The sequence below is a fragment of the Cnephaeus nilssonii genome (genome assembly GCF_951640355.1).
Source record: "Cnephaeus nilssonii genome assembly, chromosome: 3".
Lineage (NCBI taxonomy): Eukaryota > Metazoa > Chordata > Mammalia > Chiroptera > Vespertilionidae > Cnephaeus > Cnephaeus nilssonii.
The window spans coordinates 35513644-35657822 of NC_137074.1; positions in this window are offsets into that span (position 1 = coordinate 35513644).

The window sequence follows — 144179 nt, forward strand, 5'->3', positions numbered from 1 at the left end:
TTTTATAGGAGGGTTTACCTTTTCTTAACCAGACACAGAAGGAAATTACTGATGCCATTACCTTTATACTTCTGTGGGAACAGATATTTAGATAATGCCCATAGTATAACTCAGACCCGAAGACACATAGCATGTTAATTTAATCCCCAACTGAGCCAAGGCTCAGGAAAACAGTATTACTTGACTGTGGGCTTCGTAGGTTTGTGCTAACTCACCCTTTTCTCAGACCCAGTTTTAGGGGGAATGGTTGCTCCACTGGCTCTCTTTCCTGAACAGACCTGACTTGGTCATCATTCTTCTGCCCTCTGTTAGCTACTTGCACGCTTCTGGAGTGTGCATAGCCTCCAATGTGGTCCCACATTCATTGTATAATATTTCATGTATGCTCCCTGGGATTTTGTACTTTTGTGACCAGAGGATTTGACACACTTTAATCTGCACCTTGCAAAATCTGTGAAATATTTAATTGCTTATCCCCTGTCCGGGCTTCACTGAATTTCTTCAGTTGTTTCACAAAGCTCTTCCCTAATCCCAAGGGGCTCTGTTCTCAAAGGGACTTTGCCGCAAGAGAATTAACACATAATTTATCTGCTTCCAAGTTAAACTGATAATAAAAGAGGGCAGAAAGATTATTTACTGAGTTAGTTCTTCCTCTTCCCTTATGATTAAAGATTTTCCACTGGGGAAATAAAGTGGAAGAAAAATGATTATATGTTGGTTGGATATAGCATAAGAGTTATATCCAGCCTTCCCTATTAACTTCCAGAGGGAGGGAATGATGATAGAATCCCCTAAAACATGTTCAGATACAAGAGTAGAGGAGACACTGCCTTTTTCCCACTGGGAATTCTGAGAAAAAACTTGAAGGAATTCTTTTCATTTCACAGTAGAGGAACACAAAGCAAAGATGGATGCTAGGTGCCAAGGGCCTGAACTCGCCCTGGAAGATAGCCCTGAATCTCAGCCTAACGTTTTCTGTGCCCGAGAAGATTATAAGATAGAACTGAGTCAGAAAGAGGCTCCGAGAAAATTCCGTGTCTTTGACAAGATGACATCAACAGAAGGCACTTGGACCATATGGTCAGAGACCAGAAAGGTAGACAGAACAAAGAAGGCCATTGTGGAGGGATGACCATGTAATGGCCCACACAGAGGTATACATGTTAGTGGATGTCAATGGGAAACAAATGTGGAACATACACTTTTGTTTAACACACTTGGAACTGTAATGCTATAATAACCTCTCACCCACCCCCACTGTCACCACCGGGGCTTAGATAAAGCCTGTGGACAAGGGAAGAATGTAAGAGCAATTACAATACTAACTTGACTTATTTTTAATTAGAAATCAGTTATCCTAGGATTTATTAAGTTGTTTTCTGCCATCATTTCAAATGTCAGCTCAAAATAGAGCTGATGTTGAATTAGAGAAACCCAATTAGTTGTTTGTGGTTGGAAAATGTACCTTTATTATATGGCTTTGATAATATAGACCCATGTTTGCATCTCAAATCCACTAATTATTGGATGACCTTAGGAATCCTGTGTCTCTCAATGCTCTGTTCAAATGTCACCTTTCAAAGACTTCCCCCTTTATCTCTGCATAAAGATAGTTCCCTGTCACTATTCATCACTTCTCTTTGTTTACTTTTTTCTTCATAGCACTTATTACTCCCTGATGCTGTAGACTTACTTCTTTGTGTATTGTTGGTCTCCCCAGGAGGACCTGGACCTTGTATTATTCACTGTGTTGTTCCTCAAGCAAATCCTGGTACAGAAAAGGCTTTCAAAATATAGAAAAGAAATGAATTTATTTGTATCCCAAATGCATAATGAATAGTATGCATTAGGTATTAAATAAAAGTAACTATTCTCTTCTCTTGTTTCCCTTATTTCTCTGTCCCAATTATTCCTGAGAAGTAGTTTCTTTATAAATACGTCATTTTTAGAGGGTAAAAGAAAGAAAACTTCAAATATTTGTCAGAGTCAATCTACTGGAATTATTTTTGCCTGACACGAAGAAATATATATTGTTATGGCACATAACCATCTCTGGTCCACACAGTTCCTTCTCTTGTTTGCCTGTCTATTCTCTCTCTCTCTCTCTCTCTCTCTCTCTCTCTCTCTCTCTCTCTCTCTCTCCCGCTTTTCATTTGCATTCTGCACTCCCATACCACATTCTCAACCTAGGCAACGATGCTAAAACATTTAATTATATTGTTTTGATCTATATCTTCCTAAAACTTGTATATTGTTATCTTTAATGGATGCTTTATAATTAACTCACAAGTTGTTTTGCTATACATGTAAATCTCTCTTCCCCTTTTCTTCAGCTGTATATTAACATTCGGGCATGCTGCTACATGCACATCATTGCCACTTCCAAATACTGCCTTGTCTCCATTTATTTGTTTTTCAACTACCACATCTTACTTATCTACTTTCTGTAAATCATCATTTACATTATTAGAGCAAGTGGCAAAGCAGAAATGGTTCTACTTAAGGGCCTAGTTATAGTCATAAAATAAAATGTATCCCTTAAGGAAGTCTCAAACAATTGCGTTTATTATAAGTTTTTTCTTTGGCTGAGTTTGCCTTGAGATACTTTTTAACCGTCTCAAACATCTGGTCTTCCATCTTAAATAAAAAGGGGAGTAATTTGTTTCTCCTATTGACAAGGAAAAATCTTATAGTCAGGTGTCTATGTGTACTAGCACTCAAATCACTTTTCAAAAGGACAACTGGGTCTGGAGAAGCTTTCTCTTGCTGTGAAGGACAAAAACTCAAGATAGTGTACTCGGACAAAAGTGCATTGCTTTGTCAGTCTCCAAAATGTCACTTCATGGGTGGCCTGCTGGGCTCTGCTCAGAGCCACGGTGGCAAGACTGCTAATAAAAAATAATAAAGGTTAATGAAGGCATTGGGATATTTACTATCTTGAATAAAATAGTCTAGGTTTTGTCTGAGTGGTTTGTTCAAGGCATAAGGCCTTGCCTTTGATTTTTAACATTGTATTATTCCATTCTGCAGGCTATGAATTTTAATGCTTTTGCTAAGATACAGTCTTATCATCTTTATTAGATATGCAATTACATTATAAAAATGAATAAAGATATTATAGATGTTGAAATATGATGGCTGACACACATGAAAAATAAAATAATAAATCCTTCAGAGAACTCACTTTGCAATTCAGGAAATGAGAATCTTGAACATTAAACACATCTTTTGTTGCCCAGGGACAATTTACTTAAAGAAAATAAATCTAAAGGTTTGACTGTGGCATTATGACATAGGAAAATGACCTTTTATAAGGAATATATCATGCTTTAGTTTCACACTTCAGATTTAGGTTTAGGTACTGCAGTTTTATTTTTTAAAAAAAATTCTGCCAAACAACCAGTCTCCAGTCCAATGGCTGAATGTAAAATACCAGATGTATGTCAAGCTCCCTAGCCAGTACCCCATCTTAAAGATTTCGGGTTATCTAAGAGTGAGTGCCTGTGCCACTCAGCCCTCAATTGGGATTCCAGAAATATTGAATGTGTGAGGTATACTCCATGGTTTAGTCCTGTGCTCAATTCCAGACTAGGACTTTTCCAAGTTGAAAAATACACATTTTCAAACATTATCTTTGCTGTGACAAAGCCTAGAGCTGTCAATAATGAGCTCCAACACCTTAGATTTGTTCTCAAGTTAGCACTAAACATGAGGCCTCCGTTAATACAAATGCTAGCCATTCCTGCATTCCCTATTCCATCCTGCCAGAGTAAAATCTAAACCAATTCTTATGAAAAAATTAACCTCTTATCCATTTTTATTACTGAGTAAGCTATAGCTAATATATAGTAAATCCACTCTCAGTCTCCTAATCCTAATGTGGATGATGTACTGAAGACATAATTCCAACGTGTCCACCTCTAGTTTTGTGCCCTTGATCAAGCTAATAACGTCTCTAACTTTCCGCAGTGTCACTTTTAAAATGTTATTTAAATATTACTGACAGAAGTAATTGTACTACTATTAGTAGTAGTAATGAAGGGAATATCTATCTGACAGAGTTAAATAAAATAAAATAGCATTGTTTCTTGCATTGTATATGCTCAATAAAAGTTCATTATTTTTCTGGCTCTGCCGGTGTGGCTCAGTGGTTGAGCATCAACCCATACACCAAGAGGTCCCAGGTTCAATTCCCAGTCAGGGCATATGCACAAGTTGTGGGCTCAGTCTCCATTAGGGGGAATGCAGGAGGCAGCCGATAGATGTTTCTCTCTCATCAATGTTATATCACTATCTAAAAATCAATAATATATCTATATCTATATATTTATATATCTACATCTATCTATATCATCTATATTTATCTATCTTAGTTACTTTTCTGGAAAAAAAATAATTTTTCACACATTGCATTTTTGGGTTGACAATTTTGATTGACTGACAATCTCCCAAGAGAAGAGTATATTTATTTCACAAAGAAAACGTGTGTTAGATGACCTAATGATGCAATGTGTGCTGTTTCAGCATTGAGTTATAAGAAACAGTTGGGCAGAGAAAAGGGAAGAGCTGTTTGTAAGATTAGGTATTTACCATCTTCCCATACAAATAATATCAACCTAGATAGCAAGCTTTTAACTTAATTTGCAATCCAACTTTACTTTTTTCCCTATATTTTATTTTGCCCTGTGTTTTATGTAAACATTTTTCCACTTATATTGAAAGGTGATGTTCCCACATTTAGTTTTCTGTCTCTAAAAACAACAATCAAAGTGATAACTGAAATGCTGCTGCTGTTAAAATATGCAATGTGATACAGAATTCAGTACCAAATTTCATCTACAAGTGCCTGAAAATCAGCATTTCACGCCCATCACAGTGTTAGATTGGTTTCATTACTTCTAGCTAGGAGAGCAATTATTTGCCTATTTTAATGATAATGTATATGCTGCATTACATCCTTTGTTAATGTGAGAAAGTACAATCCATAGTGTGTACATTCTTGAATTTAAAAAAAAAATGAATAAAATACTCTCATTTTTCATACAACACTTAGAAATGAAAGCCAAAAAGAGAAACCACCTAAGAATTCTATGAAGACTGATAAGTCATCATAAAAACCCTATGATAAAACATGTTCTAATCAGGGCAGTGGTGTCTGATTCACACATTCATTCATCAAATATTCATTAATCACCTACACGCCATATTTTATAGGTTCCAGAAATACTATATAGAATTTTGTAGATTGTTTCTGTTCTCATGAAGTTTAAACAGTCTTTCAGGGATGGGAGTGTTAGCAAGAGACTTTTCTGATAAGAAAATAAGCAAATAAAATTTCAAATATTGTGAGTACTCTAAGGACAGTTAAAGAAAATTAAAATTGTATGCATTTCTGCCTGCCATGTGAGAAGTACTATGTTTCACGCCACCTTTTCAAGGGTATTTGTATAGAAAACAACATTAGAAGACAGCGATTGTATATCTCTATAAGTATTAATAATATCAATCTGATCGTCTTGAAAATGGGATTGTGAGATAGGAGGTCATAAAAGTATAAATTAATATAAAGATTATGTTCCATAATTTTATAGATTTGTGAAAACTCATCAAAATGTATAACAAATATTCTCACAAATGTGAAGCAACCAGCTCTCTTCTACATTATCACTGGGAATCTAAAATGATACACTGATGTGGCAAAAGTTTATAGTTTATATTTGTTGTTGTTGTTAATCCTCACACAAGAATATTTTTTCCATTGACTTTTTTGAGAGAGTGGAAGGGAGGGAAAGGTGGGGGGAGAGAAAGAGAGAAACATGGATGTGAGGGAGACATGTTGATTGGTTGCCTCCTGCACAAGCCCCTGACTGGGGTGGGGATTGAGACAGCAACCCAGGTGCATGCCCTTGACTGGCAATCAAACCCAAAACCCTTTTGTGTTTGGGGCCAAATGTCCTAACAACTGAACCACACTGGCCAGGGCTATAGTTTCTTATAAGACTGAACATAATCTTACCTTATGATCCATCAATTCTACTCCTAGATATTTCCCCAAATAAATTAAATCATTTGAAAACAAAATGCATGTTTTGTTATAAATGTCCATAGTAGATTTATTCATAATAGTAAAAATACAGCCCTGGCTGGTTTGGTTCAGTGGATAGAGTGTAGGCCTGTGGACTGAAGGGTCCCAGGTTTGATTCTGGTCAAGGGCACATGCCCAGGTTTCGGGCTTGATCCCCAGTAGGGGGCGTGCAGGAGGCAGCCAATCTTTGATTCTCTCTCATCATTGATGTTTCTCTCTCCCTCTCCCATCCTCTCTGAAATCAATAAAGATATATTAAAAAATTAATCAAAATACAGAAAATATCTAATTGTTCTAGGTGCCTATCAATAGAGAAATAGGTTAAAAAACAAAACAAAATGCTGATATATTTATACGCAACAATAAAAGGGAACAAATTTCATGCAATAACATGCATGCATCTCAGGAACATTATGCTAAGCAAAAGAAACCAAATACAAAGTAGGGATATTATATATAGTTCTAGAATAGGCAAAACTAATTCAGACTGTAAAAAAAATCAGAACATTGTTTCTGCCACTCAAGAGCTCATCATCAAGTTTTCTATTTAGGTGTAAAAGAGGCAAAAAGAGAAGCTGGATGCTTTGTCTCGATTTCTGAAAAAACAAAACAATCAACAACAAAAACCCAACCACAACAAAATATTAGGTAGTTGAAAAAGCCACACTATTTCCTAGTATCAATGTCTTAGGAGATAGAGTCTTTGAATGAGAGGTAATGAACACTAAAATTGATATTTTCTATAATGTATACTTAAAGTACAAAGTTGAAATCTATGTGGCCATTTTATCTTTAAAAAATGTCAAGTATATAATTATAAATTGCAATTAACATGTGAAGACCTTCACATTACCATTTCTCCTTTTCTAGAAGAATCTCCTTTCATAAAAGCACTAAATGACCCTGCAAACTGAATTTTCTAAACCTAGCAGGCTTATTTAGATGTGTTGAAATCTTCACTTCTTACACCGTTACTGTCTTCCATCCACAATATCTGTTTTTCCTATCCCCCCTAATTAATTACTTCTCCTCTATCTTCTCTAACTCACATAGGTGGTTAGTAATTATAACCACTGTAGTTCTAAATTATATTGTTAATATCTTTGTTGGAGTCATATAAGCATATAAATATATAAAATTTCTATGTACTACATTCTTTGAAAAATGGCACTACATTCTCTTCTCTTTTCCATCCCCAGTGCCCAGCAGAGAGCCAACAGATATTTGTTAAAATGAATGATTCTATGAATACATTTTTGAAGGTCTGTTGGAGATCTTTTGACATAGATATTTTTATATTAATGGCAAAATCAAAATTGAATTTTTAGGCCTTGGCAGGGTAGCTCAGTTTGTTAGAGTGTCTTCCCCACATGCCAAGATTCTGCATTCAATCCCCAGTCAGGGCACATACAAGAATCAACCAATGATTGCATAAATAAGTGGAACAATGAATCACTGTTTCTCTCTCTTCCTCTCTTCCTCCCTTTCTTTCTTCCTTCCTTCCTTCCTTCCTTCCTTTCTTTCTTTCTTTCTTTCTTTCTTTCTTTCTTTCTTTCTTTCCTCTCTCTCGCAATAAAAAAAATTAAATTTTTAAATTTTTATACACCATACCTCATTACACATTATAGACTCCCCTTAATATCATCTAGTGCCTCCTTTAGTGGCTAAACTAATGACATGATCCTGTAGCTATGGGAATCTAGTCTCCTGGTCCTTCTCAGGTTAGGACTACTGGCACTTGCCCATTTACCATTCAAATTGAGCAAGGGAGTCCCAAAAGGAATCTAAGTGGATTACTCTAATAACAAACATATTTTTCTCACCCCAATTATGTGGTCACAGCCATGGACCTCATTTTATTTCCACTAGTTGGTTCAATATGAATGCACTCATTAATATTAAAAATAAAACCAATTTTTCTAAGTACATGCATTTGAATTAGACTATGTTAAGTATGAATTCTGTTCTCATTATTTGCTAACTTTGGGAAAGTTACTTAACTCTCATGCCTTAGTATCATCTCTGTAAAGAACAAATAATACCTACACTGCAGTTCTGTGGAAGGATTAGAGGTAATATAAAATGACTTGCAAAATACCTTGGCACATAGCAATGCACAAAAATAATAACTGTTCTCACAAAAGCTAATTTTTCTATATGTCTTTTGCTTACATATCTGGTGGATAAGAAAGATGGGAAAGGAGAGAGTTAGAAAGTTAAAAACTGCAATCACATTAGCAATTTATACAAGAAACACTTTAGCTATGTAACAAGGTCATTTGACCAGTTCAGACAGATCCCTTTGATTATTGCTCTTTACCTATTTGTTCTGCTTGCCAATCCCTGCTTACCTATAGGATAGTTCTCTAAAGACTTGCATTTGGTTATATTGCAAACAGATTGGTATGTAAAAATATTTAGTGAGTAGTTTGGAAGATGGATGGGTTTCCCCTTTAGATTCACCCTAATTACTAGTAAGTGAAATTAAGTTCTATGATTACTCACTAATTTCACTTTTATAAAAGACAAAAGAGTTTCCCTGTTTATTAAATATTGTATTTAAGCAGATAAATTATATTGTATAATATTATATTAAAAGATATATCAATGCCTTGTATTTACTATAAACAGCTAATAGATAATACATAAGTAAGTAGATATATCTATAGATCTATAGAAAGCTCTATGTATACAATGGTGAAAATTATCAATAGTATGATAGATTGCAGTAATGGATGCAATTTTTCATGTCTGCCCATATTGACTCCATTTGTATAGTAACTTTCACTGTAAATGGGATTTCCTTTCCACCCCTAAACTCTTCACTTGGCCATGTACCTTACTTTGTCAATGGAATTTCAACTGACATGATGCAAGAAGAAGCTTATAAAATGCCTCCCTTTCTTATACATCTGTTGTCACCATGAGAAGAACATGCCCCAGCTATTGCCTGGCCCCAGGAGAAGGATGAGAGACAGGTGGAACTAATCAAAACTCAGCCATGCCAGTCTAGATCGGTTACCCTTTAGTTAGCCTAGTATGTGTGAGTGAACTAAGCTGAAACTAGAAAACCACCAAATAGAACCCAGCCTAGATCAGCCAATCCTCAGCTGACCTGAATGCTTGTGAAAAATGTGTGGTTCTGTTTTTAGCCACTGAATTTGGATGGTTTGTTACATAGCAAACTTCCTTGAAATTTGTTGATTTTCCAGAAGAGGAAAATCCCTTTCTGTTTCCCTCAGATGTATCATCCATCCATAGAATATTGATTTAAACCCTGACATTAGAAGTTCTTAGGGTGATACAAATCTATGCAACCATAAAAATAACTCATTTTAATCAGGGAAAAAATTGTTAAACTTAGAATGGTATAAATCAACTTACACAGTAGATACAAATGTATGTGATTAGAATTCAAAATTATATCAGATAAAAGAGTGTACATTGCAGCTGTAAGTACCGAAGATACCAGGTGGTTTTGGAGTCTACTTCAACCATTTCTGCCTTACTAGGGATGTAGAAACAGAAAATTTTCCTTCTCTTTATGTTCCACACTCTTAATTTCATAAACGTATGATTCCCAGAATATAGGCTCTTGCATCATTTCACAATGTTACATAAATATTATTTTTGTTAAGGAGTAAAAGAGGAAAACAAATCTCAAAAAACTTGAAGCATTTGTGATCTCATAAGTTTTGATCAGGAAACTTGGGCAATCAATTGATGAAAATATGAAACAACAATACACACGCGAACTTGTTTGGAGGTTCTAGCAGGGGAGTGAAGCTAATTCTATACCCTTCACCGAAGACGGTCCTCTCCTCTGGGGGAAGGTCATCCTCTTCCACCAAGCTCACACCTAGGGAGGGATGCACATGGATTGGTGAGGGAGGAGGGAGACACTCACCTAACCAGATCAGCCAAATCAACCCTGGCGATCAGTGGGGTGACAGATGTTTCAGCCAGATCACCCTCACATCCTGCAATACACATGAAAGGGGGAATTTCACTTCCATTCTTCCAGTGGGTCAATAACATTAGGGTTTGCTCTGCAGGAAGGAACGGAAATATTGTACATATTCCTTAGGGAGGACAAACAGGACAATCATTTGGGGTTAATGCGAGGGGCGTCACCTCAAGTAAGCAAGATAGAAAATTGAGTTCAATGAAAAAGCTTCAGTCCATTACCAAAGAGACAATGACATTGGGAAGACACATTTAACCTAGGAGTTAAGCAGGAGAGGTGCAAGTAGCTACCACTTAGAGTCAAAATTTGAAAAATAGGAGAAGCATCCAAGCAAAACGAGCAAAAAATGCTGAGGTCCCTGTCCATGGCCATCTGGTATTGCCCTGCGGCATCTAAGTGGAAAAAGAGCACCTGACTCTTGGCATCTTATACAGAGAAGACACTCAGCAAGTATTACAGATGATGTGCACTGACAAACAGCACTGGGGAAAGGAGGGCATGGGTCAAAATATTATGAATTATTAAATAATTCATAAGACAAATCTCTAAGAAAAAAAGAAAAAAGCAGCCAAATTTGTGACATCATAAAGGTTATGTATTTATTGTAAGATAGAGATTTGAAGACAGTGGTAGTGAGATAAATGTTTAGGAAAGAAAAACCTTAGTATTCTCTTCCTTATACATTGCTCCAGCCTGCAAGGTTTGGTTATTAATACAGCATACATATGTGGAGTTGAAGAGATTTATACACACCCCAGAGGAATTGTATAAGTTGTTCTCTGTCCTTCCAATACAGTTGCAAAACCCGAAGCAGCTCAGTGCACTGCATGTTAATGGCTTTCGGATATTCTTCAGGAAGTCATCAGAAAAGGGTTGGCAATGAGTTCTGATTACTGTAATCTGAGAATCTCCAGTGGAAAGCACAACAATATAGAATTCAGGAAGCTAACGAATCTCTCCAGACCAAGAGAAACTTGATAGTCTAACACAAGGAAAATAATAACAATATGTTTTGTGATTTAGTTTCTTAGTGTTATGCTTTAGGGGGTTAGATATTTCAGAGGGGACTTTTTAAAGATGAAAATTGAAAATCAGGCAGCCTTTTTTTTTTAATAGAAAAGCTTTTACAATGTTTTGTGAAAATATAAATAGTCTTAAATAGGTACATAAATTTTGCTAAAATATATCACAATTTCACTATTATTGAGTATCAAAATTAAATGAGTCAAAACACTGCAAATATTTCAATACATTTTAAAACCTGATTTTGTACTATAATTCACATATGTCAGATTTTAACTCAATTTCACTCTGATTATGCCTTTTTACCCTTCCTGCTATATTTAAAGAGTTGAAAAACTATAACAGTAAAGGGTTTCAGCTGATAGCTGTCATTTTAGCTGCAATCCAAAGTCTGAAGCTCATTCCTTTTAGGGAAATGTTCTGTAGACTCAGTAGAAAGCAAGCTCCTGATTCCATCATTAAAGCCAAAGAATTGTTGTTTGTCTTGCCCTGTCTGAGATAGGAAAAAGCCCTGAGACCTACTCTAAGGGAAAACTGTGCTCCTCCCTGGGATTTCAGATCTAGTAAGAGTGATGGGAAAACACAGGAGGCGTTGAACAAGCATTCACAGAAAAGTTATCAAGAATCTAGCTATAGGGTCAGTGGCAAAAATTCAGCAAAGGTGCCATGCTGTTAGTTGGCTTCCCACTCATACTGTTCTCATGCAAGACTCTGTTCCTCTTGTCTGATATTCCTCAATTTCCACCTCTGCTCTAAGCTGGGCTCTTTTCCCAAATTTTCCCATAGATTCTATGAGATACTCAATATCCTTATCATTTGTAAGTTTTTGCTCAAAACATTTTATCAATAAGGTCTATCTTCAGTCCTACCTGGCTGTTCCCACACACCCTTTTAGTGTTAGATGGAGTGGATTGAGTGAGGATGAGAATAGAAGTAGATGAGGCACCCTTTACACATTACTCTCCTCTGGTTCCATTTAATTGGCCCAGAGGCGGACACCTAACCCAGAAGGAAGAATCTTCCTGAGATTTCTCAAACAGGATGTTGGTAGGAAATGTAGTCCTTCTTTAACAGTGGTGCCATGAGATTGAAAGATCTAAGAGTTGCAGGCAGCCATCTCTACCCCATGCAAACTATCTTGAGAAACATAAAGCAATCACATATCACAAGCAGTCCCATGAAGCTGGAGTTAGGTATGTTCTAGAAATACCCTAACCCTTGGTTTAATTCCCTAAATCCCAGTTAAAAGCCTACAATTCCTGTAGTTTCTTAATTGACAGACTATCCTTTTTTTCTGTTCAATTGAAGTAGAATTTCTATCACTTTAAACCAGAGCTCCCCCTCATACATCCTCTAAATAAATAAATAAATAAATAAATAATAAATAAATAAATAAAATGCCTTTCTTTGGTTAAAACCTAGATTTTGGTTCAGGGAGTTCTATTTGGCCATACCTGTCCATGCTCAGGTTTCTGAGGTACTTTAAAAAATGAAACTCCTTAGACCTCCACTAAATATAATATTAAAACACTGCCCCAAAAAGTGTGTTACAAGCATCTAAAGGTCTTATTAGCAATTCTTTATCACCACCCCCTATACTCAATTTATTATTCCATTTTTATTTCCTTCCTTGACCTCATCTTCCTTTGATTTCTTTTTTCTTTCTTTCAACAGTAAACTCTCCTCTCTTTCTATGGATCACCCTCCACATGTTAAAATCCTCCCAGTGAAGGCCACTCAGTTTTTATTTCATCATTTTTCCATTAATCTCTGACCCCATCACCAGGAAGAAGTCTCTCTCTCCTTTGAACTCTTCTAGCACTTATCCACTGCTCTTTCTTTGCACTTATCAATTCCCGCCAGTTCTATTTTTATTTAAATACTGCCTAGATTAATCCATGAATATTTTAAGTAAAGCAATGCAAAAATAAATTGAACCTACTGACCACAGTACACATTCCTCCTAATATGTATTCTATTAACATTTGACTGATTGGTGAAATATTTATAGAAGATTGTAGAAAGAATATGAAATTGTTATTTTAGCCATAGTTTAACACTTTATCTTTGTGTTAAAGTAAACTGCATCAGAGAGCTGTGTGCTTAGATGGGACTCACAGATTTTTTTTAATTTTAATTTTTTACTGTAAAGCTTGGAAACCTATCATGTTGTTCAAATAATACAAAGACACAGCCAGGACACTCCCAAGTAAGCAGTGGGGAGAAAGTGATCACCTCTAAAGGGTGAAAATGGTGTGAGGAGAGGAAAGGAAGAAAAGGGAAAATGCCCATTTTCTATATATTTCTGTTTATTTTATTCTTATTTAAAAAAAAAAAAAAAGATTTCCAAAACTAAGAAACAGCTCTGGGAAACTGATTTCATTTAATGCAAGGGTATTAGTATATGCTGTCCTTTTTATAATGACCTATATGTGAAATTTCTCTCTGCTCTAAGTTCCCACAAGATAAACATCAGTTTTCCTTATCCTAAGAAATAGATGTTTTAGGTGGTTTTTAAATTTTTTTTTTGGGGGGGGGGGGCAGGGATTGTCAATTACATAGTGGCAACTACATATTAGTGACTTTGATTTTTTTTTACACAGTCTATCAACTACTTTAAAAGATAATCTTCAAGTTCCTTGGATTCTACAGCAGGGGTATTAACTCCATATTTGGGTGAGGGAAAGATTAAATAAAATTATGTAAATAATGCCAATATATATCTTTCACAGTTAATAGCTCACAGTAAGGCTTAAAAATTAGAAAACTGTCATTTTCTGTTTTATTGTAATATTAATGATTATGATGATGACTTTACACATTAAAATATTTGGCAAAATTGTGTTATGTTGTGTTTGTTCTTTTTTTTTTTTTTCAGTCCTTACCTGAGAATATGTTTCTATTGCTTTTCTAGAGAGAGAAGAAGGGAGAGAGAGAAACATTGATGTGAGAGAGAAACATTGATGGGTTCCCTCCTGTTAAATGCCTCTGTAGGGGAGATCAAAGGCAACGTAAGTAGACCTCTGACCTAGAACAGAACCCACAACCTTTTGGTGTGTAGGATGCTCCAACCAACTGAGCTACCTAGCCAGAACCTCAGTAAGTTTTCTTATTGCTTAAGATCTATAACTTCAAAACCTATTTCAGTTATTTTTTAATATTATAGAAATTTTGCATAGATTTACTTTTCAAATGGTGCAGAAGGTCAAAAAGTTATAACAGTCTCTCAAATAAATCTTATTTTCAGTCAATCATTGTTAATAAATTTTGGTTTCATTTGTTTTGATGATTACCATTAGAACAACATTTAACTTATTTATATACCTATTTTTTAATTATAAAATTTAGTCTTTTTCTTGTTCTCTTTTGACTTTTAACTGAAAAGATGCATGTAATGTTTTATTGAAATATATCTTGGGGAGAGATCAACCAAAGGACTTGTATGCATGCATATAAGCCTAACCAATGGACACAGACAACAGCGGGGTGAGGGCATGAGGGGGCGGGGATAGGGGAGGTAATGGGGGAATAAGAACACATATGTAACACCGTAATCAATAAAGAAATTAAAATAAATAAATAAATAAATAAATAAAGTTCATATGAGATCACTAAAAAAGAAAAAAGAAATATATCTTGTACTGGTTGAATATATGTGAGAAGAAAATGTGGTATATTGTATGAAGACATGAAGGCAATTGGGTGGGAAAGAGAAATATGGGGAATGAGGACAGAAGCAGCATTATGTTAATCTTATATAGATTCTGATTGTCAAAATATTATTTTGAGACCTACTCATTGACTTCACTTTGTCCATGACTATCTTTGGGTGGGTCAGAATAAAGTTATATTTAAAGAAGGTGCAGCCCTGACAAACTTACTCTGAATTTTTACAGTTCATGGAGATTGTGATAGTTGAAGCCATTCTGAAGTAGATTTTCTTTTTGAGTATTTACAAATAGACTCTAGTCTCTCCTCATATGTAAGCTCTGTGTGGGCATTGCCTTGTTCACTGTAATGTCCCCAGTGCCTAGAACAATGTCCCAATGAACATCTATAAAATCAATGTTTCTTTTTTAGTGACTGACAGTTCCTGCCAGATTGTGATAAGCATTCAGTATCTCATGACTTTCATTTGCTATATCACCCGATTCTTGGCTTTCTCCACCTGTTTCCCATCATTGAGAGTTCTTCACATCTATCATTTTGAACACATTTTCTTACTGTTCTTATATATTTAAATAAATAAGCAAATAATAAATAAATACATATTTGTGTGCATATATATTAATCTTAGATAATTTTAGGTTGAATATTAGATATAATTAAGTCAATCAGATTTATGCATCCATGCAATTAATAAAGAGAATACTGTACTTATAAATTTTATTAAATACTAGAGGCCTGATGCATGAAATTCATGCAAGAGTAGGCCTTTGCAGCCACAGCAGCTGCCTTGATCCCTCCCTCGCAGCCACAGCAATTGCCTCGATCCCGTGGCTGCAGCCCCAGCTTTATCCGGAAGTTCGTCCAGAAGGAAGTCCATTCAGTCAATTTGCATATTATGCTTTAATTATTATAGATGCTGGCTTCAATTTCCAGGGCAAAAATGATTTGACAAATTTTAAAGCATACAAAGGACCCCAAAAGAGCTGATTTTCCAAAATAGAATAGCATTATTTGACAGAGTAATGCAGTAAATACAGTTGTGTGATATATTTAGAAAACAGTTGCAATAATTTAATATTCCCATTAGTCAATCTCCATCTAAAGTGACTGAGGGAATTAACTATATACAGAGTTTGGAGATGACTACTGGCTGTTATTTAAGTAATAATTGTCTAACATGCCATGCATATTACCATTCAACATATGTACACACACATGCATATGCATGTATATATGTATATTCTAAATATTAAGCATATGTGTATAGAATTGGCATAAAAATAGCAGAAATTTCTTGAGAAAGAATGAATGATAATTGCAGCATAGCAAAATTGCCACAGTGGTTTTACAAACTTGTCACTGATTGATTGTTAGATTAATTACATTTGAATGACTCAGTGTAATTTTATTGGTAAGAGATTCTTAGATTTTACTGACAAATATTCTGATTTGGTAGATCCGGGGTGAGATACATTAACATATTTTTCTTAAATTATTTTCTTGAGGTTCCCTAGGTGATTATGGTTAGCATTCTAATTCATGAAGCATAGAGAAGCATTATTAGAGCTGAGCAAAACCAGGCTGAACCTGAATGGTTTTTCACATTTCAGATCTATTCTCCACCTTGAAGGTTGAGGAAGAAATTTTGTTAGGTGCAAAGTGGCCAGGACCTAAAAAAAATAAAAATGGCTCTTGCAATAAAAAACATCAGAATGTCAATATACTAATTGTCAGTAAAAAGTATAAATATCATTGGTATGATAATACTTATCATAACAAGATATATGGGAAACCAATAAACATCTGAAAGTTTGGGGTACTATGAAATCAGGACAAACATGAGATCATTTGAATTTTAGTGTTATAACTGGCAAATGCAGGTATCTCACATTTAGGATAATTTTGCTAATGGGACTGGAAATATTCAAAATTTATTTACTAATGCCTCCCGCTCTCCAGGCAGGGTTTATCTGGTCATTGGCAACATCTGCTTTATAATTTTCTCTTCATTCTTTGCATCCTTAAATTATGATCCAATCTTTAAGTTGACACATACTTTCTTCAGATTTTCTAAAGCATTCACTTAGGACACATTCAAGCCAAAAGGCATGGGAGTTAGAGTGTTTCTTTCAAGTGAATTCAATTATCTAAGCTCTAGTCCATTATGTCTTGAGTTTATAATTTAATTTTAGGAGGAAATCTGATTTTTCTAAGTCTTTTATACAAACTTCAAAATAGCACTCAAGTCATGACATACAGGCCTGTGGAAACATAGGTAGTTTCTATATTCTGTGAAATGTGTGTGTGTGTGTGTGTGTGTGTGTGTGTGTGTGTGTGTGTGTGTGTGTATCCATCTTTATCTTTTATATGGACAAGGATTCCGAGCATTGTAAGGCAGATACATTTAGGGAAAGAAGGATCTGCACCAAGAATCAGAGGAACTAATTTATCCCTGTAGTTAGACATAAATATATGGACATTGTAGGATGATAAATGAGACCAAGTTTCAAGAGATGAATTAGTTTCAAAACAATTTACCGCCATCACTGGGAGATAAACACTAATTAAAATGAGATGACAATGAGGATATGTGGACAGAAAGGGAAGTGCTAGTGACAGATGCAGAGATCGAAAGGGGTGAAAAGGAGGAAATTGTACTGTGTAGAAAGCCCATATTTCCCAGTGGTTATTAAGTGTCAGAGGGATTGCCACTGAATATAGGTTCCCTTCAGATGCAAAGGCACTAAGATAGAAATAGAGTGAAAGCAATTCTGGCTAAGTTGTTTCTCACTTGCTATAAGAGACCAAATGCAAAATGACTGAGAAAGTATCGTTCTTATGATCTGGGGCTTTGTGGTAGCAAAAATTTTAGATCAAAGTCAAAGTGCATGCTCCAATTTAGAAATTCAACAAAATATGTATTTCACGCATAAGATTTTTACAATGTAAAGTTTGCCAAACATACCTCTTGGTCTTTTATCTCCAGTAATCCTAAATCACTGTATTTACTATCAGAGGGTGAAGTAAGTCTAGTTCATTGAGTGTGGATTACCAGAAGATGGATTTTCTGTCAATGAATACAATTGTTTTGGCAGTGCACTTCCTCTTCCTCCTTATCCGGTGACAGAGACTATGGACTATCCCCTATTCTGTTTCTCCTTCTCCCTTTTGAAAATAGAATACCCTAAGTGTTAGATGAGAACGTACTCTCAGATATACTTTCCAGCCTACCTAGTGGGCAGATATGGCCACAAGACCCTAAGAGAAATATCTGTCACTTCCAGGTCATCTACTTAAAGATGCTTGCTCTGGATTTTCTCTGCTTCTCTTCCTGTTGGCTGAGAAATCGTGACAACAGAAACAAACTTGAGAGCCTGTGATAACTATGACAGAGCTGCTGCATTATCCCTGGTTCACCAGTCCCTCCCTGACTATTACATGAGGTAAAACAAAATTTTAAAAAAATGTCTTATTTATGACACCATGTTATGACTATAACATAAACTCTCCAAATAACTCATTTGCTCTCATATTCTTGTTACTTAGCTACAAATAAAATAATATAATTGTTTAATTTAATATGTTTATTTCAATTACCTCCAAGACTCAGTGTCCCAAAGTAGCAGCAATCCAGAAACTCTGCAGAATCTGCCAAACTCCTTGAAATACATCAGACTTTGTGGGAACTTAGCCCAAATGGGACATTTTACTTTCAAGTACCAAATCAAAATAATTGGTATGAGACATATCAGGATGATCACTTAGTAAGTTATATGTATAATCACTGGGTGTACACCTAAAATTAATGTAATACTGTATTCAACTTTAATTTAAAAAATAAAAAAGAATAAAAATAAAAAATAAAAAACCTTTACTAAAATAATATATCAGGTTTTATGTTGACCCTCATTTTTATATCTAAATTTATAGGTCACTAGAGTTAATATATTTGAGAAAAAAAAGAGTAACTTTCACCTTCTTGGTAAGAGTATAAATTGTGATACCTCACATCTATAAAAGTTAAAAATATATGAACATTTTGTCCCAGAAATTCTGATCCTAGAATTTAATATACAAATATATGCTCATTAATACACACACACACACACACACACACACACACACACACACACATTGGTATATATATATATGTCTTTACAAAATTTGAAATATACATATATACATTTATGTATATTTCTTTCTGTGTTGCTCAGAATAGAAAATTAACTAAAACCAATATCAAACTGGGAACACCCATTTTTGCCCTTGATAAAATAGTTGCTTAAATTACAGTACATTGAGACAATATTTAAGGCCATTATTTAAAAAGTAAAATAGGAGAACCAAGATGGTGGTGTAGGCAAATGCCTGTACTCACTGCCTCACACAACCACATCAAAATTACAACTAAAATACAGAACTGCTGGAATCTGGCTGAATGGAAGTCCTATAAGTAGAGAAGTAAAGAAGAAAGCACACTGAGACTGGTAGGTGGTGCAGAGGAGCGGAATGGGCTGATCTGGCACCCACATGTGCTGCTTTTTTAAATTGAGAGGGAGAGCATGTCTGCGGAAGCCACCTGAAGGAGCAAGGGGTCCCAGCTCCACACCAGACTCCCAGCCCAGGGTCCCAGAGCTAGGAAAAGAAGTCCCTAGGGACTGTAAGAATTACGGTCTGTAAAAACCAGTGCAGATTGGGGCTCAGTGACACAGAGGCTGCTGGATACCCAGCTGCTCCTCTTAAAAGGCCGGCACCACAAACTGAACTTAAAAGCTCCTGCTTCCTCTGAGCTCTAGTACTGGGCGAGGCTCTGGGGCCCCAGACACATACGAGGAGAAACTGGACCATCTGGCATCAGGGCAGGAACTTGGGGGACAGCTATCTTCCAGACGGAGGTGCCCACAGTGGTCATTGTTCCTGTGCTGGGACCTCACTGGTTTTAGGACTGACTGGCAGCCATTCCTGTTTGCTCCACCCTGGTGATTCCCTGAGACCCCGCCCCATCCAATTTACAGCCCCACCCAAGCTGTGTGCAGCAGCTTTTGCATATGAATGGCCTGTCCTTGCTCAGGCTAAAATCTCTCAAACAAGTTGCAACTGGGTCAGGGAGCCCCAAACCTATCAATAAAAGGCCCAAGACCCTGCACCAGCACCAGTCTGCCTTGCTTCACAGTTGGGCCTCCTCTGGGTACCTGCATACTGGATACAAAGAGAAGGAATCTGCAGATCTCTCTGTAGCCCCTGCTGGGTAGTCCCAGGCAGTGGCTGACTTTTCACCTCCCTGGAGACCCAAGAGCAAGTGTACCCAGTGGTCAGTGTCATATCACATACCAGATTACCAGATTACAACTGTACACATCCATAAGCAACACACTCAAGGGACAGACTCAGTGAACACCAAAGCCCCACTGAAGCAAGTTCTGCTCCATAAGGGTGTCTCCTGCACAGCAGCTCTCCCACTGTAGTCTCAGATGGTCCCCACAGCCAATTGGCCTGGAGGTCAATTCCTCCCTGTGACACCAACAGCAATCACGGCTCAATTACAACAAGACTGTGCACACAGCCCACCAAAGGGGTGCACCTAGAGTGTCCACCTCAGGTGATTGGGGAGGCTGAGCCACTGGGCCCTGTAGGACATCTACTACACAAGGCCACTCTATCAACACAAGGAGACTTAGCAGCTACCTAATACATAGAAACAAACACAGGGAAGCAGCCAAAATGCAGAGACAAAGAAACGTGTCACAAATGAAAGAAATGGAAGAAAGCAAACTACTGGATATAGAGTTCAAAACTACAGTTATAAGATTACTCAAAAATCTTTTAGAAATCTTCAAGGGACTTAGTGAGACTTTCAAGGATCTTAGTGAGAATGTTTAAAAAAAAAAATGGAAAAGTACCAGTCAGAAATTAAGCATACACTGACTAAAATAAAGAATAATACACAGGGATTCAACAGTAGACTAGAGGATCCCAAGAATCAAATCAATTATCTTTGACACATTTTTATAGCTATTATGAATGATAAACAATGTTTTAGATTAAGATCACAATTAAAATATAAATCTTAACACACATATGTCATAGAAAAGTATGAGTAATATTAAAATTTCCTAGGTAGTTCTACTCTGTATATCGAATTTGTTGTGTTTTATATGAACAATGAAATATACTAAAATTGATAGCACAATCCTTTTGTTAGGACAGTTATGAGATGAAAAGACAAAATCTACAAGTAAAAGTTATTTAAAAAGCAATATATCTCTAACAATAAAAAGATGAAGTTTATCTCTCTAATTACATATGTCTCTAGTGTTGTAAGTATTAAATCATATTTTAAACACACTTGTAGTTTTTTTTGATGGCCTATATTTCATGAGTTCTAGAAATGCTACTATAAATTCAAAAATATTTATGCATTAATTTTCATATTTAAATTACAAAGTCTTTTGGTGCAACTGAAGTTTCAGCTTCACAGTTAAACTGAATGATTCTTTAGCATTTGAGATACAATGTGAACATAGATTGATGTGAGATGGCTTCATCGCTGGGAAAGTTCAATAAAACTATCATAGAAATTGGCCTTCTAGAAATATTATAAAAGAATAAAATAGTCTCTCTTTTTAGCCATTAAGAAGTGCTAAAATTAAGCTTCTTTCTGATTTTACCATTCATATAATATAGGTTTTTTTCATAGAGAAGTATAATTTAATAAATTGAAAATATTATATATAGTATTATTAAATTATTAAATTCTATTTAAGTTTTATATATTTGCAAAAGAATATTAACCAATTTGCATAAGTCTCAAGTGGTATGGTAATGATTAGAAACTTATACAAAGATCAAAAACAAATAATTTGATAATTTAGTAGCAAATCACTATTTTGCCATGATTCTTTCAAAAACATTAGGAATACATTGTCATATTTCATCTTCAATAGAACTTAGTTTTTAAAAATAAACATATTTTTATGGTGTCCTATGATTACAAAAAAAGCTCATTATAGACAAAGTAGAATAAATCAGAAAATGAAAATCTTTTGTGGTCCTAATCTCTAGGGGGGGGAAAACTTATTTTAACGTTTGGAATATGTACTTCTAAAACTTGTGAGGCCAAAATGGGGTATTCAGGTCCTAGTTCTTTGTCTCCCAAAACCGAAAAATGAGTTTGCGGACAAAAACAGTTGGCAGAAGCAATGTTTACTGAGAGAAGCCAGTCCTGGAAAGGTGCAGCTCGAGTTCCACAAGCAGGCCAGGGTCCATTATATTTAAAGTCCATTAGTCCATGCATGGAGGCCCACATGGCCATAATCCACGTGGGCACAGGGGAGTGCATCCTTCTCTCTTCCTTCCCACCCCCCCCCACCCCCCAACCCTACAGGAGCCAGGAACCCAGTAGGCCAGAGAGAGGAAGAAAGAGAGCATGTGTTTCTTTGTCCAGGGATAGATACATGCCTTGCTAGCTCCTGATTGGTCCTTTCAAAGAATTCTGTCTTACTAACATCCTTGGGGTTGGTTATACTAGTACACCTCACTGCCTTGTGATTAGTTATCTGCAAGCTGCCTGTCTTAGCAACATCCATACATTTTAATATATTTACATTGATTTCAGAGAGGAAGGGAGAGTTAGAAACATCAATGATGAGAGAGAGAATCATTGATCGGCTGTCTCCTGCACGCCCCCTACTGGGGATGGAGCCCAACCCCAACCAAAGCATGTGCCCTTGACAGGAATAGAAAACCTGGGACCCTTCAGTCCATAGGCTGATGCTATATCCACTGAACCAAACCAGCTAGGACCAGTTATACATTTTAAAGCTCAGTTTCCTGCAAGTGCACCCTTCTTTCCCTGCCCAGCTGGGTTGCCTCAGAAATTCCACCTAGCTGGATCTAGTCTTCCCTGCCCAGCTGGGTCTAGTTCTAGGTCACTTGGTGTCTGTGATTTTTCTCAGAACAGTGTGAGATCAGCAAGCCCCTGTGGTCCCATCCCTCTCTACCTGGCCCTCTTCTATCTCCACACTTGTTTTTACAGATTGCAGACATAAAATTCCTCAGCAGAGATGGGGTGATCATCAGTCATTACTATTTAAAAATAAAATCACAGGCTGTAAAAGATCAGTTTACTGAAGCATCTAAGGTTGCTTTAAACTGTAGTGGAACAGGAAGTGTCCAGACCAATGCTCATTAGTTAGTAAGATATGGTGTTATTGTGGCGCCAAAGAAAAATTTCATGTTGTAAAAGAGAAGCAAGGTATGATATGAGCCAATAAGTCACAATTTTTATACAGGCAATTATAGGTTTTATACTTCATTATTGAAATCTTATTGTCTAGACAAATAATTACATATATATAGATAGATGTTTTCTTTTTCTTCTGGCCAAAATAAAGCAATAACTTTTCTGAATGGCTATAGTTTGTTTGGAGGTGAACTTGCACTAATAGCATGTTTGCAAGTAAGGAGCTCACTGGGCTTTTAGGTAAATCTCTAAAATCAAAATGAAGAAAATTGAGCCCACATTCCACTTCAGAAAATAATCTGATAATCTGCAATCACTCATATCTTTTGGGATGTTGGGCTTGTAAGAGGTATGACACACATAAATTCAAATCTCCTCTGACACACACATAGTGTATGAATCAAAATGCATTTTACAACTGATGGGTTTTATGCTAAAGAATGGAAATGGAGAATTAGTTTATGGACAAAGGATTATTTTAATAGTCTGACCATCCATGCTATATAGTTATTATATGCCATATTTTATTGTTTATTTTCACTTAATTTTCTTTACAAAAATGTTCTTCCATATCTCATTTTATTATACTATCACTTTTTGAATAATATTTTTACCCTTGAGTTTCAATCTTTTTAATGGAGAAAAAGTATATATACATGAGAACACATTCAAATAATTAACAATGCATGTCATGCTATTATAAATAATGCAACAATGTTCTTATATTTTGAGAGACATACACTGTTATCATTGCTTAATTTGATTAGCAAAGTATAGTTGCCTTATATGATCCTGATTAGATAATATTGCCTAAAATTCTAAATACGTGGCATTAGTAAAGTAACTAATACACAGTATAAGTAAATGATTATATAAATATGCATAAATCTTAGAAACAATAAATGTAAATATATGTGAAAATCTTTTATTCTCTGAAATTAATTCTCCTACCAAATGCATCATTCCAAGATCCAGAGCTCTGAATGTTCATAAGTTTTCAATGACAAAATAATGCCTAAGACCACAAAAGTCGTTTTTTTAGAGGGTGGAGTTTGGGATGGTTTTCAAAGTGCTATTTTTTCCTTTAAGCTACTAAGGGCAGAAATATTTCCACTAATTATTGGGTCATAAAAACATGACTCATAGTATGTTATCATGAAAAAAATACTAGAGTAGGAATTGCTTATAGAACCAGAATAAATTCACTGAAATAAACTATGTTCTCTTCAGTTCTGTTTTATGCTCTATTAGCAATATCACATTATCTGCTGGATCAATAAATAAGTGCTGAGTCAATTCTATTTTGTTTTTTGTGTTTTATTTTATGATAGATTTGGGTCAATGCTGAAGACATTGTCTCATTCTATCTAGCTCCATTCAAGAGTAGAAAATATCATTTGAACAAAAAATTCCCTAACGATTTTCCTTGGTAGTATATGATTGAGAATTAAACATGGAGGAGTGAGGGTCAGAATGAACTAGGACCAGAAAACTAGTTGGTAGCTAAATTCATAATACAAGTAACAATATATGTTGCTTTCATGTAAAAGTGCATTCAGGAATAAAATATTGGGGAATTATTTCTACACCTAGTATAAATCAATCAATATTACAAAGTATCCTATATAATAAAAGTGTAGTATGTAAATTGTCCCTTTGACTGGGAGGTCATCTGGGAGTTCGACCAGGGGGCGGGGCTGGCCAGGGGAAGGGAGGGAGGCCCCAGCCGCTAGGGACCCTATCAGTGTATGAATTTTGTGCACTGAGCCTCTTGTACATTAATAATCAGTATTATAATCTGGGGAAAGAAGAGTTATGGATCATAAAAAAAAAAAACATGCACATCTAGGGCCTTCTACTATAAATATATCACCTCTGTTTTGAATATTTTCCAAACCTGCATTTCAGTTATCAGCTTGAAGTTATGTGGATTTATTTTCCTTTTAAAGGGTAAAATTGTTTCTATAGGTTGTGTTAACTGTTGTTAATTTTAAGAATAAAAGTTATAATACATTTGTTTATGAAACATAATTGAACTATGAATTATATAATCAATACTTTTTCACAACCTAGTAGTTGAATTGTAACACTAGTCATTGTGATTAGAATTAGCAAAGAATAGTTTTATACCAGTATCTATATGACAAGATAAAATTGTTTTTGTCTAATAAATAAACTTACTGTTACTAACTGCTTTGAGAAGCTTAATCTAAAATTTTATTTCATGAGCACTGGTTCTTGGGTTGTAAATTATACTTAATAACCAGTAATTTATCACATTTTTAAATGTTATGACTTTCTATTTTATACACTCTTCAAATATATCCTAATTTTTACCAAAGTATTATTACGTCAGTAACAATTATTTAGAACACCAGATTTCAGAATATCAATATTAAGCTTGTTTCCTGCATTTCTGAAGAATAGAGATTAATACAGAGTTATGCATAAGTACCCAAGATATTTGATATTTTTAACTCTTAATAAGAATTTATAGAAATTTAGATCTGGAAAAAATTTAGAGATTCATTAATTCGAATATTCCATTTGTAAAAAGAGGAAAATAATTGTCCAAGAAATTAATTGCTTGCCCAAGGATAGAAAGCACAGGGGCAGAGCTTAAATTAAACTAGGGGTGTTTTGATGGCTGACTCATATATCTTTCTACCTAACTGCTTAGTTTCTCCAATTTAAAATGCAAATAATATAGTTAAAAGATAGTTAACAACAACATCTATAAACCATTTTTAAGGAAATTAAGAATGTTTATTCAATTCTGGATAAGAAAATTTGTCCAAAGAAGAAGGAGTAGTCAAATGTTTCAGCTCTATCTTACTATTAATATCTCTTTATCAGTAGGAAAATAACTGGAAAATTCAAATTGCAATATCTAATATCTTACCTAATAATAGACAAACATGTAAATTGACCGTACTTTCGCTACTCCCATAGCCAATCAGAGTGACTATGCAAATTAACCCAAAAAAAAGATGGCAGTTAATTTGCATACATAGGCGCTCAGTGGAACATCCTGGCACACAGGTCACTGTGAGGTAAGGCCTGGTGCAGGAGCGGACCCCCAGCGATCGATCGCAGGGAGCTGGGTCTCCGTTCCTGCACAAGGCTGAAAGCGGACCCCCTGCAATCCATCGGCCTGGTGCAGGAGCAGACCACCTGAGATCGATCGCAGGGAGCTGGGGGTCTGCTCCTGCTCCAGGCGAAATCTGGAGGCTTTCGGCCTGGGGCAAGAGAAGACCCCCTGCGATCGATTGCCTGGGCATGAGCGGACCCTTGTGATGAATGGCAGGGAGCTGGGGCTCCGCTCCTGCCCTAGAGGCTTTTGGCCTGGGCAGGCCTGGGCAGGGGCAGAGCCCATGATCAGAGGGAGCTGGAGGGCCCCTGCCCAGGCCTAAAGCTTCGGCCAGAGGCTTTAGGCCTGGGCAGGGCCCAGCCCGCGATTGGTGTGAACTATAGAGGAAACACCTTTTCTGACTGCACATTGGCTAAACTTCCTGTATGCCACTGGTAATATTCTTAGTAACTTGGGTAATAAGAATCCAAAAAGGTGATCTAGGGTTTTTCCACCACACTTCTGGAGAAAAAAACGAAGGTCCGCTGCTGGAGGGCTAAGAAATGTCATATCCTGCCCTAGCCAGTTTGACTCAGTGGATAATGCCTCAGCCTGCCGACAGCAGGGTCTGGGTTTGATTCTGATCAAGGGCATGTACCTAGGTTACAGGCTCCTCCTTGGCCGGGTCCCAGATCAGGGCTCATGCAGGAGGCAACCAAAGTGTTCCTCTCACTTTGATGTTGCTCTCTGTCTTTCCCTTTCTCTTCTACATTCTCTAAAAGTCAATGGAAACAGAGGATAAAAAAAAAAAAAAAAAGAAAGAAAGAAATGCATATCCTATGAAAGACATATCTTAAAAATGCCTAAAGAAAGTTGTCATTTTTTCTTGGTGAAGGGACTGGAGTCCGTGTTGATGAAAACACCTCTGTGGCTGTGGTGACTGGCAGTGGCTGCAGCAGTGGGGTGATGGGGCTGGTGCCTTCCCCTGATCAGCCCGGTTGCCTCCCACAAAGGGAGGCCAGACTGCGGTCATAAGCCGTCTGTATGACATCCCCTGAGGGCTCCCAGTATGTGAGAGGGGGCAGGATGGGCTGAAGACCCCCCACCCCCAGTGCACGAATTTCGTGCACTGGACCCCTAGTAAAGAATATATAAAAGGAAAAGAGATGGATGGGTATGAGGGAGACACTATTGGTTATCATTATCAGGTCTTCTTTTCCTTCATATTAGATTAGCCAATGGCAGCAGCTGGCTGCTGCTTAGAGACGCTTTGCTTGCAGGAAAAGATCTCACATGGAGAAAAACTGTCCTTATTTCTCTCTAAATAGATTGGCATGTCTTGGTAACATGAATGATAAGAATTCTTTTGACAAGGTCTCAGTATTGTTGTAGAGGTGATTTTGTCCAATACATTGACCTTATTCAGAATTTCACCCGGCTCTTGTAAATGTAGCACAGTGAAAACTGGAAAGAGATACTGTGTATTAAAAAATATTTCTAATTAAAAGTCATAGAGAAGTAATTTTCCTAAAGTACTTTTCCCTAGTATCTGTTGTTGAATATCAGGAAACATTATTTTTATGTTGTAAATAGTACAATATGAAAATAAATGTCAATAATGTAATTGTCTGGTAAAACTCTATACTACCTGAAGAATTGAAATTAATTTATAATACATGATCACCTTTTCATGGCAGGCAGATGTTGGGGTTATGATATTAGTAAACTTTGGACTATTTTCATTCACAGATCAGGATCTGCTTTTCAATAAATTGAGAAGCTAAGGTCTAACCCTTCCTGCAACAGATTGGCTTTCTAATTACCTTAGTAATAGCTCTAAACTATCATTCAGTGTAGGTCTGTGTCTTATTGTTAATGGGTCAAGATATCCCTGGGGATTTATACGTTTTCCTTCTTTTAGTAAATGACCTGCCATCTGCAAACAATTCAAGTTCATTGTCTAACTTTTAAAAATAATATTGATATGGTCAGGAAGAAATTGAAGCATTTGAAAGGGTCTGCAAGTGACTTGTGAGGCAAAGTAGCTGATTCTTTTCTAAGATTAATCTCCCTACTCTCTGAAAAAATAACATCAGTAATTTCATATCACAACACATTATGTTGTTTTTTAAAGTGTTTCATTCACTCTGAAATATATAATATTTTTACTGGACGACTTTTTATTTCTTATAGTAATAAAATAACATAAACTTTTCTCACTAACAAGGGACCAAATTATAGAGGGTGACTCAGTGAAATATGTTTTTATGTCAACTCTGAGAGAGACTAGATTTGATTTTCAGCATTACCTACCCTCCTCAGTTTATTCATTTTTTAATGGAAGTAAAAATATTTTATCTTCTTTAGACATCAAGAGCCTTTAAGAGGTTATCCTTTTGGGCCTGGTAATTCCAATTTTCGGAGACTACTTTAAGGAAACAATGAGTGAGTTTTAAAATGATATATAAATATGCATATTAGAGAAAAATTAAACTAAAATAAAAAATATCTATTTTTTATGACTATAACAACTGTTATATAAATGATGCCACTGCATAATGGAATACTTTGAAACCATAAAAATAATATTTTAAAGTGCTTAATAAGATGGGAAATACCTTAATATGATGAATAATATGTTAAGACATATTAAAGAATCTACAACTATTACAATAGTATATTTTTGTAGTATTATAGAAGATTCAATTATTTTAAAAATTTATTACATAAATACACATATGCATGTATTGGTAACTGTATATTAAAAAAACTTTAAGATTGAGATGAAATGCCTTTTCTAAAAACAAAAACAAAAAACATAATTGTGTGCTAATAACAGATTCTTACTTACAAATGTTTTGTCTGGCCCTAGCTGGTTTGGCTCAGTGGATAGAGCATTGGCCTGCAGACTGAAGGGTCCCAGGTTCAATTCTGGTCAAGGGCACATGCCAGGGTTTCTGGCTTGATTCCCAGTAGGGTGCATGCAGGAAGCAGCCAATCAAAGATTCTCTCTCATCATTGATGTTTGTATCTTCCTCTTCTTCTCCCTTCCTCTCTGAAATTAATAAAAATATGTTTTAAAAATATTTTGTCTGATGGCTCCTTCTTAGCAATGGCTACTTGGTCTGCAATAGAGCCTCTCCTACATGCCTACAACTGCTCATATCTTCTCCATCTAATACCCAGTCTCCATGAAAGTCCAGTTCCTGGCAGGGGAACTGAAGTCCCACCGTTGGCGTAGTGGAGCAGAATCAAAGAGGAACTTACTCCAACACCAATACATATTCAATCAGGAATAAAAAGTAACTTCACCAATTTAATAAGTCAATTGAGAAGAAATGCATAGTGAACATCATACTTAGAGGTCAAATACTGAGAACATTACCACTAAGATTAGTGATGAGATAAAAATGATCACTATCACTACTTCCTTTCAACATGGGTGGTAAATGCACCATGCAGATGATGTTATAGAGTTGTACACTTGAAACCTGTACGGTTGTATTAACCAATGTCTCCCAAAAAATTCAACTTAAAACAATAGTAGTAATGAAAACAACATACTGAAAAAAAATAGTACTAATGAAAACCTTTTTCATAGTATCTACTAAGTCTAATATGCATTTGCTAGGCTGGGCAAGTACATTTATAGATAAAAACTTATCAGAAATGTATACAAATGTTCACCAAAACACATGCAGAAATAGTTCCCAAAAGCTCAATTCATAATGGACAAAACTGGAAACAATCAAATGTCCAAGAAAAAAGGATTAATATGTATGTCATGGAGTACTCTCTAATAAGAAAAAGGAAACTATATTGCTGAATGCAAGAAAATAAATGAATGTGAAGGGGAAAATTAAGTCACAAAAGAGTATAAACATTATGTCTTCACCTATATAAAATGTGAAACCAGACAGAACTAACCTGTGGTGTCAAAAGTTAGAGAGTATAGTATGGGAATGAAAGTGACTAAAGAAAGGCATGATAACTTCTATAGGTTTGTCAATGTTACTTCTGTTCTTCTGCGTGATGATTATATTTTTTATGAAAATCCATTGAGCTCTACACTTTCAATATGTACATTTTATGATTTATATCAATAAAATGTTTATCTTTAAAATTATAAGGAAATATGCCTATTTTATAGTTTTATTTGATGGGCTAAATATGCCCTGTATGAGAAAGCATTTTGTAAAACTCTGGCAACATTATTATTGTTGCACAGAAAATACGATTGCCCAGCTATGAGAGTGTGGGGTCATAATATGAATTCTGACCCAATAAAATTTCACCTTGGACACCCCTGACCCCTTTACAATATTCCTTTCTTGGCTGTATTTAGAGAACAGCTTGGTTTCCACTGAAATTCTATTCCCAGCTTTGTAAATGAAAGGAAAGACATTTTAATATGTTGTCCCCAGATTCACTTTCAGAGAAAAGTAACTCTGCTTCCCCAACATAAATTTTCAGGAGGAAAAATGGGTTAAGTATTGAATTAATCTTTAGGATCACTACAGATGTCCAGTTCCTCCACTCTCTCAGGACAAATAAAATTCTGAAACAAATAATAGCAGAGAAATTGGCTACAAATATTGAGGAGTTTACAATCAACAAAAATACCCAAAGATCTGCACTTAAACTCTTAAAAAATAATAATAGCTTCAAATAACTAAAAATAAATTTTGGGATTTGAATGGATAGAATAAAATTCTAGTTTCAACAGTTACCAGATATATACAAATAAACTAATTTTGCTTTTTAACTTTCTAAGACTCTTCTTCAATAAGATGAAGAGAATAATCTAATTAATAAATATTTTAGAGGATTAAGTAGATTTATACATGTAGAATACATAGAAAAATGTTTGGAATATAGCAAGTGTTCAAGATTGTTACCTAACAAATTTGTAATGGACAAAACCTAAATTTTAGTCTATGGACTTGAAATTGGTGCTTCTGATTGACATTCAATACTCCTCCTCAGACATAATCTTTTTCTTCTTGAGATTTAGCCACCATCAACTGGTTGTTTATGAGATTTCTATGCTTGTATGTCTTAAGCTTGTATAAAGGAAAAGAGTCTGAAGAATTTCTGGGACATGATTTATATGACTTTAATCACATCCCTTTCTCTTGAACCTAAGCATGTCAACTCAGCCAAATGAAAGAGAAGCTGGGAACTATAGTCTAGCCAGGGGTCCAGGAAAAGATAAATAGAATTGAAAAACACCTAGCTACTTTCTGCCTAGTCGCTCATTTGTTCCACTCATCCTCCCTTGCAGATAATTATAGTTCTTTAGTAGCTCAGCTGTGAAAAGTTTATGTAGTCAAAGGTAAGCACTATATATTTAATTAAGCAAAATTATGTTCCAATTACATTAGATTACATTAGAGGTTACAATTACATTGAGAGTAAAATGGCAGAAGGAAATGTGTGCATTGAAGTGTTCAGGAGTTAGGGCAATCAAGAGAGCTAATTTTTCATATTTTAAAAACACTTGAGAGTCAATAACAAATATCTAAAACCAAAAAATTCAAGAAATATTTGTAAAAATATGTGACTGAATAAAAGTAAAAACCAGGAGGAATAGCTAGAAGAAGTTGAAAGCAATGGCTTTGGTGTAGTAAAAATCCAGAGTGGAGAAGTAACAGTCTTTTACATTACAAAACTATTAATCTAACTTGATTTTTTATCCTTTTTTACCATGTTCATGTGCTATTTTGATTAAAATAAAAATAGAATGCATATAACCAATGAAATTGAGATCATGAGAGGTCATCAGCTCTGGCTGGTATGGCTCAGTTGGTTGAGCACTGTCCCATGCACTGAAAGGTCACTGGTTCAGTTTGATTCCTGGTCCAGGCACATGCCCAGGTTGAAGGATCCATCACTTGTAACAGCATGTCTGGGAGGGGACTGATCCCTGTTTCTCTCTAACATACATGTTTCTCTCTCTTCCACTCTCCCTTCCTCTCTCTCAAATCAATAAAAACATATTTTTAAAAAAGAGGTCATCAGATTAACATATGTCAACCAGCATGAGAGTTAGAGATCCATAGTGATAAAGGTCTAAATTCTTGTGGCTATAACAGAGAGGAAAAAAAAGAAAGAAGAATGTGAGTGGTGTTCAGATGGAAAACAATGACTGAGATTATATAGAGAAGTTTTTGGTTTTTTTAGGGATGACCTGATCATGTAAGATTGAGAACTTTTGGGGAATGGTTATGCCTGTTATTTCTTCCAGTGATACAGTTACACAGAGTATATCTTACCTAATAATAGAGAAACATGTAAATTGACCGCACCTTCGCTATGCCCACAGCCAATCAGAGTGTGTATGCAAATTAAACTGAAAACATGGCGGCAGCCCCACCCCCCAGCCTCTCCTGGCCTGTGGGAGTCAGAGAAGTCAGGCGTCAGCGCCTGAGGCTGGCTGCAGCCACAGAGACCAAGAAGCCGCCTGCCCCATGATCCCAGGCTGCAGCCAGCCTCAGAAGCCTCACGTCCGCCTGCCCCTCGTCCTGGGGAGACAAGGAAACTGGGCCCCAGCGCCTGAGGCTGGCTGCAGCCACAGAGACCAAGAAGCCACCTGCCCCTGATCCCAGGCCGCAGCCAGCCGGAGAGGCCACTCATCCCACATCCTGGAGAAACCGGCCCCAGCGCCTGAAGCTGGCTGCAGCCCGGAAGATGAAGAAGTCGCCTGCCCTATGATCCCAGGCCACAGCCAGCTGGAGAAGCCACCCTCCCTATGTCCATCTGCCCCACTTCCTGGGGGAGATTGAGAAACCGGGCCCAGTGCCTGAGGGTGGACATGACCTGGGAGACAAAGAAGCCTCCTGCCCCATGATCCCAGGCCGCAGCCAGCTGGAGAAGCCACTCACCCCACATCCTGGGGGAGACAAGAAACCAGGTGCCAGCACTTGAGGGTGGATGCGACCTGGGAGACGAAGAAGCTGCCTGCCCCATGATCCCAGGCTACAGCCCGCTGGAGAAGCCACCCACCCCATGTCCACCCGCCCCACGAGCTGGGGGAGATGGAGAAACCGGGCCCCAGTGCCTGAGGCTGGCTGCAGCCCGGGAGATGAAGAAGCCACCTGCCCTATGATCTCAGGTCGCAGCCAGCCAGAGAAGTTGCCCCCACTGCATCCGAGGAAGATGGAGAAGCTGCCCGCCTGCAATCCAGGCACCAGCACCTGCAGCTGGCTACAGCCTGGTAGACGGAGAAGCCGCCCACCCCGCAGTCCCGGGCACCAGCACCTGCGGCTGGCTGTGGCCTGGGAGACAGAGAAGCCGCCCACCCTGTGGTCCTGGGCACCAGCACTTGCAGCTGCAGCACAGGCAAAGCCACCTGCCCTCCATCCCCTTAGGATGCAGCCAGCCTGGGTGCCTATGGCTGACCAGAGGGAGGGAAGCCCAGATCCCGGGTGCCTGTGGTCAGCTGGAGGAGGGAATCCTGGGTCCCGGGTGCGGGCCGAGGCAGAGGTGGTTAGGGGCAATCAAGCCAGCAGGAGAGCAGTTAGGGACAATCAGGCTGGCAGGCAGAAGCAGTTAGGGGCAATAGGCAGGCAGGCGAGCTATTAGGAGCCAGCAGTTCTGAATTGTGAGAGGGATATCCAACTGCCGGTTATCCCACGAGGGGTCCCGTATTGGAGACAGTTCAGGCCAGGCTGAGGGACACCCTCCCCGCTGCCCCCCCATGCACGAATTTCGTGCACTGGGCCTCTAGTATATATATAAAAGCCAAGCGACCTGAACGATGGAACTACTGGAACGACCCAAATGACTGGTCGCTACGATGCGCACTCCAGCAGCCAACCGACCTGAACAGGGCCCCGATTGGCCCCTCCAACCACCCGTGGCCCCTCCCCCAGCCGGCCCTGCCCCCAATCGGCCTCCCAACCCCTATCAAGGGCAAGGCCAGCTGGCCAACTGCCCACAGCCCCTCCCCCACCCCAGTCAGCCCTATCCCCAATCAGTCCCCACCTCAATTGGGATTGGGGCCAGCAGGCCAACTACCTGCAGAGCCTCCCTCCTCAGCTGGCCCCACCCCCAATAGCCCCATCAATCAGGGGTAGGGCCAGCTGGCCAACTGCCTGTGGCCTCTCCCCCCCGCAGGCCCCTCCCCCGTCCGCCCCTCCCCAAGATCGGGGCCAGGGCCAGCTGGCAAACTGCCTACAGCTCCTCCCCCTGGCCAGCCCCACCCCCAATCAAACCCCCCCACCCTTATCAGGGGCAGGGCTGGCCAACCAACCTCCTGTGGCCCCACACTGGCCAGCCCTGACCCCGATCACCTCCCCCATTGGGGCAGGCCAGCCGGACCCCACCTGTGCACAAACTCATGCACCAGGCCTCTAGTAAATTTAAGTTTCAGAATCCAAGTTGTCTTAATTGTTTGACATTAAAATTCTATACTGTAATATTATGGTTCTTACTCTTATGTTGACTTTGGTGAATTGGTTTAGGTTGTGGCATTTGTAGCTGCCTTTACTGTGTTTCTTAACTTGATTGCTTTTAGAATATTAAATCCACCAAATGGGAAAATAGATAATTTACTACTTTTATAATTGGGGGAAAAGATACATTACTTGAACACTTACTTGGAATAATTTCAAGTGTTTTTAATATAGACATCAAGAGTAATAGGATAATATTTGAAATGATTTATGAAAAGCAAAATTGGTATTAGAGAAACTGAACAATTTTGCCAAGATCATAGTTCTCCAAATTTTAATGAAGTAAAACATTGAAGCAACTACAGAGGGTCACACAATTAAGACTGGTGAAATGCCACAGAGCATACAAACATAGGCCTTTAATAAAGACAAGGGATTCAATACAGCAAGAGAAAAAAAAAAGTATCAGGCAGATCTGAGGCATCCAAGCATTCCTTTCAGAGTCCTCTCAGTTACATAGGATAAAGTTTATCTCCAAATCACAAATCACCAAGATAAGTGCAAAAGGTCTCAGTCTCAGTATTTTTTTTATTGTTGTTCTTTTGTTTTGTTTTTAGACTTTCTCCATGAATTTAGAACATTGCAATACTAAATTAAGGGAGGGAGAAATGTTGCAAAAGGAGTCATAGATGGACATTAAGAGAGAAAAGAAGTCATATAAATATAAAAAGTTTTCTTTTATCTTAAAGAGTACAATAGTCTATATCAGTTTTTAAAACATATTCTCACATTCTGCATATGTAAAAATATGACACAAAGAAGTAGCCATGAAATAGTTGCTGAGAGCAAAAGCTATAGTCATTATATCTAGAAAAATATAGCAGCAACTCTAAGATACCCACATGGAAAAGGAAGTTGACCAAATAATTTTCAGATCTTGTTATCTCTACCTGAAGAAAAAAAGCAATCTTAGGAATTTGGAGAACAGAATAATTGTTATAATTTTAAGAAATAGAGTTTCAGGCAAGGAATATTCAAGAAGGTTCTTCTTTTCTTATTTTGTAGTGAATAATTGTTTTATAATTGGAAAGATTAAATATTGAATAATACTAACAAAAGCTTTCAACTAGTTTGAAAACTTAAATGAATAGAGTAGCATGAGACATTAGCTGGAATTTGCCAGCTTTACTATATTAACATTGAGAAAAAATACTTAGGATAATAAATATTAAATGTTTATTGAGTTTTGTTTCAGAATTTGTTTTAATTATGTAATATTTTTCTGTTACAGATAAATTTTAATTGTTTGCTGTTTTAAATGACAAGATTTTATAGCTCCTAAAGATGTTAGTTTATTTGAATATTTATTCAAGGTAAATAAGTCATCTTGAATTCTTTGTCTATAACCCAATGACCCAGAGGAATACTCCAATCCCTTGAAAAGTAAAGCATTTGCAACTATTTCTTTTTAATTAAAAATACATAAATATGTCTTTTATCTGTTCTGTAGAGAGTCAACAATTAAAATGTTTAAAGTAAACTATTAGCTTTCCATTACTGCTGTAAGAAACTACTACAAACTTGGCTTAAAGCAACACAAATGTATTAAGTTATAATTCTGTACATCAGAAGTCTGACATGAGTCTCACTGGACTATAATTGCGGTGTCAGCAGGGATGCATTCCTTTCTGGAGTCTCAGGAGAGACTCTGTTTCCTTGCTTCTTAGTGACTGCCTGTCTTGGCTCATGGCTTCTTTCTTCATCTTTTTTTAAATATGTTTTTTATTGATTTTGGATAGAAGGAGGGAAGAAATAGAGAAACATAGATCAGCTGCCTATTGAGGATTGGACCAACAATCTGGGCAGGTGCCCTGAAAAGGAATTGAACTGTTGACCTTTTGATCATGGGATGACATTCAACCATCTGAGCCAGTCTGGCTGGGCTTCTTCCTTCATCTTCAAAGGCAGCAACTGTTCTTATACTCCATCACTTTGACCTCCTTTTCTGCCTCCCTGTTCCACTTTTAATGATTTTTTGTGATTACAGTGGAACCACCAAAAAATCCTGAATAACCTCCCTTTGTTAAGGTCAGCTGATTAGCAACCTTAACCACATCTTCAACCTTAAATTCCCCTCTCCCTGTACAGTAACGTATTCCTAAATTCCAGGGATTTGGATGTATATATCTTCGTGGGGCCATTATTCTGCTTTCTACAGTAACTAATATCATATCTCTGCTATGCTTTTAGTGTAAAAAGCAACAGGCATTTAAAATATTTTTCTTTTTTTCTTATTATTACCTTGTATTAATTTATACTCATTCTACTGCAACACAATGCTACTTAAAGTTATATTTGCTAGTAAAGGATTACATTTAATGATTCATCAAATACTTATTAGATTTTTGCTATTAAGCAGACTCTGTTCTGGGTGCTGAGGATATAGCAATAAAATATACGTATATATACTATGGAGCTTACCTTATAATGAGAAAAGGTAACGTAACAACATGAATATGTAAAATATATAATATTTTAAATAAATTAAGAAAGATGTATAGGAAGTATTTCATGTGAATATGAATAATAGGAGTGAGATATAAGAAGGAAGTTTCCATGGGTTTTTAGACTGAAGGGCGAGGGAATATTGATAGGGCTACCTAGACTGGTATAGATCACATGGGTTAAAATGACAACAACATAAATAACCCTGAACTGGGCACTTCATTACTACAGGAAAATCAGGTAAAAAATTATAATTTAAAGAAAGGAGATTTGTGATGTAGCAGAAACTATTGTCAGCCAACCAGCTTTTACATAGTACTTAGCTAATAAGCCCTGAGAGCACTAGCAATCAGTGGAACTCAAAGACCTGGCTCTTTGAAAATGGGACAGAGACTTTGGTGGCTCTAAAAGGTCTATCAGCATGTCATTATCCTAAATAATAAAAGCCTAATATGCAAATCAACCGAACTGCAGAAGGACCAGCAGAACGACTGGTCGCTATGACACACACTGACCACCAAGGGGCAGACGCTTAACACAGGAGCTGTCCCCTGGTGGTCAGTGCGTTCCCACAGGGGGAACGCTGCTCAGCCAGGAGCTGGACACACAGATGGCTAGCGGAGCGATGGTGGCAGGAGCCTCTCCCACCTCTGTGGCAGCGCTAAGGAGCAGTGAGCCAAGAGGTAAGGAGCTGCGAGCAGGCGGGTGGTAAGGAGCGAAGGGTCCTGGACTGCAAGAGGGATCCCAGATTGCAAGAGGGCACAGGCCAGGCTGAGGGATCCTCCCCCAACCCCCACCCCCCGACCTCCCAGTGCACGAATTTTGTGCACGGGGCCTCTAGTTGAAAAATAAAAATAAATGAATGAATGAATGAATGCCTATCACATTTCTACTCCCTAGATTTAATCCACCATACTAGATTGCTTTTCTTTTTTCTTTTCTTTTTTTAAAATATATCTTTATTGTTGAAAGTATTACAGATTTCCCCTTTGTTTTGTTTTGTTTTCCTAATTGACCCCCTCCAACCTTCACCAGCCCCTCCCAGGCCTTCACCACTCTCTTTCCTGTGCCCAAGGGCTATGCATATCTACACTAATAAAAGGAACATGCAAATTGACCATCACTCCGCTACATCCACCAGCCAATCAGAGTGAGTATGCAAATTAACCCAACTAAGATGGCAGCGGCCAAGGAGCTGGAGCCAGCTGGAGGCTTGGGTTGCCTCCGGTGATGGAGGAAACCAAGCTTCCTGCCCGGCCAGGCCTGCCCTGGGCTCTGCTCAAGGCTACAAAGTTTCAATTATAGAAGATAAATAAATCCCAGATACCTGCTTCCAGCCGGCCCTGGCTTATGCTTGGGTCGCTGGGGGGTGGAACCAGCCTGCAAACCACCACAGGCCCTTTGCCCAGGCTGCCCAATGCCCAAAGGGAACACCCACCCTGATCCGGGACACCCTTCAGGGCAAACCAGCCAGCCCCCACCCATGCAGCAGGCCTCTATCCTATCTAATAAAAGAGTAATATGCAAATTGACTGTCACTCTAACACACAAGATGGCTGCACCTATGTGGTCAAAGATGGCTGCTCCCATGTGGACACAAGATGGCTGCCACAAGATGGCCATCAGAGGAGGGCAGTAGGGAGGGACTAGGCCTGCAAGGGAGGGCAGTTGGGGGTGATCAAGCCTGCAGGGGAGGGCAGTTAGGGGTGACCAGGCTGGCAGAGGAGGGAAGTTGGGGGCAACCGGGCCTGCAGGGAAGGGCAGTTGGGAGGAACCCAGTCCTGCAGGGGAGAGCAGTTGGGGGGGACCAGGCCTACAGGGGAGGGCAGTTAGGGGTGACCAGGCCTGCAGGAGAGGGCAGTTGGGGGGTACCAGGCCTGCAGGGGAGGGCAGTTGTGGGGGACCATATCAGCAGGGGAGAGCAGTTTGGGGAGATGAGGCTGGCAGGGGAGGGCAGTTAGGGGTGATTGGGTTGGCAGGGCAGGGCAGTTGGGGGGGACCAGGCCTGCAGGGGAGGGCAGTTGGAGGGAACCAGGCCAGCAGGGGAGGGCAGTTAGGGGCAATTGGGCTAGCAGGGGAGCAGTTAAGCATCAATCAGGCTGGCAGGCAGAAGCAGTTAGGAGTAATCAGGAAGGCAGGCAGGTGAGCAGTTGGGAGCCAGCAGTCCTGGATTGTGAGAGTGATGTCCGACTGCCAATTTAGGCCCAATCCTAAACGGGCAGTCAGACATCCCTTGAGGGGTCCCAGATTGGAGAGGGTGCAGGCTGGGCTGAGGGACACACACCCCCGTGCACGAATTTCGTGCACCAGGCCTCTAGTCTATATATAAAAGCCTAAGTGACCAAATGACTGAATGACCGAATGACTGCTCAACCGGTTGCTATTATGTGCTCTGACCACCAGGGAACAGATGCTCAATGCACAGGATCAGGCTCCCTCCTGTCTGGATTGAGCCTGTGGGGATTGGACCGAAACCAGCTATCTGACATCCCCTGAATGGGTCCCGGATTGTGAGAGGGCGCAGGCCAGGCCAAGGGACCCCACTGGTGAATGAATCTGTGCACCGGGCCTCTAGTATGCATATAAGTTTCCAGGTTAATCACTCCCCACCCACCCAAAACCCCCTCCTTCCCTCTGAAATTGGTCAATTTGTTCCATGCTTCTATGTCTCTGGATCTATTTTGTTCCTTATTTTATTTTGTTCATTAGATTCCACATATGAATATGAGATCATGTGATACTTATCTTTCTCTGACTGGCTTATTTTGCTTGGCATAATAGTCTCCAGGTCCATCCAGGCTGTTGCAAATAGTAAGAGTTCTCTCTTTTATATAATCACATAGTATTTCATTGTATAAATGTTCCACAGCTCTTTTATTCACTCATCTGCTGATGGGTACTTAATTGTTTCCAAATCTTAGCTATTTTAAATTGCTCTGCTATGAACATAGGGGTACATAGATTCTTTATTATTGGTATTTCAGGTTTCTTAGGATATATTCCTAGGAGTAGGATCACTGGGTCAAATGGGAGTTCCATTTTTAATTTTTTGAGGAAACTCCATACTGTTTTCCACAGTGGATGCACCAGTCTGTATTTCCACCAGCAGTGTAGTAGGGCTCCCTTTTCTCCACATCCTAGCCAACACTTGTCATTTGTTGATTTGTTGATGATAGCCATTCTGACAGATATGAAATGATACCTCATTATCATTTTAATTTGCCTCTCTCAGATGATTAGTGACTTTGAGCACTTTTTCATATGTCTCTTGTCCATCTGCATGTTCTCTTTGAGAATTGTCTACTTAGGCCCTTTGCCCATTTTTTAATTGGATTGTTTGTCTTCCTTTTGTTAAGCTGTATGAATTTCTTATATATTTTGGAAATTAACAAGTGGAAGAATATTCCATGTTCATGAATTGGTAGAATCAACATCATTAAAATGTTCATACTATTGAAAGCAATCTATAGATTGAATGCAATCCCTATTAAAATATCAATGGCATTTACCATTTCAGAGGGAAGGTTGGAGAAGGTGAGTGGGAAATAATCAACCAAAGAACTTATATGCATATATGCATAACCCTTGAACACAGATAATAGGTGGTGAAGGCAGGGGGGTGCAAGTGGGCTAGAAGAGGTCAATGGGGGGGGGGGGGGAATGGGGACATATGTAATACTTTCTGAACACTAACTTACACCATACACAAGAATAAACTCAAAACGGATAAAAGACCTAAATGTAAGTTGTGAAGCCATAAAAATCTTAGAAGAAACCATAGGCTGCACAATCTCAGATATCTTTCGTAGCAATATGTTTACTGATACATCTCCTAGGGCAAAGGAAACTAAGGAGAAAATAGACAAATGGGTTACATCAAAATTAAAAGCAGAGCAAAAGCAACCATCAACAAAATGAAAAGACAGCCCAATGCATGGAGAAATTATTTGTCAATGATATGCCCGAACTGCTTTTCTTATGAAAAAGTAGAAAACTTTCATTCAGTTTTCATGTTTTAACAATAAAGAGGTCAATGAGGTAACATGTCAGATTAACACTTAATCCTGACAGAAAAAGAGGATTCCAAATGACCTGAGGTTGTTGCTTTAGACAACCTAGAAGAGCCCTGGTCCATTTTCTCAGAGGTTAGAATGTTGGCCAATGGACCAAAGGTTTGCAGGTTCAATTCATGGTCAAGGACTTATACCTAGGTTGCAGGTTCAATACTCAGCCCAGTCGGGGCATTTGCTGGAGGCAACCAGTTGATGTGTCTCTCTCACATCGATGTTTCTCTTTCTCTCTCTCTCTCTCCTCCCCCTCCTTTAACTCTCTCTAAAAATCAATTGGAAAAATATCCTCAAGTGAGATTTAACCAAAAATAATATTTTAAATAAATATACAACCTAGAAGAAAAGAGATTCCATTTAGTGGTTTAGAAAGATTTTGAGAAGAGCATAATTGAGGAGAATTTCAGGCTTAGCATTTAGTAGCTGCCAGAAAAAAATGAGACATGATAAAATATATGACTAAAGCATCCAAATAAAATTTATTCAGAGAAGTGAAATCTTTTTGCTAGAATCCATGGTCATTTCCATGAGGAAGTATTTTTCTTAAGCAGACACATGGTCTCTCTACAAAACTTTTCTGACTCTTTCCTTGAGCAAGTAGAATGACTTGTTTCATTATTTTGGAGAAAAAATAATAATTAGGAATGTTAGACTCCATTCTGTTTTCTTGGCTAAGTGGGGGATTGTCCCATTCTTTAATCAGAATAGCTAATTTAAAAATATATATATTATTTAGGCTTAAAATATAATGACTGCATTCTAAGTCCATTTACTGTCCACTGTTTGTGATTTTTATCTTACACCTAAACTTAGACATCGCATTATAAATTGCTTACACAGCAGATGGTCTTCCAAGCCAAATGAATTTAGCTACCCATATGTAAGCAGTATTTTTTGGCTTTTACTCATTAGGTGAAAAAAAATACTTGTAGGATCTTATAAAATATATTACTTATTTTGGTTCAATAATAGGCCAATTTAATCTCTTCAGTTGGTATTTCTGTTAATTAAAATAAATTGTAGGAAAACTATATTGAATCTCTAGAGACAGGAAATAGTGTAACTGTTTATATATCATATTCAAGTAATCCATTCAAATTAAATATAATATCTACAGGTAGATATTTATTTCCTGTGAAATTTGTCTTTCATATTTACATTCATGCTGTTTCATTATATCAAAATAATGTAAAAATAGCAGTGACAGTGTGTTTTGTAAAAATGCTTGCTTTATTCACTTTTAAATTATTTCTTTTCAGTATATTAATAAAATGGAATTAATAAAAAAGAACCATAACTATAATCTCTGCATTCTAACAACTATTTGTCAACTTTTGTTTCTAATATAAAATTAGCATGTAAATTATACCATATAAACTTGAAGAAAGAGTAAGTGGCAAATAATTTTTAATTGTTGATATGCTAATAAGCATCCCATTATTACCCATTTTGAAATGTTACATATTAAGATGTAAATTTCTTCTTTTTAATTAAACTATAAAAGCATTGCAGTGTCCTGTGTCTGGAAATGTGCTGATAATGATGTATACATATAGTAGCCAAACCTAAGCTTAATTTGCTGGACCCACTTATATCATGGTGTATATACAAAAACAAATCTCAAGGCATTTTTTTATTCTACCCTTTCACTGATATGTTATATAATAGACTGGCCTCTTCAAGTGGATAGCAAATCTTCAAAAGTAATTATTGAATCCAAATTTAAACAGTATTCTCATAAGTTATTTTACCTGAAAATTCTTATCTTTAAAAAATAAATATCAGTGCCTTTTCAGTTTTAAATATATTCAAAAGATAAACACAACCACCTACTTTATTCCCCAAGGTGTATTCAATCATCTCTTTTTTAATCACTTCAACTTAAAAGAGCATCACCTTTTGTGCAATTCCAGGATTGATTTTTTCCAACCCAAATAGCCTTTGACTTATTGCTATTTTGCCCTACTCTAACAATTAATTATAAGTTACTATGAGAAACATGTAACGAGGTGCAAGGTAATGCCTTGTCACTGTAGAAGTACAGTAGTCAATCTAACAAACTTTATTATGTTCAGCATGCTGGAAAATATTTTTTTGGCAGAATTTTTTTTCAGGTAGAACAAGACAGAACACCATTCAAGAAACTTCTTTCCTAAATTATGCAGGCCAAACATATTTTGCAGCTTATGGTTTAATTAAAACTAGTTACTGATATAACCTTAAATTTACCCAATGTATTGTTAGAACAAAAATAAATACATATTTATAAACATAGATAATAAAAAGAATTATATCTCCTGGTTTAATAAAAATGAATTGTATTTTTATGCTTTTTAAAATTAGGAAATAACTTTCACCCATATTTTCTTGTAAGATATTAGGTTACATTTTTTAAATATGTTTTTGTTGATTTCAAAGAGGAAAGGAGATGGAGAGAGATAGAAACATCGATGATGAGAGAGAACCATTGATCGGCTGCCTCCTGCATGCCCCCTACTGTGGATCAAGCCCACAAGCTGGGCTTGTGCCTTAACCAGAATCTAAGCATGATCACCTGGTTCAGAGGTCAATGCTCAACAACTGAGCTATGCCAGCTGGGCCACACATCAAGATTTAACACTGTCCTGACTTCTAAAAGCTTAGATTTGTTTTTTTGTTTTTATTCTGATTAAATGGAATTGTAGTCTATACTGTTTATATCTGGCATCGTTTACTTACCATTATGTTTGTGAGATTTATGTATATTGTGTGTAGTCATAAATTGTTAATTTCTATTACTGTGTGAGTGCAGTACATTTTTTTCATATTGGAAAATAGATGGAAATCCAAGTAGTTTTTAGTTGGACTATTTTTAGTAATATTGCTATGATCATTCTACTCCACATTTTTGGGTGAACATATGTATACATTTCTTTGGGGTATGTACATGAGAAAAAAAAGTTGATGATTCAGCTTTAGTATGTGCTGGGAAAAGGTTTTCTAAAGGCATCTTACCATCAGCAGTGTATAATTGTTCTAATTGGTCTACATCCTTGCTAACACTAGGTATTTTTCTGATGTTTTATTTTGTTTGCCATTCAGCCATTTTGGCATAGTGTCCAGAATATCTACACTAATAAAAGAGGAAGATGCAAATTGACCATACATTTGTGACACCCACCAGCCAATCAGGAGTGAGTATGCAAATTAACCCAACAAAGGTGGTGGGTTTATTTGCATACACAGGTGCCAAACAGCAGGGGGTGGGACGGGACACTTGCGTCATAGCCATGGAGACAACACAGGCGTTCTGCACCGCCCCAGCCACTCCGTGCCTCTGGGCAGCGTGGGAAGGTGGAAAGGCATTTCCGGGCTGGAGTAAAGGTGGAAAGGTGGCTCTGGCTGGAGCGAAGGTGGTGCCAGTAGCCAGGGGAAGGAAGGCCCATTCTTGCACGAATCTTCTTGCATCGGGCCTCTCGTATAATTTATAAATTCCTAAAACTCAGCAATAAGAAAACAAATGATTTAACAAAATACAGTGGCAGTTGAAACCAGTTTGGCTCAGTGGATAGAGCGTCAGTCTGCGAACTGAAGGGTCCCAGGTTCAATTCCGGTCAAGGGCATGTACATTGGTTGCGGGCACATCCCCGGTGGGGGGTGTGCAGGAGGCAGCTGGTCGATGTTTCTCTCTCATCGATGTTTCTAGCTCTCTATCCCTTCTCCCTTCCTCTCTGTTAAAAAAAAAAAAAAATACAGTGGCAACAGTGAAGAGTCTTTATAAAAACATTTCATCAAATACATCCTACATTGGCATATAACAGCATAACAACATGCTCAATGTAATTAGTTATCAGAGAAATGCAAAGTAAAATCACAAGGAGATACCAATGTACTCCCATGAGAATGGCTAACATTACAAGGACTAGTAACACTAAGTTGTGGCAAGCATGCAGAACACCTAGAGATTTTATATCTTACTAATACAAATGCAAAGTGACATAGGAAAACAGTTCAAAATTTCTTACGAAGTTTCTTCATGGCCCACCAATCTTACTCCTAGATGTTTCTCCAAAGAAAATGAAAAATCATGTTCACACAAAAATACACCTAAAAATATTCATAGCAATTTTATTCATAATTGCCACAAACAGGAAACAAGCTGCGACTTCTGTTTTTCTTTTTTAGGCAGATTGGATAATCCTCTGGGAGTAAGAATGCAGTGGGCTTCTGATTCTTCCTTGAATCTCAGGTATTTCCTTCTGATGCATTTGTTAAGAGTCTAGCTATCTCCAACTCCTTGGACAGAGTGTTTATGAGAGATTTCATTTTCCCTTTAGAGACTTTGAGTTTAGCTCTTTGTTTTATATACTGTTTAAAAGTTTGGCAAATATTTTAAAGAGGTGACTAGCCATGTGTTTGAGGCAAGCACCTTCCTGAAGTGGAACGTCATTTCCTACATGATGGGAAATTTCAAGTCCCACTTCTAGAAACCCGCACATCCTGCATTATCCAGAATTCAGAAAATGTACAGCAGGGAAAATTTGGCCTTAGGGATTCTTTAGAAATTCAAAATATTTCAAACTATACTCAGCAAACAGAATCATGTTAGTTTCTTTTCTACTTGTAATATCCTTCTGCAGCGAAAAGCTCAATTAAAATCTAGAAATGATCTAGACAAAGAAATGACTGGAATTTTCCTTCTTTTACTAGGTGTACTGGTCAATAATGCGAATTTTGTAATCAAAGAAACACAATAATTTCAAGAGAAACATCAAAAGTGCTTTATTCAAAGTAATGTCCATCCCTAGCCACACATTTCCCCCATTTGTCAGGTAATTTGTGGATACAGTCCCAATAGAACTTTTCTTGTTTTGAGGCAAACCATTCAGAGACCCAATTTTCCACTTCTTCATACGTTTTGAAGTGCTTCTCAGAAAGTGCATGTGCCATTGATTGGAACAAGTGGTAATCCAAAGGAGCAATATCTGGTGAATATGGCCGGTGGGTTAATACTTCCCAGGCAAGATCTTGTAACGTGTCTTTAACTGGTTTTGAAATGTGTGATGGTGCGTTATCATGAAGCAAAATTACTTTGCCATGTCTTCTGGCACATTCTGGTCATTTCACGATCAAAGCGTGGTTCAAATTGATTATTTGTTGTTGGTAGTGATCAGTATTAATGGTTTCACCTGGTTTTAGAAGTTCCTAATACACCACACCTTCCTGATTCCACCAAACGCAGAGCATTGTCTTCTTTCTGAAGTGATTTGGCCTTGCAGTCCATGTTGATTGACCTGGATCAACCCATGATTTTGTGCATTTGGGATTCTCAAAATAAATCCACTTTTCATCTCCAGTCACAATTCGATGCAAAAAAGACTTTCTTTCATGCTGTTGAAGCAACATTTTACTGAAGACTTTTCGGTTTTCCATTTGTCTTTCGTTCAGTTGATGTGGCACCCATTTTCCTTCCTTTAAAATCTTTCCCATTGCTTGTAAAGGATCGGAAATTGTTTGCTGAGCAATGTTTAATCTTTCTGCAAGTTGTTTTAGAGTTTGACATGCATCTTCATCCAATAATGCTTGTAATTGTTGGTCTTCAAACTGCTTTGGTTGACCTGGACGTTCTTTGTATTTTACATCGAAATATCACTTTTAAAGCTTTTAAACCAGCGTTCACAAGTATCTTGAGATGGAGCATGTTCACCATAAGCTTCCCGAAGTATATGATAACTTTTTCTTCAAAATAAAGTAATGAATTAAAACTTCCCACGAATGCTCTTTTTTTAGCATGAAATTCGACATTTTAAGCATAAAAATATCTATGATGTTAACACCTTCAGCAAATTTGACATATGAGGTTTTGAAGCTTGTTGTCAATACAACAAAATAGCATACATATCAAATAGCATATATATCAACATATGTGTAACTCCATTTATTGAAAAAAATCCACATTAACTGGTATATCTGGTAATCCACATGGCATCCCAAAGTCTCCAATGTTTTTAAAACCATAATTTTGCAATTAACCTGACTTTTATGTTGTTTTAACTGTAACATGTTCTGCAGCAACTTCTATTTCTTTCTTAGCTCTGGAAGTTTCTTCTATAAAATTTTATGTCACTGTTCAGTTTTCCAAGAAATACTTTAATCTATTCTTCTAAAGTAAAGTTTCATTAAGCTATTAAATTTAAAATCTCAGAAACATTCTGAAATTTATACATCTGTGAAATATTTAATATAAAAATTAATCTGATGTAAATGTTTATTCACCTTTTTGGAAATATGTCATTAGATTTATTGTCTTAAACACTTATACAAGCTGCCACTATATTAATTTTCTAAAATACAGATTGATTCACAACACTCCTCTTCCTAAAGCCTTTAATTGTCTCTTTGTTTTAAAGAATAAGATTTCTGTTCCTTTGATGGTGTTCAATATTTTATATAATTTTATGTTAATTACTTTTCTAGTGGCTATCTTCCTCTGCATGCAAGAATCACTGACCATTCACATGTAACTTTTTTCCTAGATAAATCATATACCCACATAGTTCTGAACTCTATTGTTTCTAAGCAGAACACAGCGTTTGATCTCTCTGCCTATCAAAAATCCTTCTTTTCTTTCATATCTTAACTTCCACTGAGGCTTCCCCTTATGAAATTATACTCAACTTCCCATAAGCATTGCTAGCATCTCTTCTTAGCACTTAGTTTTTCCTACCTTTTAAAAATAATATGCAGTGGTTTTTATATCTTTCCCAGCCTATATAATAAAAGGCTAATATGCAAATTGAGCAAACAGCAGAAAAACCGGTCACTATGATGCACACTGACCACCAGGGGGAAGATGCTCAACACAGGAGCTTCCCCCTGGTGGTCAGTGTGCTCCCACAGGGGGAGCGCCGCTCAGCCAGAAGCTGGGCTCACAGCTGGCGAGCACAGTGGCAGTGGCGGGAGCCTCTCCTGCTTCCGTAGCAGCACTAAGGATGTCCGACTGACGGCTTAGGCCCACTCCCCGCATCAGTCAGACATCCCCCAAGGGTTCCCGTACTGCAAGAGAGTGCAGGCCAGGCTGAGGGACCCCCCCCCCAAGTGCACGAATTTCATGAACTGGGCCTCTAGTGTTAGTATTAAATTCTCAGTAGGGAGCCATACCAAAGTCATGTGTAGGTCTCACATACCATTCATGAAGTTCACACTAAAATATTTTTGAGTGAATATGCCCTTGATTATTTTATTACATGAATATGATTCGTTGATAAAAAAAGAGCTCAAATATTTCAGAGTTTGGATCAATTACCTTAAAAGAAACATTTTATCTAGTCAATTATCCTCGTCAATTATTCACTATTTAAATATCTGAATATATATATAATTTTAATTATTGCAAACTACTTATTTTATTTTTAAAAGAAACAATTTCATCGTCATTAAAAATTCTTCCTACTGAATCTTTTGAAAAGTAACTTTTTGCACAAAGCCCAGGTCAACCCAGGGATAATTTGAATGATTTCTACATTTCAATATACTGAGATATGAGTTTCAGATGAAAATTCATTAAGTATACATAAGCATTCCACAAATTGCAATATATTTTTATGTATGCCTTAATTTTATAAGTGCTATTTTGCACACTTTATTCAGACTACTTAGATATTGAACAAGCATTGTTCAATATTGTTCTCTAAGGGGAAAAATAGCAGCGGTTCTTGATTGCAAGAAAATTACAGTCTTTCCAATATTGTAAATATCAAAGACATTATAATGCAGGGAGAGAGCTGTAAAATGTCTATCTTTCAGAATCTGGACAATAAATAGAAGAATGAATGTCATCATGGGTGTTAATATGCACAGAGAGCAATATGTTCAATAAAAATTATTAATTATATCCAGTTTCTCATTTCTCTTATTTATGCAGGTAATATATTTCAACTGACTTGTTTGTACCTTTAGAGATGAAGATATAAAGAAAGATCCACATAATGAATCAAGATGTTTTACCCTAGTTGTTCACACCAGGAAAATTAAAGTAATCTCAACATATCTTTTTTTATTTCTTAAGGTTTAAAATTTGTATGCCATAAGCATCTATAGATGCAAGCAGTGAACCTGTTTTAATTAAATTCAAACTATCGTGGCATTTAACTGGTTAAGAAGGCATGTTCTCAGCTAATAAGTATTACTGGGAATCAGTGATCCCAACTGACTGAGGGATTTGAAGAAAATTATCAACTTCTAATTAAGACATAAAATTGAGGATGTGAGTAGAAATAAATCTCTACATATTTTTTAAAAGGTAGTTTTTTATCTTAATATATAAAGAGGTAATAGGCAAATTAGGCTGGGACACCATAATGGGACGACCGGACAGGAGGAGTTTGTGCGTGCAGGTGAGGCCTGGAGCTAAGATGGAGACAAAGACAGGGGAACCTGCCCGAGCCAGAGCGGCAGCTCAGGTGGCCCAGAGCGGACACAGGCAGGGGGCAGGGGGGTCCTGGGGTGGAAGTCAGGTACAGATCCCGGCTGCCCACAGCGGTGGTCCTGCCTGACTCCCGTGGCAGCCCGCGGGGTGCTTCCTCACACGGCGGGAGGCGGGGCGCCTCCTCACGTAATTTCAATCATTCGGGGACTCTAGTATAATAGAATTATGAACTCATGCTCCTAGACGAGCGCTTAGGGGCTGATTAATACTAACTTGCATTTGAAAAATGAGAAAGCTGAGATCCAGAAAGTGAAGTGGCTTGTTCACAGTCATAAGACCTACTGTATCAGGGTAAGGATTAGAAATTGTTTCTAGAAAGAATTAGGTTCTGAATCATATGTCAATGTTTCTACATATTCTACATAGCAATTTGTTTTCCTTTATTTTCATCTGATTAGATCAATTGGAAAGTACTGTATTTTCCGGCGTATAAGACGACTGGGCGTATAAGATTTTCCTGGGTTAAAAAGTCATCTTATATGCCGAAAAATACGGTAGTCCAATATATCTAATCCATTATATCTAATCCCATCAATATAGTCCAATATACCGTATTTTCCAGCATATAAAACGACTTTTTAACCCAGGAAAATCTTATACGCCCAGTCGTCTTATACGCCGGAAAGTACAGTATTTATCTGTAAACATTTTCAAAAGTAACAATAATCAAAAGGAGACAATTTAGTTTAAAATTTCCAAAGAGTTTCATTTACTCTTTCTCATACTCAAAGTTCACATAGATTGTGAAGTTGAATATATATAATATATATATATATATGTATATATATATATATATATATACACGCATATATATATATATATACACTAATAAAAGAGAAACATGCAAATTAACCATCACTCCGCTACACCCACCAGCCAATCAGAGAGAGTATGCAAATTAACCCAACAAAGATAGTGGTTAATTTGCATATGTAGTCACGGAGCAAAGACTGAAGACAGTGTACAAGGAAGAGGGAGGGAAAGCAGAAAGTGGGGCGAGGGCGGCGGCGGCAGTTGGAGGGAAAGTGCAGGGGGGGCGGCGGCAGCAGCAGGAAGGAAGCCCGCCTCAGCGGGTTTCGCTCCCTTCTCTGCTTCGCTCAGGCCACAGGAAGCCCTATTCTTGCAGGAAACTTCCTGCAACGGGCCTCTAGTATATATATAAATTTTTAATTAAAAATTATTTTTAATATTTGCTTTATGGAGAACTAACTTTACTTTGAAAGTTTATTTGTTTACAAGTAGAATAAGGCAGACCTTGCCTGCTTTCATTTGTAGTTATTTCTGGTCTGAATGGCTACACTCCATAAATGATTTCTGGAATTTGGCTTAGATGCTTAGTACAGCTTGTTTTAGTAGCTACATATTTTTCTCTCTACTTGCCTGCTGGCCAAAACTCTCTCTGGTCCCCTAACCGCCACTGAGTCTTCCCACTTCAGGCATGTTCCAGGACAAGCCTCATTCTTATTTCATTTCAGCTCTCCTGTTTTCCAGCCTCTGTGCCCAACCAGCTGATGGAGATAAGCTGCCTCATTGCTGTGTTCAAGGGAGAAAAATAAGTCCAGTCTAAACCACTCTTATCATTTCTCTCTAAGAACAACAGCCATTGGCAACATTTAGGGTTGCCATCAATAATAAGCATGTCATTCCACTCACAGGGAAGGACTGGTTTACATAAGATTTCCTGCTGCTGCTGTCACTAGCTGAGATTCTTAATATAAAAAATATTACACATCCTGGCTTCACAGCAAGCTTGGCAATGATATTCTTGGTAAAAATGCACGAAGGCAACAGAATGACTATGGCAGCCATTCTCCACTCCCTAAGCCATACTCCTTTGTGTGGACCCAGAAATGTCCACTTACTGTGGGATTTTATGATAGTTTTCTGTCACTTGTTTCTTGGCCTCTGAGAATTTGCAATGGGAATTGATGTTAGATTTTTTTTTTCTTGGGGAATAAGGTTTGGGAAATATATTAGAAGTAAAACAGGGAAGAAGTAATTCAGGTTGGGCATATTTAACCACTCATAATAAATGTAGTCAATATTAATAGAGGTATAATTGCCAGATCAATTCAAATAATTATCTCTCTTTAATCTACACCAGAAAGTCTCCATTTGTAGACAGACTAGCAAAAGTACTGGATTTGGAATGAGATCAAATTTATCACATTTCCACTCCCAGGTCTATGGTCTCTATTTAACTCCCAAAGATAATAGCTATCTTCATAATGACACATGGTTTATAACCGTTACCATAGGATTATTATTGATAGTTGAATTACTATCTATATATCATATACTATAAGCTACATATACAGAAATCTCTTATTATAATGTTAAATTACTATACATCACATATATGAGAGAGAGAGAAAAATAGTGAAAAGTTTGGAGCATCCATTTATTCTTCTGGATATTCTAAACTTTACCATTGATCTAAAAAAACGCCCACAAAATGTTTGTTCCCCCTAAAATTGACTTACTGCTTAAAGCTTTGGTGTCAGAATATTGACTATGTCAAGAGACACCTATAAAATGTATCATATCTTTTATGAAAATGTTCATTTTCACATATTCTCTGAGTCCTTCTTCTAAGGACACAACAGAAATTCTTTATTCTTAGTGACAACTCCAGCAGCATTAAAAAATAATTTTAATCTTATTGGCTTTATGAATTTAATAACTGGTCTAATAACTAGTCTCATTAATTATTAAGAATATCTGCACCATATATGTGGCTACCTATAACAAGTACATAATTTATTTATTTATTTACCTCATTCTTGACATAATTTCGTATTCTCAATTTTGATTATTTATTTATTTATTTATTTATTTATTTATTTATTTATTTATGTTAATCCTCACCCAAGGATATTTTTCCTTTGAATTTTAGAGAAAGTGGAAGGGAGGGGTAGACACACAGAGAGAAACATCAATGTGAGAGAGACGCATCGATTGGTTGCCTCCTGCATGTACCCCAACTAGGGCCAAGGATCGAGCCCGCAACAAAGGAACATGCCATTGATCAGAACTGAACCTGGGATGCTTCAGTCCATAGGCCAATGCTCTATCCACTGAGTCAAATCAGTTAATCCTTGTTATTTGTTTTTTTATTTTTACAAGAAGTTATATGGTTGATTTGTGAACCCAGACAATATTCTGAAATATTTTCTGAATCAAGTTTGGAAATAAGCAAATACATACACAGCTTTGCAATTGACTACTCATGAGTCATCTTGAGCAATTTAACCCCTTTAAACATATTTCTTTACATATAAAATTGAAATACTAGCTACTTCATATATTGTTTTGAAAATGAAAATGGTATAACATTTTAAATACCAAGTGTATTGTCTGGTATCTATTAAATGCTTAATAAAATTAATTATATCCAAATTTATATTTAGTTTTGAGTGCAACATTTCAAGAGATTTTACTGACAAATTAAATTAGAGTGTAACCTAAAATGACCCATGACTTAGGATGTTTGCATGGGGAAAAAGTGACATAGCAATATTATAACAAGTTTGTTTTTTTCTTTGAGATAAAAGAAAACTCCAGAGGTATTCTGTGTGTGTGTGTTTGAGAAGACATTATGGAAAAATCCAACTCAATTGCCAACCATAGTTACCTCTGAGAAGTGAGATGAGAAAGCAGAAAACATCAGCCCTAGCCGGTTTGGCTCAGTGGATAGAGCATGAGCCTGCAGACTGAAGGGTCCTGGGTTTGATTCTGGTCAAGGGTACATGCCCTGGTTGTGGATTTGATCCCCAGTAGGGGGCATGCAGGAGGCAGCCGATCAATGATTATCTCTCATCATTGATGTTTCTATCTCTCCCTCTCTGAAATCAATTTTATATATATATATATATATATATATATATATATATATATATATATATATATATATTATACATATATATGTATAATATATATATATATATATATATATATATATATATATATATACTGAGTGGCCAGATTATTATTATCTCTGAACGCATAATAATCTGGCCACTCAGTATATTTGTATCTCAAATGGGTACCAAAAGTATTCTAGACTTTTGCTGGAGATCAACCACCTATTTGCCCCGAGCTTTCTATCAGCCAGTGCAAAGGGGAAAACTGATCAGGTGCACAATTTATAGTATCTTTGATATCAGATAAATGAGGTACTCAAGAGAAGTACACTGAGTGGCCAGATTATTATGCATTCAGAGATCATAATAATCTGGCCACTCAGTGTGTGTGTGTATATATACTAATGGATATATATAAATTTTTAAAAGCCCTAGCCAGTTTGGCTCAGTGAATAGATCGTCTGCCTGTGGACCTAAGGCTCCTGGGTTTGATTCTGGTCAAGGGCATGTACCTCGGTTGCAAACTCCTCCTCAGCTTGAGCCCTGAGGGCTCCTACAGGAGGCAACCAATCCATGTGTTTCTCTCACATCGATTTCTCTCTGTCTTTCCCTATCTCTTCTACTCTCTCTAAAAATCAATGGAAAAGGTATCCTTGGGTGTGGATAGAGGAAGAAGAAGAAAGGAGAAGAAGAAGAAGAAGAAGAAGAAGAAGAAGAAGAAGAAGAAGAAGAAGAAGAAGAAGAAGAAGAAGAAGAAGAAGAAAAGAAAGAAAAATAAAACATCATATTTCCATTAGTACATATTTTTAAATAGAAAAAATGAAGAAATAGTATAGAAACCATTGGAAATTTCCACATCTTTTCTCCATTTTCTAATTTTAAATTAATTAAATTAATCATTGAAAAAAGAATATACTAGAAAGATGAAGGGTTTGGAAATCATTTTATAATAGGAAAAAAGGTGAGGGTGTTTAGCTTAAATCAGAGTTAAAATAGAAATAATCGCTATCTTCAAATATTTGAACGACTCTCAAGTAAAGGATACTTTAGACTAATTCTATAATGCTCCAAAGGATGGAAAATGGTCAGGTACACTAAATAAAAAACTAATTTTATAGCAAGTTTTTGAAATTTTAGAGAGAGGAGGAAGGGAAAGAGAGAGAAAAAAATAACATCAACGATGTACCCTGACCAGAATCAAACCACCCTTTCTGGTGTATAGAAGGACGCTCCAACCAACTGAGCCACGTTGGTCAGGGTGAGTAGAATAAGTTTTGAATGAGATGCTACTCAACATTAGTGTTAAGGGGTCATATGTTCATATTGCAGGAATGTTATTTGCAGCTGAAAATTACAAAGGTAGATCTAGTTAGATTCTGAAATAACATCCTTACTGCTATTTTTATATGTGATACATTATCTATATATATATAAAAGGCTAATATGCAAAGTGTCCCTACAGAAGTTCAACCAGGAGACTGGGAGTTCTGTCACTTGCTATGACGTGCGCTGACCATCAGGGGGTGGCACAGAACGAAGGAAAACCCCCGCCGGGTGCCATAAGGCCTCTATTGGCCCTGATCATGAGCCAGGCCTAGGGACCCTACACATGCAAGAATTGCATGCACTGGGCCTCTAGTATTTATGTATTTTGGTATACCAAAATTTACTAAATGAACCAAAAAACATTTATTGACTAAACAGTACATTCCAGGTCATATACTCCACATAGAGAATAAATAGGTAAATAAGATATTTCCAACCCTTCAAAGAGCTCATTGTCCAATTAAATAGCCAGTATGGAAAACAATATGGAGGTTTTTCAGAAAATTACAAATAGAGTTACCATATGACCAAGTAACACTTCTTCTGGATATCTACCTGAAAATTTTGAACAGATTTATTTGTAAAGATATATGCATTGATCTGTTCATTGCAGCATTATTCACAGTGGTCAAGACATGGAAACAACCCAAGTGTCCTTCTATAGATGATTGGATAAAGACGGTGTAGTGCATATATACAATAGATACTCCTCAGACATAAGAAAAAATGAAAAACTGCCATTTGTGACAGTATGGATGGATCTTGAAAATATCATGCTAAGCAAAATAACTCAGTCAGAAAATGTCAAGAACCATGTGATTACACTCATACATGTGATTTAAACCTGAAAGCAACAAATGAACAAACAAAAAAACAAAAACTCATAGACACAGACAACAATGTGGTGGTTACCAGAGGGAAGGGAGTAGGAGGGTTAGTAAAGCGTAGAGTGTCAAATATATGGGATAGAAGAAGATTTGATTTAGGGTTGTAAACACACAGCTCAATATACAGATGATGTATATTTGTACAATATACAAAATTGTATAATTAAAACCTATATCATTTTATTAACCAATATCACCCAAATAAATTTAATAAAAAAGAAAGATATTCACTAATAAGAACATTTTAAAATATAATAATTTTAGGGCAGACATACATACAAGGCATTGTGGAAACAATGAGAAAGACAGAATTAAATGATTATTTCCTCTTAGGTACTGATAATATTAGTTTTGAAATAGCTAATTTTGTAAACATAAATCAGCACTTAAGTAATATTTTCAGACAGTTTGACTTTAACCTTGAAGATAATGTGAATATAGTATACTTCTAAACTATTAGATAGATGAGTACATTGCTACAGCATCCCAAGGTATTCAAATAATCCCATTAGAAGTTAAGAAATGCTTAAGAATCAAAAAGAAATCTTAAAATGAGGTGAAAGGCTTGACTACAGGGTAATTGCAGAGGAGGCAATGATGCAATTCCAGTTGTGAAAGATACAAATTATACAAGTGATTTCAACAGCAGGGGTGGTATTTTTAGTGATGTGAAGATGTTGCAAAGGTCTGAATCTCAAATGTGTAAATTAAAAACAAAGGATTTTCACTTTAGTTAGAAGCAAAGAAAGACAAGTCAAACTGATAGAGGTCATTGCTATGGCTTACTCTTAACCTCAGGAATTTTTTTCAGTGTTACTGTATTCCCTAATTCCACTACCAAGGGGAATCAATTCTAAGGACATATATGACAGAGGTGACAGGGGTCTGAATATTTGGAGACTAGAGGCCTGGTGCACGAAATTCATGGACGGGGGTGTGTGTCCCTCAGCCCAGCCTGCACCCTCTCTAATCTGGGACCCCTCGAGGGATGTCCGACTGCTCATTTAGGACCTAAATCGGGCCTAAATGGGCAGTCGGACATCCCTGTCACAACCAGGACTGCTGGCTCCCAACTGCTTGCCTGCCTGCCTTCCTGATTGCCCCTAACCGCTTCTGCCTGCCAGCGTGATCACTCCCTAACCACTCCCCTGCCAGCCTGATTGATGCCTAACTGCTCCCCTGCCAGCCTGTTTGCCCCTAACTGCCCTCCCCTGCAGGCCTGGTCACCCATAACTGCCCTCCCTGCAGGCCTGGTCCCGCGCAACTGCTCTCCCCTGCAGGCCTGGGTCCCCCCCAACTGCCCTTCCCTGCAGGCCCGGTCATCCCCAACTTCCCTCCTCTGCCAGCCAGGTCACCCCTAACTGCCCTCCCCTGCAGGCTTTATCACCCCCAACTGCCCTCCCTTGCAGGCCTGGTCCCTCCCAACTGCCCTCCCCTGCTGGCCTGGTCCCTCCCAACTGCCCTCCCCTGCTGGTCTGGTCCCTCCAAACTGCCCTCCCCTGCTGACCATCTTGTGGCGATCATCTTGTGTCCACATCGGGCAGCCATCTTGTGTGTTGAAGTGATGGTCAATTTGCATATTACTCTTTTATTAGATAGGATAGAGGCCTGCTGCATGGGTAGGGGCATGCTGGTTTGCCCTGAAGGGTGTTTGGATCAGGGTGGGGGTTCCCTTGGGGTGTGGGGTGGCCTGGGCAAGGGACCTGTGGTGGATTGCAGGCTGGACACGCCCACTGGCCACCCAAGTGGAGGCCCTAGTATGTGGGATTTATTTATCTTCTATAATTGAAACTTTGTAGCCTTGAGCGGAGACCAAGGCAGGCCAGGGCTGCGCAAGCTTGGCTTCCTCCATCACTGGGGGCAACTCAAGCCTCCTGCTCTCTCCAGCTTCGTGGCTCCCGCCATTTTTTGGGGATTTATTTATCTTCTATCATTGAAACTTTGTAGCCTTGAGTGGAGGCCTGGGCCGCCCAGGGTGTGTGGAAAGCTTGGCTTCCTCCATTGCTGGGGAAACCCAAGCCTCCTGCTCACTCTGTGGCCGCAGCCATCTTGGTTGGGTTAATTTGCATACTCGCTCCTGATTGGCTGGTGGGCATGGCTTGTGAGTGTACCGGAATGATGGTTAATTTGCATATTATTCTTTTACTAGTTAAGATGACATTAAAAAGTAGGTAGAAAATCTCACATTGGCTTGTAATGTTTTGAGACTCTCCATTGGATTCCTAATTGTGGTCATTTTCTTTTTGGTTTGCTTCCTTCTCCACCCCCCCACCCCCACCCCCAAGTAGCTAGTGAAGTAAGAGGCATCTGCTCTCAGTTTAGGGACAGATAAGCCTAATTATTTGTGATAACAGGTCACATCATCACTCTGCAAGAAACTGAAATGTATTTATCTGCTTTTTCCCAATGTGTTTTCCATAACATCATTTATTACAATTTTTAAAAATTTCATTCATTCACAGTGCCCAAAAAACTAAGTAATTTTGTCTTATTTTCAATAGAACTAAAAATAGCGGTCAGAATAACCACACACTCTATTGGTCTGGTTTCTTCCAATTACTACACTATTGATTCTATCATCAAGTCAGCTATTTCAGATTGTCAAAGAAAAAAAAAGTATTGACACAAAAGGTCAATGCAATATTCACATAGGTATTACTTATATTTGACATCATATGGCTCTCTGTGTTTGAATTTTCTATCATATATCATTACAGCAGATTCCTAATACATCATAGCCAAGTAGATAGAACAAGAATGTTTATTAAGGAAATTGCTTTAGGAGAGCTCTATTGTATACATGTACCATGCGGGCAGGTTCAATAAAAAAGTCAGGTTCCTGAAATGACTGGGATTTGATGCAAATGAATGTCAGATCAATAGGCTTTAAAAAAAAACCTTTTTGGTTGTTGATGGTTTTTAAATTATTTTTTAATTACAGTTTATATTTGATATTATTTTGTATTAGTTTCAGGTGCACAGCATATTAGTTAGACAATCATATATTTTACAAAGTGGTCCCTCTGATATTTCCAGTACCCACCTGGCACCATACATAGTTATTATACTATTACTGGTTATATTCTCTATGCTGTACTTTACATCCCCATGACTATTTTATAACTTCCAATCTGTCCTTCTTAATCCCTTCACTCAACAGGCTTTTAAGTGGCAGAAAAGTTGGGAAACTGCAACTGAAGTTAAAGTAGTTTTTGTATGAATTAATTGTCTCTGTCATTATATATGTTTTCTTAGTTAAAACCTTTTTAAAAATTACTTCAATTCTTGAGGAGAAAATAATGCAAATATATAAATATGTATTTTTTAAGTCATTGAATTTTTAAATTTTATTGTCTTTTTTTTCAAATGTGTGGTTCTGAAATCCTGTGTTGTTTTATTGTTTTGTTAGTTTGAATTTAACATATGTCTTTGGAGAGGCTGTTATCACAAGACGAAGTGCAGTTATCATGGGTATTATGTGCATAATTACTCAATCATTAATTGCATCAGTATTTTTTAGCCTATAAGATGTTACTTACTATGGCTATGTTGTTTGTTTCATCATCATTTTTTAGCAGTACATTGCATTAAAACAATTTCACATTTCATTTCATTGCTTATAAAAGCAATGCTGAGATCAATAAAAAGTGCTTCTAAAAGATCAAATACTTTAAGCATGAATCAAATACTTTTTTCATTATTGGTGAAATTTGTGCTTCCAAATTTCAATATAATATTTTTGTTTTAATTTTTATTTAATTTATTAGTTAATAAATTAGTTAATAAAATTATATAGGTTTCAAGTGTATAATTCTAAATTACATCATCTGTATATTGTATTGTGTGTTCACTGCCCCAAGTCCTTACATCACCATTTATCCCCCTGTTCCCTTTTTGCCCTCCCCGCACTCCTCTTTCCCTCTGGTAATCACCCTACTGCTGTCTGTGTCTATGAGCATGTTTTGTTTTGTTTTGTTTCGTTTGCTTAATCCCTTCACCTTTTTCCCCCAGACCCCCAATCTCCCTTCCCTTTGATAGCTGTCAGTCTGTTCTTTGTATCTTTGTGTCTGTTTCTATTTTGTTTCTTTGTTTATTTTGTTCATTGGATTCCACATAGAAGTGAAATAATATAGTGTTTGTCCTTAGCATAATAACTCTCCAGTTTCATCCAAGCTGTTCAAAAGGTAAGATTTCTTTCTTTTTATGATCGTGTAATATTCCATTTTATAAATGTACCATAGCTTCTTTAATCCACTCATTTCTGATGGGCACTTAGGCTGCTTCCAAATCTTGGCTATTGTAAATAACACTGCAGTGAACATAGGGGTACCAATATTTTTTTTTCCAATTACTGTTTCAGATTTCTGCCTTATGACCTAGCAATTCTACTTGTGGGAATATATCTGAAGAAACCCGAACCAATATAATATTTTATAATCATAACAGCCAAAACTATTAGCAATGGCTTAAACTGAATAAAGATGGAAAAAGGATATGCAAAGTCATCTTCAAAAGTTTGTTGGCCTGTTAAAACATCACTAAGGTTCCTATGACTTTGACCTAAAAATTTGACCTCCACATTTTCTGTTGTGACAACTCATCACTTGAGCATCTTCTTCTGGCTTCTTGTTCATTTCATTGTTGTTGTCTCTCCTCTTTCCTTATTTTTAGACATAAAATTCAAATTACTCTGAGAAAACTTTAAAAATTTATGTTTAAATCTTTGACATATAAAAGTTGAGAATGGGCTATATGTTGAATCTTCACAGGTTGATATATTAGAAACTATGATCTTAAAACATAAACTTTACTGGTATGCTTTATAATGCTGCCAAAATTGGGGAACTTTTCTCTTTTTTTGTTAGACTTTATTGATTTTTATAATGCAATTAACTAGAGGTGACAGAATACAAAGAAACAGAGATCTTTCAAAAGTTTTCTTCTGTCCCTTTCTCTCTCTACACAAAGCATCATTAAGCAACAGAGACATATGCTCAATGCTAATTTTCTGTTTGTGCTTCAAAGACTCCTTTTTCTTAGAATTTGAAACTCATCAAATTGAAAGAACAGAGCAAATAAATGTCCCATACCAAAAGCCAAATTCAATGGGCATGACTGTGTAACTGTTTCAGAAATGGATCCTGACCCCTTTTATAAACTTCTTGGTGTCTGAAAGATGGGCAGTGATGGTATCCAATCACAAGTGTCCTTTAATTTTGTTGTAATAATCAAAAACATTTAGAAAAGAAACAGTTTCTAACATCTTACCTCAATACATTTGACTTCATGCAATTTGATGCAATTTGAGTAGATCACACTTTTGATCAGAAAGTGATAGCCTCAAGTACAAATAGATTATTAATTCTCCCCAGATCTGACTTACTAAAAATAAGTCCCTGATACATAAACTTAGTAAAATATTCTTATTTTTAATAGATATTATCCAGTTTCATGTTCTTCAATCAGATTAAGGGTACAGGGTCATATCATGAAAATATACAATAGTTCATACCCCCAAAATAAATTATCTGCTTGAAAAATAAACTCTTATGCACATTAAAAATCCTGCTGAACATTGCAGTTTACAAAGAAATTATTAAAATGAGAATAACTTAGGATTTGTTACCAGAACACCTAGTTTTAATTCCCAACTCAGCAAATTATTAGCAATGTGATAAAGGACAAATCAAATATCTCTGAACCTCAGTTCCCACATCTGTAATAATAACAGTTGACATAATTATTTAAAGAAGCAATTGAGAATACAGGTAAATGTTTACTTATACACACTATATATTTTGTTCACGTTTATTTGGCATCAGTAAGAGTCAGATACTACACCAGGTACTGGAATAAGGGAGGATATGAAGTCTACATCCTTGAATTCTACATCCTAATTGAAAGAGACAGATGTATAAATATCGATATAATATGGTTATACTATAATTGAGGAGAAATCTAAATATTATAAGCATCCGAGTAGAGAGAGACCAGCTCTGACTTTGGACGTCAAAGAAAATTTCACGTAGGAGACAAAATTTGAGCTTAATCTTCAAAGAAAAGACCTGTCGCTGGAGTAAGAGGACTCACCAGGGAATAGACACCGCATGCACATGGACAGGCATGGAGGGGTAACAGAGCAAATGGTGCTCAACAGAACTTGAGATACTTGGTTAGATGGAACATAGAGTCTGTGGGAGAATGGTAGCTGATGAGGTGTGAAAGCTTAATTAGGGACAGATTGTGAAGGTTTCTGAAAATACAGAAACATTCATATTTGATGTGAAGGATACTAATGAGCTATGCAACCACTGGCTTTAGGAAAACCAGTCTAGCTGCATGAAGCATAGTTTGCTGTTTTCAAGACTAGTCAGAGACAGCAACTAACACTCACTGTAGAAATTCAGGTGTGGGGTAATGAGCGCAGGGATAAAGGACAGAGGCCGGTGTTTGGAACTAGAAGTGTTTGGTTTGTGACATGTTTGATTATATTAGGTATGTTGGGGAGAGAGCAATTGGGGGAAACATTCACTAACTCCATTGAAACTTTTATTTCGCGGTAATGTTTTAAACATTTAATGTCTTCTTGTTACTATAAAAAAGTAAAACTGCATAGTCCTAACTGGTTTGGCTCAGTGGATAGAGCATTGGCCTGCGGACTCAAGGGTCCCAGGTTCGATTCTGGTCAAGGGCATGTACCTTGCTTGTGGGCACATATCCAGTAGGGAGTGTGCAGGAGGCAGCTGATTGATGTTTCTCTCATTAATGTTTCTAACTCTCTATCTCTCTCCCTTTCTCTCTGTAAAAAATTAATAAAATATATTTAAATAAATAAATAAATAAATAAATAAATAAATAAATAAATAAATAAAACTGCATAAAAGGCACTCCATGACCTCTATTTCTGAAGCATCATCTGCAATTGATATCTAGGTTTCAATAATCTAGCAAAAATTCTCAAATGGATGCTGCTCTTTTTAGGCTCCGTTTTTTGCACATTCTGCTTCCTTTGCCTAAATACTTCGATGCCTCCTTCACACACTCATTATTGAGATTATTATGATAATGTGAACTCTATTTGACTACGTTTCTACATTTGTTTCCCCCTCTAGCACCTGATAAGCACAAGAAAATTTTAGTGAATAAATGAAATATGAAGCATTATGTTGGAGTAACTTTACATGATGAAGGGCTGTCTTGTGCCAAATATTTCTTCCAAGAATTCTCGAAGTTAGTGGAACAGCCTTCTGATACTCATCTACATTGTGGGTGTCTTTTTCTAAGAAAAATTGCAACTGAGTGACCCAAATTTTATAAATATAAGCTTGATTAAAAGTTTAAACTCAAATGCTTTATTAAAAGCCTCCTAATTTCCTATCCTATTCTCATACACAATATACAGCGTACATGCTTAGATGGACAGATACTTATTCTCTATCAAATGCAATAAAAATGAAGCCCCAATCTATGTTTAGACAGTGTGAAATATATATATTCCATGCTAAACTTTCCTTGGCATCCCTGCCCTCATCACCTGCATTGTCTTGCACAGAGAAGCACTGTTTGAGAATGATCAAGAAAATGACACAGAAATACCAAAGTTAATGCCCTTACTGTAATCAAAAGAATTATTTCACCATCAAATGATTTTTTTATTCACTTTCTGACCACCTAAATGAATAAAACAGGGTAATGACATGCTCATTATTTTAGGAACAAATTTGCATCCATAATGAAAAAGTCCCTAAAGGGCACAGACACCATAGAGTGACTGTCTGAATTAATTAAAATTGTTTGCCTGATTCGATTTAAAAAGCAAGTATAAACTACATATCATGAAAAGTTTCTCTCTTTTCATCAGAACATAAGAATAAGCTATTTTTAACACTTCTTAACACAAAGCCTTACAGGATTAGCTTTAGAAAACAAAATATGCTTGCATATATTTCTCCATTAAAAAATAAAACTGACTCTACTGGCTAATAAATATAATTAATGTCACACACTATAATTTATATTTTCTCTAAGTTATTCAGTAATTGATCAACTCAGTTTAAATAGAATAAGATTCTTTAATAGATAAATAACACATTCCTCAAAATTTTAAATGCATTTAATATTTTATGTAAAAATTTTAATAGATAATTTCTGTATGTTGGTTAAATTTTTTATTTTTTTTTCAAATGAATACATGTTTACCAACATAAAGAATCATTTTCTCCTATGTAAGACATTCTCCTCAATGTTAGAAAGCAATCGAACACTTCTTTCTCATTTAAAAGTATGTTTTCAACTGTGGTACATCTACACAATGGAATACTATGCTGGAGTAAAAAAGAAGGAATTCTTGCCATTTGCAACAGCATGGATAGAACTGGAGAGCATAATTCTAAGCAAAATAAGCCAGTCAGAGAAAGATAAATGTCACATGATCTCACTCATTTGTGGAATATAATGAACACCATAAACTGATGAACAAAAATAGAACCAGAGTCATAGAAGCATCGAACAGACTGTCCAACCTATAAGGGAAGGGAGGGGGTGAGGAGGTAAGAGATCAACCAAAAGATTTGTATGCATGCATATGAGCATAACCAATAGACACAGATAGTTGGGGGGTGAGGGCATGTGCTGGGGTGTGGGAGTGGCCGGGGAGAGGTCAATAGGGAAAAAAGGAAACTTATGTAATACTTTAAACAATAAAGAATTAAAAACAAACAAATAAATAAAAACAAAATATGTTTTCAAGTGTGCAAATCAATTTAAATGACCTATTAACATAGTGTTTAACGAACTCATTAAAATGTGAATTATCTTGAAATGATAGTATTTCTTTTCTAATGTTTTCCTAAAGTAACTCATGTCCTCAGCAACACAAACTTTGATTTAAATTTTAAAAATAAAATAAAAACATGTGGCATTTGTCTAAAATCATTCCACAAGAGATCATGCTCATCTTCAATTTGATCTACAGTTACTATGGGAAAGTAGCTTAAGATGAGTAAGAATAATGCTGATATATTTCCAAACTCACTGATATGTAGTAAAGTTACATATTGTAAAGACACTGTGTAGTAAGGGTAGAAGACAGAGTCACTATTTCAGTGACTTAGTAAAAAAAGTTTACTTGAGTGGCCTAATTATACTGGATAATAGTATACTATCAGATATATGTATGTGGTTACCTTAAACTAATATAGGAAAACCATATATCTGGTAAGCTTCGTTTTCTAAAATCCAGTAAAATGACACTATAATATTGAAATAACTTGTTGAAAATAAAAATTTTCATTTGTATAACAGCAGATAATTGACTGAGTTTTTTCAGTCCAAGTTACCTTTTAATGCTATGTGACATAGTCTATCGATCCAGCTTAAAGGCAGTTCCATAAACAACTGAGAATATTTTTACCATAGGGGACTTCAATATTAGAAGGAATATAATCAACATCAAGATAAGTTTTGAAGGAGAGGATTGTCTAAGATGAAGGGGACTGTTACAAAGAATAAATAAACATGAAACAGAAAGTACCCTTGGAAGTTCAGAGAAAATGTTAAATGTGTTCATGCAGAGGATGAAAAATCTGCTTCCAAAACACACCCAAGGGGGTCTTATTGGGGTGATGATGTTTGATGTAGGTAATCTATATAGTATATAAAAGCCTAAGTGACTGAACAACCGAATGACCAGTCGCTATGACGCACACTGGCCACCAGGGGGCAGATGCTCAATGGAGGAGCTGCCTCCTGGTGGTCAGTGCACTCCCACAGCGGGAGCGCTGCTCAGCTGACTGATGCTGGGCACACGGCCAGCGCGAGCCTCTCCTTCCTCCGCAGCAGCGCTACCAAGAGGCAGCGGCAGGCACAGCGGGGCCAGGATGAGTGGGAGCAGTGCGGCACCTGGCCCAGGCTCAGGCTGCTCCCCGGCTGCCTGCCACTTTTCTCACTGCTACATCCCCTGAGGGGTCCCAGATCGTGAGAGGGCACAGGCCAAGCTGAGGAACCCCACCGGTGCACGAATCCATGCACCGGGCCTCTAGTATTGTATATGAACAAAACCTCATCTAACAGTAGTATAGACTTGACAATTCTCATAGGAACTACTGCTTCAGCAGGTGTCAGTCTCAGTTGCAGAGAAGGGTAGTGGAGTAAAGTAAAGTTAGAACTATGGAGGGGTATAATTGCTATTCTAAAATTTTGGTACATATCCTGTAGGAAATTAAAGGTGGTTCCTAGCATAATGATATAAATAGAACTATGCTTCAAAGACTATATAGTGTACCAAAAAATTATAAATTGGAAGGATCGACATTAGGGATGGTCATAAGTTTAGCCAGTTATTATAAAAGTCTGTACCAATTTATAGCTGAGTACAGAGGAGAATAAGAAGCATGACAGATATCATGTAAAAATCTTAACATCATTATTAACATAGTAACTAACATTTATTGAAGCTTTACTATGTGTCAGACTCTGAGTTAAGCACTATACATGGATTATTTTATTTAATTATCACTAAAATGTAATCATAAGTAGTCATGTTATCTACACCTTACAGATGAGGAAATTGAGATTCTGGGAGGTTAAATTATTTTCCCAAATTCACATATCTAATAATAAGTGGAGGTAAGATATAAATCTAAGATTTCTGACTACAAACTCATGTTACGAACAACTACAATTTAGATAATTGATTGTTCTGGGGAAGAAAAGAAGAAAAATCAAAGCTGACTGAGCTGGAAAAAGAGCTATGCCATTAGTAGAAATTGAAGCATTAATCAAATGTTTCATTTCAGGGAGTCTTGGCCTGTGCAGACTTGATTTCAGTCTACCTAATTTGCCCTTATATCTTAAAAAAAAAAATGTACATAAGGCAGTGGGTTTGCTGAAAGCATTGAGAGGCAGAGAGAAAGGACCTTACACCAGCTGATCATTTTTACATTAGCACGCAGAAATTCTATGTATTTCATTTTCATGCCAGCCAACAAAGAAGTGGTATAAGTTCAGTTTATAGATGAAGGAAAGGACTTATATTGGTTAGGCTATAGTCCCTTTCTAACAATTGATGTAGACAAAATTTTATTTTGCATCATCCTCTTATCACAGTCCAATTCCTTTTCAGAATACTCAGGGTCAGATAACTTTATAAATCTTCTAACTGAATCTTCAATTACACCTCACTTCCAAAATAATTTCAATGATCAGCCCTTCAAAAGTACCAGTAGAAGCTGATTGGCTTTATGACTGTTAAACTACTATTTTATCAAGATCATATTAAATGCTGATAAATGTTTAAATACTTTTTTTCTCACTAGGCAGCTATTTCCAAACTCTTTTTCATAGTAGACATGACCATCCACACCCACACTTTATTAAATATACTCTCATCTATACTAATAAAAGGGTAATATGCTAATTAGACCGGGAGACCTTCCGGACAAAGCCATGGTGGCTGGGCCAAGGCAAAGGTGGTTAGGGGCGATCAGGCCAGGAGGGGAAGGCAGTTGGGGGTGATCAGGCTGGAGAGGGGGGCGCAGTTGGGGGTGAGAAGGCTGGTGGGGGGAGGGGCAGTTGGGGGCGAGCAGGCCAGCAGGCAGAGTAGTTAGGAGCAATCAGGCAGGCACCATTAGCAGGTGCAAGTGGCAACTCCCATCCCCAATCACCCTTCAGGGCTTTTCCACCTCCCCCTGCTCCTGAGGGCTGATCAGGGCATCAGCCACCGCTCGCACCCGCTGACAGCGCCTGTTCCATTCACACTGGTGCAAATGGGACCAGCACCATCAGCGTGTGAGAGCGGCAGCAGAGGGAGGGGTGCTGCCGGCAGACAGGGGACTGAGGGCTGTGGTGGGAGGGGGTGTGGAGGATGTGCCAAGACCCACCCCTGTGCCCACTGCAGCCCCGCGGCCCACAGTTCCTTTCAACGTGCATGAATTCGTGCACTGGGCCCCTAGTCCTACCTTATAATAGACAAATATGCAAATTGACCGCACCTTCACTATGCCCAAGCCACACCCACCAACCAAGCCACGCCCACCAACCAATCAGGACGAGTATTCAAATTACCCCAACAAAGATGGCGGCTAATTTGCATATCAAGACAGCGTAGAAAGAAGCCAAGAGATGCTGAAGGGAGCAAAGCTTCGGAGAAGCAAGCAAGCCGGGGGGAGGAGAAGGGAGGAGCGGAGGCGGGGCCGGGGGAGAAGGAAGGAGAGCGGGGCGGGCTGGCTGGCGGAGAAGGCGGGCCGGAGGACAAGGGAGGAGCGGAGGCGGGGCTGGGGGAGAAGGAAGGAGAGCAGGGAGGGCTGGCGGGCGGGCTGGTGGAGAAGGCGGCCGGGGGACAAAGGAGGAGCGGAGGCGGGGCGCGCTTGCGGAGAAGGCAGGCCGGGGGACAAGGGAGGAGCGGAGGCGGGGCGGGGTAGAGTGCAGCAGGAAACCCTATTGCAGGATTTTTCCTGCAACAGGAACGCTCGTCTATATATATAAAAGGCTAATATGCTAAGTGTCCAAACATCCAACCGGTCACTATGATGACTATGATATGCACTGACCACCAGGGAGCAGACACTCAGCACAGGAGCTGCTGAGCAGCAACGACTTAGCAGCAGGGGTTCTTGGGTGATGCACCCCAGAACCAGAGAGGAGGGAGCCCGATTCCTTGCGGGGCCACACGATTCCACCTTCATCCATGGGTTATGTTGTTGCTGGGACACTGTTGGCCCCAAATCTGGTTTACTGCACATTTGCATTTGCATTCCACACTCTGTACAAAAGCAACTTTGCTGAGTGCCCTCTCCTACTCTGGGGCCCCTCAGGGCATGTTGGAGAGTCGGTTTTGGCCCAATCCCCACAGGCCAGGCCGAGTGACCCCACCTATCAGCGGGACCCCGCTCACTCCACAGATGCTGGGAAGGGACCACAGGAGGTTGGTTCCAGGGTATGTCCAGCCAGTCTCACCCAGTCCTACTGCACCAGGCACCTTCCAATTAATTTCCATTCAATGTGCATGAATCCGTGCACCAGGTCACTAGTATTTCCATAATGACCTGCTATATTCTGAGATCCTCTTGGACTTCTTTATTGACCACACCCTCTTTTCTGCAATCTCTTCTTGGCTTTCATAACACTTCTGCTTCATTCTCTTCCACCTCTTTATCCTTTGTTCTCAACCCCTACTTTTTATCCTGACTATTCTTTAGTATAATCCTTCCCCTGAAACCCTATTCTTTTCTCATACTCTCCTCTTTTATGCTGAGACAGCATATTTAATTTAATAAAATTTTACCCAAGAAATAAATCCAAATATTGTATCTACTGCCTAAACTTTTATTCTATATGTCAAGATATGGTTTTATGTATATCTTTCTTTAAACTGCTTCCTCCTCCTTGTTCCTAACTTAATTAATAATACCATTTCCTCCTGCTTATGTGGTCTAGAAATTTTAAAGCCAACTTCTTTGTGCCTTTCTCTAGACTCTCTCCCTCTAATAATTTCCCAATTCCTTTCAACACAGCCAAGCACATTCACATATGTTTTGTCTATGGACAATGGCAGAATTGAGTAGTTGTGACTGAGACTATATGGCCACAAAGCCTAAAATATTTATCCTCTGGATATTAACAAGAAAAGATTGTCATCCCTATGTAGACCATTCAAGCAGCCCCCTTACTGGTCTCCTGGCCTATACCATTGAACACAATCATTCATTCTCCACATGGCCAGCAAATTAAAAGTCAGGTCATTTTGCTCTGCTGTTTAAAATTCTTCAACGACTTTCAACTGACCTTAAATTGATACTGCTTGTCATGGCTTAGGCCAGTGGTCGGCAAACTCATTAGTCAACAGAGCCAAATATCAACAGTACAATGACTGAAATTTCTTTTGAGAGCCAAATTTTTTAAACTTAAACCTCTTCTAACGCCACTTCTTCAAAATAGGCTCGCCCAGGCCATAGTATTTTGTGGAAGAGCCACACTCAAGGGGCCAAAGAGCCGCATGTGGCTCGTGAGCTGCAGTTTGCTGACCACGGGCTTAGGCCAGACTCTAGCCACATTGATATTCTATCTATTTCTAAAGCAGGGCAAAATATTATAGTCTCTCTATAGTGTCTTTGTCCACTCTTCCCTCTGACTAGAAAATACTTACTCAAGATCATTGATCAAGAGATGTCTTCCTATAATTTAGTTCAAAGCATAAATGTGAACCTGTCCCATTCATCTAAATTCCACCACTCTTCCCATATCTACCATATTATGCTATTTTATTGCAAATTTCACATTTCTTATTATAACTAGTGACCCGGTGCACGGATTTGTGCACATTGAAAGGAAATTAATTAGAAAGTGCCTGGTGTGGCAGGACTGGTCAAGACAGGCTGAACATGCTCTGGAGCCTACCTCACATGGTCCCTTCCCGGCCAACCACACCTGAGGCAGCACTGCAGCTCTAAGGGTGTCTGCAGAGTGAGTGGGTCCTTCCGGCAGGTGGGGTCCCTCGGCCTGGCCTGTGGGGATCAGGCCGAAACCATCTCTACAACATCCCCTAGGGTCCCGGAGTGTGAGAGGGCACTCTGAAAAGTTGCTGTCGTACAGGGTGTGGAACGCAAATGCAAGTGTGCAGTAAACAAGATTCAGGGCCAACAGTGCCCCAGCAACAACATAACCCATAGCTGAAGGAGGAATTGTGCGGCCCTGCGAGTAATTGGGCTCCCTCCTCTCTGGTTCCGGCATGCATCACCCGAGAACCGCCACTGCCAAGTCACCACAACTCAGCAGCTCCTATGTTGATCTGCCCCCTGGTGGTCGGTGAGTGTCATACCTACTGGCCGGTCAGCTGGTCATTTAGCCTTTTATATATATAGATTACCTCACTCACAAGACAAAGTATTTTATTTATGAATTCTGATACTTCTATTAGAAAATTTGTCTTTATTTTAATTGGAAGTCTATTGCCTTGAAATTTATGCCTTTGATTCTAGCTATTTCTTCTGAGACTACACAAAATACTGGCATCTCTTCCACAATAGAGGGTAGGAAATGTCTAATGACATCTATTTCGGTTCTTTTTTTCTCCTATATTTCCAGAATAAACATACCCAGTTCAAGCTTTCATTTGAAACCTGGTTACTAGACTATCTATCAACCTGATAGAACACTCCAACTTGATCTTTTCTCTTATCGCTGAACAGTAAATGTCCTCTTGTCTCAAATTCAATATCAACAAGACTATATAACTTAAACTTCTCATTTACCTTTGATATAGTGGTAATGAGAGCCTTCAAACAACAAGATTGAATACTAATCAATCTATAAAATTTACCTTAGTCTGAATCAGAGACCAGAAACATTGAGTTTTAAGGGGTTAATTATCAAAAGTCTTTCTTCGTTTTTCTAAGTCACCTCCAAAGCAGCATTAGGGTACAGCTGCAATTACTTAAAACAAAGGCCAAATTACTATAACTACAGCTTCAAGACAAATTACTCCCAATGACATTCATAGCACAAGTATAAACCATAAATCTCATCTCTGCCTAGAGAAGAGTCAAAGATTATTTACCCTGTTGGATAAAGCATTGCTTCATTCAAATGAATCAAACATGAAAGGCATCAAAGCTCTTTTTATCTCCTCCACGCCTTTCTTTTTTTATTGCATACTTTATGGTTGGGCCTCCTGCTTTCTCTATTTTATTGCTTCGGACATAAAAATATGCTTTCTATTTCTTATTGCTTTTGATATGAAAATATTATCATATTTTATATGAAAATATCACAAAATATAGATGGGCTCATCTTACAAACTTTATTCTATCTAGAAACAGTATTTGAAAATGAAAACTCAGCAATAAACTAGTAAAGCTATGTTTCTGAATGACTTGTTTAGAGAGAGTCCTATTGAGCATTGCATAACTGTCAACCCCTGGAGGAAGGACACTCAGGATACTCCTATACTTGTGCTCTCTCTGACACCATTGTTGCCTTAACACTCCTCACCACCAGTAACTCTGACTTGATTTTCTCTAAGAATCATTGCCTTTATATTTATCCTCCAAGAATCCATAAAGGGTGTGGTAAATATGTAGACACCATCATAGACTCATACTTGGACAAATGGCCTCTAATAACATAGAAACCACAGCAAAGCACAATAAATTTCTTGCTTTCTTTTTAATAAAAACACTAAGAGTATTTAGTTTGAAGAGAAGATAATCTTTTCATTGTGAAAGCTCCAAATCAACCAGGATCCAGTAGAAAACCAGAACCATTCTAGGAATTTCAAAGAAAAGTTTTTATATAGCATCAGTTCCATATACAATGGAGATCTAAGAAGTCAAAAAAGAGACAGTGAGAGAATCCACTTATTAAAACAGCAAAAACTAATACAGTTTCTGGTACAGAAAGAATGCAAGGAGGAAGTAGTTATTACAATGTACAGAAAAAATTAGAACCACACCTCTGATTAGAATCACACCTCTATAAAGATTACTTGGCAAAAGTTAGGATATCAAAGAAGGGGTTATAGAACAGAAGTACATTGGTTAAAATTACGGATCAGTTTTTAATTGCAGCTTTATCCTGTCTCAACTAACGTAATCAGGTCCTGGTTTTATCACTTATAATTCTCAACTTTTCTTTTTATAGTTTTGCTGTGATTCCTGGCCAGCTCTACTCGATTGGTTCAAAAATAGCAGCCAGAAGCTGCATGCTGTCTTGTTTTTTACCAATGGAAAAAAGAGAGTGTTTCTTATTTTTTCAATTATTAAAATATTTTGGTCCTCATTGAGATAAGGACAGTTAAAGGCTGGTACCCATTCTTCACCCTATCACTGTTGCAAAGGATATAAAATTAAAATGAATGGTGTGGACCACAATCTAGGCCTACTTCTGGGGCTTAAGGTGGGTTAATTCCACTCAAAATGCCTGCCTGCCTTTCAATAGAGTATGAGTAAAATGGAACTTGAGATAGTTATAAATTATGCCTATATTATAACTTCTTTGTGAATTCAACCCTAAAACTCTAGGCAAAATTAATTTTCCCTATAATATCTTAATTATTCCAGAATGAAAATGAATGGATTAAACTATTAGGGAAAGAATAAATGTATGAACTAATAAATCAGTTAATCATTAAATGAGCAAGCTTTGGAGATTAATAGAACTTTCATAACATAACAACCAATAAAGCCCTATTTTGAGGAGGTCTATGCCATTATTTACCACATTAACAATTATTATAATAACTAGAGGCCCAATGCACAAAATTCATGCAAGTGTAGGCCTTCCTTCCCCTGGCTGCCAGCACCAGCTTCCCTCTGGCACTCACGACCCAGGCTTCCCTCTGGCCCCTGCTTCATTCGGAAGGACATCCAGAATGACGTCTGAAATGACATCCGGTCTAATTAGCATATTACATTTTTATTATTATAGATATCATCTCCTATTTATTGGGAACCCGCATTAACACTTTTAATCTTTACAAGAGAATGAAGTAATTACTTTCATTATCTACATTTTACAGATTATATGATTGGCTCCAGAAAGGTTCAGTTACTAGCCCAAGATTACTCAGCAAGAAGGTGAAAAAGCTGGAAATCAAACATAAATATTCTAGCACCACAGGAACTTTATATCTGTACCAAATTGTCTATTATGAGAACTAGAGAAAAAATAGAGCTTAAAGTTTAGATTATACTTTATTCCTAAAAAAATAATTATCTGGGATGATATACATCTATCCTACCCTGTGGCCAAACTGTCACTTTCCCATTTTTAGTCAAATATTTAAAATATCTTTTCGCATGATTGGAAATGTTCTCCATATTTATTGTATTGTATAGCTTCTCATCTTGAAGTGTCATATCATAATTCAGTGTTTTAGTGTCAACAATAAAAATAAAGAAAAAAAACAATTTAGTGTTTCTCATTTTCCCACAGAATAAAGTGTAAATTTACTGCCCTCGCATTCAAAATGTCTGTAATCTGGTCCCAAACTTCCTTTTCAACTTTAAATCCCATCACTCCCAATTACATACTCTGTATTTTCTGAAGCACCTTCAAATAAATGGACCCTTCGCCACACTATTATATATATGTATATATATTTCAGCCAAATCCCAATTCTTTCACAAAACTTTAACTCCCTGAGCTAAATATAATATGCTTTAAAAAAAAAGTTCTGAAAACATTTACCCATAACTCTTATAGCATTTTCTACAGTACACTTTTTAAAAATTTATTTTTCAATTATAGTTGATATACAATATTATATTAGTTTCATGTGTACAACAGTGATTACACATTTATATACCTTATGAAGTAATCATTCTGATAGACCTAGTACCCTTCTGGCATCATATATAATTATTACAATACTAGAGGCCCGGTGCATGAAATTTGTGCACTGGGGGGGGGAGGGGGAATCCCTCAGCCCAGCCTGTACCCTCTCCAATCTGGGACCCCTCGAGGGATGTCCGACTGCTGGTTTAGGCCCAATCCCACAGTTAGACATCCCTCTCACAATCCTAGACTGCTGGCTACTACCCACTCGCCTGCCTGCCTGCCTGATTGCCCCTAACCACTGGATGATGTGGGGCTAAGGGGACTGGGGGACTCCATCTTGATGAGGCATATGGTGCCTGCTGCCCCCCGGCAGGGCTGAGGGGACTGGGGGACTCTGGCTGGATGAGGCAGGGCTGAGGGGACCGGGGGACTGCCATCTTGTGACTTTGGGTGCCACCATCTTTTGAGGGCATGGCAGTCAATTAGCATATTCCCTCTTTATTGGCTGTGGGTGCTGCCATCTTTGTGAGGGTGTGACGGTCAATTAGCATATTCTCTCTTTATTAGATGGGATTATTGACTATATTTCCTATGCTATATTTTACATCCCAGTAACTATATTTATAACTAGTGACTTGTACTTCTAATTCCTTTTACCTTTTTATAATTATTTACTATTCATGGCATTCCCTGAATATTAGCAGGTTCCCAAGTGGCAAAGATTATGTTCTAGTCAATTGTGTATATACTATTAGCTATCAACACAAAGCTTATGAATATGTCTAATAGTTGTTAATGGAATTAAGATCATCAAAAACAGAATTGCTAAAAAGTATTTTACTCAGTTGATTTAAATGTCTACTCAAGTCAAATGAGGCAGTATAAACACTTATAAGAAATACTGGCATCAGTACTTACTTTTATGAGATTAATTCATACATAATAGATTAAAAAAGAATCCAGAGTATATAATATATTAATAAAAAGTTCTATATTATGTACTTTCCAAGAGTCAATTACCATTATCAACATTTTCAAACACTTTATTTATATTTTTATTGTTTTCCATTTTCTCAAATTCAGAAACATGTTTTTAATAAATGCTGCCTTTTCATGTTACTTTCTGATAAATTTATTATAGTAAAGAATCTATTCTGATATTATTTTTATCATTTTGGAAAATATGATTCATGATTTTCTCAGATTCTTATATATTTTTTCTATTCTAAAAAAGTTGAAAATTAACTTGAGTTAACCTGACAGCTTTGTATTACCTATAGGTAATTTTCTACACTAAAATTCAGTATTTAATTAGTATTTAATTTCTGTATACCAGGGTTGTACCAAAGATTCCCAGAGAGGTTAACATTAGATCATTAAATAATTAATATCTAAGTACAAGTATTTCATTAGACAACATGTAAAACAGAAATAGAGTATCAAGAGGCCAAGATAGAGGCCTGCTGAATTTTGATGAGAGATGGGAGAAGAATAGGGACATTTCTAGATTAGTGCTCTCCAAAGAGCTTTTCGTGGTTGGAAATCTCCATATCTGCATTGTTCAATATGTTAGACACTTGCCACATATAACTACTGAACACTGAAAGTATGGTTAATGTTAATGAAGAAATTTATTTTTAATTTTAACTAATTTAAATTTAAGTGGCCACATGTGGCAATGGTTCCCATATTGGAAAGTGCAGGTTTACAGCATAATATGTCCAGAATAGGTCCTGATGGGAAATTGGTATGGGGAGGTACTGTGCAGCCAAGGAGCAGATCACACTGTTGGCATCTAGTAAAAATTGCAGATGCTTACACAGAGAATAGGAGGATGACAAATACAAGTTTTCACTCTTTATAATTGTCTTGAATGTCCTTCCTTCCTCTTTGGAGGTTATTTCAGTGTGGAGGAAGACTGGAAGAGTTGCCAAGGTTGCTTTATTTTTTCTCACTCATTCTACATTTGGCAAATACTTATTTAAAGAATGCATATGAGTAAGTAAATTAAATTATGAATATAAAATCCTAAAAGAAATTACCCATGGGGGGGAAACATAAGTGAAAGCAGAGAAATTTTATGCTCCACATATCAGTCTGGCTTAATAATGAGAAGACACAAAATTAAAATAGAGCACTGCTAACATAAGAACTGCTTTTATGTTTCAGTAAGTAGCCATAACCACCTGTGTACACTACTCTGGAAGGTCGACATTAATGTTTCTAGGTATATTCTTCATTCTTCTTTTGGTTTTGTAGCTATAATTCAAAATATTAATATAATAACTTGCATATAATATGTTAATGTTAATTACAAAAGTCATAGTCAACAAAGTAATTTCAAATCAGGGATAAATATTACTCTCATGTATTTACCTGTTCTATTAAGAATGAGTATCTTAGGATGTGGTAAATGTCAATTACTCATTACTCCAGGATTCCCACTAGTTCAATGGTATAATAAGAATGCCACCTATTATCATTTTGCTGATACCCTTCATAATGAGAATCTTTTAAGCTAATGATGAGACAGGTGTTCATCATTTAAGGGACTCTTGAGAAGACAGTTCACTTAGCCATTAATAACATTTCTGAGACATTTTCTGTCTATGGATCCCATAAAAGCCTGGTTTCACTAGCATCTGGATCATTAATAAGAAGAATAAACAAAAAGATTAGTTAAATTAATGTTGAGATTTTTTAAAATAAATTTTAAAAGAAACCAAATTAGATCAGGATGATTAGAATCTTTTGCATTGATTTTAATCTATTTTTAAAATCATAACAAAAATGAATACAAGTATTTTAAATTTACAAAAGGATGTTGACAAATTCTCAGCAACTACCAACTTGATTAACATTAACTTTACTGAGTATGTACTATCTGTAGGGCACCATTCATGTGGGGTAAATAGAAATAAAGTGAGTGTATAAACTTGCTAGGGCTCTTGAAATAACATTCCACAGACTGGGTGGCTTAAACAACAGGAATTTATTTTTCACAGTTCTGGAGGTTAGAAGTCCAAGATCAAGATTTCAACAGAGTAGATCCCTTCTAAAGCCTCTCTTCCCTCATGTAGCATATGTTCTTCTGTGACTGGTTTATTTCACTTACATAATGTTCTCAAGGTTCACCCATGCAAGAATTCTTTCTTTTTAAGAATTCCATTTGCATGTACATACTACAATTTCTATATCCATTTATCCATCAGTGGACACTTAGGTTGTTTCTATGTCTTGACTATTCTGAACAGTGCTACAATGAACCTGGGAACGCTAATATCTCTTTGAGATCCTGATTTCTATTACTTTGAATAAATTCTTAGAAATGGGACTGCTGGATCATATGGTAGTTCTATTTTTATTTTTTGTGGAATCTCTATACTGGCTGTACAATTTCCATAGTGGCTGTACAATTTTGCATTCTTACCAACAGTGCACTAGCATTCTAGTTTCTTCATATCATTGCCAATGTCTGTTGTCTTTTGTTATTTTCAATAATAGGCATCCTAACATGTATGAGGTGACATCGCATTGTTGTTCTGGTTGCATTTTCACAATGAATAGTGATGTTAATCATCTTTTTATATACCTGTTGCATGTCTACTATGTATGTCCTTTTTAGATAAAAGTCTACTCAAGATTTTAGGCCATTTTTAATCAGATTATTAGTTTTGATAGTTGTAGACATTCTTTATATATTATTTTTAAATTAACGCTTTATCTTTAAAAAATAGTTTAATAGGCAGCTCTGCTGTTTTATTTCATCATAAGTTCATGGGAGAAAATATTTTCATTAAACTATTTAAATGAATGAATTTCAAGATATGAATATAATCACCCAGAAAATTACATTAACAAAATAGCTTTATAAATTATATATATATATATATATATTCTTCATCCAATTATCCTTTGTTATACCTTTAAGTTTTTTCCATATCTTGGCTATTTTGAATAATTCTGTAATAAACATGAAAGTGCAAATATATATTTGATAACCTGTTTTCATTTCCTTTGGATATGTATACAGAAGTAGGACTGCTGGATCATATGGTAATTCTATTTTTATTATTTCAGGAACCTCCATACTGTTTTTCACAGTGGCTATACCAATTTATATTCCTAGTAGTAGTTAAAAATAAAGCCCAGGACCAGATGGTTCCATTGGTGAATTTTACAAAACATTTAAAGAATTTACATCAATCCTTCTCAAACTCTTCCAAAAAATTGATGAAAAGGAACACTCCCAACTTTATTTTACATAACACATGTTTATCTTATGTATGGTTTGCAAATATTTTTCCTGTATTATAGGTTTTCTGTTTTTAGAGTGACAGTTTTCATTTTTTTAATTTTTAAATTTTATTTTATTGTTTAAAGTATTATAAATAGTAGTACATATGTCTCCTTTTTTTCCTCACTGACCTTCCCTCCAGCCTCCCCTACCCCCAGGTACATGCCCTCACCCTCATCAGTGTCTTGTGTCCATTTGTTTGTTTTGTTGATTATGTTTATATTGTACATGCATACAAGTCCATCGGTTGATCTCTTGCCTTCCCCCCACCCCACCCCAGCCCCCCATCTGTAGTTTGACAGTCTGTTTGATGCTTCTCTGCCTCTGTATCTATTTTTATTCATCAGTTTATAATGGTCTTTATTATTCATAAATGAGTGAGATCATGTGGTATTTTTCTTTCACTGACTGGCTTATTTCACTTAGCATAATGCTCTCCAGTTCCATCTATGCTGTTGCAAATGGTAAGAACTCCTTCTTTTTTATAGCAGCATAGTATTCCATTGTGTAGATGTACCACAGTTTTTTAATCCAGTCATCTGCTGATGGGCATTTAGGCTGTTTCCAAATCTTAGCTATGATAAATTGTGCTGCTATGAACATAGGGGTGCATATATCCTTTCTGATTGGTGTTTCTGCTTTCTTGGAATATATTCCTAGAAGTGGGATTACTGGGTCAAATGATAGTTCCATTTTTAATTTTTTGAGGAAACTCCATACTGTTTTCCACAGTGGCTGCACCAGTCTGCATTCCCACCAGCAGTGAAGGAGGGTTCCTTTTTCTCTGCATCTTCTCCAGCACTTGTCGTTTGTTGATGATAGTCATTCTGACACGTGTGAGGTGGTACCTCATTGTCGTTTTGATTTGCATCTCTCGGATAATTAGTGACTTTGAGCATGTTTTCGTATGTCTCTTGGCCTTCCTTATGTCTTCTTTCAAAAAGGTCCTATTTATGTCCATTGCCCATTTCTTGATTGGATTGTTTATCTTCCTTTTGTTAAGTTGTATGAGTTCACTGTAAATTTTGGAGATTAAACCCTTATCAGTGATAACATTGGCAAATATGTTCTCCCATACAGTGGGCTTTCTTATTGTTTTGTTGATGGTTTCTTTTGTTATGCATAAGCTTTTTATTTTGATGTAGTCCCATTTGTTTATTTTCTCCTTAGTTTCCATTGCCCTAGAAGCTGTATTGGTAAAATGTCTGCTATTTTGCTGCCTATGGCTTCTTCTAAGATTTTTATGGTTTGCCATCTTACGTTTAAGAAGAACAATGTTGGAGGGATCACAATACCAGATATCAAGCTATACTACAAAGCCACTGTTCTCAAAACTGCCTGGTACTGGCACAAGAACAGACATATAGACCAGTGGAACAGAACAGAGAACCCAGAAATCGACACAAGCCGTTATGCTCAATTAATACTTGACAAAGGATATAAGAGCATATAATGGAGTCAAGACAGTCTCTTCAATAAATGGTGTTGGGAAAACTGGACATATATTTGCAAAAAAAAAATGAAACTAGACCACCAACTAACTTACAACATATACAAAAATAAACTCAAAATAGGTTGTCTGTTTACTGTTGATTGTTTCCTCTATTGTGTAGAACCTTTTTAGTTTGATATAGTCCCACTTATCCTTTTTGTTTGTTTGTTTCCTATGCTTTGGTGTCATATTCATGAAATTATTGCCAAGATAAAAGCCATAGAATTTCCATTCTATGTTTTATTCTAGGAGAATTATAGTTTTTTTTAAATATATTTTTATTGATTTCAGAGAGAAAGGGAGAGGAAGAGAGAGGTAGAAACATCAATGGTGAGAGAGAATCATTGATTGGTTGCCTCCTACACCGGGGATTGAGCTTGTAACCCAGGCATGTACCCTGACCGGGAATTGAACAGTGACTTTCTGGTTTATAGATTGAGCCATGCTGGCCAGGCAAGATATATAGTTTTGTATTTATGTTTATGTTTTTAATTCATTCTGAGTTCATTTGTATATGATATAAGATCAGGGTCCAATCTCATATTTCTGCATGCAGATAACCAGTTTTCTCACCCCCACTTTGTTAAAGAGACTACACTATCCCCATTGTATATTCTTGTCACCCTCCTAAAAATACCAATTGAACATATTTGTATGGATTTATTTCTGGGTCATTCTGTTCTATTGGTCTATATATCCATCTTACTAGTACATACTATTTTAATTACTGTGGCTTTGTAGTTAATTGTGAAATCAGAAAATGCGATGCCTCCAGTTTTGTTTGCCTTTCTCAACGCTTTGCCTATTTTGAGTGTTTTGTGGTTTCATAAGAATTTTAGTATTGCCTTTTCTGTTTCTGTAAAAAAAATCTATTGAGATATTGTTATGGATTGCCTTGAATCTGTAGATCACTTTGGATAGTATGGACATTTTAACAATATTAAATCCTCCAATCTATGAACACAAAATACCTTTCCATTTGTTTGTGTGTGTGTGTTTTTTAGATTCTTTCAGCTGTGTTTTGTATTTTCAGCATACAAGTCTTTATCTTAATTAAGTTTACTCTTAAGTATTTTATTCTTTTTGGTGCTATTATAAAGAGGATTGTTTTAACTGAACTACCAAAAAAAAATAGAGACAGATTTATAGATAGAGAGCAGGCAGACAGCTCTGGTAGGGGTAGAGAGATTGAGCAAAAAAGAAAAATGAAAGAGAGAGAGAGAGAGAGAGAGAGCTCATAGACATGGACAATAGCATGTTGATTAAGTGGGGAGTAGTGTCAGGATGGTAGAGGGCATAAATGGAAAAATAAATAAATAAAATAAATTGGTATTAATTTTTCTTAATTTTCTAATTGTCTTTCAAATAGTTTACTGTTAAGTGCATAAAAACACAACTGATTTTTTTTTTCTTTACAAAATGGGGCCTTATTCTATGTCTCCTGGAAATGAGTCAACTGGGATGGATGTTTTGCCAATAAAAGGTCCTTCCCAAAGCCCCATTATCCATTATTCTCCCAGTGACAAGCTTGCTCTTATATCTTCCCTATAAAAAAAGAAAAAAATAGGAGAGATTATGAATAGGCAATTAAGGGAAAAATATAGATAGACAGTAAACATTAAAAAAGAGAAAACAGGAGCTCCAGTGGTGCAATCGGTTAGCGCGCGGTACTTATACAAAAAAGAGAAAACAAAACTCATCACAGTTAAATAAATACAAATTAAACCAATTGTGATGGGAGTTTTTGGCCTTTCAATTGGGCAAAAATATTGCCTAAGGCAAGAGTAAAATGGAAATTTCAGTTGGGTCATACTATACTTTCTTAATGCTATGCGGTGGCACACTATTAAAGATTTACAATGTTCATCTAGTTTACCTTCACCCCAATCCTCTGGGTAAGGTAGTGCAGCATTTCCCATTTTATAAATAAGAAAACTAAGGCTTAGAGACCTTGTAAATTATGCAATCACAAATACTTAGTAAGTGCTGAACACCAGTTTATTAGATTCCACAATCCCTGCTCTTTCTACCAGCTACAGAGTATTCCTGCAGTGCATGGCAAGGACTATTAGAGGCATTTGTTTATAAGATACAATAGTAAAATCAGTGATTAGGAAAAATTAATTGGGCAATATTAAGTAGTAAGTATTTGTGTATAGTATTCTTTTTAAATGGCCACCAAAAAAGTTGCATGACATGCTTTTGGAGGCTATTCTCACATTTGTAATCTCTCTAAACCTGGAGCATAAAGGTTACACATGCTGTGGTGGTGTCAATATTTATGCCTTTGTCCACATGCCTGAATTTTTCAGTAACAACACTATTCTCCATAGTAACCACATCTCTTTCTATTTCACTGTATATCATGTAAACAAGAAACTTGTAGTGATAGCAGCTGAGAAATCAGTTTGAGCCAAATTCAGTATGGATTTAAATTTTCAACTTCATGGGAGCACAACTGTCCCTTCTCACAGTGTCCTAAGCAAGGATTTAGGTCACCCACCGAAGGCTGAGACTGAGGTGAAACTTAAGCAAGCATTAAACATATCCCATGAATCCCAGAAGATGGTATAGGCAAGGGTCTGTTTCCTTCAAATAGTTTAAACCCTGGAAACATCTGGCTTCACATTACAAAAAGACACACTGGTTTTGTTTATTTGTTCTTGTATTTGCTTTTCAATTACAAAAGTAATTGATGATTATAGCAATGCTTATACTTCTGAAAATTGGAACACATTCCAGAATGACTCAACCAGGCAAGTCTCAGGAGACAGACGTAGCTCTAATTTAGCCTTGTTGGTTCTTGATAATAACCAAAAATAGAAAAGCAAAAGACGGATAACCTTACCAAAAGTTTATTTTGGAGATGTTTTATATTGTTTTTATTTCATGTTAGATTTCAAATATTGAATCACCATTTATCTGCTTATTCAGTGGATACTACCAAGAAACTAACTTCATTTAAATTTAATTTTGTCATTTTACATCTTTAGAGCTTTTCATCAATATATGTCCCTATGGTATCAGATAAAGTTGAACATTCTAATGCAACAAAATCGGATTTCGATTCAGTAAGAAGGCAGCTCACAGTGGTGAGCGGGAAACGTGTAGACAGATGCAGTTTAAATAATACATTTATTAGCACACATATATGTCTATATAACCTAGTTAGAGAACACTTTATCACTCCATTCTCATACATATATAACAGGGTATCCAAAAAATGTTTACATACTTTAACAATTGATGTTTCTTTATTTTCAGATTTAACCCATTGGAATTAATAATTATTCAAAGTGTCAAAGTGTGCTTACATTTATTGGACACCTATGTATATATATATTTGCAGAAGTACATGTCAAATTTTTGAACTTTTCTTTACACTTATTATATTACTAGAGGCCCAGTGCATGAATTCATGTACAGGTGGGGTCCAGCCAACTGGGCTGGCTTGGGGGAGGGGCCCCAGGCCATCGGCCGGTGGGCCTCACCCCTGATTGGGGTGGAGGGGCTAATTGGGGGTGGGGCTGGCCATAGAGAGGGGCTGTGGGTGGTGGGCCAGCTGGCCCCACCCCCAAATGGTTTGGGGGGGCCAATTGGGGGTCAGCAGCCAGGGTAGGAGCCGTGGGAGGTTGGCCAGCCAGCCCCAACCCTGATTGGTGTGTATGTGGGGGGGGGGGGCGATTGGGGGCAGAGATGGCTGGGGGAGGGGCCACAGGCTGGCATAGTGGGGCTGATTGGGGGTGAGGCCAGCTGTGGGAAGGGGCTATGGGCAGTGGGCCAGCTGGCCCCACCCCCAAATAGGGTATGGGGACCGATTGGGGGCAGTGGGCTGGGGGAGGGGCGGACCCTGCCCCTGATCAGAGTGGGGGGGCCGATTGGGGGTGGAGCTGGTAGGGAAAGGGGCTGCAGGCTTATCGGGGTGGTGGGGGCCCATCAGGGGCAGGGCCATCCTGGAAGGAGGGGCTGTGGGCTGATCGGGATGGGCAGGGGAGTCATGGGAGGGCCAGTCAGGCGAAAGGGCTGCGGGGATTTGGCCGGCCACCCCTCCCTCCATAGGGGTGGGAGAGGCCAATCAGGGGTGGGGATGGCTGGGAGGAGAGGCCACAGGAGGTTGGCCAGCCATCCCCATCCCTCTATCAGGATGGTTTGCTGGCCGCAGTGGGCATAATAGCGACTGGTCGTTCTGGTCATTATGGCATTCTGGTCACTGGCTTTTTATACATATACTAGTGGCCTGGTGCACAAAATTCATGCATGGGGCATATCCCTTAGCCTGGCCTGCACCCTCTCTAATCTGGGACCCCTCGGGGGATGTCCGACTGCCGGTTAGGCCCGATCCCTCTAGGATCGGGTCTAAACCGGCAGTCGGACATCCCTCTCACAATCTGTGACTGCTGGCTCCTAACCACTCACCTGCCTGCCTGCCTGATCACCCCTAACCACTCTGCTGCCAGCCTGCTTACCCCCAACTGCCCCCCCTGCCAGCCTGATTACCTCCAACTGCTCCCCCGCCAGTGTGCTTGCTCCCAACTACCCCCTAATGCCATCCTGCTCGTCCCCAACTGCCCCCCCTACTGGTCTGCTTGCCCCCAACTGCCCCTCCTGCCGGCCTGATTGCCCCCAACTGTCCCCCCTGCTGGCCTGCTCACCCTCAACTGCCCCCTGCCAGTCTGATCACCCCAACTGCCCCCCCACCAGCCTGCTCATCCCAACTGTCCCCCTGCTGGCCTGCATGCCCCCAACTGCCCCCCCTGCCAGCCTGATCACCCCCTACTGGCCTCCCCTCCTGGCCTGCTCTACCCTAACCGCCTCTGCCTTGGCCCCGCCACCATGGCTTTGTCCGGAAGGACGTCCAGAAGGTCTCCCAGTCTAATTAGTATAGATAGATAGATAGATTATATAAGGAAATCCTCCTACTTGTGAAATGATGGCAAATCATTTAACCAGTTTGGTAATTCTCTTTTCAGAGTAAATTGTGAATTCAACACATAGACTGCAATAGTTATTTTGTCTAAAACATAAAGCCCTAGTGTGGCTGTCGTTTTAGTAGCCTTCCCAATTTCACGTTGAAAGAAACTCCTGTCATGTTCTGTCTCTGAACTGTATGCATCTTAAGCTAAAAGCATTCTAAGCTTTTCTGAACTGCTATGGATACCTCAAAAATCAATGTCTCAATAGATTTGAGCAATTTGATTTCTGTTTTAGGTTGCTTCATTTCCTGACTCTTGAAAACATTGACATATAGCAAGAAGTTTGGTTGGGAGATCTTAATGCAGTTTATGGCACTGATCATCTAAGTTAAGTATAACCCATCTTTATTAAAAAATAATTAATAGCCCTGGCTGGTTGTTCAATGGTTAGAGCTTCAGCCGTGGACTGAAGAGTTGTTGGTTCGATTCCCTATCAAGGTCACGTATGCATCTCTGATCCCTGGCCTGGTCAGGACATGTGCAGGAGGCAACCAATCAATATGTCTCTTTCACATTGATGTTTCTCTCTCTTCCCCTCCCCCTCACAACCCCTCCACTCTCTTTCTCTCAAAAAAAGAAATCAATCGAAAAAATATCCTCAAGTGATGATTAAAATAACAAAACAAAAGAAAAGAAAAAGAAACAACAAAAACAACAATTCAAGAGGAGAAATAGATACTAGGTGGCAGATATAGAAATGCAATGACCACCTGGCCTTATGAATTTGAGGTCTAGTAAGAATTTATCCCAAATCTGCTCAAGCATGCACACCCACACTCAACATGATACAAGAAGACATAGGAAAATAGGCAAATGCGTATTTTTAGTCAGAATTTTCATAAAGAAGCCACAGCACTTGTCAGGAAACTACAACTGCAGAGATCAAGCCTGGCTTATTCATCTAAACCACTTCCTTAAGAATGGCAAGAAAGGGCATAATATCAGTAAATTTGACTAAAGTTTCATTAGGAGTTGAAGAGGGGAATATAATTTCTCTATATATTTGATGCAAAACCAATTATTTTTCTAATTTTATAGTATTTTGGGGGCAAATACCAGAAGTTTATTCCTTGATCCAGTCTTAAAAGAGCTGATGGGAATTTCCAGGGATTTATTTTCCCCTTTAAGATCTCTAACTACCAGATAGCAAACTGGAAAAAAAATATTTAATTTAAACAGCATTCAAAGTGAATCATTATATAAATATGCTGAGAAATGATGCATGCTAAGGCAACTGGGGACATTTATAACCTAATGAGAAAGAGTCCTATTCATTAACATTCCAATCTTACAGAGAAGGTCAGTTAATTACATGGTAATATTCATGACCTATATGAAAGGAAAGAAATTAGTATCAGTTATCACTGAAAACAATATAATTTTAAATAAAAAATAAAATATGTAGGTGCTTAAAAGTATTTATTACATTTAAAAGACTAATAATACATCTTTAGCTGCAATAGGAATGATGTTATTTAAATCTACATATTTTGTTTACTAATATCTACACTTTATCTAAGCTATTTTTACTTAATATTCACCAGAAGGCATTTTGTAGCAGTAATACATATTATGTGCATTTCAACTATAAAGTATTATAATAGCTGACACTGCACTCTGCATCCAGACAAATCCTTTAATGAGTTTCAATTTTTTCTATAAACTCATCTTATTCCTTCAACAGAAGTAATCCCTAGTGTAGCTTTCTGCAGCAATGGCTTTACATCAGAAAAATCTAATTCCCTGGACAAAGGAATAAAGAACATTTACTATACTATAATATAGACTTTTTTTCAGCACTTCAGAGAAATCCATTTTCCCTCTCCTGAAGTCTATAGAAAATATCACTGTATAATATTCAACATTTAAGCCACCTGATAACTACTGTGTATTGATATATGACTATATAATGTTAATACACTTACCACTGTTATTATTACCATCATTGTTTATTAGGAAATAGGTCATAGGAAAGTAAAAAGTAATCTATACTAATAAAAGGGTAATATGCTAATTAGACCGGACATCTCCTGGACATCCTTCCAGATGTCCTTCCAGACAAAGCCACGGTTGTGGGGGCACACTGGAATTTTCTATAAGAAACCAATCACAAGACAACATTTCCTGCTACTGATCTAGATAAGTCCTTGTAATGTAGTTTTAAAAATGCTGTCTTGCCCTAGCTGGTTTGGTTAAGTGGATTCCAGTCAAGGGCACATGCCCAGGTTGCAGGCTCGATCCCCAGTAGGGGGCAAGCAGGATGCAGCCAATCAATGATTCTCCCTCATTATTGATGTTTCTATCTCTCTCTCCTCTCTCCCTTCTTCTCTGAAATCAATAAAAACATATATATTTTTAAAAAGCTTTCTTGACACAGTTTTGAAGCTTGAGGCAGATCAGTGTTCCTTCTTAAGCAGCTAAGTATATACCCAACCACTTCATTTTCAGGCCCTAAAGTTCCAGGCCACTAGGTACTTACGCACCTTAATCACACCAAAGTCAGGTATCAAACAACTAGAGACAGGCCCTATTACCAAAATCCCAAGAAATTATTTAAAAAAGCCAACTTAAAGGAAGCCTGGGAAACCTAGCTAACCCACCCCACTGGCCATACATAAGCTGCCCCCTATAGCTACAGCTGCTATTACCCTGTCCTAGGCACAACTCCCTGTGTGGCCCTGCCCAATGGCATTCTCTGGTTTGGAGCCACAAGTAACAGAGTGCTTTGCCTTTCATTCATTCAAGCATCAGTGTGTTTTGTCCTGCCATCAAAAATAAACTTCATATCTTATAAAAACAGTCCTTGGGCATTAAAATCCTAGTGATTAGTTATCAGTAATGGAAAAACATTACTGCTATTTGTGAAATCAAATCATTCAATTTTCATGCTTATGCACAGATGAACATATACCCTGCATGTGGAAAGAATGAATTATTATTGCTAATGTTTTACAAAAATACTTTTGTACCAATATCAATTGTTACAAAACATTTTTTGTAAACAAACTTCCCTCCTTTCTCACATCTATTAAAGTTGAAAGTTTAGAAAAAGATGGAAACCACTGATAACTTTTAGTCAGTCAAGTGTCAGTCTTGTCTTCATATGACACTAGAGGCCCAGTGCACGAATTCAAGCATGGGTGTGGTTCAGCCAGCCTTCCCAGATCAGGGCCAATCAGGCCAGGCCAGCCAGGGGGAGGGGCTGTGGGTGCTTGGAAGGCTGGCCCCAGCCCTGATCTGGGTGTGGGAGGCCGATTGGGGGCGGGGCCAGCTGGGGGGAGGGGCTGTGGGCAGTTGGCTGGCCGGCCCTGCCCCCTGGTTGACTCCTGGTCAAACTCCTGGCCAAGGGGACAATTTGCATATTAGCCTTTTATTTATAGGACTAGAGGCCCAGTGCATGAAATTCGTGCACAGGGGCGGGGGGTGTCCCTCAGCCCAGCCTACACCCTCTCCAATCTGGGACCCCTCAAGGGCAGTTGGACATCCCTCTCACAATCCAGGACTGCTGGCTCCCAACTGCTCGCCTGCCTGCCTCCTGATTGCCCCTAACCGCTTCTGCCTGCCAGCCTGATCGCCCCCTAACCACTCTGCTGCCAGCCTGTTTGCCCCCAACTTCCCTCCTCTGCCGGCCTGGTCACCCCTAACTGCCCTCCCCTGCAGGCTTGACCGCCTCCAACTGCCCTCCCTTGCAGGCCTCGTGCCTCCCAACTGCCCTCCCCTGCTGGCCATCTTGTGGTGGCCATCTTGTGTCCACATGGGGGCAGGATCTTTGACCACATAGGGGCATCCATATTGTGTGTTGGAGTGATGGTCAATCTGCATATTACTCTTTTATTAGATAGGATAGAGGCCTGATGCACGGGTGGGGGCCAGCTGGTTTGCCCTGAAGGGTGTCCCAGATCAGGGTGGGGGTTCCCTTGGGTCGTGGGGCGGCCTGAGCGAGGGGCCTGTGGTGGTTTGCAGGCCAGCCACGCCCCCTGGCAACCAAAGTGGAGGCACTGGTATCTGGAATTTATTTACCTTCTACAATTGAAACTTTGTAGCCTGGAGTGGAGTCAAGCCTCCTGCTCGCTCTGTGGCCGGCAGCCGTTTCTGTTGGGGTTTATGTATATCTTCTATAATTGAAACTTTGTAGCCTTAAGCGGAGGCCTGGGCCGGCCAGGGTGTGTGGAAAGCGGGGGCCAACCCTAGCCTCCTCCTCTTTCCAGCTCAGTGGCTGCCGCCATTTCTGTTTGGATTTGTTTACCTCCTATAATTGAAACTTTGTAGCCTTGAGTGGAGGCTTAGGCTGGCAAGGGCAGGTGGAAAGCTTGGCTTTATCCTTTGCCTGGAAAACCCAAGCCTCCCTCCTGCTCTCTGTGGCTGTAGCCAGCTTGGTTTGGTTTATTTGCATACTCACTCAGATTGGCTGGTGGGCATGGCTGGTGGGCATGCCTTGTGCATGTAGCAGAGTGGTGGTTAATTTGCATATTACTCTTTTATTAGGTAGGATAGTAAGCATAAGGCATGTAGAAAATTTAATCCTTTAAATCCCTCATTCTTTCTACTATATCACACATTACTGACCTTGTTTGGAAAGTATGAATATATTATAATTGTCAGATTTAATCAATACTAGATCATATCTTCTTATCTAACTTAAGGAATAAGTAGGAAACATTTTTAGATAAATTGAATATTAAGCTGTTATAAGATAAAGCAGAACTTGAGAATGCATTGCAAAAAACTAATAATAGAAAACACATAGAGAATCCTCTAGTATAAGTGTTTTAAGGGTAACAAAGTAATAGAGGGAAAATAGGTAGGTTGATTAACCTAAAACATTTACATACAAGAAAATTACTATTTTATTTACATATATCCATTTAATTACTAAAAAGAAAAAAAAACTAACGTTTTTATAGCATCTAGTTAGTTCTGGGTACTAAATGCTTTCAGAAACAGTTTTTTTTAATACTGTGCAAGGTCATAATGTTATTATTTTCATTTTACACATGAAAAAACAGGCTTAGAAAGACAAATGTTCTACTCAAATTCACATAACTAATACAAGTTATGAGCAAGAATTTCACCCCCACTCCCAATCAGTTTGAGTTCATATTACTCTTTCCTTAAAGGAGAAAGAGACTCATGGCAAAATGGTGGCTGCAGAAGCATAGAGGCAAAAGCAAAACAAACAACAACAGTAAACCATAAATCTGTTCATGAAATTAACTAGGACTAAAAGACATAAATTGTTAACAAATGAGAACAAACAAACAAAGATGTGACTCTTCCTTTTTTTGAAGTGCCAGCAGTCAAAATGAAGTTCAATCCCTTTGTGACTTCTGGCTCAAGCGAGAACCAGAAAAGGCCTTTCAATGCACATTCCCACATTCACAGGGAGATTATGTCTTCTACTTCCAAAGAGCTGAGGCAGAAGTACAATGTTTGATCCATGACCATCCAAATGCATGATGAAATTCAGATTGTTCGAGGACACTACAAAGGGCAGCAAATTGGCAGAGAAGTCCAGGTTTACAGGAAGAAATGTGCCATCTACATTGAATGAGTACAACGGGAGAAAACTAATGGATGAATGCCCACATGAACTGTTCTTCCATTAGTTTTCTTTTTTTCTTTTTTTTTTCATTTCCCTTCCTTATATTATTTCTTTTTTTAAAATTTCTTTATTGATTAAGGTATTACATATGTGTCCGGGGTAATGAGGGAATAAGAACACATATGTAATATCTTAATCAATAAAAGAAATTAAAAAAAAAGAAATAACATAAGGAAGGGAAATGTTAAAAAAAAAAAAAAAGAAAGAAAACTAGTGGAACAACTGTTCATGCGGGCATTCATCCCTGCAAGGTGGTTATCACTAGACTAAAACTGGCATCTTACCTACAGGGACATTATGTAATGATGAAATGGTCAATTCAACAAGAAGACACAGCAATTCTAAATGTGTGTACACCAAACAAAGAAGCTGCAAAAATTTATAAAACTGAAAGGAAAAATAGACAAATACACATTTATTATTAAAAACTTCAACACTCCTTTCCCAGCAATAAATAGAACAACTAAACATAAAATAGTTAAGGGTATAGAATACCTTAAAAACACCATCAATCAACTCTTAAAGAGCAGCTCATGAAACAAGCAGAACACACATTCTATTCAAGTACCCACAGAGCATATATCAAAAAAGACTAAATCCAAGGACATAAAGCAAACCTCAAAAAGCTTAAAAGAACTCAGATCATACAGAGTGTTCCTCCACCACAATGAGGTCAAAACAGAAATCAATAACAGGAACAAAACAGAGAAATTTCTAAAAACTTAAAATCTAGATAACAAATTTCTAAAAATTCATTGAATGGAATTAATATGAAAACATAACAAATCAAAATTTGAGGGACATAGCAAAAGCAGGGCTGGTAGATAAATGTATAGCACTAAATGAATACATTAAAAAACAATAAAAGTCTCAAATCAATAATCTAAATTCCCACTTTATAACCTCTAGGGGGGAAAGCAAGCAGAAGGAAGGAACTTAAAGTAAAAATCAATGAAGTTGAAAATAAAAAAGAAAATCAATAAAAATAAAAGTTTGTACTCTGAACAAATTAACAATTGGAAAACTTCAAGCAATACTGATAGAGAGAAAAAGAAAGAGAGAGAGAGAGTGAGAAGATATAAAGAGAGGAGAAAAAACCTGCCCTAGCTGGTTTGGCTCAGTGGATAGAGAATTAGACTGCATACTGAAAGGTCCCAGGTTTGATTCCAGTCAAGGGCACATGCCCGGGTTGTGGGCTTGATCCCCAGTAGGGGGCATACAGGAGGCAGCTGACCAATTATTCTCTCTCATCATTGATGTTTCTATCTCTCTCTCCCTCTCCCTTCCTCTCTCAAATCAATAAAAATAAATAAATAAATAAATAAATTACCAATACCGGAAATAAAACAGGATTGCTATACAATTTATTAATAAGAAAAAGATAATAACAGGATGAAAAAAGAAAATAACAGAATACTATGAACAACTCAAATAAAAAAAAATTGACAATTTAGGTGTAATGGGCCAATTCATCCATACACAAAATACCACAACATACCTAATACGAAATAGATAATTTAAATAACCCTAACAATTAAGGAAAGTAAATTCATAATTTAAAAACTCATAGAAAAAGATACCTCCATGCTCATAAGTTTTCACTGAAGTCTATCAAATATTTTAAGAACTATTAGTACTCTACATAATCACTTTCAGAAAAGAGAAAGGGGAGAACTCCAATATCCTTCAAGAGCCTAGGTGAAAATTTTCTTAACAAAATATTAGCAATTAGAATTAATCAATGTATAAAATAAATTATAAGCTCTTACTAAGTGGAGTTTATTCCAAGGATGCAAAACTAGTTCAATATTCAATAATCAATCAATGTAGTCCACCAAATCTACAGACCAAAGAAGAAAAATTACATGATTTTATAAATCAACTAGAGGCCCAGTGCACGAAATTTGTGCACGGGGGGTGGGGGGTGTCTCTCAGCCCAGCCTGCACCCTCTCCAATCTGGGACCCCTCGAGGGATGTCCGACAGCTCGTTTAGGCCAGATCCCACCGGGCAGTCGGACATCCCTCTCACAATCCAGGACTGCTGACTCCCAACTGCTTGCCTGCCTGCCTTCCTGATTTCCCCTAACTGCTTCTGCCTGCCAGCCTGATCACCCCCTAACCACTCCCTGCCAGCCTTATTGATGTCTCACTGCTCCCCTGTCAGCCTGTTTGCCCCCAACTTCTCTCCTCTGCTGGCCTGGTCACCCCTAACTGCCCTCCCCTGCAGGCTTGATTGCCCTCAATTGCCCTCCCTTGCAGGCCTGGTCCCTTCCAACTGCTCTCCCCTGCTGGCCTGATCACCCACAACTGCCCTCCCTTGCAGGCCTGGTCCCTCCCAACTTCCCTCCCCTGCTGGCCATCTTGTGGTGGCCATCTTGTGTCCACATGGTGGCAGGATCTTTGACCACATGGGGTCAGCTATCTTGTGTGTTGGAGTGATGGTCAATCTGCATATTACTCTTTTATTAGGTAGGATAGAGGCCTGGTGCATGGGTGGGGGCCAGCTGGTTTGCCCTGAAGGGTGTCCCAGATCAGGGTGGGGGTTCCCTTGGGGCGTGGGGTCGCCTGGGCGAAGGGCCTGTGGTGGTTTGCAGGCCGGCCACACCCCCGGGCGACCCAAGTGGAGGCCCTGGTATCTGGAATTTATTTATCTTCTACAATTGAAACTTTGTAGCCTTAAGTGGAGGCCAAGGCAGGCCAGGGCAGTCGGAAAGCTTGGCTTCCTCCATCTCCTGGGGAAACCCTAGCCTCCTGCTCTCTCCAGCTCTGTTGGGATTTATTTATCTTCTATAATTGAAACTTTGTAGCCTCAAGTGGAGGCCTGTGCCGGTCAGGGTATGTGGAAAGCTTGGCTTCCTCCTTTGCCGGGGACACCCAAGCCTCCTTCCTGTTCTCTCTGTTGGGGTAGCCATCTTGGTTGGGTTAATTTGCATACTCGCTCCTGATTGCCTGGTCGGCGTGGCTTATGGGTGTAGCAGAGTGATGGCTAATTTGCATATTACTCTTTTATTAGATAGGATGCAGAAAAATCAATTGCCATTCATGATAGAAGAGAACTTCATCAACTTAATAAAAAGTATTTACAAAATAATTGCTAACATTACACTTAATTCAGAAAAACATTCTTTTCTCTCTAAAATTGGGACCAATTCATGGATTTCTCCTCTTACCACTCTTATCCAACATAAAGCCTCACTTTCAGGCCTTTGAAACAAGGTAAATAGGAAATAAGAGAGTCAATTTTCAGCAAATTATTATACAGTTTTAACATATTTACTTTCAAAATACCAGCAAGATTTTTTGTAGCTATATAACAGATTATTCTAAAGTACATGAAGAAAGGTAAAGTAAATGAAATAGCAAAAATAATTTTTGGAAAGAAGAAAGAAATGATAGGGATAAATCTACCCAATTTCAGACATTATCCTATATAATAAAAGCCCAGCAAACAGCAGAACAACCAGAATGACCGGTCGACCAGTTGCTATAACCTGCACTGACCACCAGGGGGCAGACGCTCAATGCAGGAGCTGCCCCCTGGTGGTCAGTGTGCTACCACAGTGGGAGTGCCACTCGGCTGACCAGGATGAGCAGCTGCTCCTGCTGCGAAACCCAGGCTGACAGGCAGGAATCCATGCTATCTGTGATCATCACCTCCTTGCCCCAGGCTCCTCCTCCTCACTCCCTGCCACCTCCTCCAGACGTCCGCAGGCCGTGCCGCACCACTGCTGGGCTCGCAGAGCTGAACCCGGAGGCTGGGAGGTGGGTTCATGGCCCTTTGGGACTGAGGCCTACTCTGCCACCTCTCAGTGCTATTATCCCTGGGCCAGGCCCTGACCTGGTCCCCTGGAGAGGCAAGTGCTCCAGCTCCATGGAAGATGCTGGACCAGGGAGCAGCCATTCAGAGGGTGGGTCCACAGTCATTCAGCAGACCAGGATGAGCGGCACTGCCACATCGGGCTGATTCCTGCAGGCCACGCCCCCCACCAGTGCACGAATCCCATGCACCAGGGCTCTAGTACAGACATAACAGCCAAGAACATATGGTCTTAGTAGAGTGTCACATTGATCATTGCAACTGAACAGAGAAGCTAGAAATAAACCCAAGCAAATAAAATTTAATGAGGTTGCAAAAGCAATGCAATGGAGGAGAGATAGCCTTTTCAACAAATGGTACTAGAGTAATTGAACATCCAGAGCAAAAAGAAAAAATTAAACTCAATCCAAGTCTGAAATCTAACAAAAATTAACTAAAAATGAATCACAAACTTAAATGCAAAACAAAACTATAACACCAAAACTAAAAATAAACCTTTGGGATCTAGAGGTAGGCAGAATTTTTAGACTTGACACCAAAATCGCAGTCCATAAAAGGAAAAATTAATAAATTAGAATTCAACAAAAATGTTTAAAATTTTGTTCTGTAAAAGACTCTGTGAAGAGGAAGAAAAGAGAAGCTTATACAAGGGAGAGAATATTTGCAACGCATATATCTCACAAAGGTCTAGAATTTAGAATATATAATAAACTCTCAAAATTCAACAGTAAAGAATAACAATACCCAAGCCAGTTAGAGATATGCAGTTAGAAATACATGAATAGGTATTGCACAAAAGGAGATATATATATATGCCAAGTAAGCATATGAAAAGATGTTTGACATATTTAGCCATTAGAGAAATGCTAATTAATCCCCCAATAGGATATTGCTACAAGCCTATTAAAATGGCGAAAATAAAAAATATTGGCAGTGCCAAATGCTGACCTGAAGCAGAGCAACTTAATCATTCTTACATTGCAGTTGGGAATGTAAATTGGTACAGTCACTCTGAAAAACAGAAATGACTTTAAAACCTACCATTAGCATACAATACAACCATTGCACTCCTGGACATTTGTCCTAGATAAATGAATACTAATGCTAGCACAAAAAGCCTGCATGTAAATGTTATAGTAGCCTTATTCGTAATAGCAAAAACAAACAAACAAACAAAAAAACAAAAAGTAGAAACAACCAAGGTATCTTTCAATGGGTGTGTGGTTAAACAAACTATAGCACATCCATACTGTGAAAAATTACTTAGCAATAAAAAGGAATGAACTATCAATACAAATAAAAACCTAGCAAATCTCCAGGAACTCAAGCAAAATATAGCAGATGGTTATATACTGCATGAATACATCGATAAAACACTTTATAGTAGCAAAATTTTTAAAATAGAGACCAGATTAGTGATTGCCAGGGTATTGGGTGGGGGGTGATTGTGAGAGTAAAGTGGGTATGGCGAAAAAGAGCAACGTGAGGGAGTCTGTGATGATGGAAGTCTTCTTCTGTCTCTTGACTGTATTGACGCCAATATCCTGGTTGCAATAAAAGCTACCTTAGTTTTCCAAGATGTTACCATTGTGAGAACTAGGTAAAGAGTACATAAAAAAAATGTGTCACAGTTTTTACAACTGCATGTGAATATATATTTAAAATAAAAATTTTAAAATAAAGCAATAATCTTACGGAATATTTTCTTGTTTTGGTAGGTTTCAAGTAAGAAAGCAAATTGTAGGTCATGTGTTTGAAAACTGACACACAGTTTTGACTTATGCAAGTGAGCTTAAAGAAAAGGGAAAAGTTACAAGGCATTTGGGGAACTTACTGTTATAAGGTAATTGCACTGAGTATTGTTTTCCTTTATAGGAAAATGGGTTTCAGGACTACCATTTCATTTAATTTTTTTTCAATAAGATTGTTTAAGATTTATTCAAAAATTATATATTGAGCACCTAATATGCACCAGGAGCTATTCTAGGTAGAGAAACATTGATGAGCAAAAATGAAAAGCTAATAGAATGTGACCATCTATACTAATAAAAGGGTAATATGCTAATTAGACCAAATAGACCAGATGTCTTCAGGACGTCCTTCCAGACAAAGCCATGGTGGCAGGGGCCGAGGCAGAGGAGGTTAGGGGTGATCAGACAGGCAGGCAGAGCGGTTAGGGGCGATCAGGCTGGCAGGCAGAGGAGGTTAGGGGTGATCAGGTTGGCAGGGGAGAGCAGTTAGGGGCATCAGGACGGCAGGCAGAGAGGATAGGGGCGATCAGGTAGGCAGGCAAGTGAGCGGTTAGGAAACAGAGGTCCCGGATTGCAAGAGGGATGTCCGATTGCCAGTTAAGACAGAGATCAGGCCTAAACTGGCAGTCAGACATCCCCAAGGGGTCCTAGATTGGAGAGGGTGCAGCCCGGGCTGAGAGCGCCCTCCCCCCCCAGGCACAAATTTTGTGTACCAGGCCTCTAGTAATATACAACTAGTAATATACAACTAGTATAGAATAAAGAAATTTGAATTTACTAGAATCCGAAGTCTCTGACTATACCACCATCATTTTTTAATTTTTAATTTTTCCAATTAAGTATATTCTATCACAAGTTTTATTGCTCTCCATATATATATATATATAGCATTTTCTTTCAAAATTAATAATTCAGAAGGACTAAATATGACACCTTATATGTTAAAAGTTCTATTTATACCAAAAACACAGTGCAATCTAATGGCCTTTAAGAAGAAAAGATATTTAAACTCAATTTGCATATGATGCATAGACTGTTTTAGGTTACATATTATGAAATTGGTTTTGTGGATTTCTGCCTTTTAAGCAAAAGAAATGCAGTAAATACCAGAATGAAGCCCATGAGTTATTTTTCATTTAGCAAATAGTAGCATCTAATAGTCACTAAAAGATGTGTGCGTCTGAGGGAAAATTGCTAAATGTTTTTCTATACTGCCAATATAAGTACCTCTAAATGAAATGTTCATCTTATTAAAGTCATTCATTCTTTAGAAGATTTTGCAGTGAAAGGGCAAACATTTGCTTAAATAAATAAAACATAGTATGAAGTTTCATAAGTTAGAATAGCCCATAAAAATGAAGAGAAAAAGAGAAAACACAATAGTTATGTCATGTATAGCTGGGGTTTATGCAATTCTTAAGCAGAAAGAAAAACATGTTCACTGAAAAAAAATTGCCTTTCATTCCCAGGTCACACAATAATTTGTCCTTGCATTATAGAGTAATGTATTTCTATAGAATGTACGCACATGAATAGAATTTAAAGTACAGGAAAGCTCAGTTCTCTCATTTAATATTTTGGTGGCAAAAATATATTCCTACTTTGTATAGTTTTTCCAGTGCTCCCTGTGATTTCGTAGATAACTCCTGTTGTTATTAAAGTTAATATCTATTTTCCAACAAATAATCTTTTTTTAAAATGACATAATAAAAATATTGTATGATGAGAAAATATTCTTAGTTGTCCTATTTAAAAACTACTTGTTTTTCTATAACTGAAAAGCAATAACATAACATAATTAATTGCTGCTGAAAGCAAGAGAGATTTAAACATCCATTCCTTTTTTATTGAACTCTGCCAAAAAGCAAACCAATGTAAGATTTGGAGTCAGGAGGTAAAGGTCAGATCACATTTAAGGAACATGAGAAAACATCATAATTTTTTTCTTTTTTAGAAATTTTAATATCAATGCCATCTTCATCACCTGGCCAGAGACAAGTCTTCATGAGACAAGCATTTATTTCTTTAAGTTATTTTACCCATATGTTGACAAAGTGCATAGAAAGTTGAAGGCATGAAAAAAAAATTTATAGTGAATTATTATCTTTGGGATCAGAAAATTTCTTTCTTTCTTTTATACCTTTGGATTCATAAAAAATTAAATGAGCCATGATAGCATATTATTTGCCAGCTTAAATAATAATTTTAAGTCCTCCGCATATAATTTCTCACAATAAAACTCTTAATTAGTGCACTCATTGTCTCATGCTTCTGAAGGGAAAAATGAGAATCAGAAAATGTAAAGAGAATTGCATCACACATTTGGATGAAATTACTATTTAACCTGAGTCAGCATAGTCTAAAATGTGAAAAGTATTTACTGGTGTGTTTTTTTGTTTGTTTATTTCTTTTCTGTATTAATATTGATGAAAACTCAATTTTAAATATAGAATCCCCCATACACACATTTTTTATTTATTCATTTTTAAAATTATTAGCATTGACTAGGTACAAAATACTTAAATAGACATGAATAGAAACAAAAATTGTGAAACATACATTTTGCACTTAAGGAACTCATAATTTTATAATAATAGCTAATAAAAATAATAACATACCATATATTGAGCACCCTATATGCAAGGCACACATATTTTTACATGTATTAAGCCCCTTAATCTCATGGTATTACTATGAAGAAAGTATTGCTATTATCCAAATTTTTCAGATGAGAAAACTGAAGTACAGAGAACTTGAGCAACTTACAAAAGTTCACACATTTAGTAATATTTTGGAAAGATTACCAATTGTTAGAAGTAGACAAAGAAGTTGCAGTTATGACCTCATTCACTTTTTCCTGAACCCAGGATACAGGTTTCCCTGTATCTGTTGTTAGAGCTTTTTGTAGAGCTCTGTAAAAATTATTTTGTAATCATCACTATGACTCTTCACTGCAAAAGAATTGCCTTAGAATTTAAGCAGAAGCACTATATAGAATTATTCTCTTTAATTCTACCTTTCCTCCTGTACTATTATATTCTCTAAGTAGGTTTGTCTATCCAAACAGTATACTTATCCTAAGGCTTGTGATGCTCAGACATGGTCATGGTAGGGAAGCCTTTCATTTAATTTACTTAAATAAAAAAAAAATATATCATATATGTCATGCAAACTCTTCCAGAGAACAGCAAACAATAGAAATATTTATAAACATTTTATAAACCTGACAGAGATATAGGAAAGGAAAATTACAGACCTATAACTATACTACACGGCTATTAGTAATTAAAATAGCATGTTACTCACATAAAAACAAACATATACTGTAGATCAGTAGAACTGAAGAGAAAGCCCAGAAATAAACCCACACCTCTCTTAATATATAACAAAGGAGGCAAGAACATACAATTGAGTAAAGATAGCTCATTCAATAAAGGTATATGCAATAAATACAGATATAGGCAAAAAGATAGCACTATATCACCTTCTTATACCATAGAAAAGAATAAACTAAAAATGAATTAAAGACTTAAATGTAAAACTTGAAACCTTAAAATTCCTAGAACAAAACTGTAGTAAAATCTCTGACATTGCTCTTACCAATATTTTTCCTGATATGTCTCCTCCAATAAGGGAAACAAAAGAACAAATAAATAAACAAATGGAACTACATCAAACTAAAAAGTTTTTGCACAGAAAAAAAATCTACAAAATGAAAAACAAGCTGCTGAATTGAAGAAGATATTCATCACTGATACATTGATAAGGGTAAATATTCAAAATTTTTAAATAATTCATACAATTCAACATCAAAAACAAACAATCCAATTAAAAATGGGAGAGAACGTGAATAGACACTTCAAAGATGACATACAGATGACCCATAGACATATGAAAAATTACTCATTTATCATTAGAGAAATGTAAATTAAAACCACACTGAGATATCACCTCCCACCTGTCAGAATGACTATCATCAAAAAATCAATAAACAAGTGCTGATGAGAATATGGAGAAAAGGGAACTCTTGTGCACTGTTGGTGGGAATGCAGATTAGTGCATCTACTATGGAATACAATATGAGATTCCTCAAAAAATTAAAAATAATGGCCTATGACCCAGCAATTCCATTTCTGGGTGTATATCCAATGAAACCCAAAACACTAATTTGAAAGATTCTCTGCATCCCTGTGTTCATTGCAGCGTTGTTTACAATAGCCAAAATTTGGATCCACCCAACTGCTCATTAATAGGCGAATGGATAAAAAAGTGATGGTGCGTATATACAATGGAATATTACTTGGCCATAAAAAAGAGGGGGAATCTTACCATGTGCAACAGTATGGGTGGGTCTACAGGGTAATATATTCAGACAAAGACAGATACAATATGATTTTTCCTACCTTGTCTTCTAGCTCACTGATGTGGTCCTCCACTTCTTCTAGTCTACTATTGATGCTTTCTATTGTGTTCTTTATTGCAGCGACAGAATGGCAGCCTGCAAGACAGTGTGTGAGTGAGAGAGCTAAAAGAGAGTGTGTGGACATGCAGGTAGTGTCTATATTTGTGAGTGAGGGACAATAATATTCCACAGGGCTGTTGGGGACTGGTGGACAGGCTCCCCTGACTGGGAAGTCTCTACTACTGCTGAAATCTCTCCCAGAGCAGCTGGTTCTGCCACAGAGACCATGCCATCTTAAAAGGGAGAGTGGCTGTGATTGGAAACCCAACCTTACCTTCAACCGAGGAGACCTTGGATACCTCCTGGGACCCTACAACAACACCAAGGGACCAGCTGCCTCAGCTGTGAACCCACAAACACCAAGACTCCAGCCTACCCAGCAGTGGGTGCCTAAAAAGTTTGTCTAGGGAGAGACAAGGTGGCAGCCAAATAAGCTGTCGGGTCCTGGACCTTCTCACAGAGCAGATAGAAGGAACAGCTGAACTGAATAACATCCACACAGAATTGGCAAATTAAAAACAGCTGGTGAGACAATCCATGGACAGAGAGGTCAGAGATTGCTTAAAGAGAGGTGAGATCTGGGATCCAGGCTGGAGGGAGACATGCACGCAGCAGGGACTAGAGTCTCAGAAGAGACTGTGCCCCACCAAATCCGTGGATCTTGGGGTCAGTGTAGCCCTCGAATGTGGAAAGGGGTCCACAGGGCTGCTGGCAGAGGGGGATTCTAGATCTAAGCCCATATCCGTGGGAGACTGTGCCCCAAAAGGCATTCTGGAGTTCTATACCAGCTGTGCAGTGCCGGGAGGAGAAAGACACAAGGAGGCGTGGTTGCTTTGTCTTTATAACTTCCTTGCTTTTACTTGTAAAACCCATTGCATAGCATTTTCAATTAAAAACACTCACTGAGATTGCATGGGGAAGTTGATTTTGTGGAAACTGGGGATCAGAATAAGGAGAGATGAGCAGGAAACCAGTCCGTCAGTCCGTCCCTCCAACCCAGTATTAAGTGTGGCAGGGAAAGAAGAATCTAAACACTGGGTTGAGGAGCCATTTGATCCCAGAAACTAATACGAAAACACTGCCACTGAGGGGTTGTGTCAGAAATTGACACTAGTGTAAATACAAGTGAAGGCAGGCAGAGAAACAAAGTGAGTGGAGAGATCCCACTTGCTTGAAAACGAGGTTGTGGCTTATGACATAGAGGAACTGTGGATCGCAAGGAACTTCAACATTGTGCAGTCTACCTGACAGAAAACAAATGTGACAGGCAACAGATGTGACAGGCAGAACAGTAGAGAGGTCTTAAATTGGTCCCCATAGGTCATTGAAGCTCCACTGAAGTGAACGACCTTCACTACTTCACTTTTTTATTTTTTATCTTTTACTTAAGAAACTAAATTTTTTCTCACTTGATTTTACTTGTTATTATATTGTTATTAATTATTATTACTATTATTTTACTTTAAGTTTTATTTTATTTTTTCTTTATTTTATTTTATTTTTGGATTAGTGTTCTACATTCTATTTTTATTTTAATTTTAGCATTTTTTTCCTCTAACACAATTTTTCCTTTAGGTCAACACTTTCTTCCTCACTTTTCCCCTTTTTTGTCCTGTTTCTCTTACCATGTTCCTGCTTTAGTTTTACTCTATCTTTTCTTTTTACTCCCTGTTAAAAATTGATATTACTCATATATCTAATTTACTCTCCCCTGCTCCAAGTCCATGCACACTTCTCTCTTCTCTTTCTTCACTAGCCAATTTTTTTTCTTTTCCTTTTTTTTCTTTTTCTTTCTTTCTGTCTTCTTGTTGTTGTTTGTTTGTTTGTTTGTTTGTTTTTCTGATTTTCTTTTGCTCCTGTTTTTCCTCTTCTCACTTGTTCTTTTCTCCTACTAATAGCTAAATTAGTTTCAATCACCAACTCAGGCCTATCTACTATCTATAAATTTTCTTTTACATATATATTTTTAATATATATTTGTTTTCTTTCTTTTTTATTTTGTTTTTTACTTTTCTTCTTATACACTCATTCTCTTTCTACTTCCTCTATACTGAATTCTGGCCATTTCCACATTTTTTCAATTCCTTGACCTTACCTTCTAGAAATAAGCTCTGCCTCTTCAGATTCATCTGGGTATTTGTTGTTTGCTTTTTTTGGATTAGCAAGAATCTTAAAGGCTGCCAGAGAGAGACAGAAAGTTACCTACAAGGGATCTCCCATCAGAATATTGACTGATTTCTCAACAGAAACAGATCAGGCCAGAAGGTAAAGTCATGCAAAGCAAGGGTCTGAATCCAAGAATACTGTACCCAGCAAGGCTTTCAATCAAAGTTGAGGGTGAAATCAGGAGCTTCACAGAGAAAAAGGACTAAGGGAGTTTATTACCACCAAACCAGCAATGCATGAAATGCTAAAGGGTCTGCTATAAAAGAAGAACTAGGAAGGGAAGAAGGAACACAGGCATAAAGAATAAAAAATGGTGACAAACAAGTTCTTATCAATAATAACTTTAAATGTAAATGGTTTAAATGCCCCAATCAAAAGACAGGATAGCTTAATTGGTAAGAAAACATGACCCATATATCTACTGTCTACAAGACACCCACCTCAAAACAAAGGACTCACACAGACTGATGATGAAGGGATGGAAAAAAGTTTTTCAGGTGAATGGAAATGAAAAAAAAAATCTGGGGTAGCAATACTTATATCTGACAAATTAGACCTCAAAATGAAGGCCATAACAAGAGATAAGGAAGGCAACTTCATAATACTAAAGGGAGCAATTCAACAAGAAGATATAATTCTGGTAAACATATATGCACCCAATACAGGAGCACCCAAATACATAAAAAAAAAAAAAACTTCTGGAAGATATCAAGGGAGAGATTGACAGCAATACAGGCATAGTAGGGGACTTAAATACCCTACTAGCAACACTGGACAAATCCTCTAAACAAAAAATCAGCAAAGAAACATAAATCCTAAATGACTCACTAGATCAGATGGAATTAAATGACATCTTCAAGACATTCCACCCCAAAGCCATAGAATATACATTTTCACAGGTGCACATGGGTAATTTTCAAAGATAGACTACATATTGGGACACAGGCAAAATCTCTTCAAATTCAAACATCTTCTCAGATCACAATGGCATAAAATTACAAGTCAACTACAATAAAAACAATGGGGAAAAAAATCAAACACTTGGAGGCTAAATAGCATGCTATTAAACAATGATTGGGATAACAAAGAGATCAAAGAAGAAATAAAAAGCATCAGGGCAACAAATGACAATGAAAACACAACAATCCAAAATCTATGGGACACAGTGAAAGCAGTCTTGAGAGGGAATTTCAAAGCTCTACAGGCCTACCTCAAAAAAAAAAAAAATCCAAATAATAATTATCTAACCCTACAACTCAAAGAGTTAGAAAGAAAACAACAAGAAAAGTCCAGAGTAAGCAGAAAGAAGGAAATAATAAAGATCAGAGCAGAAGTAAATGACATAGAGACAAGAAAAATACAAAAGATCAACAAAACCAAGAGCTTGTTCTTTGAAAGGATAAACAAGATTGATGAACCTCTAGCCAGGCTCACCAAGAAGCAAAGAGAAAGGACCCAAATAAACAAAATCAGAACTGAAAGAGGTGAAGTAATAACTGATCCCACAGAAATACAAAGGATTATGAAAAAGAACTATAAACAACTCTATTCCAACAAAATGGATAACCTAGACCAGTGGTCAGCAAAATGGATAACCTAGACCAGTGGTCGGCAAACTCTGTTGACAAATGAGTTTGCCGACCACTGGGATAGGGGCTTAATCACAAGGAACAACAACAGCCTGTAATTATTGGAATCGAGAGTCTAGGTCAGTGGTCGGCCACTGACCTAGACCCGTGGTTGGCAAACTGCGGCTTGGCCACTGACCTAGACCCGTGGTTGGCACACTTTGGCCCCTTGAGTGTGGCTCTTCCACAAAATACCACGGCCTGGGTGAGTCTATTTTGAAGAAGTGGCATTAGAAGAAGTTTAAGTTTAAAAAATTTGGCTCTCAAAAGAAATTTCAACCGTACTGTTGATATTTGGCTCTGTTGACTAATGAGTTTGTCGACCACTGACCTTGACAAAAAGGACATATTCTTAGAAAAATACAAGCTCCCAAAACTCAATCAGGAAGAACCAAAAAACCTGAATAGGCTGATAACTACTGAAGAAATTGAAGCAGTGATCAAAAATCTTCTAACAAACAAAAGCCCTGGTCCAGATGGCTTTACAGGGGAGTTCTACCAAGCATTCAAAGAAGAACTAAAACCTATCCTCTTCAGACTATTCCAAAAAAGTCAAGAGGAAGGAGCACTTCCATGCTCTTTCTATGAAGTCAGCATTACCCTAATTCCAAAACCAGATAAAGACACCACAAAAAAAGGAGAATTACAGGCCAATATCCTTGATGAACATAGATGCTAAAGTCCACAACAATATTCTAGCAAATCGGATTCAGCATTACATTAGAAAGGTCATACCCCATGACCAAGTGGCATTTATTCTGAAGAGGCAAGGATGGTACAATATCCGCAAATCAATAAATGTGATACATCACATAAACAAATTGAGAGACAAAAATCACATAATCATACAAATTGATGCAGAAAAAGCATTTGACAAAATCCAACACCCTTTCTTAATAAAAACCCTCAGCAAAGTGGGAATTGAGAGATCATACCTCAACATAATAAAAGCCTTATATGACAAACCTCAATAAAAGCCTCATATGACAAGCCAACATCATACTCAATGGGCAAAAACTAAACTAATTTCCCCTAAGAATGGGAACAAGACAGGGATGCCCACTTTCACCACTCCTGTTCAATAGAGTACTGGAAGTGCTAGCCATACCGATCAGACAAGAAGAAGAAATAAATGGCATTCAAATTGGAAAAGAAGAAGTAAAACTGTCCTTATTCCCAGATGACATGATACTATACATAGAAAACCCCAAAGACTCCACCAAAAAACTACTAGACCTAATAAATAAATTTGTCAATGTAGCAGGATACAAAATTAACACCCAGAAATCTATGGCCTTTTTATATTCCAATAATAAATTCACAGAAAGCAAAACTAAAAAAACAATCTCATTTACCATTATACCAAAAAAATTAAGATACCTAGGAATAAGCTTAACTAACAAGGTAAAAGACCTGTACTCAGAAAACTACAGGACTTTGAAAAAAGAAATAGAGGAAGACATAAACAAATGGAAGAACTTTCCATGTTCATGGATTGGTAGAATCAACATCATTAAAATGTCCATACTACCCAAAGCAATCTACGGATTCAATGCAATCCCCATTAAAATACCAACAGCATATTTCAAAGATCTAGAACAAACTCTTCAAAAATTCATCTGGAATAAAAAAAGACCCCAAATAGCCACAGCAATCCTGAGAAAGAAGAACAAGGTTGAAATGAATCACAATACCAGATATCAAGCTATATTACCAAGCCACAGTTCTCAAAACTGCCTAGTACTGGCACAAGAACAGACACATAGACCAATAAAATAGAATAAAGAACCCAGAAAGCAACCCAAACCACTATGCTCAATTAATATTTAACAAAGGAAACAAGAACATACAATGGAGTCAAGACAGTCTCTTCAATAAACGGTCCTGAGAAATTTGGTCAGATACATGCAAAAAAATGAAACTAGATCACCAACTTACACCATACACAAAAACAAACTCAAAATGGCTAAAGGACTTAAATGTAAGATGGGAAACCATAAAAATCCTACAAGACTCCATAGGCAGCAAAATAGCAGACATATGTTGTAGCAATATCTTTACTGACACAGCTCCTAGGGCAATGGAGACTAAGGAGAAAATAAACAAATGGGACTACATCAAAATAAAGAGTTTTTGCACAGCAAAAGAAACCATCAACAAAACAATAAGAAAGCCCACTGCATGGGAGAACATATTTGCCACTGCTATTCATACAAGGGTTTAATCTTCAACATTTACAGGGAACTCATACAACTTAACAAAAGGTAGATAAACAATCCAATCAAAAAAATGGGCAAAGGACCTAAATAGATACTTTTCGAAAGAGGACATACACAAGTTCAAGAGACATATGAAAACATGCTCAAAGTCACTAATCATCCAAGAGATGCAAATCCAAGCAACAATGAGATACCATCTCACATCTGTCAGAATGGCTATCATCAACAAATCAACAGACAAGTGCTGGCAAGGATGTGGAGAAAAAGGAACCCTCATTCACTGCTGATGGGAATGCAGACTGGTGCACCCACTGTGGAGAACAGTATGGAGTTTCTTCAAAAAGGCAAAAATGGAACTCCCATTTGACCCAGTAATCCCACTTTTAGGACTATATCCCAATAAACCAGAAACATTAATCAGAAAGGATATATGCACCGCTATGTTCATAGCAGCACAATTTACAATAGCTAATATTTGGAAACAACCTAAGTGCCCATCAGCAGATGAGTGGATTAAAAAACTGTGTTACATCTATACAATGGAATACTACACAGCTATACCAAAGAAAGAATTTTTACCATTTACAACAGCATGGATGGACCTGGAGAGCATTATGCTAAGGGAAATAAGCCAGTTGGAGAAAGATATCACATGATCTCACTCATATGTGGGATAGAATGATCAACATATTTTGATGAACAAAAATAGATCCAGAGACAAATGGCAGGGGATATGGGGGTGGGGGGAAGGTAGAGAGCAACCAAAGGACTTGTATGCATGCATGTTAGCATAACTAATGGACACAGATACTGGGGCAGTGGGGGCTTGCCCGACGTGGAAATGGCTGGGGTGTGGGGGGGGGGGGGGGTCAATCAGGGAAAAAGGAGACATATGTAAAACTTTAGACAATAAATAAAAACAAATATGATCAAAACTATAAAAAGTTTTATTGTAGGATCTCCTTGTAGAAAGACAAAACTGTCCATTTAAGCTAAAAAATCTCTTCATTCTTATTATGACATTTTTCAGCACCCAAGCAAATGTCATACAACTGAAAAGTGATTTCTCTGGAAATCTCATCTATTTTATAGTTATTTAAGAAGATGTTATGACAATTTTCAGTTGGATATAATCAAAAGGAGAAAAATGGTATAGCTGTTATGACTCAGCAGTCCTTTTAGTGTGTAGAGGTCTTGACATTTATTTTCTTACAAAGGTATTCACTTTCTTGTTACATACTTATAATACCAAAGAAGGTGCGACATATACCCTGCAAAATATTTTATATTACTGGAAAAGGCATAGGTAATCTACTCGGGTGGGGGGTGGAGGCAGAGAAGGGGCGTAATATAAACCGGATGGAAACCCGAAATCACTGAGAATAAGATTGTGGCCCAGAGATAGAAGCTCCATCTGGAAACTTAAAGAGATCAAAGCATTATTATGTATAAGATTATCTGATGTATCTTCTCGTGTTTCCTTTCCTTTTTTCCTCTCTTATCTATCCCTAAATACATATACTTTTTAAACTCTCCAAAATGATATGTTTGAAGTAAATACTAGGGTTGCTATTATTTCCTGACTTCCAGGGAAAGAATAAGAGCATTGTGAAGGTGGACAAGGGGTATTGAGAGGATACTTTAGGTTTAGAGATCAAACATTATCATTATTCATCAACTTTTATAAGAAGAAAGTGTTAATGTGCTAATTTTATAATACCTGAGAATTAAAATATAGATAAAATAAGACAAATATCAAATTCAACCAACTAATCAGAAATGTTAGGAGTAAGTGATCATGTAATGAAGAAACAGAGTTTCAACCTCCAGATCTCAGTGTGTACCTCCTATTCCCCTGCACTCCTCCTCAGTCATTGATTTCACAGATACTAATTTACCTACAATGTACCTGGGATCATGCAGGCATTGATTCTTTGATGACTCTTAACTATTGGGGAAGACAAGCAATCACATCATGCTATGAGCTTCTGGTGATGAGCACTCTGGAGCCTATGAATAGAGGAAGCAGTGTAGGAATAAACATCTTGGAGGGAGGATTAAGTAAAATACAGAAAGATTGAAACAATAAGCTCCTTCATTTGAATGTTCGAAATGTTGACCTGAGCCAGAACATCTTGTTGAATAGAATGTAAGCCTTGAAATATTTCTGGGTTCCTTGAAATTGAAGATGACCAAGGCAGAAACTGATTTCTGTTCAGTGAACATAGTTTCCTTCAAATGACATCCCTGAAATTTCCAGAAGAAACCATGAAACTCAGGAATTTAAACAAAGACTCTCATAGTTCGGTGTGTCCACAGGAATTTTCACCAATTATCGGTAGCTTGATAATATTTCACATGAACATCAAAACAGATGAATGACAGTAATGTCCTGAAGATGACAAATTGGTGTGCTTCATATAGTACATTTGCTGATATTTATAGATTTAAGATTGTGTATATGTATATATGAAGACCAGGGTGGACATTTTCATAGAATTGCTTTCTTAATAAAATTTAGCAATTTAAGTTGAGTTTCCATTTCTTGATTTTCCAGTTGGCTCAAATACTGGCATTGAAAAGTTTTCTATGAAGGTACTAGGTGTACCAGTTAATAATGCGGATTTTTTTCAATAGATAGAGTTACACATATGTTGATATAAATGCCATTTGATATGTTTGCTATTTTGTTGTATTGACAGCAAGCTTCAAAACTTCATATGTCAAATTTGCTGAAGGTGTTAACATCATAGATATTTTTACGTTTAAAAATGTTGAATTTCATGCCAAAAAGCATTTGCGGGACGTTTTAATTCATTACTTTATTTTGAAGAAAAAGTTATCATATCCTACAGGAAGCTTATGGTGAACATGCTCCATCTCAAGATACTTGTGAACGCTGGTTTAAATGCTTGAAAGTGATTATTTTGATGTGAAAGACAAAGAACATCCCGGTCAACCAAAAAAGTTTGAAGACCAACAATTACAAGCATTATTGGATGAAGATGTGTGTCAAACTCAAAAACAACTTGCAGAAAGATTAAACGTTGATCAGCAAACAATTTCCAATCATTTCCAAGCAATGGGAAAGATTTTAAAGGAAGGAAATGAACGAAAGACAAATGGAAAACCAAAAAGTCATCAGTAAAATCTTGCTTCAATGGCACGAAAGAAAGTCTTTTTTGCATCGAATTGTGACTGGCGATGAAAAGTGAATTTATTTTGCACAAAATCATGGGTTGATCCAGGTCAACCATCAACATTGACTGCAAGGCCAAATTGCTTCAGAAAGAAGACAATGCTCTGTGTTTGGTGGGATCAGGAAGGTGTGGTGTATTATGAGCTTCTAAAACCAGGTGAAACCATTAATACTGATCGCTACTGACAACAAATAATCAATTTGAACCACGCTTTGATTGTGAAACAATCATAATGTGCCAGAAGACACAGCAAAGTAATTTTGCTTCATGATAACGCACCATCACACACTTCAAAATCAGTTAAAGACACGTTAAAAGATCTTTCCTGGGAAGTATTAACCCACCCGCTGTATTCACCAGACCTTGCTCCTCTAGATTACCTCTTGCTCCGATCCATGGCACATGCACTTTCTGAGCAGCACTTCAAAACATACAAAGTGGAAAATTGGGTCTCTGAATGGTTTGCCTCAAAATAAGAAAAGTTCTATTGGGACAGTATCCACAAATTACCTGAAAGATGGGGGAAATGAGTAGCTAGCGATGGACCTCACTTTGAATAAAGCACCTTTGATGTTTCTCTTGAAATTATCATGTTTCTTTGATTACAAAATCCACCACTATTAACCAGTATATCTAGGAAAGCCTAATCTGACCCCTATCCAGTCATAACCAAAGCAAAGAAAATATTTGGAAATTAATTTGGAACAGCAGCTGAAATCAAGAATCAGTGTGCCATGGGTGTGAGGATTTGCCCACTAAATTGCAATATATAAAACATGGCTTATGGTTCTGTTTCCAGTTTTATATTTTGTCAGAATCTGCCAAAATTAAATGATTTCCCTCTTTTGGTTCTTCATAATTTGATTACTTTAATTGGGACCAGATGATAATTTTTTGTATGTTAGGCCAGATATAATTTTAAGTAAACAAGAGGTAGAGATTGGTCAAATTTCCCTATCAAATTTTTCAAATCAAATGAATTTCAGTATATTATCTGAGTGATTTCTTCTGTCTTAAGTAAAAGCAAATATGAATTTAAAGAAAAGCTTTACCAAAAAGACTAATACAACAAGGAAAATGCACAAATCATAAATCTGTCAGTGTCTAAAATGCCTTATAAAGCCAAAAAGGTAGTTTTTCTCAAAATTAATGTTTTCCAAACTATAGTACAAGCTCTCAACAAGGATACTGACATTAATACATAAATATACAAGAAATTTCCAATGTTACAAGGATCCTTTTTATAAATATACTCTCCAATTTTTCTCCAGACTTTTCTGTATACTTAACACAGGCAACTACTAATATCTTTCCATCTCTAGAATTTTGCCATTTCAATAATATTGCATAATGGAAGCACAAAGTGTGCAAATTTTTTAGATAAGCTTTTATTTTTCACTCGGCAAAATTTTCTGGGAATTAATTCGGGTTGTTGCATGTTTGATAGTTTGTTCATTCTTATTGCTGAATAGTATTTCAGCCTGTGAATGTATGTTCATTTTTATTGTTTAGTAGTATTTCATCTTACAAATGTACCACTGTTTCAAAATTCCTGGATTAAAGGGTATTTGGGTTGTTTTTATTTTTTTTCTCTCTCTTTATTGATTAAGGTATTACATATGTGTCCTTATTCTCCCATCCCCCCCCACTCCCCCATTCCTTCTCTCACCCCTTGTTGCCTGTGACCATTGGTTAGGCTTATATTCATGCATACAAATCCTTTAGTTGGTCTCTCTCCCTTACCCTCATCCTTCCCTACCTTCCCTCTGAGGTTTGACAGTCTGATTGATGCTTCTTTGTCTCTGGATCTGTTTTTGTTCATCAGTTTATGTGGTTCATTATATTCCACAAATGAGTGAGACCATGTGATATTTATCTTTCTCTGATTGGCTTATCTCACTTAGCATAATGCTCTCCAGTTCCATCCATGCTGTTGCAAATGGTAAGAATTCCTTCTTTTTTACTGCAGCATAGTATTCCATTGTGTAGATGTACCTCAGTTTTTTAATCCACTCATCTGCTGATGGGCATTTAGGCTGTTTCCAAATCTTAGCTATGGTAAATTGTGCTGCTATGAATATAGGGGTGCATATAACCTTTCTGATTGGTGTTTCTGTTTTCTTGGGATATATTCCTAGAAGTGGGATCACTGGGTCAAATGGGAGTTCCATTTTTAATTTTTTGAGGAAACTCCATACTGTTCACCACAGCAGCTGCACCAGTCTGCATTCCCACCAGCAGTGCACAAGGGTTCCTTTTTCTCTGCATCCTCACAGGCACTTGTCATTTGTTGATTTGTTGATAATAGCGATTCTGACAGGTGTGAGATGGTACCGCATTGTCATTTTGATTTGCATCCCTCTGATGATTAGTGACTTTGAGCATTTCTTCATATGTCTCTTGGTCTTTCTTATGTCCTCTTTCGAAAAGTATCTATTAAGGTTCCTTGCCCATTTTTTTGATTGGGTTATTTATCTTCCTTTTGTTAAGTTGTATGAGTTCCCTGTAAATATTGGATATTAAACCCTTATCAGTGATAACATTGGCAAATATGATCTCCCATGCAGTGGGCTTTCTTGTTTTGTTGATGGTTTCTTTTGCTGTGCAAAAGCTTTTTATTTTGATGTAGTCCCATTTGTTTATTTTCTCTTTAGTTTCCATTGCCTGAGGAGCTGTAACAATGAAGATATTGCTTTGGCATATGTCTGAGATTTTGCTGCCTATGGATCCCTCTAAAATATTTATGCTTTCCTGTCTTAATTTTAAGTCCTTTATCCATTTTGAGTTTATTTTTGTGTATGTGTAAGTTGGTGGTCTAGTTTCACTTTTTGCATGTATCCCTCGTGAACATAGATGCCAAAATCCTCAACAAAATTCTAGCTAATCGGACCTAGCATTACATCAGAAAGATCATATACCATGATCAAGTAGGATTTACCCCGGGGATGCAAAGATGCTACAAAATCCACAAATCAATAAATATGATACATCACATAAACAAATTGAGAGATAAAAATCACATAGTCATATCAATTGATGTAGAAAAAGCATTTGATAAAATCAAACACCCTTTCTTGATAAAAACCCTCAGCAAAGTGGGAATAGAGAGATCATACCTCAACATAATAAAAGCCTTATATGACAAACCTACAGCCAACATCATACTCAATGGACAAAAACTAAAACCATTTCACCTAAGAACAGGAATGAGACAGGGATGCCTCATTCACCCTGTTCAACATAGCACTGGAAGTGCTAGCCATAGCAATTAGACAATGAGAAGTAATAAAATGTATTTAAATTGGGAAAGAAGTTGTAAAACTGTCATTATTTGCAGATGACATGATACTATACATAGAAAACCCTAAAAACTCCATCAAAAATTATTAGATTTAATAAATGAATTCAGCAATGTAGCAGGATACAAAATTAACACCAAGAAATCTATGGTATTTTTATACACCAATAGAGAACTTACAGAAAGAGAGATTTTAAAAACAATCCCATTTACCATAGCACCAAAAAAATAAGATACCTAGGAATAAACTTAACTAAGGAGATAAAAGACCTGTACTCAGAAAACTACAGGACACTAAAAAGGGATAGAGGAAGACATAAACAGATGGAAGAACATACCGTGCTCATGGATTGGTATAATCAACATAAGTAAATGTCCGTACTACTCAAATCAATCTATAGATTCAATGCACTCCCCACTAAAATACCAATGGCATATTTCACAGACCTAGAAAGAACTTTCCAAAACTTCATCTGGAATAAAAATTTAAAAAAGACCCAAATAGCTGCAGCAATCCTGAGAAAGAACAAAGTAGGAGGGATCTCAATACCAGATATCAAGCTGTATTACAAAGCCACTGTTCTCAAAACAGCCTGGTACTGGCACAAGAACAGGCATATAGACAAATGGAATAGAATAGAGAACCCAGAAATCGACCCAAACCACTATGCTCAATTAATATTTGACAAAGGAGGGAAGAACATACAATGGAGTCAAGACAGTCTCTTCAATAAATGGTGTTGGGAAAATTGGACAGACATTTGAGTTGTTTTTAGTTTCTGGCTGATGTGAATAAAGCTCCTACAAACTTTGTGATAAGCTTTTTGTGTAAACATAATTCTTTATTTCTCTGAAATAAATGACAGAAGTGCATTACTGGGCTTTATTATAGTTAAATGTTTAGTTTATTAAGAAAGTGAAAATAGTTTTCCACAATGACCATACTATTTTACATTTCAAATGTGTGAGTTATTGAGCTGCTCCGCATCCATGTCCGCATTTGGTTTTGTCTATAATTTTTATTTTAGCCATCTGATAGGTGTGTAGTAAAATATCATTGGAGTTTTAAATAGCATTTTCCAAATGGCTTATGATATTGAACATAGTTTAATGCGCATGTCTACAATCTGTATATACTTTAGTAAAAAGTTTCTATGTTGTGCATGTTGTAATTGGATTGTTTGCTTTTTGCTATTGACTTTGTATATTGTATTAGTTTGCTAAGGCTGTCACAGTAATGTCACCATAGACTGGGTGGCTTAAACAACAGAAATTATTCTCTCACATTTCTGGAGGTTTAACATAAGTACAGAAGAAAGGTGTTAGTAGTGTTGGTTTCTTCTGAGGCCTCTGTCCTTGACTTGTACATGGCCATCTTCTCTCTGTGTGTTTATGATCTTCCCTCTGTGAGTGTCTGTGGCCTAATTCCCTCTTCGTCTAAGGACACTGGTCAGGTTGGAATGGGCCCATCCCAATGACTTCATTTTAACTTAATTACCTCTGTAATTTTGCCTTTTCAAAGACCTTGAGGAGAAGAGAATGCTCTATTAAAGGTACTAAAAGGTGGTGGTCAGCTTGGCTGGAAAAGATAAGAGATTCCCTAGACGAGGCCAGCAAGACAGATTTCCTCATGCCAGGCCTAGTCGGCTTTATTAGGCAATTTGAACTTCATCCTCTGAGCAATGAAAGTAGAATGATGCTGCGATCTCTCCATTTCCAAATTCAGTCACTTTTATTAATCAAGATGAGGAAGTTCACCTCTATATTTAATGGAATGACAATTTTTATCATGAATGTATATTGATTTTTACAAATGTTTTTCTGCAATATTTATGTGACTATGTGATTTTTTTTTCTTCTTTAGCTGGTTAACAAGGTGGATTACATGATAAATTTTTTTAATACTGAACCATCCGTTCATCTTTGGTATAAATCCCACTTGATCATGGCATAACCTTTGTTTTTACATTGTTGAATTCTATTTGTTAATATTTTGTTAAGGAATGTTGCATCTATTTTATGAGGAATATTGACTGATGGTATTGCTTTCTTGTATTGTCATTGTATGCTTCTACTATCAGAGAAATACTAGCTTCATAAAATGAATTGAAAAGAGTTCCTACCTCTTCAGGTTTCTAGAAGACAGTGTGTAGAATGGGTGTTAATTTTCTTAAAACATGATAGATTTCCCAAGTGAAACCATCTGGATATTAAGAATTTGTGTGTATTTTTAATTTTTTTACATTATAAAGTTAATTTCCTAAATAGTTAAAGAGCTATCCAAATTATCTATACATCAGATGAATTATAGTAGTTTTTGTTTTGTTTTTTGAAGTCTATTTCAACTAACTTGTCAAATATATGGTGTTGAATTTTTCATAGTTTTTTTATAGTATTTTTTTTTCATTAACTGTTTGTTGTCTGCAGGGTCAGTAGTATATCTCTCTTTTTAAATTTCTGCTATTGTTTCCTTCAGAGTACCAACTGTGTCTTATATTGCTTTTCTCTATTTTATTTTATTTAAAAATACATATTTCTAGCCTGTTACATTTAAACTGACTGTATTGTTATATTTGAAGTAGTTTTTAAAAATCCTCACCCAAGAATTTTTTTCATTGATTTTAGAGAGAGAAGAAAAGAGAGAGAGAAAAATACTACATTGATGTGAGAGAGAAACATCCATCAGTTGCCACCTATACATGCCCCAATAGTGGATCAAACCCACAACCTAGTTATGCTCTAACTGGGAATTGAATTGCAATCTTTGGTGTACAGGCAATGTTCCAACCCACCAAGCCATGTGGCCACAGCTGAAGTGATTTCCTTGTAGACAGCACATAATTGGTTCAAGTCTGCCAAGTTATTTTTTATTCTCTGTGTTCAGTATATTTTTGTTTCTGTTTTCTTTTTCCTAACCTCCCATTTTTTATTTGAACATATTTTTAAAATTTTATTTTTATGCATCTTGAGTGTTTTGGAGTACAACTTTTTGTATACCATGTTTAGTAGTTACTCTAAGTATTACACTATCCTATCTAATAAAAGAGTAATATGCAAATTGACCATACCTCTGCTACAACCTCAAGCCACACCCACCAGCCAATCAGGAGTGAGTATGCAAATTAACCCAACCAAGATGGCTGTGGCCACAGAGAGAGCAGCAGGCTTGGGTTTCCCCAGCAATGGAAGAAGCCAAGCTTCCCGCACACCCTGGTGGGCCCTGGACTCCACTCAAGGCTACAAAGTTTCAATTATAGAAGATAAATAAATCCCAACAAAAATGGTGCCAGCCATGGAGCTGGAGAGAGCAGGAGGCTTGGGTTGCCCCCGGCAATGGAGGAAGCCAAGCTTTCCGCCCGCCCTGGCCTGCCCTGGCCTCCGCTCAAGGCTACAAAGTTTCAATTATAGAAGATAAATAAATCCCAGATACCAGGGCCTCCGCTTGGGTCACCAGGGGTGTGGCCGGCCTGAAAACAACCACAGGCCCCTTGCCCAGGCCACTCCATGCCTTAAGGGAACCCCCAACCTGATCCAGGACACCCTTCAGGGCAAACCAGCCGGCCCCCACCCGTGCACCAGGCCTCTATCCTATCTAATAAAAGAGTAATATGCAAATTGACCATCACTCCAACACAAAGATGGCCAGCAGGGGAGGGCAGTTGGGAGGGTCCAGGTCTGCAAGGGAGGGCAGTTGTGGGTGATGAGGCCAGCAGGGGAGGGCAGTTGGGAGGGATCAGGCCTGCAAGGGAGGGCAGTTGGGGGTGACCAGGCTGGCAGAGGAGGAAAGTTGTGGACAACCGGGCCTGCAGAGAAGGGCAGTTCGGGGGGACCCAGGCCTGCAGGGGAGAGCAGTTGGGGGGGGGACCAGGACTGCAGGGGAGGGCAGTTAGAGATGACCAGTCCTGCAGGGGAGGACAGTTAGGGGCAATCAGGCTGGCCGGGGAGCAGTTAGGCATCAATCAGGCTGGCAGGGAAGTGGTTAGGGGGTGATCAGGCTGGCAGGCAGAAGCAGTTAGGGGCAATCAGGAAGGCAGGCAGGTGAGCAGTTGGGAGCTAGCAGTCCTGGATTGTGAGAGGGACTGATCCTACTTGGATCAGGCCTAAACGGGCAGTCAAACATCCCTTGAGGGGTCCCAGATTAGAGAGGGTGCAGGCTGGGCTGAGGGACACACCCCCCATGCATGAATTTCGTGCACCGGGCCTCTACTCTATAATAATAAAAGGATAATATGCTAATTAACCAGATGTCATTCCAGATGTTCTTCCTGATGAAGCTGGGGCTGGAGGGAAGCAAGTCCAGGTCCCGGGTGCCTGCAGGCGGCCGTAGGAGGGAAGCAGCCCAGGTCCCGGGTGTTAGAGGGAAGCCAGTGCCGGCAGCCAGGGGAAGGAAGGACTATTCTTGCATGAATTTTCATGCATTGGGCCTCTAGTATACACATAAGTATCACAATCTATAGTCATTATCATTTTACTGTTAGACCTAATATACAAATCTTATCTTCCTTTACATCTACTTATTCTCATCTATTTGAAGTATAATTGTTTTAAATATTTATTCCAGATATATCAAGAATCAAAACAGTGTTGCCTCTGCAACCCATTTAGAAGTTATCTATAATAATAAAAGCATAATATGCTAATTAGACTGGACATCCTTCTGGACATCCTTCCGGACAACCTTCCAGATAAAGCTAGGGCTGCAAGGGAAGGCTGGGTCCTGGGTCCTGGGTCCCAGAGGGAAGCTGCTGCCAGTAGCCGGGAGAAGGAAGGCCTTCTCTTGCACAAATTTCATGCATCGGGCCTCTAGTAGTAAATATGGATTACCACACCTTCCTGGTTCATAGCAATTCCCCAAAAGACAGGTCTATGCTATTCTAAATTTCTTGGGGGAACTACTTCATTATTATTGGTCCTAACAAGGACTTCCAATAATGATAATTTGAATTTCTCACACTCTAGAGATGATTTTGTGCCATAGCTTAGACAAGCACCTTTTTTCTACACTTACCCTGTGATGTAAAAATTGTGCTAATAAAGGCGTGATATATATTCACCCAATCAGAATCCTTTCTCTGACTTTTTTCCAAGTATTGCCTCTTATCTCTGGTAATAAAGATGCAAAAAAATGAACTTAGAGCTTCCTGTGGTTCATCCATAATCATATGTTGAAAAGTGGTCAGTGGCAGGAGAGTATTAAGGTAACACACAGGAAGACCAAGAATGAGAGGAAGAGAAATATAATAGCCTTAGTAATGTGAGAGTTCTGTGTCTAGTCATTTCCATTTATACTTCTGCCATTACTGATTGCATAAGCCAATATATTGATTAGTTTACCTAAGAAGTTGCTGCTGGTCTTTTTGATTGTTTGCTTGTTTGTTTTTATCACAGGCAACGAGAACAGACCTAACTACCATTATCACAGTTTGCTGTATCACTCATCTGACAGGTTAGCTTGGTACTTATAATCCTTTCCACCTACCCTCACATTCATTTGAATTATAAAACCGAGATTTATCTTAAACTAGAGGCCTGATGCACAAAACTTATGCAAGGGGCTTGGCCCTCGCAGCCCAGGCTTCGTCCTGAAGGTCGTCCCACTGTCCAGTCTAATTAGCACATTACACTTTTATTATCATAGATACAATATCCAGCTGTGAAACATCAGAAAAGTTTCTCTAATACTCAAAAGCAAAGCACCAAATGGTTTGATATTCTATTTGTAAATTGAAAACAGTTGGCTTGTTTGTGGAATTATGCTAGAAGTTTGTAGTTATTTTCTTGGTTTGTTGGGTTCCCAGTAGCATTACAATGACGTAAATTAATATGACTTGATTTTCCTAAGGTTTTCATCTCTGCTACTCATGTATTATAAAATGAGAAAAAGGCAGAGAAAAAGAAGTATAATTATTCATTGTGACTTTCTAGAATTTGCTTAGCATCCCATGTTTTTACATTTGCCTTTTCTCTTTAGTTCCATTTATAGTATTCTTAAACTGCTGAGAAATTATCCCCTCGAAGAAAACAAGTTCATATTCTTAATAGCTGTGCTCAGATACTAATCTATGCCTTACAGAATTATTCTAAAGATAAAATGAGTTGTCTTATCACTCTAATTACCCTGAAAACTCCTTGAGAATAAGAATCCTGTCTTCTGCCCCCTTTTCTCTTATACTGTACTAGCAGAGCATTTTCTTCTCTCAAAAGCTCACAAAATTTTTATTGACCAATTAAAAGAACTGTGTAGGTGTCTTCCTCTTCTCAGTATTTTAATTTGAAAGCTATTGGTAGATAAAGCAAGGTAGAGTCTATAGTGGGAAAGAGGGCAGTTGTCTGATTGGTCCAGAGCAGGGTGTCAGAATCTAAATAAAGTAAGGAACCTGTCACTGCAGAAGGTACAGCATGACTTGAGGAGTCAGAATTCAATCAACATTAGAGTCCAAGCATGGTGAGCAGTGATCCCATGGCATTGGGGATGTGAATATCCAGGAATGAAGAATCAGAGCTTGAGCATGGAGTGTGACATCAACCCAGGGGAGGGAGTAAAAGCAGTGATGGGAGATTGGGTACACACAAGGTGATTAATTAAATAAAAGAATCAGAGCTCCTTGGACAAAGACTTATTCCAAGTTTGAGGCAAATTAAGTACAAGATGAGCCTGGCGCACATTTTTTTAGAAAGTAAAAAAGTCCTCAAAGAACATCAGACACATGTCAAAAGAACAGAGGAGCTGGTTTGAAGGGGCTCAAATTGGTCAAATCCAAGAACAATGAGCATCAAAATATATAAAAGTAACACTGGATTACAATCCATTAAACAAAAAATTAAAATAAGAATTCATGTTATGAAAAATAAAGGAATAAATTAAAAGTTTGAAGGGAAAAGATATTTTCACGATTCAGAGTAACCCCCAAATAATACTTTCTTGTTTTGATGGTTATATTATGGTTATTTAGGAGAACGTCAGAACAAAATTCTGTATACAACTTCTAAATGTTAAGTGCTATTAAATACGGTCCTTTTTTGTAGGACTAAATATGGGAGTGCTACAGGGCATCGGGATGTCAAGTTAATCTCAAATGGCTCCGAAAAAAAAGTCTGTGTCCTATACATCCAACTTCCCTGTATGTTTGCTACAAAATTAATAAAACTACTATTTATTAACACTACAGAACATTAGAATACCCTATTATTAAAAACATTTACACACGCATACACTAAAAACTATAATAAAATTCTATTTACTTCATATGCTGTTTATCTGCACAATTAAACATTATTCTGCTGGAAAGACATTAAACACTATCTCTTTAAATGAAAAGCAAATCAACCACTATAAAATGAAAATACCGAAACAGCTGATTTGTGTCAAGCAATTTTGGTATATGCTCTATACCAGTAATATGAATAAGTGATTTGGTTCCACTTTTCACTTTTGCTCCTTTGCTCTGCCACTGAGTAAGTGGCACTTTGGTATCAAAACAGTTATCCCTTTACATATCACATTATAATTGTGAGTTTTTATTTTTGTTTTTTGATGTGTATTGTTTTCCTTATTTAAATTTTTTATTGTTAAAAGTATTACATAAGTCTCCTTTTTCCTCCATTTACCTCTCCCTGGCCACTCCCACCCGCCAGCACATGCTCTCACCCCCTAGTGTCTGTGTGCCTTGGTTATGCTTATATGCATTCATACAAGTCTTTTGGTTGTTCTCTTACCGACTCACCCCTACCCTCCCTTGCCTTCCCTCTGAGGTTTGACAGTCTATTCAATGTTTCTATGTCTCTGGATCTATTTTTGTTCATCCTTTATGTTGTTCATTATATTCCACAAATGAGTGAGATCATGTAACACTTACCCTTCTCTGACTGACTTATTTAGCTTAGCATAATGCTCTCCAGGTCCATCCATGCTGTTGCGAGTGGTAAGAGTTCTTTCTTTTTTACAACAGCATAATATTCCATTGTGTAGATGTACCACTGTGTGTGTGTTTTTTAATCCACTCATCTGCTGATGGGCACTTAGGCTATTTCCAAATCTTAGCTATTGTAAATTGTGCTGCTATGAACATAGGTGTGCATATATTCTTTCTGATTGGTGTTGGGAAAATTGGACATCTACATGCAAAAAAAATTAAACTAGACTACCAACTTATGCCATAAACAAAAAATTAACTCAGAATGGATAAAAGACTTGAATGTAAGAAGGGAAACCATAAAAATCTTAGAAGAATCCATAGGCAGCAAAATATCAGACATATCTCATAGCAATATGATTGCTGACATATCTCCTAGGACAGTGTTCCGCAAACTCATTAGTCAACAGAGCCAAATATCAACAGTACAATGATTGAAATTTCTTTTGAGAGCCAAATTTTTTAAACTTAAACTTCTAATGCCACTTCTTCAAAATAGACTTGCCCAGGCCGTGGTATTTTGTGGAAGAGCCACACTCAAGGGGCCAAAGAGCCACATGTGGCTCACGAGCCGCAGTTTGCTGGCCTCGGTCCTAGGACAATGGAAACTAAGGAGAAAATAAACAAATGGGACTACATAAAAAAAAAAAAAGCTTCTGCACAGCAAATAAATCATCAACAAAATAACAAGAAAGCCCACTGTATGGGAGAACATATTTGCCAATGTGACATCTGATAAGGGTTAATCTCCAAAATTTATAGGAAACTCATACAACTTAACAAAAGGGAAGATAAACAATCTAATAAAAAAATGGGCAAAGGACCTAAATAAACACTTCTTAAAAGTGGACATACAGAAGGCCAAAAGGCATATGAAAAAAAATGTTCTAAGTAATTGTGAGTTTTTCGCTTGTCCACCACATATAAGTCCCTCATTTAGCTAAGAATGTAAAATCAACAGGAGCTTTTTGATATGAGGTATGATCATAAGAGGAACCCTGAAGGACTTGAGCAACTGAATAAAAGGAGTTGCAATTTACTGAGATGAGAAGATTGTGAGACAATCAGGTTGTAGGGCTAACATCAGAAATTGCATATTTATCTTTGAACATATTAATTTGGAGTAACCTAATAGGTTTCTTAGTAAATAGGTATTATTGGGAGTTAGATATAACATACTGAAGTTTGGGAAAGAGGATTTTTTTTTAGTTCTTTAGATATATATTTGGAAGTCATCAACCTATAAATTATATTTAAAACTATAGGGTTTTTTTACAAACAAACTGAGAGATAAAAATCACATAGTCATATCAATTGATATAGAAAAAGCATTTGACAAAATCCAACACCTTTTCTTGATAAAAACCCTCAGCAAAGTGGGAATAGAGGAATCATACCCAACATAATAAAAGCATTATACAACAAACTTACAGCCAACATCATACTCAATGGGCAAAAACTAAAAACATTTCACCTAAGAAAAGGAATGAGACAGGGATGCCCACTCTCACTACTCCTGTTTGACATAGTACTGGAAGTGCTAGCCATAGCAATTAGACAAGAAATAAAAGGTATACAAGTTGGAAAAGAAAATGTAAAACTGTCATTATTTGCAGATGACATGATACTGCACATAGAAAACCCTAAAGACTCCATCAAAAAATTATTAGACTTAATAAATGAATTCTGCAATGTAGCAGGATACAAAATCAATGCCAAGAAATCTATGGCATTCTTTTATATACCAATAGTAAACTTACAGAAAGAGAAATTTAAAAAACAATCCCATTTACAATTGCACCAAAAAAATTAAGATACCTAGGAATAAACTTAACTAAGGAGGTTTTTTTAAAAAAATAAATGCAGTTAAAGAGGAGGGAAAATATAAAGACTTAACTGTGGGACACTCCAGCATTTATAAAATAGAAGAATTAAAGGAATATAATGAAGCATAATGAAAAGGAACAGCTACTAAGCTAAGAGGAGAACTGTGGGAGTAGGTAAAGTGTTTCAAACTCAAAAGGATCAATCAACTATGTCAAATACTACTGCTGACAGTTCTAAAGTGAGGACTGATAATTAACTATTGAATTTAACTACTTGGAGGTCATTAAATAATGAGAATTGTAATTCAGATTGGCAAATCTCCCACAAAAAGTGATTCTTCTTAATGGCAGAGACAATCTACAAGTAGAGCATAAAACTTAATATCAATGAACTCAAAGTCATCTGTCAACATTGATAGTATTTTTTTCAGGTTATAAAAAAACTTAAGCAGTGAAATTAGTAAAAGATTCAAACTTAAAGATATATTTTCTTTTTTATCATTATCTTTAAATTTGGACAAAATTTGTCTTAATTCCCAGTCTTTTTTTTTTCTGCGTTTTTTTCATCAAAGAGTTTGCATTACCAACCTAGAGAAAAGGCTTTGATTGTGCCTTATAAATTCAAAGAACAAAATCACTGAATAACAGAAGTCAAATCACCTGTATTTTGCAACAAAATTTACATTACAAATACAAGTAAAATAATCACAAACATATTGCTACACATTGCAATGTGAAATGCCACTTTTTTATTCCTGTGAAAAAGAATGAATAGCACACCAAAATAGAATTGTTAAAATATCCTTTTCTGAATCTTCATCAGGCTCAATACAGGTGCAATTGGTCTCTTATGTTCTCAGAAAAAGAGAAGCAAGTGGCAAATTAAGTGGGAATGAGCCCATTGAATGGTCAATTTTTGGCAGCCATTAAGCTGCAGATGCAAGAAGTTGCCTCCTACCTACTCAGAAAACTGCAACATGCACAGAGAAGAGGAGCGGACACCTTGATATTGGTTAGGTCTCTTACAACTAACAAGAGAAGAAATAAAATGAGCAGGTTTGTCACTCAGAAATATTTGTATATATGCATGACTTTCAGAACAGTTTTATCTTCTTCAATGTTATTAATAAGTGTGACCACCTTTTCTGGCTATATGTACACTTTATCAACAAAAATCACAAAACAGACAAAACCAAGGATATAAACTAATATTGGATACAACTTTAACCCTTGCTTCTTCAGCAGTAACAATATTAAAACATCTTTCTTGCTTTCAGCCTGTAATTGAATATTGAATATCCATCTGAGAGAGAGAGGAGAGAGAGAGAGGAATATGGGTGGGGCAGATACTTGAAGAGCCATATTGACCTCCATAATACAACTAGACCAAAAAAAAAAAAAAAGAAATCCTACTTCCTGGTATTGATATGGAATTTTTGGACTGGAACCCGGATTCTTTGTCCACAGGAATCGAAGAATGAATCCACAGTCAGAAGGTGGTATAGCAAAGGTGGAGACTTATTGAATAACAAGTACAGACTCCCACGTGGGGAGAGGGAAGGAGTCCCACAGAACGGACTCCCTTGTGGGGAGGGGGAAAGGGTCCCCCTGATTTCCTGTTTCCATGGTTTATAAAGGCTGTGGTTCCTGTGTCCTGATATCCCCTTTGATTAGTCAATATTCCCTTTTGAATTGGTACTATAGTGACTCCTGAGGGGCTCTTCCCTCATTGTCCTCCTATTCCTTCTAGGCTTTCTTCCTTTATTTTGTAAATATAGACCTTTTTTGGCTACTTCCAGTTCCCTTGCCTTATGGAAATGTAACTGCACCTGGCTTCCTTGTGTTATGGAGATGTATCTGTTGCTGCTCCCTTGTCTTATGGAAATGTAACTCACCTGGCTTCCTTGTGTTATGGAGATGTACCTTCTCCCAGTCTGTAGCCCTAGGTTTTTTCCATGGACCCCAATTCTAAAAATTCCCTAAACCTGCCTATATTCCCCTAAAATTCCTATTTCAGTATATTTTAAAAGTTATCCTCATTTTTAACAATATCTGAATCCAGGAAACTATAATTTTTGTTTAATGCTATAAATTGAAAACTAGAGTTCTTGTAAATAATTACTTTGAGCTTCCAAGAACTGAGGACAAATGGAATATAAAGAAGGGGGGAAGCCCAGACATCATAGCTCAGTGGTTAAGCATCAACCTATGAACCAGGAGGTCACAGTTCGATTCCAGTCAGGGCATATGCCCAAGTTGTGGGCTCAATCCCCAGTATGGAGAGCATGCAGGAGACAGCCAATCAGTGATTCTCTCTCATCATTTATGTTTCTGTCTCTCCCTTCCTCTCTGAAATCAATAAAATTATATATATACACACACACACACATATATATATATATATATATATACACACACATATATATATCCTATATAAGAAAAGGCTAATATACAAATCGACCAAACGGCGGAATGACCGGATGACTGGTTGCTATGATGTGCACTGACCACCAGGGGGCAGACGCTCAATGCAGGAGCTGCCCCCTGGTGGTCAGTGCACTCCCATGGGGGAGTGCCACTCAGACAGAAGCCGGAGTCATGGTTTGCAAGCATAGTGGCAGTGGCAGGAGCCTCTCTTGCCTCTGCGGCAGCACTAGGATATCTGGATGCCCTAGGGCTCAGAGACTGTGAGAGGGCTCATGCCAGGCTGAGGGAGAACCACCACCCCCACCCCGAGTGCACAAATTTTATCCACCGGGGCTCTTGTGTGTGTGTGTGTGTGTGTGTGTGTGTGTGTGTGTGTGTGTGTATGAATGAAGGGAGAAATATTCAAGCAACCAGTCAGAGCAATTAGGAAACAAAGCCTGATATCAAATAGTTCTATTTCAGCCATTTTTATCCAGCATTCTGCAAGAATTTTTAAAACATGCAGTACCTGACTATTTAGTCAGGGGTACTGACCTCTTTCCCTTTAGATTGTCAAATAAAAAAATGACAACAGCCAACACAATAGCTACCTTATGTAAGTGAATCAAAATTATACCTACTTTTATCAGATTGATAAAGAAATACATGTTTTGGTGTGCCACAGAATTTTAGTAATTAGTTTATGTGTGCCATGAGATGAAAAAGGTTAAAAATAACTGCTCTAGCTCATAGGTGTGCAAGCTTACACACACACACACACACACACATACACGCAATCATGCACGCGCACACACACACACACACACGTGCACATACAAAATGAGTCTGGACATCTCTTTTTTTAGCGTGAAACAATTCTTATAGGTGCTCATAGCATTCGAGCACAGAGTACACATCCTTGTCAACTCTTGCAGCAAAAAATATCTAACTGAGAATTAGAATCCCACCTCCCAACTTCAGCCCTCCCATTGATTCTATGAATTTGGACCAGTCACATCATTAAGTCTCAGTTTCCAAATTGGTAAAATTAATAGGTTGGACTCAATAATTTCAAAAGTTCCATTAACCTGTCACATTGAATGATTCTGCACTATAAAGGGGAAAATGTATCTTCTATTTTCCTACACTATACTACTGGTTTATTTCTTTTGCAGTAGATGAACAAAAGTATCCAAGAAAATTAGAAGATTCTTTTTATTTAAAATAAACCCTGACCCAACTTACCGTGTAAATATTGACCAAAGCAATATGTTATTGAATCAAACAAACACATTCATTCCAACTTCCCATTTAATACTCAGTGTCATTGTAGAGCACCCTTGTAATTGAATGCAAATAGCACTTAAATACTTCCATTGATCCAGAATGCATCCCCTGCAGAGGCAGTCTGCTCCTTTTCTCAGACAATTTGGACTCAATATTTTCCTTCTCTTAAGCTTAAACTTAACTCCCTGTGGCTTCTACTTTTTTTTTTTTTCCTAGCTGTAATCTTTTGGAAGGCTATACATAATGAGTTTAATCCCTCTTCTCCTTCACAACTCTTAAAGTATTTGAAGATAGCAATCATATTTTCTCTTATCTATCTCAGTTCTCTCAACTACTCCTAATATAAGATTTTCAAATTTCCTTACGGTTATCCTCTCAAAGTGTTTATATGCCACTTAACATGTGGGTCCAAGTGCAAAAAGTAGTAAGGTTGATATGCGTAAAGAAAAGCGTTTTTTTTAAACATTATTGTGGACCAATTATTAGTAAAAAATAAAGAATAACTACATCACAATATTTACTCATATGGTATTTACAATAAACTCAGCTAAAATCTTCTTAAATGTGTCCCTGCAAATTTCTTTCTTCTCATATTTATATAGTTGCTTAAAAATGGGAGAGAAAAGATGCACAAAGCAGAAGAAAAGAGGTTTCCAACATTGAAACTCTGTTCTCTGATTCATGTTAAGTGACATCTGGGGAGAATTAAAAAAAACAATGAGGTACCATCTCACACCTGTCAGAATGGCTATCATCAACAAATGACAAGTTCTAGAGAGGATGTGGAGAAAAAGGAACCCTCTTGCACTGCTGGTGGGAATGCAGACTGGTGCAGCCACTGTGGAAACAGTATGGTGTTTCCTCAAAAAATTAAAAATGACCCAGTAATCCCACTTCTAGAAAACAGAAATACCAATCAGAAAGGATATATTCACCCCTATGTTCATAGCAGCACAATTTACCATAGCTAAGATTTGGAAACAGCCTAAGTGCCCATCAGCAGATGAGTGGATTAGAAAACCATGGTACATCTACATGATGGAATACTACGCTGCTGTAAAAAAAAAGGAATTCTTACCATTTGCAACAGCGTGGATGGAACTGGAGAACATTATGCTAAGCCAAATAAGCCATTTGGAGAAAGATAAATATTTCATGATCTCACTCATTTGTGGAATATAATGAACAACATAAACTGGGGAACCAAAATAGAAAGAGTCACAGAAGCATCAAACAGACTGTCCAACCTATGAGGGAAGGGGAGGGGTGAAGGAGTAAGAGATCAACCAAAGGACTTATATGCATGCATATGAGCAAAACCAATGGACATAGACAGGGGGGGGGGGGGAGAGGAGGGTGTTCTGGGTGGTGGGGGCAGCCGGGGAGAGGTCAATGGGAGAAAAAGGAGACTTATGTATTATTTTCAACAATAAAAAAATTAAATAAATAAATAAAAATTTTCATTTCATCTTGGATGTATGGTCTTGTGTTTGTGGTCCCCTCCCTCTTTTTTAAACTGCAAAACTAACAATTTGTCAGTGCACACTTTTAACATATACCACTTTCTCTTTCAACTCTGTGCACAATGAGAGAATAAGCAGAATAGAAACAAATGTCCAATTTTAGCTGGGTGCCACACAAAGCCAAAGCTTTTATGGGTCATAATGGCACATTACAGGAACAAAAGGTTTTGATGCTTTAGTCACTGGGAACAAAACACAATAGCATTGTCTCTTTGAAATGCATAAAATCATGACAGTCTTATAGTTAGTGAAACATGAATACATTTTCGCTCTACGGAAATACTCTCAGGAAGCTGGAGTGCTCAGTATAAGACCTATGACAGAACAATTCCTGGGCCTCTTGATGTGGTAGAGTTGTTATACCTCCATGACATGGAAGAAAGGATACATTACTCTGTCAACACAAAATTTGTCACAGCAGTTTACCACAATATAAAAAGTATGTAACTAAATAGTACCAGCTAAGTGATGTGGATCAAATGCTCTTGTCTGAAAAGCAATCAATGTGTTTTTTAACTATTTCTTTAAAAGTGTTAATGTTTAACTTAAAAGAAAATGACAAAACTTTTGAATCTGATATTTAATACACAGGTCTAAATTTTTGAACTGAAATAAGAAGCATTTAGTATTTGACATATGTCACAGTCACAATAAAGCAGCCTAAACAAAATTTATTTTATACTAGAGGCCCAGTGCACAAAATTCTTTCACTCGAGGGGGGTATCCCTCAGCCTGGCCTGTGCCCTTTTGCAGTCTGGGAGCCCTCAGGGGATGTCTGACTAACAACTTAGTCCTGCTCCCCTGGGGAGTAAGCTGGCAGTCGCAGTCTGACATCCTTAGTGTTGCCACAGAGGCGGGAGAGGCTCCTGCCACCACCACTGTGCTCGCCAGACATGATCCCAGCTCAGGGATTCTGGCTGAGTGGCGCTCCCCCTATGGGAGCACACTGACCACCAGGGGGTAGCTCCTGTGTTGAGTGTCTGCCGCCTGGTGGTCAGAGTGTTATCATAGTGATTGGTCATTCTGCCTTTTGGTCGATTTGCATATTAGCCTTTTATTATCCTCCTAGAGGCCCGGTGCACGAAATTTGTGCACGGAGGGGGGTTGTCCCTCAGCCCAGCCTGTACTCTCTCCAATCTGGGACCCCTCAAGGGATGTCCGACTGCCTGTTTAGGCCCGATCCCTGCGTTGCCAGGGGGCGTGGCCCACCTGCAAACCACCACAGGCCCCTTGCTCAGGCCGCCCCAGGCCCCAAGGGAACCCCACCCTGATCAGGGACACCCTTCAGGGCAAACCAGCTGGGCCCCACCCCTGTACCAGGCCTCTATCCTATCTAATAAAAGAGTACTATGCAGATTGATCATCACTGCATAGGAGGGCAGTTAGGGGTAACCAGGCCAGCAGAGGAGGGAAGTTGGGGGCAAACAGGCTGGCAGCAGAGTGGTTAGGGGGTGATCAGGCCGGCAGGCAGGCAGGTGAACAGTTAGAAGCCAGCAGTCCCAGAAAGCGAGAGGGATGTCCAACTGCTGGTTTAGGCCTGATCCCACAGGGACATCCCCTGGCAGTCTGACATCCCCTGAGGGGTCCCAGATTGGAGAGGGTGCAGGCCAGGCTGAGGGACACCCCACCCTGTGCACAAATTTTGTGCACCAGCCCACTAGTATAGGATAATTTGCAAACAGTAGTGTAATAGAAAGCAAGGCAAACTCAGAGTAATTGCTTGTATCTAATATTTCTACTCAGTGCTTTGTTTAATTTGTGTAAGTAACCTTAATTATAACAGTGATCCTGGGCATAACTGCTCCCTCCTCCCTAAACACACACTGTTCTTCAGTCCCTGACCTTGACAAAACCCACCATTAACTCTTTCCATTGATATGAGTTTGCTTTAACCTTGGTCAATAAGACAGACTAAGAATCTTTGCCCTTTAGAGTTGTATAAATCTCTTCTAAGAAGTATCATTTTACCCATGTGCTTCAAAACAAGGAATGGACTTATACAAAAGTGATGAATTTCTTAAGCCACTTGAGGTGAGTCTGACCATATCTCAAATCTGCAAAGCCTCGAGTGTACCACCTAAAGGGAATATTCTTAAAGGTGGTAAACCTGGAGTACCAAGGTCAGGATTTTGTGACCTCATCTATTTCCCTTACTTTATTTAATTTTCTTCTTTCTCCAGCTCTGTGATGGAGACAGCAAAACCTCCAAAACTATCTCATAATATCTGGTGCCCCAGACAGTCTCTATAAAGAAGACAATTCTCCCCTGCCCCAGGGAGCCTTAGCCCACAGCTACAGAGATTATATCCCTCAAGGTTCCAAAAACACTTCTAGGAAATAGTCCCAGTCACCTGAGGTTTTCATGCAAATAATCACAGGACAGTTCATTTAGCTGCTGATGTCATAATTACCAAGTAATCAGTTGTACAGTGGTCCTGATCACCTCTGAGTTACCAAATAAAAACTCAGAATACAAACTATTAATACCTATCAGGACCAACAGCCTTGGTCTTACATTTTATAATTGTCATTTTAAATGAGATTTAGTTTGGAAACAATTCCTTAACCATTCAAAAGTATTCTAATCATTAGCTCACCTCTATTAAGCAGAATACATGATCTGGAAGCACTGTTTGAAATCTTTGATGAATAATTGGCCAATTATTCTGATTTAGGGTCTTTACATAAAGTGTTTGAGACTCAATTTACAGTACAGTATAGTTCAATATGTTTATACTAGAGGCCCAGTGCACAAAATTCTGCACTGGGGGGTGGCGGGAAATCCCTCAGTCTGGCCTGTTCCCTCTCACAGTCCGGGACCCCATGGGGGATGTCTGCCTGCAGGCGTAGGTCCAATGCCCCCAGGGATCAGACCTAAGCCGTCAGGCAGACATCCCTCCTGCAGTCCGGGGCTCTCACAGTCTGGGACCCCTCACTCCTTACCGCCGGCCTGCAGCGGTTCTCCCCACCACCACTGTGCTTGACAGCCATGAGACTGGCTTCTGGCTGAGTGGCACTCCCCCTGTGGGAGCGCACTGACCACCAGGGGACAGCTCCTGTGTTGATCATATGCCCCCTGGTGGTCAGTGCCCATCATAGCTACCAGTCGTTCTGCTAATAATCAATTTGCATATTAGAGTTTTATTATATAGGATGGAGTGTTTTCCACAGCTATGTGGGGCAAAAGGTGATAAGCCAGGGCAAGTATTTTACACACAGGGCTGCAATTAATGCCTTGCATATTGCATGAGTAGATTAGGGATTTGATTGCTATGTAATTAATAAATATATTGATAAACAAGAAAGCCCAGGTTGCTTATGGTTAAGAACTCAAAGTTTAAAGCCAAAATACATGGATCTGAAGCACAGCTATACCCCTTTCTTAGCTGTTTGACTTGCAGAAGTTATTGAAGCTTGCTGTGCCACAATTTAATAATCTATAAAATGAAGCACATACTAGTATAGATATCATAGCTTAAGAGATCAGATTCTCCAACAAAGTACTACTTAGTTCCTGTTAAAGATTTATCTCATATATTTATAAAGAAATCATCAGAAAGATAAAATAGCTACAAAGGAAAATTAAAATAATTTCAAAAATTGGATGTAGTATTTGCTGGGTTCACCTTCAACTGGGCTATAAAACCATATAACCATTGGAGGTGATATATCACCAGGACTATCAAACTATAGAAATTTATTACTTTCTACAGGTCAACCTCTAACCTCAAAAGAACATAAACCTTTGGCACATTTATCTGTCATTGATTATTAGGCAAACAAAGTTACGTTCTTTGCATGCATCAGATGATGCTCCAACCATCTTATTAGCATGAAAGTTAAAAAATCAAGAAATAATCATTTGGCCCTATACGTAAGTTTGGAGTAAACAGTTCTGCAGCAGCTTTGCTATGACTTTTATGTAAGTTCATATTTGTAAAGCAGTAGCAAAAAAAAAAAAAAAATACAACACATGGCCTATGGACTCTCTTTGATATTCTAAAAGGGCTTATATCATTCTTTAGGGATGCCATACGGATGGTTTCGTTGTGAACTCAATCCATAAGAAGACCTTTGATTCAGAGTTGACATCTTTTATGTTCCATAAATCTGTACACCAGCTTATGGGTATGCCCATGTTCAAGCTCTTATTACACCTACTATATGTGTACAATTTAATTCTTAAAAGCTTACTAAACAGAATTTTCATACTTTCCTAGAAGTATTAGGCTTTCTTAATAATTTCCCAGAGGGAAAAAATGAAGCAGCAAAATCGAGGAGAGTAATGTTCAAATCAATTTGAATGCCTTAATATGACAATCATTCATACTTGAGGACTAAAACTATTAAGCATCTTACTTTTCTATTTTCAAAATATCTGGGAACTATTACACAGGCATATTTTTTTTCTAATTTGTTTTCTATTCACTGTGTAAACTTAGAAAACATAAAGATATTTACAAAGTCATAATATGTATATTTATAACCCATTAAAATAACATATTTTATTAGGAAGACTTGAGCATCTACCAAAATTTCAAAACACACTTTACTTCAAACAATGTTAAATCTGATATTTGTTTAATATTGAAAAAGGATTATGTCGTAGCCACTTAATCAAAGTCTTGTTTAGTGTCAGTATCTATTCAATTTTGCATGTCCCCAGCTTGATGGAAACTAACTACCTCACAACTCTCCATACATATTTATATTGTAATCCATTATTGATAGCATGCAAACATTATAAATACCTTGCTAATGACTAAAACATGACATTTTTGGGTGGAGCTGAACCATTTCATTTTGTTTCCATATGATATGCTTTGCACATAGAAAAACAACAATGCCAGTGCTAGCGTTTAAGGTGCAATCAGGGCAATCATTACCAACACAAAACAAAGACAAACATCTCAATCAAGACTTGAAAGTCAATCAAAGAATGTGTTATAAGAATATTTTCACCCTGACAGGTGTGGTTGAGTTGGTTGGGCATCGGCCACCCACTAAAAGGTTGCTGGTCACATGCCTAGGTTGCCAAGCTCAATCCCCAGTAGGGGGCATTCAGGAGGCAGTTCATTGATGTTTTGCTCTCACATCAATGTTTCTCTCTCTCTCCCTCTCCCTTCTTCTCTCTCTAAAAATCAATAAAAAATATTTTTTTTACCTTTATTGTTGGAAGTATTGCCGATATCCCCTTTGTTTGTTCGTGTTTTTTTCCCATTGACCCCCTTCACCCTGTACCTGCCCCTCCCAGACCTTCACCACTCTATTGTCTGTGTCCATATATGCATATAAGTTCCCTGGTTAATCACTTCCCACCAACCCCCCACCCCAACCCCTGCTTTACCTCTGAAATTCAACAGTCTGTTTCATGCTTCTATGTCTCTGGATCTATTTTGTTCATCAGTTTGTTTTATTAATTACATCAATAAAAATATTTCTTTTAAAAAAGAATATTTTAACATGGAATTTTAATTTCCCTATTAGGTTAAAATCTTTCTTATTTACTAGTACTGTGACCCCCTTATACTCACATGAGCTCATCTTGATTTTATAATATCACCGTAATTTATAATATATTTCTAAATCCCCATTTTACAGATGAAAAAAGCAAGCAGTTTATAGAGGTTAAATGACTTGTGCATTTAAAATAAAGCCATCCTAAAATGTACCTAGTACTTGAGTTTGTTTTAGTCTTCACTGAAGCTATTTTCTGTGTTAGACTGTCAAATCACTGAACCACAGTTAACATCTTTGAAAGCAGGATAAGTAGTTTTCAGGATCAAGACAGCAACTAATGGATAAAGATGGGGTCAAGTTAGAAAGCAGCATGCTGCAGATGTGAAAGCAACATAGAAACCAGACCTACAGGTGTTTAAATCCTAAGCCTGCCATTCACTAGCTGTGTGTGTGATATCCAATAAATTAGCCTCTCTAAGCTTTTAATGAGATAATATAATAAAAGTGCTCAGTACAAGCACAGAACAGAATAACTTTTCATAAACCAAATGACGATCTATTCTTAAATTTTTTAAAATGTCCTTATCATGTTTAGCATTTGGAAAAAAAGATATCTATTTACCTATGCAAACAGCAGATATGTTTGTATTATCATTATTATATGGTTAAGCTGATCAATAATGGTTAAGATTCCTGCTGACATGTGTATTATCCCTTACAGAGGCACATTTGCTTCATTTTTCATTTGAGGCACCTTAAACTTCTGAAAATTAGTTTATAATTTATTATCATCCTCATCATTTCTAAATTGAAAATAAACTGAGTTAGAAAAGGTAAAGGAATAGGCTTAAACTCTCAAGCCAATAAAATGTAGATCCAGGAACGCATACTCTTTCTTCCCATTAAAGTAGTTGCCAACATGTTTCTGGCCTTCCAATTTTTGAGGACCCTGCATGAAATCTGACATGAGTTGTACAGCAACAACAACAAAAACACATAAAACTCATCAGCCAGTCTTTTTTTTAAAACTTTCACAATCCATCATGCTAATTAAATTCAACAGAATTCACCTCAAACATAATTTTGTAAGCATAGGGGGAAGAATAAATAAGAGGAAATTAACCAGCATATATTTTGTCAACTTATGACAAAAAAGTTCAATGTAATGAGGAAATATAAATTTTTTTGATTTTTTACAGAGAGGAAGAGAGAGGGATAGAGAGTTAGAAACATCAATGAGAGAGAAACATCGATCAGCTGCCTCTTGCACACCCCCCCCCCCCCACTGGGGATGTGCCCGCAACCAAGGTACATGCCCTTGACCTGAATCATACCTGGGACCCTTGAGTCCGCAGGCCAGCGCTCTATCCACTGAGCCAAATCGGTTTCGGCAGGAAATATATTAATCTGTTCCTCTGTTAACCTCCGTACCATATTCTCAGTTATTTTTTAAGACTACCGCCGAAACCGGCTTGGCTCAGTGGATAGAGCATCGGCCTGCGGACTGAAAGGTCCCGGGTTCGATTCCGGTCAAGGGCATGTACCTTGGTTGCGGGCACATCTGTGCAGGAGGCAGCTGATCGATGTTTCTCTCACATCGATGTTTCTGACTATCTCTCTCTCTTCCTCTCTGTAAAAAATCAATAAAAAACATTTTAAAAAAAAAGACTACCAAAATGGAATTACAGACATCTGTTTGAAGAATATGATTCTCAATTCACAATAGCACAATTAAGATGTGATAGTATTGAAAAGAAATGAGAATTATTTCCTTTAGCTAGTCAATGTGGAAATACAATTAGGCCTGTTCTACTCCATTTGTCCTCTCTTAGTTGATAACTATTCAGACTTCCTTACACCATTAAAGCTTTAACAGAGTGTACAGTTATATGTGACTTTTCTATGGATTCTTAATCTGTAGCAATCATCTGATAACATCTCTAAAACCTCACAAGCCTGGTTTTTGTTTTCTACTTAATATATAGTCAGTATCATATATTAAAAAGGCCATAAACCCATCACATTATTTGCTTCCTTTAGAGAAATATGGCACTTGAGACCATCTGCTCTCTCTCTCTCTTACATTCATGGCATTTCATTTTAGAATTCTAACCCCTTCAATTTACAGTTTAGGAAGCTGAGGCCCAGGGAAGTGATGTAACATGCAAACCAAGTGCAACTGGTACATCAGAATTTAGACTCAGATCTACTGGTTTCAATATCAATGTGCTTTCTGCTACTGTTTTCTCAAATTAAAGAAATGAGAGGTTGGGGGAAAGACAAGGAGGGTAATGAGATCACATATATGGTTACTGAAGGGGACGAGGTATACAGATGTTGTGTTATAAAGTTGTACACCAAAACTTAATTAATGTTATTACCTCAAATTTAATTTAAAAAAATGAGGATTTGGAAACTTTTACAAGTGGTGCTATTGAATGCCATATTAGTACTTAGAAAGTTTTGGTCTTTGGTATAATCAAGATATATTGCTTAATTGTTCCTTTTTAGATAAACTCTATCTTTTCTTTATTCTATCTAAGTCCACCAGAGATTAAAAAACAAAAAACAAACAGGAAAGAGGTCATAAACAGAGGGGGAAGAAAAACAGGAATGAAAGGAAATATATTTCATGTTTATATTTTGCCCAATAATAGGCAAATAATTTAGCAGAACAAAGCAAAGCAATAAAAGGACAATCATGAGTAAAATGTAGAAATTGGGGAAAAAAACACACACTTTTTCTGATAACATGGAAATGATCAAAAGCAGTGCTCAAAGCAGCATGAGCGGTTTTCACTGTGTGTATGTATGTTGCATGTGTTTGTATGTGTGCATGGAAGGAGAGAGAGTGGGATGGAGTGAGGGTGGGGAGGAGGGGGAGAGAGAGAGAGAAAATGAATGGAATAAGCCAAAATAAAATGAAGGTATTGTGATTATAGGTAAATCTATTCAACCTAAAAACTATAACTTATGCTAATCAAAATTAACCTTTGTTCCTTCAGAAATATTATTTAAATGGTGGCAGACAGTTTCTATAAGGAACTTTCTTGATGGTTCAGATAATTATCTATGAAAATATTATTTCTATGTAATTATTAAAAGCCCGAGGAAAAGTGAAAAGTGCAAAGCTTAAAAAAAGTTTCCATATTTGTTAAAATATTTATGACAAGCATAGTCTAGCTTCCATATACTTTGGTTCAGGAAAAAAAAAATCATCTTGCCAGAAAATAAGAACTATCCATGATTAAGTGATGGGTCATGAACAAAAGGTGCTCCGATTTTAAAAATGCAGAATTTAATCACTGGAAGGAAAAGAACAGAAGTCTAACATAAGAACATTTGCAATGCTGATGAAATGCTCACAGTCTGAAAATGCTGAGTGATTTGACCCGGGATGAAACAGAAAGGGGTCTATTACATTTATATAGCAGGTAATGAAAAACAAAAGTAAACAATTATTTTGAACCCTTTGGCGGTTGCTTTAAAATCACTGTGAATGTAATCACAAAAGAAAAACTTTCCTGAAAAATAATTTTTAAAAAAACTATCTCTGAACCTCTGAGAAGTATCTAAACCTGAGAAAAATGAGGGTTCCTATCAAAAGGGTTTTTCTTAAGTGCCAAGAAGAATTACATTTGCCATACAACAGTTCCAGAAAATACATATCTTTCATTTCTTTGCCTATACCTAGGATTGAGGCTCCAGTTATTTCTATGAAATGTTACAATTCCTTCAAGACCCAATTGAAGTCCCACTTCTCTGGTCAAACATACACACTCACATACATGAAGGTCTTTCCTCTAGACTTGTGTTGCCTTTATTGTTTTTATGTATAATGAGCATTTTCTTGCACTGTCAATTACATTGATAGGTACGGAGGTTTAACCTATAGCATGCTGGGGCCTCTTTATTAGGTCTGTACAGCATCTTCTATGTTGTTATATTTCTCCAGAAACATCTACAAAGTAGATGCTCAGTCCACAGAAAAAGAAGACAAAATTAATCTGAATATTTCAACTTGAGGAAGGCATTTAAGCTCTTCGGATCTCAAAACAGAAATTTAATGTTGGCCTAGCTAGCAAACTTAGCCCATGGTGTCTTCATAAAGATAAATTAGGTGAACTGGTTTTCAAACTGTAAAAACTATACCTTATATGAGAAGGAAAATTCTAATGCTGAAGAGAAAAAAAGTCGAGCTACAGAGACACATAATGTGCATTCTAATTCTGGCTTCTGACACTTATTCGCTGGGTTCTTTCACAACCCATACTGATCTATAAAACCGTGACAATAATACACATCTAGCAAGATACTGTGAAGGTTAGCATTTCACAGAATCTGGAGAGCCATCAATAAATGCTAGATTTATTATTGTTCAAGCATAAGGTATTATCATACTACTAGAGGCCCAGCGCACGATTCAATCGTGCGGGTAGGGTCCCTAGGCCTAGCCTCCTGCGATCAGGGCCATCTTCTGCCTGTTCGCCAGTCCCCAGGCCCAATGCTGCCTCCGCCGCCGCCACTGAGCTGCCAGGTTGTTGGGATCACCAGCTCATCCCCAGCCGCTGCCGCTGCTGCTGGGGCTTGAGGCGCTGACGAAGGGAAGCATGACAGGGGATCCGGGTGCAGACAACCGGCTCCCCGCCTCCGATGGCAGCGGAGCTGGGTGTCCAGGGTGTCCGAGGCAGCCCCCCTCAGCGGCCGCCAATCCAGCCGTTGAGAGGCGGGGGGGGGGTGGGGGGGGGGCAGGAGTCCCGCGCCTCTCAATGGCCGGATATGCCACCCCGAGTCCCGCCCCCTAGCCTCCCACCGCCCAATCGTGGGCGTAGCGGAGTGATGGTTATTTGCATATTGCCTTTTTATTATGAAGGATTGTTATAGGTACAGATATTTCAAAAGGAGATATAATGCAGAAAAGTAATACAATTTAAAACACCACCACCAATGTATTTATAATGAGTTTTATGCTGTTCCCCCTTTATATTGAAATACAATAAAATAGGCCCATTTAATTAATACTGAGAAATTGGGCAACAATTGATTTAAAAAATCAACTCTAATGTTGTGTTACTTTAATCCATATAAATGTACCAAAACTGACTATATAATAAAAACACCTGTAGAACTTCATAAAATGCTGAATCTGAATCCTCTCTCTCTCTCTCTCTCTCTTTATATATATATATATATATATATATATATATATATATATATATACACACACACACACACCATTATATCTCTACAATGATCAGAGTTGGTAGGAACTCACAAAGTTATTACTATTTCAATATCTGAATAGACTATCTTTAAAGGCTTAATTATTCTAAGCTTAATGGGAAAGCAAGACCTCCATTTTACCATGAGGATTATATAAGAAAGTATAACATTATTTTGAACATTGTAGAGGTTTAGTAAGAGTTGTACTAGAATAAATAACTATTAAGACCTCTATATTATTATCATTTTATTACCATTATTATTATCACTAGAGGCCTGGTGCATGAAAATTCATGCACTGGAGGGGGGTCCCTCAGCCTGGCCTGCCCCCTCTCACAGTCCAGGAGCCCTCAGGGGCGGGAGGCGACCCCGCGATTAGGGGAAGGCAATGCCCCATCACACCTCTGCCGCTGCCACTGCCGGCAGTGCAAGCCTTGGCCGGCCCTGGTTACCTGAGACTCAGGCAGCCCTGGGCAGTTGGGCAGCAACCATCAGAGGCTTGCCTGCATCTCAGACCTGTCCTGGGCGGCTGGGGGGCTGAGGAGACTGGGGGACTCCGGAGGCAGGCGCGCAGAGCGGCCAGGCCCGCCTGGAGGTGGGCCCGGCCTTGCCACATGCCTGCCACCCTGGTGGGGCTGAGGGGACTGGGCACCGCCATCTTGTGGCTATGGGCGCCGCCATCTTTGTGACAGCGTGAGGGTCAATTAGCGTAGTCCCTCTTTATTAGATAGGATTATTGCTATTATCATTGTTATTATACAATGTGTACACGTGAGCCCTTCTCAAAGCATTAACATGAATCTTTTCATTTGCTACTTCAGTGAGTTGCTCCTTAATTTCATTGTACTACCTCTCCTCCAACATCTCTAATAAATAATAATTAGAGCCCAAAAAAATTATTTGTGAGAATTCTAAAAAAAACAAAAACACAACACATTTATCTCAGTTATTTAATCTCAAAGAAAGGGACAGTATGCCACCTGTTTTATCTAAAATAATTGTGGCACTACCTGGAAGGTTAATCTGGGTATGTTATTTTTATGACTTTTAAAGAAAGATATATGTCAGATTCATAAGGTGAGTCAAAAGGTTGATGGCAACTTTAAGTTGATTCTAAAACCTTGAAAGTGATTAAGAGATTCATGTTCATTTGACTTGGCCTAATAAATTCTATCCAAATGTGAATGCACAATATGAAATACACAGAACATTCAACATACTTTGAAAAATCTTCACTTACTGTATTAAGATCTTTATTAAACTTCAAGGGGAAAAAAGGAAATTCTTACATATATTAATCAAATGGTAGTGCATTTTCCCTATTTGTATAGTATGAACTTTAATACAGTATTTGAAGTATTTCTTAATAATTTCAAACTAGACAACTGCCATGTGGATATGTGGATTGTATTAATCTTGATTTAAAGTCTTAAAGGTCAAATTATTTGCCTCTTTCCTATTAAGTGGTCCCTTCTACAAAAGTAAATTTAATTTGTTCATGTTGTCATAGTCCTATATACCCTAAAATATATTCACACAAACTATTGATTACTATTGTGTTATATATGGTTGAAGTTTAATTTACTCATTTTTTGTAGTACACAATTATTATTTTGTTGAATATCTGCATTGTGAATAACTTCCTTTCTTCACCTTAACTTGGAATCTTATTAAAGCAAGAAGATATACAATTTCTGTTAAAAGGACAACAGTCATTCACTCATTTCAAAATATGACCATGAAAAATTGTGTGATATAAAACTTGCCACTTACCCGTATCTAGGGCATTTTGAAAAGTAATTAATAAATTATTTTAAAGAGCTTCTAATATAATGTGCTACACATATTCTCAATAAAAAATGAGCAAAAGGTCCTGGCTAGGTGGCTCAGTTAGTAGCAGCCTCATCCTGTACACAAAAGGTTGCGGGTTCAATCCCTGCTCCAGGCATATATGGGACGAAACCAATTGATGTTTCTCTCTCATGTCAATGTTTTTTCTCCCCTCCTCCCACCCCCACTTCTTCTCTAAAATCAGGAAACTTATTGTTGGGTAAGCATTAAAAAAGTGAACATTTTTAAAAGTAACTCCCCTCTAGGCAATGTTTCTGAAAGTATTTTGCATATGAAAACAGTCTTTCCCAATTATCCATCAAAGCACAAGGAACATTCTCAGAATGAAATAACTGGAATAGAGTGATTTAAAGCTAGCCAAACAAAGGGGCAACTAATTCTCTTCTGTTCTTTTGGCCAGATTTGGCTGAAGACAAATTTGTATTTTTAGCCCATAGCTCTTTTCTCAGTCTCAGACCTACATATCCATCTGCCGATTTGGCATCCATGCTTGAACATCTTATAAGCATCCCAAATTTAATATGGGCAAATATTAACTTTTGAAATCTCCCTTCAGACATTCTCCAAAGATTGGCATATCTACATTTTAGTATATGGTCCCTCTGTCCTCTCACCTAAATTATCTTTGATGACTTCCTTACTATTTGTCACTTATCCAACTCTTTCAGATTCTATGCCCTCAAAGTATCTAGATTCAAACTGGGTTCCTGCATCCCTATGGCCACTACAGTAGGCCAAGACACCACCTTCTCTAAACTGAATTCTGTCAACAACCTCACTACTGTATCTCTGCTTCCATTCTTGTCCCTCTAGTCCACTCTCCACAGAGCAGCAGAAGGAGATTTTTAAAGCTAAAGTTTATCATATTTTTCACCTACTCAAACTAATTCTCATTGAACCAAGAATGAAAGGAAAGTTCTTAAAGTAGTTTCTGACTCCCAGCTTCATCTGGCTGCTGCTCGCTCTCTCTCCAGTCTCAGGTGATGCCAAGGTGTTTAGATAAACTGTATGTCTCATATTAAGAGTCATCTATTCTTTACTTACATTTCACATTTAACTGGGTTTCCTACCTTTTACCTGACAATCCTAGTGGTGTCACTATCTGATTGCTCATGAAGTGCCAGTGACAGCAGCCTTTTAAAAATTTCCCTCAGAGCCACAACCTATCCCACTGTAGCGCCTACTATTCCTGTTAACAGGATCGCTCACCTGTCCAATCTTTACATGACAAGCTACAACTCTTTTTTCCAGATTTGCCTTAAATGCCAGGTTATAAGAGAGTCATCTAATATTCCAATCTGAATAAAGTTACATCATTAAATTCTCATAACACTTAATATACAGGATGTTCAAAAAAATGTATGCACACACTTTGAATATAGGCAGTGCTTATTAAAATACATTTCATTTTCAAAATTGAGCTATTAACTGTTAAAGTGTGTATACATCTGGGGGGGGACACCTTGTATTTTTTGCTCTTGCTCCAATCATCCTATCTAATAATAGACAAATATGCAAATTGACCGCACCTTCGCTATGCCCAAGCCACGCCCACCAGCCAAGCCATGCCCGTCAACCAATCAGGACGAGTATGCAAATTACTCCAACAAAGATGGCGGCTAATTTGCATACCAAGACAGCGTCAAAGAAGCCAAGAGCTGCAGAAGGGAGTAAAGCTTCGGAGAAGCAAGCAAGCCGGGGGGAGGAGAAGGGAGGAGCGGAGGCGGGGCCGGGGGCGAAGGGAAAAGCAGGCGGGCTGGCGGAGAAGGCAGGGTGGGCGACAAGGGAGGATCGGAGGCGGGGTAGAGTGCAGCAGGAAATCCTATTGTAGGATTTTTCCTGCAACGGGAACGCTAGTAGTTTATATATTTACTTATGTGAATATAAATATGTAAATATGTGCTTGACTTACCACTATATCCCTCATGCTAGCAGAAAAATTATGGACATAGTGGATCCTCAATATAAATATTTGAAAGGCCAAAAGGTAGAGGAAGGGAGGGAGAAAAGGAAAGAGGGGAGGAGGGCAGAAAGGAAGGAAGAAAGGGAGAGGGAGGGAAGAAGGGATTAATTCTATCTAAAGCAATCCCTTTATTCTAAGTTTATGTTGTCTATACAAGCTTCTATACTTTGATTTCCTGGAAGCATGTACAATTTTGGACCAATGCATCTGACCTTAACCATAAAGTATCATTCAGTCATTCTTACATATCTATTGATTGTTGGAAATGAAGATATTGGCACACTGGTCTGTGAGTTTAGTTTTTATTATTAAATTCCATGGATTTTATCATTCAATTATAAGGTCTGGCCTGATTTCTTGTCACTTTCATTTCACCATGCCAAGGACACTTAATCTCAAGTAGGAGATTCTGTGTAGTCTCTGGTTCCCTACTTTTAACCCAACTCATAACTTCAGTGCCACAAATAGGATCAACTTCTGTGGAGAAGCACAGGACTTGATTGGAAAGTCTGTAAGGAGGATTCTCCAAAAGGTCAGAGGACTCTAGCGGATTCTTGTTGAAGACGGCAGACCCTGCCTTGACTTTTCCAAACAAGTCTGAGCCCCCAGATGTTTTCCTGGAATCTTTATGGTTAGACTTCAAAACATCCTTGTTTTAAAGACACTACAGATACATGTGTTTTCTCAAGGATACTTATGCTGCTGATAGTATTTAAAGGTTAATTTTATTTCAAGCTGTTGCTACAATAAAAGCCTAAGGAGGTAGGCAAACGAGGCTGTCTGGTTACTTTAGCCAGGCAGTCCCTTAGCCCTCTCTTTCATAGAGACCTGTGTCAGAGAAATCATTCATCCATCACTCAGGGTCTGCTGGCAAGTGGTTCCCTGTGTGAGGACCAAGGAATGCAACAAAACATGACAGAACCCATGAAAACAGAGGAAGAAAATGAAAATAACTGCTGAGTCATTGGAGCCCACTTGGGATTTCCAAATTCTAGGGAATTGTTTTTCAGCTAAGGTTTCATAATGGGACAGTAGTTGTCCACAGAACAGCAGCAATATATCACAATGCTGAAACAGTTATTAAAAATAGATGGTGCCTCCATACAGAAGAACAACTAAAAAGCTTATTAAAAACTGTTATAATTTACTAGAGGCCCGGTGCATGAAATTCGTGCATGGGGGGGGGGTGTCTCTCAGCCCAGCCTGCACCCTCTCCAATCTGGGACCCCTCGAGGGATGTCCGACTGCCCGTTTAGGCAATTGGACATCCCCCACACAATCCAGGACTGCTGGCTCCCAACTGCTCGCCTGCCTGCCTGCCTTACTGATTGCCCCTAACTGCTTCTGCCTGCCAGCCTGATCACCCCCTAACCACTCTCCTGCCAGCCTGATTGATGTCTAACTACTCCCCTGCCAGCCCGATTGCCCCTAATTTCCCTCCCCTGCCAGCCTGGTCACCCCTAACTGCCCTCCCCTGCCAGCCTCATCGCCCCTAACTGCTCTCCCTTGCAGGCCCAGTCACCCCCAACTTCCCTCCTCTGCCAGCCTGGTCACCCCTAATTGCCCTCCCCTGCTGGCCTAATCACTCACAACTGCCCTCACTTGCAGGCCTGGTCCCTCCCAACTGCCCTCTCCTGCTGGCCACCTTGTGGTGGCCATCTTGTGTCCACATGGGGGCAGCCATCTTTGACCACATGGGGGCAGCCATCTTGTGTGTTGGAGTGATGCTCAATTTGCATATTACTCTTTTATTAGATAGGATGATCCTTGGTTCCCTGATGCTGGAATGCTAGACCTTAATCTCTGGGAACAAGTGGGCAGGCATTTAAAGAGAAATTAGGCCCAAGGAAAACAAGTGCCCTTATCATCATTAACTATGTGGGCTCTTGTTCAAGCTGCACTATGTCCATTTCATATAGAGGATCACACCCTACAGAGCAACAGGGGGATTTACTATTGTCCCCTCCCCCTGAAGCAGAGC